This window comes from Oncorhynchus nerka, linkage group LG9b, assembly GCF_034236695.1.
Source record: "Oncorhynchus nerka isolate Pitt River linkage group LG9b, Oner_Uvic_2.0, whole genome shotgun sequence".
NCBI lineage: Eukaryota > Metazoa > Chordata > Actinopteri > Salmoniformes > Salmonidae > Oncorhynchus > Oncorhynchus nerka.
Window position 1 is genome coordinate 44149822 of NC_088424.1, and position 143465 is coordinate 44293286.

Consider the following 143465-nt stretch of genomic DNA (forward strand, 5'->3'; position numbering starts at 1 on the left):
ATGGCGTGGACAAGAGGGTTTGCCTTCCCGTGAGCTCCACCATCAACATGGACAGGACAGCGCTCTACGAGGCCGTGGCAGCCATCTTCATCGCCTAGGTTAACCACATGGTGACTATCAGGTAGATAGTCACCATTGGGTAGACAATCACCATCGGGTACACTCCCCATAGGGACAATCCTTTGAATAACCCTTTTTGGATTCAGGTAAAAAGTATTTTGGGTCTCAAAATAACCAAAAAGAGTTCTACCTGAAACCAAAAAGAGTTCTACCTGGAACCAAAAAGGGTTCTACCTGGAACCAAAAAGGGTTCTCCTATGGGACAGTCGAAGAACCCTTTTGGAACCCTGTTTCCTGTCACCAGTACCATATTCTACTTTATATTTACTTGTCCTGTTTTCTGTCACAAGTATTATATTAGTGTTTTTTTTATCAATGTCATTGTTTATAAAATTACAGTTTGTTGAATGTTGTTCAGATGTTTTGTGTGTTTTCAAGTTATTCTTTAAGAGTAATATCAAATATGTTTTACATTATATGTTTTTGTTGTTGCATTTTTAAGTGAACTCATTATCGAAATCATTATAATGAACTAATTATCACTGAGACTTTGTATAAAATAACAAATTAACACTATCACTTCTTATCTTTATCTACAAAACCATTTTAATGCAACAGTGACAGTGAAAAACATGATGCAAATCACAAAATATATAATATATGAGAAAAACAAGGATGTATGACAAAAAAAAATATATTAGATAAGAATACTGTCTGATTGTTTAGTTTACACAGTAAAAAACGTTCACAGTATAAGTAACCCTACAACTGACTATGTTTCGTGTGGGTTTGTGTCAAACTGAACTAAATCACAACACTCCAAATATAAAAACATGGAAATATTTTTTGAAGGCAAAGAATCCTTTGTCATTGCAATGTCCTCTTTCTTTCTCGGAAGAAAGAAAACTTCCATGAATGAGGCTCAAGTATATTAGTGATTGTACAGCCTCATGTTGTTAAAGTAGCTCCCAAGACATTACCAGAGACAACCCAATAAAAACTGTTATGTACATCTCATTATCGTTAATTTAATTTAGTCTCGTGTTGTTAAAAGTGCCATTCGCTTCAAGGTCCTTCTTCTGCTGAATGCCGCTCCTTCATAAGACACACAGATATTTATACAGTTGTCCTAGCAGTGAGTCTGATGAGGCCTAGACTCCTCCCCGTCTGACTGGCTAGACTCCCCCCCGTCTGACTGGCTAGACTCCTCCCCGTCTGACAGGCTAGACTCCTCCCAGTCTGACAGGCTAGACTCCTCCCAGTCTGACAGGCTAGACTCCTCCCAGTCTGACAGGCTAGACTCCTCCCCGTCTGACAGGCTAGACTTCTCCCCGTCTGACAAGCTAGACTCCTCCTTGTCTGACAGGCTAGACTCCTCCCCGTCTGACAGGCTAGACTCCTCCCCGTCTGACAGGCTAGACTCCTCCCCGTCTGACAGGCTAGACTCCTCCCCGTCTGACTGGCTAGACTCCTCCCCGTCTGACTGGCTAGACTCCTCCCCGTCTGACAGGCTAGACTCCTCCCCGTCTGACTGGCTAGACTCCTCCCCGTCTGACAAGCTAGACTCCTCCTTGTCTGACAGGCTAGACTCCTCCCCGTCTGACAGGCTAGACTCCTCCCCGTCTGACAGGCTAGACTCCTCCCCGTCTGACAGGCTAGACTCCTCCCCGTCTGACTGGCTAGACTCCTCCCCGTCTGACTGGCTAGACTCCTCCCCGTCTGACAGGCTAGACTCCTCCCCGTCTGACTGGCTAGACTCCTCCCCGTCTGACAGGCTAGACTCCTCCCCGTCTGACAGGCTAGACTCCTCCCCGTCTGACTGGCTAGACTCCTCCCCGTCTGACTGGCTAGACTCCTCCCCGTCTGACTGGCTAGACTCCTCCCCGTCTGACTGGCTAGACTCCTCCCCGTCTGACTGGCTAGACTCCTCCCCATCTGACAGGCTAGACTCCTCCCTGTCTGACTGGTTAGACTCCTCCTTCTCTGACGGGCTAGAATCCTCCTTCTCTGACTGGCTAGACTCCACCCCGTCTGACATGCTAGACTTCTCCCCGTCTGACAAGCTAGACTCCTCCCTGTCTGACAGGCTAGACTCCTCCCTGTCTGACAGGCTAGACTCCTCCCTGTCTGACAGGCTAGACTCCTAACTGTCTGATTTGCTAGACTCCTTCCCCTCTACATGACTACACACACAGCAGAAGGCCTCAACAGAGGTAAGGTACCCTCGCTCCAGCGTCTCTTGACCTGGAGGTCTTTGTGACACTCAGCGCTGTACCCCACCGCCTCCACTTTCTTCCTTTTATGGATACGGTGCAGCAGGATCCTATAGGCCCCCGTCACAGGGCTCCTCAAGTCATGGCAGGCGTTGTTCACCAGGTGGCTCTCTGTTATCCCCAGGTCTGCCAGAGCTGCCTTGACATCTAGCTCATCTGTACCCAGGACCCTGGAGGGCTCCACCAGGTGGGCTGGGGTCGGGCGGGAGGAGGGGTACGCCTGGGGGTAATCAATGCCCTTCAGCCAGGTGTAGGTCATGATATGAGCCACGGAGAGACGGTCGGCGGGCACGGGCCTCAGGATGTCCTGGATGACCTGGTGGCAGGGGTCGGGCACGTAGGCTGGGATGGTGAAGGAGCCCTGAAGGATGCAGACCTTCAGCCGGCTGAGGTTGGCAGCGTTGAAGGGTAACATGGCTGTAGTCATGAAGTAGAGTAGTACACCCAGGGCCCAGACGTCAGCGGACTGGCCCACGTAGCCTTTGTCCTTGAAGAGCTCTGGGGCGACGTAGGGCGTGGAGCCGCAGAAGCTAGTGAGGACGTCATCGGGGCGCGAGGAGGTGCTGAAGCCGAAGTCGCCTACCTTGACGCAGTATGTGGTGGTGTAGAAAACGTTCTCTGCCTTCAGGTCCCGGTGGACTATGTTGTTATCATGCTGGAAGACGACAAGAAGAAGAAACATAAAGCCAGATTTGTACACAGAGACTGAGTGAGGCACGTTAGGGCTCTAAGGATACATGGATGTATCACACAACACTTATTTAAAATGGGGTCCTCCGTGTGCCATTGTTGTTTAGACAGACTTACAGCGCTATGCCACTGTAGTAGCTAGAGTCAATGCAAGACTATATTGTTGCAAACTCACCATGTGTTTGACTGCAGCCAGAATTTGGGAAAAGACGAGTTTGCTTTCCAGGTTTGAGAGTCTACCCCTGGTGGTAATGCGTGAGAACAGATCTCCTCCACTGGCGTACTCCATCACTAGGTACAGCCGCTTAAACGTCTCCACCACCTCGTACAGACGCACTATGTTGGGGTGGGACAGCCTCTCCATGCACCCGATCTCTGAGGCAAACAGCACGTGGGACCTCTTGTCCAGTTTGACTTTATCCATGATCTTAACTGCCACTCTCTCTGGGTGTTGGAATCCAAGATGGAGGAAGAGAGAGAAAGGGACAGGACAGGGAGAGAGTTAGAGACATGCTATCACGTTTAGAATTCACTAGCTATCCTCTCTCTTTATCTCTCTTCAGCTTGTCTGGCTATGGCTATTGTCCTCAATACTTTACTCAATACATAAGCTTGTGACTGAGTCTGAGACACGTGCAAGTGGCTGAAGACAATCCCACAGGGATTAGTGAAAGTTTAATGAGATTATAGCCATCGGCTTTTTCTCACATGTTGGATTAGCCTAGTTTGTTCTCCTCCAGACTTAGTGTGGCAACACAGGCAAGGCAACACTAGCAAGGAAACACTGGCAACACAGGCAAGGCAACACTGGCAAGGCAACACTAGCAAGGAAACACTGGCAACATTGGCAAGGCAACACAGGCAAGGCAACACAGGCAAGGCAACACTGGCAAGGCAACACTGGCAAGGCAACACTGGCAACATTGGCAAGGCAACACAGGCAAGGCAACACAGGCAAGGCAACACAGGCAAGGCAACACTGGCAAGGCAACACTGGCAAGGCAACACTGGCAAGGCAACACAGGCAAGGCAACACTGGCAAGGCAACACTGGCAACATTGGCAAGGCAACACAGGCAAGGCAACACTAGCAAGGAAACACTGGCAACATTGGCAAGGCAACACAGGCAAGGCAACACAGGCAAGGCAACACAGGCAAGGCAACACTGGCAAGGCAACACTGGCAAGGCAACACTGGCAAGGCAACACTGGCAAGGAAACACTGGCAACATTGGCAAGGCAACACTGGCAAGGCAACATTGGCAAGGCAACACTGGCAACATTGGCAAGGCAACACTGGCAAGGCAACATTGGCAAGGCAACACTGGCAAGGCAACACTGGCAAGGCAACACAGGCAAGGCAACACTGGCAAGGCAACGCTGGCAAGGCAACGCTGGCAAGGCAACACAGGCAAGGCAACACTGGCAAGGCAACACTGGCAAGGAAACACTGGCAAGGAAACACTGGCAACACTGGCAAGGCAACATTGGCAACATTGGCAAGGCAACACTGGCAAGGCAACACTGGCAAGGCAACACAGGCAAGGCAACCCTGGCAAGGCAACCCTGGCAAGGCAACACAGGCAAGGCAACACTGGCAAGGAAACACTGGCAAGGCAACACTGGCAAGGAAACACTGGCAAGGAAACACTGGCAACATTGGCAAGGCAACACTGGCAAGGCAACACTGGCAAGGCAACATTGGCAAGGCAACACTGGCAAGGCAACACAGGCAAGGCAACACAGGCAAGGAAACACTGGCAAGGAAACACTGGCAACATTGGCAAGGCAACACTGGCAAGGCAACACTGGCAAGGCAACATTGGCAAGGCAACACTGGCAAGGCAACACTGGCAAGGCAACACTGGCAAGGCAACACTGGCAAGGCAACACTGGCAAGGTGGCTGGCAACATTGGCAAGGCAACACTGGCAAGGCAACACTGGCAAGGCAACACTGGCAAGGCAACACAGGCAAGGCAACACTGGCAAGGTGGCTGGCAAGTTGCAGGTCTACCAGCTAGAGAGTCTGGTAGAGTCCACATGAAAAAAGTGGTCTTGAGATCGAGACTGTGAAGATAAAACGGGCTAGTGATGTAATCTAGCCATATTAACACGTCTTGTCCCCTCAGGGAAGTACATACTCTGGGGGTCCATGAATTCAAACCTTATCCCAGTCATGTTGATATGAAATATATCATCACTTGACATTATATATAGATGGGTAATTTTCCAAGGAAACTACAAGAGGTACATGTGTGATATGTATAATTGTTTTATTTATCTTTTATTTAACAAGTGAGCGCTGTATAGGTGGCAGGGATGTAAAGTAGTTAAGTACAAATACTTTCAAGTACTATATAAGTACGTTTTTGGCGTATCTGTACTTTACTTTACTATTTATATTTTTGACAACTTTTACTTCATTTCATTCCTAAAGAAAATAATGTACTTTTTACTCCATACATTTCCCTGACACCAAAAGTACATGTTACATGTTGAATGCTTAGCAGGAAAGGAACATGGTCTACTTCACACACTTTTATCATGAGAACATCCCCGGTCATCCCTTCTGCCTCTGATCTGGCAGATCACTAAACACACATGCTTCATTTGTAAATTATGTGTTGGAACATGCCCCTGGCTATCCGTAAAATAAAATACAAAAAAAACAAGGAAATTAGGCTGTCTGGTTTGCTTCACTTTGACTCAAGTATGACAATTTGGTACTTTTTCTACCACCGATAGGTGGCTCCATGTTCCAGGCCTGTGTCTCACCTTTAGTTAGGTCATGAAAGCCCAGTTTCACCTGGGAGAAGTTTCCACAGCCGATCTCCCCTCTCAGCTCGTAGAAGGCCACCCTCCTTCCGAACATCAGGTCATTCATCACCCTCTCCGTGTGGGCCAGGTCATAGACAGCTTTATCGAAAACACTCTGCCTCTCCGGCTTCACCTCTTCAACGTCCTCCACCGCATCCCCACGAAACCTCAGCTGGTTCTCCTTGTTCTCCTTGACGTTCTCCTCCTTCCCTCCCTCTTTCGGGTCTCCACATCGCTGAGCTATCGTCTGCTGAGCTTTGTTCCCTGCACCAGAGAAACACAGGAAGAGGAAGAGAACATAAACGACACTACATAGACCTCACAGTATTTCAAAACAACTGAAACACCTCCAAACCTCTGACACCAATGGCTTGTCGTGGTTCATCACATTTCCAACGTTATCGATGGTAAAGTGTCCATTGGGTAGCTTGTGTGTTTAGTGAGTCCGCCAGATTGGATGCAGTAGGGATGACCAGTGATGTTCTCATGGGGATGTTCTCATGGGAATGTTCTCATGGGGATGTTCTCATGGGGATGTTCTCATGATAAGTGTGTGAATTACACCATTTTCCTGTCCTGCTAAGCATTCAAAATGTAACAAGTACTTTTGGGTGTCACAGAAACTGTATGGAGTAAAATGTATATTATTTTCTTTAGGAATGTAGTGAAGTAAAAGTTAAAGTTGTCGAAAATATAAATAGTAAAGTACAGATACCCCAAAATATGAGTTAGCCACTTGGAGAGTGATAGTCTATTAGCAACCTGTGATAATCAGAAAAATGGAACCTTTATTGAACTAGGCAAGTCAGTTAAGAACAAATTATTATTTACAATGACGGCCTAAGCATATAAATATGACATTACATCACCCTCTACAACCTCTGCAATTATTATTTGACACTGCTGGTCATCTATGAACATTTGAACATCTTGAAGAACAATCTGGCCTTCATGGCCATGTACTCTTATAATCTCCACCCGGCACAGCCAGAAGAGGACTGGCCACCCCTCAGAGCCTGGTTCTTCTCTAGGTTTCTAATCTCCACCCGGCACAGCCAGAATAGGACAGGTCCCCCCTCAGAGCCTGGTTCTTCTCTAGGTTTCTAATCTACACCCGGCACAGCCAGAAGAGGACAGGTCACCCCTCAGAGCCTGGTTCCTCTCTAGGTTTCTAATCTCCACCTGGTACAGCCAGAAGAGGACAGGTCACCCCTCAGAGCCTGGTTCTTCTCTAGGTTTCTAATCCCGGCTGGCACAGCCAGAAGACGACTGGCCACCCCTCAGAGACTTGTTCCTCTCTAGGTTTCTAATCTCCACCTGGCACAGCCAGAAGAGGACTGACCTCCCCTCAGAGCCTGGTGCCTCTCTAGGTTTCTTCCTAGGTTCCTGCCTTTCGAGGGAGTTTATCCTAGCCACCGCGCTTCTACATCTGCATTGCTTTGCTGTTTAGGATTTTAGGCTGGGTTTCTGTACAGCACTTTGTGACATCTGCTGACGTAAAAAGGGCTTTAAAAATACATTTGATTGATTGCAATAAGAATTAATCAACAAAAGCCACTATTACTCACAAAGGACCTTCTCTTTAGCCTCTGTCTTGTTGCTCCTCGCCGCTTTGACGCTTTTCCTCTGCATCTGAAACATGGCTGATGGTCAGGGTGGGCTGACAGTGTTCCTGGTAGTCCTTGGATAGTTCTCCAAGGTCTCAAAGAATGTAGTAATTGTCCTAGTAGTTGGGCTCAGTCAGTGCTGGTGTTTGAGGACTCGAGAAATCCACTTAACAAACAGGTAGAATGCAACAGGAACATGGATTAATCAAAAATGTGTATATTGCTGTTACGTTCATAAACTGTCACAAAAATGAAGAAAACAAGTATCTCTGATGTTTGGGATAGATCTACTGTCCTTTGTGGAATGTTGTGACAAATCACAACCTCTCCTACAGAGCACCTAGTTTCTCTCTTTCTCTCTCTCTACCTGTTCCTTTCTCTTGCTCTCCTTCCCTCTCTCCGTGTGTCTGTCGTGTTAGAACTGTCAGTGAGATGTTGCCACTCTGCAATGTCAATACCCATAATCCCCTCTGTGTCTGGCTCCTCCCACACAGACAGAACATTCTACACAGGCTATTCAAACCCTTAGACTGGACCCATCTTATGACTGTCTGTCTGACCAACCATGACCCGGTCACAGACCAAACAGACAGACATGTGACATTATATAAGAGTTCAATTGAAAGCATCACAGGGGTCGGGAGAGTTTGGGTTCTGGGAAATGTCAATTACAAATAATCTCACACTCCTGGTAAGGGAAATAAACATTTATCAAATGAAGGACCAAAAGGTGGGAGTCTGCGTGGTGACAAACTGTTATACCACATACATATGACAAATCACTAATTGACCTAAACATAACAACCTAACTCTTATTTCACCCCAGATATCAAAGGGGTATACAGGAAATGGACCAAAAGCCACAGTCTTCCATTCCAACTTCTTATAAGGCTAGGGGTCACTGAGGGAGATGACATAGACGAATCATGACCCAGATATACAGGGCCTTCGGAAGGTATTCAGACACATTGACTTTTTCCACATTTTGTTACATTATAGAGGCAGGGTAGCCTAGTGGTTAGAGTGTAGAGGCGGCAGGGTAGCCTAGTGGTTAGAGTGTAGAGGCGGCAGGGTAGCCTAGTGGTTAGAGTGTAGAGGCGGCAGGGTAGCCTAGTGGTTAGAGCGTTAGACTAGTAACAGGAAGGTTGCAAGTTCAAACCCCTGAGCTGACAAGGTACAAATCTGTCGTTCTGCCCCTGAACAGGCAGTTAACCCACTGTTCCTAGGCCGTCATTGAAAATAAGAATTTATTCTTAACTGACTTGTCTAGTTAAATAAAGGTAAAAAATAGCCTTATTCTAAAATGGAGATAAAATACATCCTCTGTAATCTACCCATAATGACAAAGTAAAAACAGGTTTTTGGACATTTTTGCAAATTTATAAAAAATAAAAAACAGAAATACCTATTCACACCATTTGCTATGAGACTCGAAATTGAGCTCAGGTGCATCCTATTTCCATTGATCATCCTTGATATGTTTCTACAACTTGATTGGAGCCCACCTGTGGTAAATTCAATTGATTGGACATGATTTGGGAAGGCACACACCTGTCTATATAAGGTCCCACAGTTGACAGTGCATGTCAGTGCAAAAACCAAGCCATGAGGTTGAAGGAATTGTACGTAGAGCTCCGAGACAGGATTGTGTCGAGGCACAGATCTGGGGAAGGGTACCAAAACATTTCTTCAATATGAAGATCCCCTAAGAACACAGTTAGCCTCCATCATTCTTAAATGGAAGAAGTTTGGAACCCCCAAGACTCTTCCTAGAGCTGGTCGCCCAGCCAAACTGAGCAATCGGTGTAAAGGGCCTTGGTCAGGGAGGTGACCAAGAGCCCGATGGTCACTCTGACAGAGCTCTAGAATTTCTCTGTGGAGATAGGAGAACCTTCCAGAAGGACAACCATCTCTGCAGCACTTCACCAATCAGGCCTCTATGGTAGAGTAGCCAGGCGGAAGCCACTCCTCTGTAAAAGACACATGACAGCCCACTTGGAGTTTGCAGAAAGGCACATAAAAGACTCTCAGACCATGAGAAACAAGATTCTCTGGTCTAATGAAACCAAGATTGAACTTTTTGGCCTGAATGCCAAATGTCATGACTGGAGGAAACCTGGCACCATCCCTACGGTGAAGCATGGTGGTGGCAGCATCATGCTGTGGGGATGTTTTTCAGCGGCAGGGACTGGGAGACTAGTCAGGATCGAGGCAAAGATGAACGGAGCGAAATACAAAGAGATCCTTAATGAAAACCTGCTCCAGAGCACTCAGGACCTCAGACTGGGGTGAAGGTTCACCTTCCAACAGGACAATGACCCTAATCACATGGACAAGACAACGCAGGAGTGGCTTTGGGACAAGTCTCTGAATGTCCTTGAGTGGCCAAGCCACTCCTGGACTTGAACCCAATCGAGCACCTTTTGAAGAGACCTGAAAATAGCTGTGCATCGATGCTCCCCATCCAACCTGACAGAACTTTAGAGGATCTGCAGAGATGAATGGGAGAAACTCCCCAAATACAGGTGTGCCAAACTTGTAGCGTCATACCCAAGAAGACTTATGGCCATAATCGCTGCCAAAGGTGCTTTAACAAAGTCCTGAGTAAAGGGTCTGAATACATATGTAAATGTGATATTTCCAGATTTTTAAAAATACATAAATTTGTTATTTATTTTCAAAAAACCTGTTTCTGCTTTGTCATTATGGTGTATTGTGTGTAAATTGATGAGGGGGAGAAAAAAAAACGATTGATTCAATTTTAGAATAAGGCTGTAACCTAACAAAATGTGGAAAAAGTCTAGGGGTCTGAATACTTTCCAAAGGGTATTATATACAGTATGTCATAACTGAGGCAATGTGACAGGCAGGGCACAGACCTGTTCAGACTTGTTAGTCTACTCTCCACTGGTATACATGTGCGACCTCTACTACATCAGCCATACAGGCTGTATGAATAAGATATGTACAGATGTAGGATCTTACTTTGAACCCATTCGCTACAGTTGGAAAATAATTCTGATGCAACAGGAAATGTTGATTTATCATGTGAATTATAAGGAGTGACACTAATGCCCCATGTATACAGAATCATTGAACGCTGATCACCATCTATTGTTTATACACTGTTGTCTACTGACTGTGTATGGATAAACTGTATTCCCCACATAGCTCATCCTAATATACCTAATACATACCATTTTATTTTCCATTCGATATACTGTCTATACACACGTTTATATTCTGCATTGTCACACTGCTCACTGTAATACGTGTATTTTTGGATAGTTATTTCTCGGTTTGTTTTTTGTTGAATTATTTGTGTGTTAGTATTGTATTTGGGAGACATTCTACTGCCCTGTTGGAGCTGGCAACATACGCATTTTGCTGCACCTGCTACAACACCTGCAAATATCTGCGTACACAACCAATACACTTTGATTTGATTAATGGACATTGTGTAGGGATTGATACAATCAAGTCTGAAATTTCAAAGGGGAAATTACTAACTTCAGAAGCCTTTTTTAAACCTCAAAAACACAAGTTTAAAATGTCCTTTTTTTGCAGGAAAGTTATACTGCGACAGGGTGATCAAATTAAGATCCTACATTTGTATCTGTTATGATGACTGAGGCCTGTGACAGGGCCAGACCTTTCCAGAGGTGTTCTGCTAAATTATCCACACAGGTTTTGTGAATCATAGACATAACATCCAGAAGTGGTGTGTGGGTGAAATCACTGAGGAAACCAAGCCTGTGTTGTGACAATTACGTTGTTTGCTCTATAACCTGTTAGTTCATATGCCTTGACACCATGAACCTGTATATAGGCCTGAAGGCTGAGGACGATAAGAACACACAGCGGCAGAATAAATTCAACCACACCTTTGTTTTATCACAAAACCGGAGAGCAACCTCCGGCCCGGTGAAGTCCACAAATCATATTGGTTGTAACAAACAGTTACATGACCTACAGCATGGTCAAGCAAGTTAATGTCTTTGAAATATTCAGGAGCTGCCTCCACTATTCCAGCAACATTTCAACTTCAGCATTATCAAATCACCTCTGCTTAGTCTAATACAGTGACAACTAAAAGATACCAAAAACAATTTGTCCAATCAACGTAAACTAAATATGATTTGGTTGTCCACGGTTATGATTTCTCTCTCTCTCTCTCTCTCTCTCTCTGTGTGTGTGTGTGTGCTTGCGCGCAAGTAGAAAAAAACATGTTGACTCACCCTACTGGTAGAGAAACACCAGTGCCATCCTCTCATGTTAACGAAACGGTCTATAACATACAGTACACTTTAGTTTTGTTGTCATGGCTTACCTGGCTAAAATGCTTGCTCGCTAGCCTAACTTCCTTTTATGGGCAACGATGACCCAGCTAGTTAACATTAGCCTTCTACATCTAGCTACACATCCTCTCAGGCCAGGGACACAAAGTATGAATTTAAGGTTGGATTAGAATCGCCATTATAAGCATTGGGCAGTGCGGAGAATTAGGTCAAACCCACAAGTTCAAATCCGTAGCTCAATAAATGGTTAATTTATCAAAGGGACAATTTTAGCTAGCTAGCTAGCCACCGGAGGACAACAACACAACAACAGCACAACAATGTTTTTTCTGTCATGTGACTTTTTTCTCTTTATGTGATGTGATTGGTGTTCAGCCAAATCCAAGCTGGCTTACTTTAACACTTTCTTTTGGTGCGGCAGGACCAATCACAGCTGAACTCGCTCAGTTTAGATCAACACTGATTGGCTATTATTTTCTCCAAAAAATTGTCAAGGGAGGCCAAATGCTCGCTGGGATGCTTTCTCCAGTGTGAGACATTCAGTCTCTTGTGAATTGAAAGATACATTATTTTATGTTTTTTAAATTTTCTTTGTACATTTTTTGGAGGAAGCCTGTGTCCAGTGGGAGAGCTGTCCAGTGAGGACTGCCCTCGTCAGATATGGGCTGCCCGCACTGGTCCACACTGGTCCGCACTGGTCCACACTGGGCCACACTGGGCCACACTGGGCCACACTGGTCCACACTGGGCCACACTGGGCCACACTGGCCCACACTGGTCCACACTGGTCCACACTGGGCCACACTGGTCCACACTGGGCCACACTGGGCCACACTGGTCCACACTGGGCCACACTGGTCCACACTGGGCCACACTGGGCCACACTGGTCCACACTGGGCCACACTGGTCCACACTGGCCCACACTGGGCCACACTGGTCCACACTGGGCCACACTGGGCCATAATGGGGAAATGCCTTGAAGGCCAATGTGGAGCCAATGAGCAAAGGTGCATGGGCCTAATGTGGGCAACCAATATTTTAGCCTGCAGTGGGCCCACATAATGCCAATGTGGACATGTTTGCTGGTCTAGCACTACTGACCCAGAGGTCAGTCACTGCATGTTGGTGAGCGACGCTTCTGAACTAGCTCTGTCATGTGACGTGTTAGGCCTCAAGTCCAGAGAGCTTATTCACCAGCCTTCAGCTGGCTCAGTAGTCACTCAGTAGTCACTCAGTAGTCACTCAGTAGTCACTCAGTCATCACTAAATAGTCACTCGGTAGTCACTCAGTCATCACTCGGAAGTCACTCAATAGTCACTCAGTCGTCCCTCAATAGTCACTCGGTAGTTACTCAGTAGTCACTCAGTCATCACTCACTAGTCCCTCAATAGTCACTCAGTCATCACTCAGTCGTCATTAACTTGTCACTCAGTAGCCACTCAGGCATCACTCAGTAGTCCCTCAATAGTCACTTATTCATCACTCAGTAGTCACTCAGTCATCACGCAGTAGTCACTCAGTAGTCACTCAGTAGTCCCTCTGTCATCACTCGGTAGTCACTCAGAGGACCACCATGTGGGTAGTGGACAAGTGCACACTTCAGGAAAAAGTGTAGAGTATTAAAAAGCATAGCCAGCAGGGGGGATCCCACCCTCCAAGAGCCCAAACATTTAGACAAAACATAGACCTCTAGTCTTCACTCAGCGGCCACTCAGTAGTCACATACAGTAGATGAGCTTCATGGATTCATACTGTGCACTGCAGAGGCTCAGTGATAATCCTGAATATCTCAACAGAGTTAATCCCAGGGCCAGTGGTATACTGAGCCATCCAACACGTGCAGTAGAGTTATAGAGAATCTCATTCTCGGACACAACACTCACTTGATGAATGACTAAGAGGCTTAATTAAATTGTGTTTAACAAGATGAAGACCATATGTGGGATTATTTTGAGGTAAGGAGATCTTAACTGTGAATTTCTACGATAATGACTTTTTTTTAACTAACATGGAGTTTTTAAGCAATGAAAATAATTTATTTTGCCAAAATAAAGTTGGGTATAAAGTGATCATTTAAATACCCTGCCCATCTGGGGACATGGAGGACTGACCTGGGACAGAGTCAAACCCCTGGGAGGACCCTGCCCATCTGGGGACATGGAGGACTGACCTGGGACAGAGTCAAACCCCTGGGAGGACCCTGCCCATCTGGGGACATGGAGGACTGGCCTGGGACATAGTCAAACCCCTGGGAGGACCCTGCCCATCTGGGGACATGGAGGACTGGCCTGGGACATAGTCAAACCCCTGGGAGGTCCCTGCCCATCTGCAACGCTACCTCCTGTAGTGGATCTACTGCAGCGCTACCTCCTGTAATGGATCTACTGCAGCGCTACCTACTGTAGTGGATTTACTGCAGCGCTACCTACTGTAGTGGATCTACTGCAGCGCTACCTCCTGTAGTGGATCTACTGCAGCGCTACCTACTGTAGTGGATATACTGCAGCGCTACCTACTGTAGCACTACCTACTGTAGTGGATCTACTGCAGCGCTACCTACTGTAGTGGATATACTGCAGCGCTACCTACTGTAGTGGATCTACTGCAGCGCTACCTACTGTAGTGGATCTACTGCAGCACTACCTACTGTAGTGGATCTACTGCAGCGCTACCTACTGTAGTGGATCTACTGCAGCGCTACCTACTGCAGTGGATCTACTGCAGCGCTACCTATTGTAGTGGATCTACTGTAGCGCTGCCTACTGTAGTGGATCTACTGCAGCGCTACCTACTGTAGTGGATCTACTGCAGCGCTATCTACTGTAGTGGATCTACTGCAGCGCTACCTACTGTAGTGGATCTACTGCAGCGCTACCTACTGTAGTGGATCTACTGCAGCGCTACCTACTGTAGTGGATCTACTGCAGCGCTACCTACTGTAGTGGATCTACTGCAGCGCTACCTACTGTAGTGGATCTACTGCAGCGCTACCTACTGCAGCGCTACCTACTGTAGTGGATCTACTGCAGCGCTACCTACTGTAGTGGATCTACTGCAGCGCTACCTACTGTAGTGGATCTACTGCAGCGCTACCTATTGTAGTGGATCTACTGCAGCACTACCTACTGTAGTGGATCTACTGCAGCGCTACCTACTGTAGTGGATCTACTGCAGCGCTACCTACTGTAGTGGATCTACTGCAGCGCTAAATACTGTAGTGGATCTACTGCAGCGCTACCTCCTGTAGTGGATCTACTGTAGCGCTGCCTACTGTAGTGGATCTACTGCAGCGCTACCTACTGTAGTGGATCTACTGCAGCGCTATCTACTGTAGTGGATCTACTGCAGCGCTACCTACTGTAGTGGATCTACTGCAGCGCTACCTACTGTAGTGGATCTACTGCAGCGCTACCTACTGTAGTGGATCTACTGCAGCGCTACCTACTGTAGTGGATCTACTGCAGCGCTACCTACTGTAGTGGATCTACTGCAGCGCTACCTACTGCAGCGCTACCTACTGTAGTGGATCTACTGCAGCGCTACCTACTGTAGTGGATCTACTGCAGCGCTACCTACTGTAGTGGATCTACTGCAGCGCTACCTATTGTAGTGGATCTACTGCAGCACTACCTACTGTAGTGGATCTACTGCAGCGCTACCTACTGTAGTGGATCTACTGCAGCGCTACCTACTGTAGTGGATCTACTGCAGCGCTACCTACTGTAGTGGATCTACTGCAGCGCTACCTCCTGTAGTGGATCTACTGCAGCGCTACCTACTGTAGTGGATCTACTGCAGCACTACCTACTGTAGTGGATCTACTGCAGTGCTACCTATTGTAGTGGATCTACTGCAGCGCTACCTATTGTAGTGGATCTACTGCAGCGCTACCTATTGTAGTGGATCTACTGCAGCGCTACCTACTGTAGTGGATCTACTGCAGCGCTACCTCCTGTAGTGGATCTACTGCAGCGCTACCTCCTGTAGTGGATCTACTGCAGTAAATCTACTGCAGCACTACCTACTGTAGTGGATCTACTGCAGCGCTACCTCCTGTAGTGGATATACTGCAGCGTTACCTACTGTAGTGGATATACTGCAGCGCTACCTACTGTAGTGGATCTACTGCAGCGCTACCTACTGTAGTGGATCTACTGCAGCGCTACCTCCTGTAGTGGATATACTGCAGCGCTACCTATTGTAGCACTACCTACTGTAGTGGATATACTGCAGCGCTACCTCCTGTAGTGGATATACTGCAGCGCTACCTATTGTAGCACTACCTATTGTAGTGGATCTACTGCAGCGCTACCTCCTGTAGTGGATCTACTGCAGCGCCACCTACTGTAGTGGATCTACTGCAGCGCCACCTACTGTAGTGGATCTACTGCAGCGCTACCTACTGTAGTGGATCTACTGCAGCGCTACCTACTGTAGTGGATCTACTGCAGCGCTACCTACTGTACTGGATCTACTGCAGCGCTACCTACTGCAGCGCTACCTACTGTAGTGGATCTACTGCAGCGCTACCTCCTGTAGTGGATCTACTGCAGCGCCACCTACTGTAGTGGATCTACTGCAGCGCCACCTTCTGTAGTGGATCTACTGCAGCGCTACCTACTGTAGTGGATCTACTGCAGCGCAACCTACTGTAGTGGATCTACTGCAGCGCTACCTATTGTAGTGGATCTACTGCAGCGCTACCTACTGTAGTGGATCTACTGCAGCGCTACCTATTGTAGTGGATCTACTGCAGCGCTACCTCCTGTAATGGATCTACTGCAGCGCTACCTCCTGTAATGGATCTACTGCAGCGCTACCTACTGTAGTGGATCTACTGCAGCGCTACCTACTGTAGTGGATCTACTGCAGCGCTACCTACTGTAGTGGATCTACTGCAGCGCTACCTACTGTAGTGGATCTACTGCAGCGCTACCTACTGCATGTTCTCAGCCTAGCCTGTAAGTACGGCTGTTTGTTGTTGGCTCAGTGATGTACAGTGACAATGGCTACTGACTGATGTGACTTCCATCAACAGAGATACTTCATAATCCCTTTTGAATCTCTGAAGAACACAGGCACTGAGTGTTAAACTGAGGACAGCAGTGTGACATGCTGATGGGGATCTGATTCTGCCTAATGACTTACTGTTCAAACCTATTTACTTTGTGAATTTTATTTATCCGTTATTTTACCAGGTAAATTAACACATTCTCATTTGCAGCAACGACCTGGGGAATAGTTACAGGGGAGAGGAGGGGGATGAATAAGCAAATTGTAAACTGGGGATTATTAGGTGACCGTGATGGTTTGAGGGCCAGATTGGGAATTTAGCCAGGACACCGGGGTTAACACCCCTACTCTTACGATAAGTACCATGGTATCTTTAATGACCTCAGAGAGTCAGGACACCCGTTTAACATCCCATCCGAAAGACAGCACCCTACACAGGGCAGTATCCCCAATCACTGCCCTGGGGAATTGGGATATTTTTTTAAGACCAGAGGAAAGAGTGCCTCCTACAAGCCCTCCAACACCACTTCCAGCAGCATCTGGTCTCCCATCCAGGGACTGACCAGGACCAACCCTGCTTAGCTTCAGAAGCAAGCCAGCAGTGGTATGCAGGGTGGTGTGCTTGCTGGCTGAATACCTGCTATGAATGACCATACTGTACATCACTTTATAATTCAGCCATGTCTTGGAACTAGCCAGAACAACTAAGAGCTGAGTCTGCATGTACAAATGCTGATCTAGGATGAGGTTCAATGGCTATAACCTAAAAGGCTAAACTGATCCTAGATCAGCACTCCTACTCTGAGACACTTTTTGAGGCCTGGTGTTACTTTGCCAAGGACTCAGAGCTCTGGCCGTTAGTTGAGGAATGTTGAGGAACGTTGAGGAATGTTTAGGAATGTTGAAGAACGATTGGAATTTTGAGGAATGCTGAGGAGCGTTGAGGAATGCTGTTGTCAGCTTGGACAACTCTCATTGTAGCTACAAGGTGTTGACATGTGTGTTTCTGTTTTCCAGCGGCAGTAGTGTTGGACAAACGTGTGGATCACAGGAACCTGTTTGCACTGAGAGCCTGCTGCAAGAGTCACTTTGTTAACAACGGCCAGGGTAAAGTAACTGTAAAGGTATCCAAGAGATTGAGAGCGATGGGACAGTAACTAAAGGGTTGCTAGTTCGAATCCCTGAGCTGACTAGGTGAAAAATCTGTCTGTGACCTTAATTAAGGCACTAAACCCTAATTTCTCGTGGAAGTTGTTCTGGATAAGAGCGTCTGCTAAAGATTTCAAATGTAAAGCAGTAATGGGGACAGCAGTAACAGTAAAGCAGTAATGGGGACAGCAGTAATGGGGACAGCAGTAATGGGGATAGCAGTAATGGGGACAGAGTAATGGGGACAGAGTAATGGGGACAGCAGTAATGGGGACAGAGTAATGGGGACAGCAGTAATGGGGACAGCAGTAATGGGGATAGCAGTAATGGGGATAGCAGTAATGGGTACAGAGTAATGGGGATAGCAGTAATGGGGACAGAGTAATGGGGACAGCAGTAATGGGGACAGGAGTAATGGGGACAGCAGTAATGGGGACAGGAGTAATGGGGACAGCAGTAATGGGGATAGCAGTAATGGGGACAGAGTAATGGGGACAGCAGTAATGGGGACAGAGTAATGGGGACAGCAGTAATGGGGACAGCAGTAATGGGGATAGCAGTAATGGGGATAGCAGTAATGGGGACAGAGTAATGGGGATAGCAGTAATGGGGACAGAGTAATGGGGACAGCAGTAATGGGGACAGGAGTAATGGGGACAGCAGTAATGGGGACAGGAGTAATGGGGACAGCAGTAATGGGGATAGCAGTAATGGGGACAGAGTAATGGGGACAGAGTAATGGGGACAGCAGTAATGGGGACAGCAGTAATGGGGACAGAGTAATGGGGACAGAGTAATGGGGACAGCAGTAATGGGGACAGCAGTAATGGAGACAGAGTAATGGGGATAGAGTAATGGGGACAGAGTAATGGGGACAGGAGTAATGGGGACAGCAGTAATGGGGACAGCAGTAATGGGGACAGAGTAATGGGGACAGAGTAATGGGGACAGGAGTAATGGGGACAGGAGTAATGGGGACAGCAGTAATGAGGACAGCAGTAACAGTAATGGGGACAGAGTAACGGGGACAACAGTAATGAGGACAGAGTAATGGGGACAGCAGTAATGGGGACAGAGTAATTGGGACAGCAGTAATGGAGACATCAGGGACAGCAGTAATGGGGACATCAGGGACAGCAGTAATGGGGACATCAGGGACAGCAGTAATGGGGACATCAGGGACAGCAGTAATGGAGACAGCAGTAACATGCGAGGGCAGCAGTAATGGAGACAGCAGTAACATACGAGGGCAGCAGTAATGGAGACAGCAGTAACATGCGAGGGCAGCAGTAATGGAGACAGCAGTAACATGCGAGGGCAGCAGTAATGGAGACAGCAGTAACATGCGAGGGCAGCAGTAATGGAGACAGCAGTAACATGCGAGGGCAGCAGTAATGGAGACAGCAGTAACATACGAGGGCAGCAGTAATGGAGACAGCAGTAACATACGAGGGCAGCAGTAATGGAGACAGCAGTAACATACGAGGGCAGCAGTAATGGAGACAGCAGTAACATACGAGGGCAGCAGTAATGGAGACAGCAGTAACATGCGAGGGCAGCAGTAATGGAGACAGCAGTAACATGCGAGGGCAGCAGTAATGGAGACAGCAGTAACATGCGAGGGCAGCAGTAATGGAGACAGCAGTAACATACGAGGGCAGCAGTAATGGAGACAGCAGTAACATGCGAGGGCAGCAGTAATGGAGACAGCAGTAACATACGAGGGCAGCAGTAATGGAGACAGCAGTAATGGAGACAGCAGTAACATGCGAGGGCAGCAGTAATGGAGACAGCAGCAACATGCGAGGGCAGCAGTAATGGAGACAGCAGTAACATACGAGGGCAGCAGTAATGGAGACAGCAGTAACATGCGAGGGCAGCAGTAATGGAGGCAGCAGTAACATGCGAGGGCAGCAGTAATGGAGACAGCAGTAACATGCGAGGGCAGCAGTAATGGAGACAGCAGTAACATGCGAGGGCAGCAGTAATGGAGACAGCAGTAACATGCGAGGGCAGCAGTAATGGAGACAGCAGTAACATGCGAGGGCAGCAGTAATGGAGACAGCAGTAACATACGAGGGCAGCAGTAATGGAGACAGCAGTAACATGCGAGGGCAGCAGTAATGGAGACAGCAGTAACATACGAGGGCAGCAGTAATGGAGACAGCAGTAATGGAGACAGCAGTAACATGCGAGGGCAGCAGTAATGGAGACAGCAGCAACATGCGAGGGCAGCAGTAATGGAGACAGCAGTAACATACGAGGGCAGCAGTAATGGAGACAGCAGTAACATGCGAGGGCAGCAGTAATGGAGGCAGCAGTAACATGCGAGGGCAGCAGTAATGGAGACAGCAGTAACATGCGAGGGCAGCAGTAATGGAGACAGCAGTAACATGCGAGGGCAGCAGTAATGGAGACAGCAGTAACATACGAGGGCAGCAGTAATGGAGACAGCAGTAACATGCGAGGGCAGCAGTAATGGAGACAGCAGTAACATACGAGGGCAGCAGTAATGGAGACAGCAGTAATGGAGACAGCAGTAACATACGAGGGCAGCAGTAATGGAGACAGCAGTAACATACGAGGGCAGCAGTAATGGAGACAGCAGTAACATACGAGGGCAGCAGTAATGGAGACAGCAGTAACATACGAGGGCAGCAGTAATGGAGACAGCAGTAATGGAGACAGCAGTAACATACGAGGGCAGCAGTAATGGAGACAGCAGTAACATACGAGGGCAGCAGTGTCCCTTGAATGCCATTACCCTTGTTTTATCATATCTATTATATTCAATATTAATATATATAATTATATAATAACTACATTTGTCAGTTGAATGGTTAAAACGCTATATAGAATGAAACACTAAATAGAATGAAACACTATATAGAATGAAACACTATATAGAATGAAACACTATATAGAATTAAACATGATATAGAATGAAACACTATATAGAATGAAACACTATAAAGAATGAAACGCTGTATAAAATGAAATGCTATATAGAATGAAAAACTATATAGAATGAAAAACTATATAGAATGAAACACTATATAGAATGAAACACTGTATAGAATGAAACACTATAACTTTATGTGTTCCAGCAGGACATCACACGAGGCTGGAAGATCACAGCAGACCAAACACTCCTCCATACTGGAATACCTCAGGAGTAAAAAGGTATGTGAGCAGTTCCTAAAACGACCACAAGAGAGCGCTCCAAATTCATCACTGACAGTAAAGAATAAAGCCCTACTAATTTGGGAATTTTATGAATAAATAACAAATACATTTGCTATTACATTCGGAAACATACATATTCGTTCCAGATCTATATATAAATATCAAACTAGTCTCAGAATAACGACGTCGCTTGTCTTTGTTTCTTTTTTAAAAAGTGAGGGCGTGCGAAACCTTCCACTTCAACCAGTGCCGAGACTTCTGGCCAGTTTCCATCCTGCGGGGTGAACCATAACTGTGAGGCCGACCAGGGTGAGGGGGGACAGGGTGCTGCTGTTCCAGGGTCCCCTGGGGGTGGAGGTCATAGAGGAATGCCACTGTGAAAACAGACTGACACAATGTGTCTGGTTTCGCGTGCTTAATTACGTACTTCTTTGAGACGCCATACGAGACGGTCATTGATGTGGGAAGCTGTTCCTGTTCGAAAGGTTCGCCAGGTGTGTATCCTTCCCAAAACATTTGGGAAGAGTGTACAAAAACATTCAATTTGTTTAAACATGCACTGATGTCAATGGGAGATTTGAGTAAAAAGGTTCAGTTCGTAAAACATTTGTGCGCACAAAAGTGTCACAATTTTCATGCATTTACCTGTAGCCTGAAGCTGAACATTTTATTATCATTTATATTTCATGTGTTATACATTTGTTATAAATTGCTATTTTATTTATGTCATATAACTTATTGCAGTCTCAACAATCGTTCATTGAGTTAATGTCAATCAATCATTATTCACATCTCAAATGAATGTGCACACTGATAATTAAATGGTAGCCACAGAGGCTATAGGGCCCAATAGAAAATATTGTCTTGTCATGTGAAGGACCTCAAAGTGCACGAAACAGGCCAACTGAGTATCATGATACATTATCATGTTCAGAATGTCACATAAGCAGCCATAAAGTCACTGGTCATAAGCAACCTGTCACGACTTCCACCGAAGTCGGTCCCTCTCCTTGTTCGGGCGGCGGTCAACGTCACTAGCCTTCTAGCCATCGCCGATCCACTTTTCATTTTCCATTTGTTTTGTCTTTGTCTTACACACCTAGTTTCAATTCCCCAATTACGTGTTCATTATTTAACCCTTTCTTCCCCAATGTTTGTTTGTGAGTAATTGTTTGTATGTAATATGGTTCGTTATGTGGGCTCGCTTTATTGTATTGTATTTAGTCTATTTTTGAGTAAATTACTTTTATTTACTCATATCTGCTGTCCTGCGCCTGACTCCTCTACACAAGCTGTACACAGACCTCCTTACACAACCATAATGTCACTGGTCATAAGCAGCCATAATGTCACTGGTTATAATCAGCCATAATAATGTAATAATTAATAACATCCTAATTGAATACATAATTCCCCAGCACCACCATACGTAAAATGTATGCATGCATGACAGCAAGTCGCTTTGGATAAAAGTGTCTGCCAAAAGTGCAGATATGATATATTGTTATATTATAATGTATTTTTCTCAGATGGGTACTCCTGCGTGCCCACTGAGTTTGACTCTGCCCTTGGTGGAGACCCCTAACAAGGTAGACCTGGTCCAGACAGTGGAGACTTGTGAGCTGAAGGAGAGGTCCTTCAGAGTTCCTTACATAGAGTTCTACTATAAAATAGTCTACGGTGACGACGGAGTCAAAGAGGAGAAACTCATGGTGAGCTCACGTTGCAGACGGTGTCCTGTGTTTCTACCTCTCTGAATCTTGGATCATTTTAATAATGATCTCCAAAAATAGCAAAGAGAAAACCCAGTAAAACCGCCACTATTTTCTCTTATCCGTTGCCTCCCGTTGCCTCCCTTTTTTTCTTCTCTCTACTTTGCCCTAATTTGAATAATAAACTTTAAAGACCTGGGCTAAAGGACTATAATTAGCTCTAGGGCTGAATTGAATCAGTAGCTCAAAAGATCAGCATTTACATGTAAAGACAATGTTTCCATGTTCGGGGAGGTTTGGGGAGGACCCATTCGTGGTAAACGCTGTCTATGTCAGCTCAATTGGAAATCACCTTTAAATTTCAAGCGCTCTACAATTGCAGATCTTCGGGCGCTACGGTTCAATCCAGCCCCTAGCCTGATCTAATTCATATGAGTGATAAGAAAGTAGAGGAAGTTAGAGATTCCATCTGGAAGTCAAAGCTTATAGATCCATTTCCCCTGCACATCCAATCCAATCCACTCCCCACTGTTTGGCACCACACAGACAGAGAGATACAGCAGGCGTGAAACGCTGTAGGTTGACAAGGTTAGGTGTTCTGTTGTCTTTATGCACATAAACCAGCACAGGATGAACTGAATGTTGGAATGGCTTTATCACACGGTCTTCTTGGCAGGGAGATATTGTATATACTGGCCATGACTTCAGTGAGTTTGGTTGAATATAGAAATGATTGTAATCACTGTCTTTATGATGTCCGACTGGAGGGATTTAAACAGACTATGTCTTGGTTTAGGAGAAAATGAAATAAAAACATTACTCATGGTTACACATATTGGCAAGCTTACGAAGGGATGAAAGAGAACAAGAGTGTTAAACCTACAACTTGTTGAAGTAAAATGTAATATTCCTTTCTATAGACATTACGCTGGAAGGCCCTAAAAATGGTCAAAGACTCCAACCACCCTAGTCATAGACTGTTCTCTCTGCTACCGCACAGCAAGCAGGACCACCCTAGTCATAGACTGTTCTCTCTGCTACCGCACATCAAGCAGGACCACCCTAGTCATAGACTGTTCTCTCTGCTACCGCACAGCAAGCAGGACCACCCTAGTCATAGACTGTTCTCTCTGCTACCGCACAGCAAGCAGGACCAGAACCACCCTAGTCATAGACTGTTCTCTCTGCTACCGCACAGCAAGCAGGACCACCCTAGTCATAGACTGTTCTCTCTGCTACCGCACAGCAAGCAGGACCAGAACCACCCTAGTCACAGACTGTTCTCTCTGCTACCGCACAGCAAGCAGGACCAGAACCACCCTAGTCATAGACTGTTCTCTCTGCTACCGCACAGCAAGCAGGACCACCCTAGTCATAGACTGTTCTCTCTGCTACCGCACAGCAAGCAGGACCAGAACCACCCTAGTCATAGACTGTTCTCTCTGCTACCGCACAGCAAGCAGGACCAGAACCACCCTAGTCATAGACTGTTCTCTCTGCTACCGCACAGCAAGCAGGACCACCCTAGTCATAGACTGTTCTCTCTGCTACCGCACAGCAAGCAGGACCAGAACCACCCTAGTCATAGACTGTTCTCTCTGCTACCGCACAGCAAGCAGGACCACCCTAGTCACAGACTGTTCTCTCTGCTACCGCACAGCAAGCAGGACCAGAACGCCAAGTCTAGGTCCAAAAGGCTTGTGAACAGCTTCTACCCCCCCCCTGCCCCCCAAGCCAGAAGACTCCTGAACAGCTAATCAAATAGAAACCTGGACTATTTGCATTGTCCCCACCCCCTCTTTTACGCTGCTGCTACTGTCTGTTTATTATCTATGCATTGTCACTTTACCTCTACCTACATGTACAAATTACCTCAACTAACCTGTTTATTATCTATGCATAGTCACTTTACTTCTACCTACATGTACATATTACCTCAATTACCTCAACTAACCCTGTCCCACCTCACATTGACTCAGTACTGGTACCCCCTGTATATAGCCTCCACATTGACTCTATACCGGTACCCCCTGTATATAGCCTCCACATTGACTCTGTACCGGTACCCCCTGTATGTAGCCTCCACATTGACTCTGTACCGGTACCCCCTGTATATAGCCTCCACATTGACTCTGTACCGGTACCACCTGTATCTATTCTTAACATTGAATCTGTACCGGTACCCCCTGTATATAGCCTCCACATTGACTCTATACCGGTACCCCCTGTATATAGCCTCCACATTGACTCTGTACCGGTACCCCCTGTATGTAGCCTCCACATTGACTCTGTACCGATACCCCCTGTATATAGCCTTCACATTGACTCTGTACCGGTACCCCCTGTATATAGCCTCCACATTGACTCTGTACCGTACCACCTGTATATAGCCTTAACATTGACTCTGTACCGGTACCCCCTGTATGTAGCCTCCACTTTGACTCTCTACCGGTACCCCCTGTATATAGCCTCCACATTGACTCTATACTGGTACCACCTGTATATAGCCTTAACATTGACTCTGTACCGGTACCCCCTGTATGTAGCCTCCACATTGACTCTCTACCGGTACCCCCTGTATATAGCCTCCACATTGACTCTGTACCGGTACCCCCTGTATATTGCCTCCACATTGACTCTCTACCGGTACCCCCTGTATATAGCCTCCACATTGACTCTGTACCGGTACCCCCTGTATATAGCCTCCACATTGACTCTGTAACGGTACCACCTGTATATAGCCTCCACATTGACTCTGTACCAGTACCCGCTGTATATAGCCTCCACATTGACTCTGTACCGGTACCCCCTGTATATAGCCTCCACATTGACTCTATACCGGTACCCCCTGTATATAGCCTCCACATTGACTCTGTACCGGTACCCCTGTATATAGCCTCCACATTGACTCTGTACCGGTACCCCCTGTATATAGCCTCCACATTGACTCTGTACCGGTACCCCCTGTATATAGCCTCCACATTGACTCTGTAACGGTACCCCCTGTATATAGCCTCCACATTGACTCTGTAACGGTACCACCTGTATATAGCCTTAACATTGACTCTGTACCGGTACCCCCTGTATTTAGCCTCCACATTGACTCTGAACCGGTACCACCTGTATTTAGCCTCCACATTGACTCTGTACCAGTACCTGCTGAATATAGCCTCCACATTGACTCTGTACCGGTACCCCCTGTATATAGCCTCCACATTGACTCTATACCGGTACCCCCTGTATATAGCCTCCACATTGACTCTGTACCGGTACCCCCTGTATATAGCCTCCACATTGACTCTGTACCGGTACCCCCTGTATATTGCCTCCACATTGACTCTCTACCGGTACACCCTGTAAATAGCCTCCACATTGACTCTGTACCGGTACCCCCTGTATATAGCCTCCACATTGACTCTATACTGGTACCACCTGTATATAGCCTTAACATTGACTCTGTACCGGTACCCCCTGTATGTAGCCTCCACATTGACTCTCTACCGGTACCCCCTGTATATAGCCTCCACATTGACTCTGTACCGGTACCCCCTGTATATTGCCTCCACATTGACTCTCTACCGGTACCCCCTGTATATAGCCTCCACATTGACTCTGTACCGGTACCCCCTGTATATAGCCTCCACATTGACTCTGTACCGGTACCACCTATATATAGCCTCCACATTGACTCTGTACCGGTACCCCTGTATATAGCCTCCAGTTTGACTCTGTAACGGTACCCCCTGTATATAGCCTCCACATTGACTCTGTAACGGTACCACCTGTATATAGCCTTAACATTGACTCTGTACCCCTGTACCCCCCACATGTATTTAGCCTCCACATTGACTCTGAAACGGTACCACCTGTATTTAGCCTCCACATTGACTCTGTACCAGTACCCGCTGTATATAGCCTCCACATTGACTCTGTACCGGTACCCCCTGTATATAGCCTCCACATTGACTCTATACCGGTACCCCCTGTATATAGCCTCCACATTGACTCTGTACCGGTACCCCCTGTATATTGCCTCCACATTGACTCTCTACCGGTACCCCCTGTATATAGCCTCCACATTGACTCTGTACCGGTACCCCCTGTATATAGCCTCCACATTGACTCTGTACCGGTACCACCTATATATAGCCTCCACATTGACTCTGTACCGGTACCCCTGTATATAGCCTCCAGTTTGACTCTGTAACGGTACCCCCTGTATATAGCCTCCACATTGACTCTGTAACGGTACCACCTGTATATAGCCTTAACATTGACTCTGTACCGGTACCCCCTGTATTTAGCCTCCACATTGACTCTGAAACGGTACCACCTGTATTTAGCCTCCACATTGACTCTGTACCAGTACCCGCTGCATATAGCCTCCACATTGACTCTGTACCGGTACCCCCTGTATATAGCCTCCACATTGACTCTATACCGGTACCCCCTGTATATAGCCTCCACATTGACTCTGTACCGGTACCCCCTGTATATAGCCTTCACATTGACTCTGTACCGGTACCCCCTGTATATAGCCTCCACATTAACTCTTTAACGGTACCACCTATATATAGCCTCCACATTGACTCTGTACCGGTACCCCTGTATATAGCCTCCAGTTTGACTCTGTAACGGTACCCCCTGTATATAGCCTTAACATTGACTCTGTACCGGTACCCCCTGTATGTAGCCTCCACATTGACTCTCTACCGGTACCCCCTGTATATAGCCTCCACATTGACTCTATACTGGTACCAGCTGTATATAGCCTTAACATTGACTCTGTACTGGTACCCCCTGTATGTAGCCTCCACATTGACTCTCTACCGGTACCCCCTGTATATAGCCTCCACATTGACTCTATACCGGTACCCCCTGTATATAGCCTCCACATTGACTCTGTACCGGTACCCCCTGTATATAGCCTTCACATTGACTCTGTACCGGTACCCCCTGTATATAGCCTCCACATTGACTCTGTACCGGTACCACCTGTATATAGCCTCCACATTGACTCTGTACCGGTACCCCCTGTATATAGCCTCCACATTGACTCTGTACCGGTACCCCCTGTATATAGCCTCCACATTGACTCTGTACCGGTACCCCTGTATATAGCCTCCACATTGACTCTGTACCGGTACCCCCTGTATATAGCCTCCACATTGACTCTGTACCGGTACCCCCTGTATATAGCCTCCACATTGACTCTGTAACGGTACCACCTGTATATAGCCTTAACATTGACTCTGTACCGGTACCCCCTGTATTTAGCCTCCACATTGACTCTGAACCGGTACCACCTGTATTTAGCCTCCACATTGACTCTGTACCAGTACCTGCTGAATATAGCCTCCACATTGACTCTGTACCGGTACCCCCTGTATATAGCCTCCACATTGACTCTATACCGGTACCCCCTGTATATAGCCTCCACATTGACTCTGTACCGGTACCCCCTGTATATAGCCTCCACATTGACTCTGTACCGGTACCCCCTGTATATTGCCTCCACATTGACTCTCTACCGGTACACCCTGTAAATAGCCTCCACATTGACTCTGTACCGGTACCCCCTGTATATAGCCTCCACATTGACTCTATACTGGTACCACCTGTATATAGCCTTAACATTGACTCTGTACCGGTACCCCCTCCACATTGACTCTGTAGCCTCCACATATGACTCTCTTGACTCTGTACCCCCCCTGTATATAGCCTCCACATTGACTCTGTACCGGTACCCCCTGTATATTGCCTCCACATTGACTCTCTACCGGTACCCCCTGTATATAGCCTCCACATTGACTCTGTACCGGTACCCCCTGTATATAGCCTCCACATTGACTCTGTACCGGTACCACCTGTATATAGCCTCCACATTGACTCTGTACCGGTACCCCTGTATATAGCCTCCACATTGACTCTGTACCGGTACCCCCTGTATATAGCCTCCACCTTGACTCTGTAACGGTACCACCTGTATATAGCCTCCACATTGAATCTGTACCGGTACCCCCTGTATTTAGCCTCCACATTGACTCTGAAACGGTACCACCTGTATTTAGCCTCCACATTGACTCTGTACCAGTACCCGCTGTATATAGCCTCCACATTGACTCTGTACCGGTACCCCCTGTATATAGCCTCCACATTGACTCTATACCGGTACCCCCTGTATATAGCCTCCACATTGACTCTGTACCGGTACCCCCTGTATATAGCCTCCACATTGACTCTGTACCGGTACCCCCTGTATATAGCCTCCACATTGACTCTGTACCGGTACCCCCTGTATATAGCCTCCACATTGACTCTGTACCGGTACCACCTGTATATAGCCTCCACATTGACTCTGTACCGGTACCCCTGTATATAGCCTCCAGTTTGACTCTGTACCGGTACCCCCTGTATATAGCCTCCACATTGACTCTGTAACGGTACCACCTGTATATAGCCTTAACATTGACTCTGTACCGGTACCCCTGTATATAGCCTCCACATTGACTCTGTAACGGTACCACCTGTATTAGCCTCCACATTGACTCTGTACCAGTACCCGCTGTATATAGCCTCCACATTGACTCTGTACCGGTACCCCTGTATATAGCCTCCACATTGACTCTGTACCGGTACCCCTGTATATAGCCTCCACATTGACTCTGTACCCCCTGTATATAGCCTCCACATTGACTCTGTACCGGTACCCCCTGTATATAGCCTTCACATTGACTCTGTACCGGTACCCCCTGTATATAGCCTCCACATTGACTCTGTACCGGTACCACCTGTATATAGCCTCCACATTGACTCTGTACCGGTACCCCTGTATATAGCCTCCAGTTTGACTCTGTAACGGTACCCCCTGTATATAGCCTTAACATTGACTCTGTACCGGTACCCCCTGTATGTAGCCTCCACATTGACTCTCTACCGGTACCCCCTGTATATAGCCTCCACATTGACTCTATACTGGTACCACCTGTATATAGCCTCCAACATTGACTCTGTACTGGTACCCCCTGTATATAGCCTCCACATTGACTCTCTACCGGTACCCCCTGTATATAGCCTCCACATTGACTCTGTACCGGTACCCCTGTATATAGCCTCCACATTGACTCTGTACCGGTACCCCTGTATATAGCCTTCCACATTGACTCTGTACCGGTACCCCTGTATATAGCCTCCACATTGACTCTGTACCGGTACCACCTGTATATAGCCTGTATAACACATTGACTCTGTACCGGTACCCCCTGTATATAGCCTCCACATTGACTCTGTACCGGTACCCCCTGTATATAGCCTCCACATTGACTCTGTACCGGTACCCCCTGTATATAGCCTCCACATTGACTCTGTACCGGTACCCCCTGTATATAGCCTCCACATTGACTCTGTACCGGTACCCCTGTATATAGCCTCCACATTGACTCTGTACCGGTCCCCCTGTATATAGCCTTCCACATTGACTCTGTACCGGTACCACCTGTATATAGCCTCCACATTGACTCTGTACCACCTGTATATAGCCTACCTGTACCCCCCCTGTATGTAGCCTCCACATTGACTCTCTACCGGTACCCCCTGTATATAGCTTCCACATTGACTCTGTACCGGTACCCCCTGTATATTGCCTCCACATTGACTCTATACCGGTACCCCCTGTAAATAGCCTCCGCATTGACTCTGTACCGGTACCCCCTGTATATTGCCTCCACATTGATTCTGTACCGGTACCACCTGTATGTATTCTTAACATTGAATCTGTACCGGTACCCCCTGTATATAGCCTCCACATTGACTCTATACCGGTACCCCCTGTATATAGCCTCCACATTGACTCTGTAACGGTACCACCTGTATATAGCCTTAACATTGACTCTGTACCGGTACCCCCTGTATTTAGCCTCCACATTGACTCTGAACCGGTACCACCTGTATTTAGCCTCCACATTGACTCTGTACCAGTACCTGCTGAATATAGCCTCCACATTGACTCTGTACCGGTACCCCCTGTATATAGCCTCCACATTGACTCTATACCGGTACCCCCTGTATATAGCCTCCACATTGACTCTGTACCGGTACCCCCTGTATATAGCCTCCACATTGACTCTGTACCGGTACCCCCTGTATATTGCCTCCACATTGACTCTCTACCGGTACACCCTGTAAATAGCCTCCACATTGACTCTGTACCGGTACCCCCTGTATATAGCCTCCACATTGACTCTATACTGGTACCACCTGTATATAGCCTTAACATTGACTCTGTACCGGTACCCCCTGTATGTAGCCTCCACATTGACTCTCTACCGGTACCCCCTGTATATAGCCTCCACATTGACTCTGTACCGGTACCCCCTGTATATAGCCTCCACATTGACTCTGTACTGGTATCCCCTGCATATAGCCTCCACATTGACTCTGTACCGGTACCCCCTGTATATAGCCTCCACATTGACTCTGTACCGGTACCACCTATATATAGCCTCCACATTGACTCTGTACCGGTACCCCTGTATGTAGCCTCCAGTTTGACTCTGTAACGGTACCCCCTGTATATAGCCTCCACATTGACTCTGTAACGGTACCACCTGTATATAGCCTTAACATTGACTCTGTACCGGTACCCCCTGTATTTAGCCTCCACATTGACTCTGAAACGGTACCACCTGTATTCCACAGCCTCCACATAGACTCTGTACCAGTACCCCTGCATATAGCCTCCACATTGACTCTGTACCGGTACCCCCTGTATATAGCCTCCACATTGACTCTGTACCGGTACCCCCTGTATATAGCCTCCACATTGACTCTGTACCGGTACCCCCTGTATATAGCCTTCACATTGACTCTGTACCGGTACCCCCTGTATATAGCCTCCACATTGACTCTTTAACGGTACCACCTATATATAGCCTCCACATTGACTCTGTACCGGTACCCCTGTATATAGCCTCCAGTTTGACTCTGTAACGGTACCCCCTGTATATAGCCTCCACATTGACTCTGTACCGGTACCCCCTGTATATAGCCTCCACATTGACTCTCTACCGGTACCCCCTGTATATAGCCTCCACATTGACTCTTACTGGTACCACCTGTATATAGCCTCCACATTGACTCTGTACTGGTACCCCCATTGACTATGTATATAGCCTCCACATTGACTCTCTACCGGTACCCCCTGTATATAGCCTCCACATTGACTCTGTACCGGTACCCCCTGTATATAGCCTCCACATTGACTCTGTACCGGTACCCCCTGTATATAGCCTTCACATTGACTCTGTACCGGTACCCCCTGTATATAGCCTCCACATTGACTCTGTACCGGTACCACCTGTATATAGCCTCCACATTGACTCTGTACCGGTACCCCCTGTATGTAGCCTCCACATTGACTCTCTACCGGTACCCCCTGTATATAGCCTCCACATTGACTCTATACTGGTACCACCTGTATATAGCCTTAACATTGACTCTGTACCGGTACCCCCTGTATGTAGCCTCCACATTGACTCTCTACCGGTACCCCCTGTATATAGCCTCCACATTGACTCTGTACCGGTACCCCCTGTATATAGCCTCCACATTGACTCTGTAACGGTACCACCTATATATAGCCTCCACATTGACTCTGTACCGGTACCCCTGTATATAGCCTCCAGTTTGACTCTGTAACGGTACCCCCTGTATATAGCCTCCACATTGACTCTGTACCGGTACCCCCTGTATATAGCCTCCACATTGACTCTGTACCGGTACCCCCTGTATATAGCCTCCACATTGACTCTGTACCGGTACCACCTGTATATAGCCTCCACATTGACTCTGTTCCCCTGTATATAACCTCCACATTGACTCTGTACCAGTACCCCCTGTATATAGCCTCCACATTGACTCTGTACCGGTACCCCCTGTATATAGCCTTAACATTGACTCTGTACCGGTATAGCCCCCTGATATGTGCCTCCACATTGACTCTCTACTGGTACCACCTGTATATAGCCTCCACATTGACTCTGTACCGGTACCCCCTGTATGTAGCCTCCACATTGACTCTATACCGGTACCCCCTGTATATAGCCTCCACATTGACTCTGTACCGGTACCCCCTGTATATTGCCTCCACATTGACTCTGTACCGGTACCCCCTGTATATAGCCTCCACATTGACTCTGTACCGGTACCCCCTGTATATAGCCTCCACATTGACTCTATACTGGTACCACCTGTATATAGCCTTAACATTGACTCTGTACCGGTACCCCCTGTATGTAGCCTCCACATTGACTCTCTACCGGTACCCCCTGTATATAGCCTCCACATTGACTCTGTACCGGTACCCCCTGTATATAGCCTCCACATTGACTCTGTAACGGTACCACCTATATATAGCCTCCACATTGACTCTGTACCGGTACCCCTGTATATAGCCTCCAGTTTGACTCTGTAACGGTACCCCCTGTATATAGCCTCCACATTGACTCTGTACCGGTACCCCCTGTATATAGCCTACACATTGACTCTGTATCGGTACCCCCTGTATATAGCCTCCAGTTTGACTCTGTACCGGTACCCCATGTATATAGCCTCCACATTGACTATGTACCGGTACCCCCTGTATATAGCCTACACATTGACTCTGTACCAGTACCCCCTGTATATAGCCTCCACATTGACTCTGTACCGGTACCCCCTGTATATAGCCTACACATTGACTCTGTATCGGTACCCCCTGTATATAGCCTCCACATTGACTCTGTACCGGTACCACCTGTATATAGCCTCCACATTGACTCTGTTCCCCTGTATATAACCTCCACATTGACTCTGTACCAGTACCCCCTGTATATAGCCTCCACATTGACTCTGTACCGGTACCCCCTGTATATAGCCTTAACATTGACTCTGTACCGGTACCCCCTGTATATTGCCTCCACATTGACTCTCTACTGGTACCACCTGTATATAGACTCCACATTGACTCTGTACCGGTACCCCCTGTATGTAGCCTCCACATTGACTCTATACCGGTACCCCCTGTATATAGCCTCCACATTGACTCTGTACCGGTACCCCCTGTATATTGCCTCCACATTGACTCTGTACCGGTACCCCTGTATATAGCCTCCACATTGACTCTGTACCGGTACCCCCTGTATATAGCCTCCACATTGACTCTGTACTGGTACCACCTGTATATAGCTCTTAACATTGACTCTGACCGGTACCCCCTGTATATAGCCTCCACATTGACTCTGTACCGGTACCCCCTGTATATAGCCTCCACATTGACTCTGTACCGGTACCCCCTGTATATAGCCTCCACATTGACTCTGTAACGGTACCACCTATATATAGCCTCCACATTGACTCTGTACCGGTACCCCTGTATATAGCCTCCACATTGACTCTGTACCGGTACCCCCTGTATATAGCCTCCACATTGACTCTGTACCGGTACCCCCTGTATATAGCCTCCACATTGACTCTGTACCGGTACCCCCTGTATATAGCCTCCACATTGACTCTGTACCGGTACCCCCTGTATATAGCCTCCACATTGACTCTGTACCGGTACCCCCTGTATATAGCCTACACATTGACTCTGTACCAGTACCCCCTGTATATAGCCTCCACATTGACTCTGTACAGGTACCCCCTGTATATAGCCTTAACATTGACTCTGTACCGGTACCCCCTGTATATTGCCTCCACATTGACTCTCTACTGGTACCACCTGTATATAGCCTCCACATTGACTCTGTACCGGTACCCCCTGTATGTAGCCTCCACATTGACTCTCTACCGGTACCCCCTGTATATAGCCTCCACATTGACTCTGTACCGGTACCCCCTGTATATTGCCTCCACATTGACTCTCTACCGGTACCCCCTGTATATAGCCTCCACATTGACTCTGTACCGGTACCCCCTGTATATAGCCTCCACATTGACTCTGTACCGGTACCACCTATATATAGCCTCCACATTGACTCTGTACCGGTACCCCTGTATATAGCCTCCAGTTTGACTCTGTAACGGTACCCCCTGTATATAGCCTCCACATTGACTCTGTAACGGTATCACCTGTATATAGCCTTAACATTGACTCTGTACCGGTACCCCCTGTATTTAGCCTCCACATTGACTCTGAAACGGTACCACCTGTATTTAGCCTCCACATTGACTCTGTACCAGTACCCGCTGTATAGAGCCTCCACATTGACTCTGTACCAGTACCTGCTGAATATAGCCTCCACATTGACTCTGTACCGGTACCCCCTGTATATAGCCTCCACATTGACTCTATACCGGTACCCCCTGTATATAGCCTCCACATTGACTCTGTACCGGTACCCCCTGTATATAGCCTCCACATTGACTCTGTACCGGTACCCCCTGTATATTGCCTCCACATTGACTCTCTACCGGTACACCCTGTAAATAGCCTCCACATTGACTCTGTACCGGTACCCCCTGTATATAGCCTCCACATTGACTCTATACTGGTACCACCTGTATATAGCCTTAACATTGACTCTGTACCGGTACCCCCTGTATGTAGCCTCCACATTGACTCTCTACCGGTACCCCCTGTATATAGCCTCCACATTGACTCTGTACCAGTACCCCCTGTATATTGCCTCCACATTGACTCTCTACCGGTACCCCCTGTATATAGCCTCCACATTGACTCTGTACCGGTACCCCCTGTATATAGCCTCCACATTGACTCTGTACCGGTACCACCTATATATAGCCTCCACATTGACTCTGTACCGGTACCCCTGTATATAGCCTCCAGTTTGACTCTGTAACGGTACCCCCTGTATATAGCCTCCACCTTGACTCTGTAACGGTACCACCTGTATATAGCCTTAACATTGAATCTGTACCGGTACCCCCTGTATTTAGCCTCCACATTGACTCTGAAACGGTACCACCTGTATTTAGCCTCCACATTGACTCTGTACCAGTACCCGCTGTATATAGCCTCCACATTGACTCTGTACCGGTACCCCCTGTATATAGCCTCCACATTGACTCTATACCGGTACCCCCTGTATATAGCCTCCACATTGACTCTGTACCGGTACCCCTGTATATAGCCTTCACATTGACTCTGTACCGGTACCCCCTGTATATAGCCTCCACATTGACTCTGTACCGGTACCACCTGTATATAGCCTTCACATTGACTCTGTACCGGTACCCCCTGTATGTAGCCTCCACATTGACTCTCTACCGGTACCCCCTGTATATAGCCTCCACATTGACTCTATACTGGTACCACCTGTATATAGCCTTCACATTGACTCTGTACCGGTACCCCCTGTATGTAGCCTCCACATTGACTCTCTACCGGTACCCCCTGTATATAGCCTCCACATTGACTCTGTACCGGTACCCCCTGTATATAGCCTCCACATTGACTCTGTAACGGTACCACCTATATATAGCCTCCACATTGACTCTGTACCGGTACCCCTGTATATAGCCTCCAGTTTGACTCTGTAACGGTACCCCCTGTATATAGCCTCCACATTGACTCTGTACCGGTACCCCCTGTATATAGCCTACACATTGACTCTGTATCGGTACCCCCTGTATATAGCCTCCACATTGACTCTGTACCGGTACCCCCTGTATATAGCCTCCACATTGACTCTGTACCGGTACCACCTGTATATAGCCTCCACATTGACTCTGTTCCCCTGTATATAACCTCCACATTGACTCTGTACCGGTACCCCCTGTATATAGCCTCCACATTGACTCTGTACCGGTACCCCCTGTATATAGCCTTAACATTGACTCTGTACCGGTACCCCCTGTATATAGCCTCCACATTGACTCTGTACTGGTACCACCTGTATATAGCCTCCACATTGACTCTGTACCGGTACCCCCTGTATATAGCCTCCACATTGACTCTGTACCGGTACCCCCTGTATATAGCCTCCACATTGACTCTGTACCGGTACCCCCTGTATATAGCCTCCACATTGACTCTCTACCGGTACCCCCTGTATATAGCCTCCACATTGACTCTGTACCGGTACCCCCTGTATATAGCCTCCACATTGACTCTGTACCGGTACCACCTGTATATAGCCTCCACATTGACTCTGTACCGGTACCCCTGTATATAGCCTCCAGTTTGACTCTGTACCGGTACCCCCTGTATATAGCCTCCACATTGACTCTGTACCGGTACCCCCTGTATATAGCCTCCACATTGACTCTGTACCGGTACCCCCTGTATATAGCCTCCACATTGACTCTGTACCGGTACCACCTGTATATAGCCTCCACATTGACTCTGTTCCCCTGTATATAACCTCCACATTGACTCTGTACCGGTACCCCTGTATATAGCCTCCACATTGACTCTGTACCGGTACCCCCTGTATATAGCCTCCACATTGACTCTGTACCGGTACCCCCTGTATATAGCCTCCACATTGACTCTGTACCGGTACCCCCTGTATATAGCCTCCACATTGACTCTGTACCGGTACCCCCTGTATATAGCCTCCACATTGACTCTGTACCGGTACCCATTGACTGTATATAGCCTCCAGTTTGACTCTGTAACCGTACCCCCTGTATATAGCCTCCACATTGACTCTGTAACGGTACCACCTGTATATAGCCTCCACATTGACTCTGTACCGGTACCCCCTGTATTAGCCTCCACATTGACTCTGAAACGGTACCCCTGTATTTAGCCTCCACATTGACTCTGTACCAGTACCCCTGTATATAGCCTCCACATTGACTCTGTACCGGTACCCCTGTATATAGCCTCCACATTGACTCTGTACCGGTACCCCTGTATATAGCCTCCACATTGACTCTGTACCGGTACCCCCTGTATATAGCCTCCACATTGACTCTGTACCGGTACCCCCTGTATATAGCCTCCACATTGACTCTGTACCGATACCACCTGTATATAGCCTCCAACATTGACTCTGTACCGGTACCCCTGTATGTAGCCTCCACATTGACTCTCTACCGGTACCCCCTGTATATAGCCTCCACATTGACTCTGTACCGGTACCCCTGTATATAGCCTCCACATTGACTCTGTACCGGTACCACCTATATATAGCCTCCACATTGACTCTGTACCGGTACCCCTGTATATAGCCTCCAGTTTGACTCTGTACCGGTACCCCCTGTATATAGCCTCCACATTGACTCTGTACCGGTACCCCCTGTATATAGCCTCCACATTGACTCTGTACCGGTACCCCCTGTATATAGCCTCCACATTGACTCTGTACCGGTACCACCTGTATATAGCCTCCACATTGACTCTGTACCCCTGTATATAGCCTCCACATTGACTCTGTACCGGTACCCCCTGTATATAGCCTCCACATTGACTCTGTACCGGTACCCCCTGTATATAGCCTCCACATTGACTCTGTACCGGTACCCCCTGTATATAGCCTCCACATTGACTCTATACTGGTACCACCTGTATATAGCCTTAACATTGACTCTGTACCGGTACCCCCTGTATGTAGCCTCCACATTGACTCTCTACCGGTACCCCCTGTATATAGCCTCCACATTGACTCTGTACCGGTACCCCCTGTATATTGCCTCCACATTGACTCTCTACCGGTACCCCCTGTATATAGCCTCCACATTGACTCTGTACCGGTACCCCCTGTATATAGCCTCCACATTGACTCTGTACCGGTACCCCTGTATATAGCCTCCAGTTTGACTCTGTAACGGTACCCCCTGTATATAGCCTCCACATTGACTCTGTACCGGTACCCCCTGTATATAGCCTCCACATTGACTCTGTACCGGTACCCCCTGTATATAGCCTCCACATTGACTCTGTACCGGTACCCCCTGTATATAGCCTCCACATTGACTCTGTACCGGTACCACCTGTATATAGCCTCCACATTGACTCTGTTCCCCTGTATATAACCTCCACATTGACTCTGTACCGATACCCCCTGTATATAGCCTCCACATTGACTCTGTACCGGTACCCCCTGTATATTTTCTCCACATTGACTCTCTACCGGTACCCCCTGTATATAGCCTCCACATTGACTCTCTACCGGTACCCCCTGTATATAGCCTCCACATTGACTCTGTACCGGTACCCCCTGTATATAGCCTCCACATTGACTCTGTACCGGTACCACTGTATATAGCCTCCACATTGACTCTGTACCGGTACCCCTGTATATAGCCTCCACATTGACTCTGTACCGGTACCCCCTGTATATTTTCCACATTGACTCTGTACCGGTACCCCTGTATATAGCCTCCACATTGACTCTGTACCGGTACCCCCTGTATATAGCCTCCACATTGACTCTGTACCGGTACCCCCTGTATATAGCCTCCACATTGACTCTGTACCGGTACCCCTGTATATAGCCTCCAGTTTGACTCTGTACCGGTACCCCCTGTATATAGCCTCCACATTGACTCTGTACCGGTACCCCCTGTATATAGCCTCCACATTGACTCTGTACCGGTACCCCCTGTATATAGCCTCCACATTGACTCTATACTGGTACCACCTGTATATAGCCTTAACATTGACTCTGTACCGGTACCCCTGTATATAGCCTCCAGTTTGACTCTGTAACCGGTACCCCCTGTATATAGCCTCCACATTGACTCTGTACCGGTACCCCCTGTATATAGCCTTCACATTGACTCTGTACCGGTACCCCCTGTATATAGCCTCCACATTGACTCTGTACCGGTACCACCTGTATATAGCATCCACATTGACTCTGTTCCCCTGTATATAACCTCCACATTGACTCTGTACCGGTACCCCCTGTATATAGCCTCCACATTGACTCTGTACCGGTACCCCCTGTATATAGCCTCCACATTGACTCTGTACCGGTACCCCCTGTATATAGCCTCCACATTGACTCTATACTGGTACCACCTGTATATAGCCTCCACATTGACTCTGTACCGGTACCCCCTGTATGTAGCCTCCACATTGACTCTCTACCGGTACCCCCTGTATATAGCCTCCACATTGACTCTGTACCGGTACCCCCTGTATATAGCCTCCACATTGACTCTGTACCGGTACCCCCTGTATATAGCCTCCACATTGACTCTGTACCGGTACCCCCTGTATATAGCCTCCACATTGACTCTGTAACGGTACCACCTGTATATAGCCTCCACATTGACTCTGTACCAGTACCCGCTGTATATAGCCTCCACATTGACTCTGTACCGGTACCCCCTGTATATAGCCTCCACATTGACTCTATACCGGTCCCCCCTGTATATAGCTTCCAAATTGACTCTGTACCGGTACCACCTGTATATAGCCTTAACATTGACTCTGTACCGGTACCCCCTGTATGTAGCCTCCACATTGACTCTCTACCGGTACCCCCTGTATATAGCTTCCACATTGACTCTGTACCGGTACCCCCTGTATATTGCCTCCACATTGACTCTATACCGGTACCCCCTGTAAATAGCCTCCGCATTGACTCTGTACCGGTACCCCCTGTATATTGCCTCCACATTGATTCTGTACCGGTACCACCTGTATATAGCCTTAACATTGACTCTGTACCGGTACCCCTGTATATAGCCTCCACATTGACTCTGTACCGGTACCCCCTGTATATAGCCTCCACATTGACTCTGTAACGGTACCACCTGTATATAGCCTTAACATTGACTCTGTACCGGTACCCCCTGTATTTAGCCTCCACATTGACTCTGAACCGGTACCACCTGTATTTAGCCTCCACATTGACTCTGTACCAGTACCTGCTGAATATAGCCTCCACATTGACTCTGTACCGGTACCCCCTGTATATAGCCTCCACATTGACTCTATACCGGTACCCCCTGTATATAGCCTCCACATTGACTCTGTACCGGTACCCCCTGTATATAGCCTCCACATTGACTCTGTACCGGTACCCCCTGTATATAGCCTCCACATTGACTCTGTACCGGTACCCCCTGTATATAGCCTCCACATTGACTCTGTACCGGTACCACCTGTATATAGCCTCCACATTGACTCTGTTCCCCTGTATATAACCTCCACATTGACTCTGTACCGATACCCCCTGTATATAGCCTCCACATTGACTCTGTACCGGTACCCCCTGTATATTTTCTCCACATTGACTCTCTACCGGTACCCCCTGTATATAGCCTCCACATTGACTCTCTACCGGTACCCCCTGTATATAGCCTCCACATTGACTCTGTACCGGTACCCCCTGTATATAGCCTCCACATTGACTCTGTACCGGTACCACTGTATATAGCCTCCAGTTTGACTCTGTACCGGTACCCCCTGTATATAGCCTCCACATTGACTCTGTACCGGTACCCCCTGTATATAGCCTCCACATTGACTCTGTACCGGTACCCCCTGTATATAGCCTCCACATTGACTCTGTACCGGTACCCCCTGTATATAGCCTCCACATTGACTCTGTACCGGTACCCCTGTATATAGCCTCCACATTGACTCTGTACCGGTACCCCCTGTATATAGCCTCCACATTGACTCTGTACCGGTACCCCCTGTATATAGCCTCCACATTGACTCTGTACCGGTACCCCCTGTATATAGCCTTAACATTGACTCTGTACCGGTACCCCCTGTATATAGCCTCCACATTGACTCTATACTGGTACCACCTGTATATAGCCTTAACATTGACTCTGTACCGGTACCCCTGTATATAGCCTCCAGTTTGACTCTCTACCGGTACCCCCTGTATATAGCCTACACATTGACTCTGTATCAGTACCCCCTGTATATAGCCTCCACATTGACTCTGTACCGGTACCCCCTGTATATAGCCTCCACATTGACTCTGTACCGGTACCACCTGTATATAGCATCCACATTGACTCTGTTCCCCTGTATATAACCTCCACATTGACTCTGTACCGGTACACCCTGTATATAGCCTCCACATTGACTCTGTACCGGTACCCCCTGTATGTAGCCTCCACTTTGACTCTCTACCGGTACCCCCTGTATATAGCCTCCACATTGACTCTATACTGGTACCACCTGTATATAGCCTTAACATTGACTCTGTACCGGTACCCCCTGTATGTAGCCTCCACATTGACTCTCTACCGTACCCCTGTAGTATAGCCTCCACATTGACTCTGTACCGGTACCCCTGTATATAGCCTCCACATTGACTCTCTACCGGTACCCCTGTATATAGCCTCCACATTGACTCTGTACCGGTACCCCCTGTATATAGCCTCCACATTGACTCTGTAACGGTACCACCTGTATATAGCCTCCACATTGACTCTGTACCAGTACCCGCTGTATATAGCCTCCACATTGACTCTGTACCGGTACCCCCTGTATATAGCCTCCACATTGACTCTATAATCGTCCCCCTGTATATAGCTTCCAAATTGACTCTGTACCGGTACCACCTGTACCGGTACCCCCTGTATATAGCCTCCACATTGACTCTGTACCGGTACCCCCTGTATATAGCCTCCACATTGACTCTGTACCGGTACCCCCTGTATATAGCCTCCACATTGACTCTGTACCGGTACCCCTGTATATAGCCTCCACATTGACTCTGTACCGGTACCCCTGTATGTATTCTCAACATTGACTCTGTACCGGTACCCCTGTATATAGCCTCCACATTGACTCTGTACCGGTACCCCCTGTATATAGCCTCCACATTGACTCTGTACCGGTACCCCCTGTATATAGCCTCCACATTGACTCTGTACCGGTACCCCCTGTATATAGCCTCCACATTGACTCTGTACCGGTACCCCCTGTATATAGCCTCCACATTGACTCTGTACCGGTACCCCCTGTATATAGCCTCCACATTGACTCTGTACCGGTACCCCCTGTATATAGCCTCCACATTGACTCTGTACCGGTACCCCCTGTATATAGCCTCCACATTGACTCTGTACCGGTACCCCCTGTATATAGCCTCCACATTGACTCTGTACCGGTACCCCCTGTATATAGCCTCCACATTGACTCTGTACCGGTACACCCTGTATATAGCCTCCACATTGACTCTGTACCGGTACCCCCTGTATATAGCCTCCACATTGACTCTGTACTGGTACCCCCTGTATATAGCCTCCACATTGACTCTGTACCGGTACCCCCTGTATATAGCCTCCACATTGACTCTGTACCGGTACCCCCTGTATATAGCCTCCACATTGACTCTGTACCGGTACCCCCTGTATATAGCCTCCACATTGACTCTGTACCGGTACCCCCTGTATATAGCCTCCACATTGACTCTGTACCGGTACCCCCTGTATATAGCCTCCACATTGACTCTGTACCGGTACCCCCTGTATATAGCCTCCACATTGACTCTGTACCGGTACCCCTGTATATAGCCTCCACATTGACTCTGTACCGGTACCCCCTGTATATAGCCTCCACATTGACTCTGTACCGGTACCCCCTGTATATAGCCTCCACATTGACTCTGTACCGGTACCCCCTGTATATAGCCTCCACATTGACTCTGTACCGGTACCCCCTGTATATAGCCTCCACATTGACTCTGTACCGGTACCCCCTGTATATAGCCTCCACATTGACTCTGTACCGGTACCCCCTGTATATAGCCTCCACATTGACTCTGTACCGGTACCCCCTGTATATAGCCTCCACATTGACTCTGTACCGGTACCCCCTGTATATAGCCTCCACATTGACTCTGTACCGGTACCCCCTGTATATAGCCTCCACATTGACTCTGTACCGGTACCCCTGTATATAGCCTCCACATTGACTCTGTACCGGTACCCCCTGTATATAGCCTCCACATTGACTCTGTACCGGTACCCCCTGTATATAGCCTCCACATTGACTCTGTACCGGTACCCCCTGTATATAGCCTCCACATTGACTCTGTACCGGTACCCCCTGTATATAGCCTCCACATTGACTCTGTACCGGTACCCCCTGTATATAGCCTCCACATTGACTCTGTACCGGTACCCCCTGTATATAGCCTCCACATTGACTCTGTACCGGTACCCCCTGTATATAGCCTCCACATTGACTCTGTACCGGTACCCCCTGTATATAGCCTCCACATTGACTCTGTACCGGTACCCCCTGTATATAGCCTCCACATTGACTCTGTACCGGTACCCCCTGTATATAGCCTCCACATTGACTCTGTACCGGTACACCCTGTATATAGCCTCCACATTGACTCTGTACCGGTACCCCCTGTATATAGCCTCCACATTGACTCTGTACCGGTACCCCTGTATATAGCCTCCACATTGACTCTGTACTGGTACCCCCTGTATATAGCCTCCACATTGACTCTGTACCGGTACCCCCTGTATATAGCCTCCACATTGACTCTGTACCGGTACCCCTGTATATAGCCTCCACATTGACTCTGTACCGGTACCCCCTGTATATAGCCTCCACATTGACTCTGTACCGGTACCCCCTGTATATAGCCTCCACATTGACTCTGTACCGGTACCCCCTGTATATAGCCTCCACATTGACTCTGTACCGGTACCCCCTGTATATAGCCTCCACATTGACTCTGTACCAGTACCCCCTGTATATAGCCTCCACATTGACTCTGTACCGGTACCCCCTGTATATAGCCTCCACATTGACTCTGTACCGGTACCCCCTGTATATAGCCTCCACATTGACTCTGTACCGGTACCCCCTGTATATAGCCTCCACATTGACTCTGTACCGGTACCCCCTGTATATAGCCTCCACATTGACTCTGTACCGGTACCCCCTGTATATAGCCTCCACATTGACTCTGTACCGGTACCCCCTGTATATAGCCTCCACATTGACTCTGTACCGGTACCCCCTGTATATAGCCTCCACATTGACTCTGTACCGGTACCCCCTGTATATAGCCTCCACATTGACTCTGTACCGGTACCCCCTGTATATAGCCTCCACATTGACTCTGTACCGGTACCCCCTGTATATAGCCTCCACATTGACTCTGTACCGGTACCCCCTGTATATAGCCTCCACATTGACTCTGTACCGGTACCCCCTGTATATAGCCTCCACATTGACTCTGTACCGGTACCCCCTGTATATAGCCTCCACATTGACTCTGTACCGGTACCCCCTGTATATAGCCTCCACATTGACTCTGTACCGGTACCCCCTGTATATAGCCTCCACATTGACTCTGTACCGGTACCCCCTGTATATAGCCTCCACATTGACTCTGTACCGGTACCCCCTGTATATAGCCTCCACATTGACTCTGTACCGGTACCCCCTGTATATAGCCTCCACATTGACTCTGTACCGGTACCCCCTGTATATAGCCTCCACATTGACTCTGTACCGGTACCCCCTGTATATAGCCTCCACATTGACTCTGTACCGGTACCCCTGTATATAGCCTCCACATTGACTCTGTACCGGTACCCCCTGTATATAGCCTCCACATTGACTCTGTACCGGTACCCCCTGTATATAGCCTCCACATTGACTCTGTACCGGTACCCCCTGTATATAGCCTCCACATTGACTCTGTACCGGTACCCCCTGTATATAGCCTCCACATTGACTCTGTACCGGTACCCCCTGTATATAGCCTCCACATTGACTCTGTACCGGTACCCCCTGTATATAGCCTCCACATTGACTCTGTACCGGTACCCCCTGTATATAGCCTCCACATTGACTCTGTACCGGTACCCCCTGTATATAGCCTCCACATTGACTCTGTACCGGTACCCCCTGTATATAGCCTCCACATTGACTCTGTACCGGTACCCCCTGTATATAGCCTCCACATTGACTCTGTACCGGTACCCCCTGTATATAGCCTCCACATTGACTCTGTACCGGTACCCCCTGTATATAGCCTCCACATTGACTCTGTACCGGTACCCCCTGTATATAGCCTCCACATTGACTCTGTACCGGTACCCCCTGTATATAGCCTCCACATTGACTCTGTACCGGTACCCCCTGTATATAGCCTCCACATTGACTCTGTACCGGTACCCCCTGTATATAGCCTCCACATTGACTCTGTACCGGTACCCCCTGTATATAGCCTCCACATTGACTCTGTACCGGTACCCCTGTATATAGCCTCCACATTGACTCTGTACCGGTACCCCCTGTATATAGCCTCCACATTGACTCTGTACCGGTACCCCCTGTATATAGCCTCCACATTGACTCTGTACCGGTACCCCTGTATATAGCCTCCACATTGACTCTGTACCGGTACCCCCTGTATATAGCCTCCACATTGACTCTGTACCGGTACCCCCTGTATATAGCCTCCACATTGACTCTGTACCGGTACCCCCTGTATATAGCCTCCACATTGACTCTGTACCGGTACCCCCTGTATATAGCCTCCACATTGACTCTGTACCGGTACCCCCTGTATATAGCCTCCACATTGACTCTGTACCGGTACCCCCTGTATATAGCCTCCACATTGACTCTGTACCGGTACCCCCTGTATATAGCCTCCACATTGACTCTGTACCGGTACCCCCTGTATATAGCCTCCACATTGACTCTGTACCGGTACCCCCTGTATATAGCCTCCACATTGACTCTGTACCGGTACCCCCTGTATATAGCCTCCACATTGACTCTGTACCGGTACCCCCTGTATATAGCCTCCACATTGACTCTGTACCGGTACCCCCTGTATATAGCCTCCACATTGACTCTGTACCGGTACCCCCTGTATATAGCCTCCACATTGACTCTGTACCGGTACCCCCTGTATATAGCCTCCACATTGACTCTGTACCGGTACCCCCTGTATATAGCCTCCACATTGACTCTGTACCGGTACCCCTGTATATAGCCTCCACATTGACTCTGTACCGGTACCCCCTGTATATAGCCTCCACATTGACTCTGTACCGGTACCCCCTGTATATAGCCTCCACATTGACTCTGTACCGGTACCCCCTGTATATAGCCTCCACATTGACTCTGTACCGGTACCCCCTGTATATAGCCTCCACATTGACTCTGTACCGGTACCCCCTGTATATAGCCTCCACATTGACTCTGTACCGGTACCCCCTGTATATAGCCTCCACATTGACTCTGTACCGGTACCCCCTGTATATAGCCTCCACATTGACTCTGTACCGGTACCCCCTGTATATAGCCTCCACATTGACTCTGTACCGGTACCCCCTGTATATAGCCTCCACATTGACTCTGTACCGGTACCCCCTGTATATAGCCTCCACATTGACTCTGTACCGGTACCCCCTGTATATAGCCTCCACATTGACTCTGTACCGGTACCCCCTGTATATAGCCTCCACATTGACTCTGTACCGGTACCCCCTGTATATAGCCTCCACATTGACTCTGTACTGGTACCCCCTGTATATAGCCTCCACATTGACTCTGTACCGGTACCCCCTGTATATAGCCTCCACATTGACTCTGTACCGGTACCCCCTGTATATAGCCTCCACATTGACTCTGTACCGGTACCCCCTGTATATAGCCTCCACATTGACTCTGTACCGGTACCCCCTGTATATAGCCTCCACATTGACTCTGTACCGGTACCCCCTGTATATAGCCTCCACATTGACTCTGTACCGGTACCCCCTGTATATAGCCTCCACATTGACTCTGTACCGGTACCCCCTGTATATAGCCTCCACATTGACTCTGTACCGGTACCCCCTGTATATAGCCTCCACATTGACTCTGTACCGGTACCCCCTGTATATAGCCTCCACATTGACTCTGTACCGGTACCCCCTGTATATAGCCTCCACATTGACTCTGTACCGGTACCCCCTGTATATAGCCTCCACATTGACTCTGTACCGGTACCCCCTGTATATAGCCTCCACATTGACTCTGTACCGGTACCCCCTGTATATAGCCTCCACATTGACTCTGTACCGGTACCCCCTGTATATAGCCTCCACATTGACTCTGTACTGGTACCCCCTGTATATAGCCTCCACATTGACTCTGTACCGGTACCCCCTGTATATAGCCTCCACATTGACTCTGTACCGGTACCCCCTGTATATAGCCTCCACATTGACTCTGTACCGGTACCCCCTGTATATAGCCTCCACATTGACTCTGTACCGGTACCCCCTGTATATAGCCTCCACATTGACTCTGTACCGGTACCCCCTGTATATAGCCTCCACATTGACTCTGTACCGGTACCACCTGTATATAGCCTCCACATTGACTCTGTACCGGTACCCCCTGTATATAGCCTCCACATTGACTCTGTACCGGTACCCCCTGTATATAGCCTCCACATTGACTCTGTACCGGTACCCCCTGTATATAGCCTCCACATTGACTCTGTACCGGTACCACCTGTATATAGCCTCCACATTGACTCTGTACCGGTACCCCCTGTATATAGCCTCCACATTGACTCTGTACCGGTACCCCCTGTATATAGCCTCCACATTGACTCTGTACCGGTACCCCCTGTATATAGCCTCCACATTGACTCTGTACCGGTACCCCCTGTATATAGCCTCCACATTGACTCTGTACCGGTACCCCCTGTATATAGCCTCCACATTGACTCTGTACCGGTACCCCCTGTATATAGCCTCCACATTGACTCTGTACCGGTACCCCCTGTATATAGCCTCCACATTGACTCTGTACCGGTACCCCCTGTATATAGCCTCCACATTGACTCTGTACCGGTACCCCCTGTATATAGCCTCCACATTGACTCTGTACCGGTACCCCCTGTATATAGCCTCCACATTGACTCTGTACCGGTACCCCCTGTATATAGCCTCCACATTGACTCTGTACCGGTACCCCCTGTATATAGCCTCCACATTGACTCTGTACCGGTACCCCCTGTATATAGCCTCCACATTGACTCTGTACCGGTACCCCCTGTATATAGCCTCCACATTGACTCTGTACCGGTACCCCCTGTATATAGCCTCCACATTGACTCTGTACCGGTACCCCCTGTATATAGCCTCCACATTGACTCTGTACCGGTACCCCCTGTATATAGCCTCCACATTGACTCTGTACCGGTACCCCCTGTATATAGCCTCCACATTGACTCTGTACTGGTACCCCCTGTATATAGCCTCCACATTGACTCTGTACCGGTACCCCCTGTATATAGCCTCCACATTGACTCTGTACCGGTACCCCCTGTATATAGCCTCCACATTGACTCTGTACCGGTACCCCCTGTATATAGCCTCCACATTGACTCTGTACCGGTACCCCCTGTATATAGCCTCCACATTGACTCTGTACCGGTACCCCCTGTATATAGCCTCCACATTGACTCTGTACCGGTACCCCCTGTATATAGCCTCCACATTGACTCTGTACCGGTACCCCTGTATATAGCCTCCACATTGACTCTGTACCGGTACCCCCTGTATATAGCCTCCACATTGACTCTGTACCGGTACCCCCTGTATATAGCCTCCACATTGACTCTGTACCGGTACCCCCTGTATATAGCCTCCACATTGACTCTGTACCGGTACCCCCTGTATATAGCCTCCACATTGACTCTGTACCGGTACCCCCTGTATATAGCCTCCACATTGACTCTGTACCGGTACCCCCTGTATATAGCCTCCACATTGACTCTGTACCGGTACCCCCTGTATATAGCCTCCACATTGACTCTGTACCGGTACCCCCTGTATATAGCCTCCACATTGACTCTGTACCGGTACCCCCTGTATATAGCCTCCACATTGACTCTGTACCGGTACCCCCTGTATATAGCCTCCACATTGACTCTGTACCGGTACCCCCTGTATATAGCCTCCACATTGACTCTGTACCGGTACCCCCTGTATATAGCCTCCACATTGACTCTGTACCGGTACCCCCTGTATATAGCCTCCACATTGACTCTGTACCGGTACCCCCTGTATATAGCCTCCACATTGACTCTGTACCGGTACCCCCTGTATATAGCCTCCACATTGACTCTGTACCGGTACCCCCTGTATATAGCCTCCACATTGACTCTGTACCGGTACCCCCTGTATATAGCCTCCACATTGACTCTGTACCGGTACCCCCTGTATATAGCCTCCACATTGACTCTGTACCGGTACCCCCTGTATATAGCCTCCACATTGACTCTGTACCGGTACCCCCTGTATATAGCCTCCACATTGACTCTGTACCGGTACCCCCTGTATATAGCCTCCACATTGACTCTGTACCGGTACCCCCTGTATATAGCCTCCACATTGACTCTGTACCGGTACCCCCTGTATATAGCCTCCACATTGACTCTGTACCGGTACCCCCTGTATATAGCCTCCACATTGACTCTGTACCGGTACCCCCTGTATATAGCCTCCACATTGACTCTGTACCGGTACCCCCTGTATATAGCCTCCACATTGACTCTGTACCGGTACCCCCTGTATATAGCCTCCACATTGACTCTGTACCGGTACCCCCTGTATATAGCCTCCACATTGACTCTGTACCGGTACCCCCTGTATATAGCCTCCACATTGACTCTGTACCGGTACCCCCTGTATATAGCCTCCACATTGACTCTGTACCGGTACCCCCTGTATATAGCCTCCACATTGACTCTGTACCGGTACCCCCTGTATATAGCCTCCACATTGACTCTGTACCGGTACCCCCTGTATATAGCCTCCACATTGACTCTGTACCGGTACCCCTGTATATAGCCTCCACATTGACTCTGTACCGGTACCCCCTGTATATAGCCTCCACATTGACTCTGTACCGGTACCCCCTGTATATAGCCTCCACATTGACTCTGTACCGGTACCCCCTGTATATAGCCTCCACATTGACTCTGTACCGGTACCCCCTGTATATAGCCTCCACATTGACTCTGTACCGGTACCCCCTGTATATAGCCTCCACATTGACTCTGTACCGGTACCCCCTGTATATAGCCTCCACATTGACTCTGTACCGGTACCCCCTGTATATAGCCTCCACATTGACTCTGTACCGGTACCCCTGTATATAGCCTCCACATTGACTCTGTACCGGTACCCCCTGTATATAGCCTCCACATTGACTCTGTACCGGTACCCCCTGTATATAGCCTCCACATTGACTCTGTACCGGTACCCCCTGTATATAGCCTCCACATTGACTCTGTACCGGTACCCCCTGTATATAGCCTCCACATTGACTCTGTACCGGTACCCCCTGTATATAGCCTCCACATTGACTCTGTACCGGTACCCCCTGTATATAGCCTCCACATTGACTCTGTACCGGTACCCCCTGTATATAGCCTCCACATTGACTCTGTACCGGTACCCCCTGTATATAGCCTCCACATTGACTCTGTACCGGTACCCCCTGTATATAGCCTCCACATTGACTCTGTACCGGTACCCCCTGTATATAGCCTCCACATTGACTCTGTACCGGTACCCCCTGTATATAGCCTCCACATTGACTCTGTACCGGTACCCCCTGTATATAGCCTCCACATTGACTCTGTACCGGTACCCCCTGTATATAGCCTCCACATTGACTCTGTACCGGTACCCCCTGTATATAGCCTCCACATTGACTCTGTACCGGTACCCCCTGTATATAGCCTCCACATTGACTCTGTACCGGTACCCCCTGTATATAGCCTCCACATTGACTCTGTACCGGTACCCCCTGTATATAGCCTCCACATTGACTCTGTACCGGTACCCCCTGTATATAGCCTCCACATTGACTCTGTACCGGTACCCCCTGTATATAGCCTCCACATTGACTCTGTACCGGTACCCCCTGTATATAGCCTCCACATTGACTCTGTACCGGTACCCCCTGTATATAGCCTCCACATTGACTCTGTACCGGTACCCCCTGTATATAGCCTCCACATTGACTCTGTACCGGTACCCCCTGTATATAGCCTCCACATTGACTCTGTACCGGTACCCCCTGTATATAGCCTCCACATTGACTCTGTACCGGTACCCCCTGTATATAGCCTCCACATTGACTCTGTACCGGTACCCCTGTATATAGCCTCCACATTGACTCTGTACCGGTACCCCCTGTATATAGCCTCCACATTGACTCTGTACCGGTACCCCCTGTATATAGCCTCCACATTGACTCTGTACCGGTACCCCCTGTATATAGCCTCCACATTGACTCTGTACCGGTACCCCTGTATATAGCCTCCACATTGACTCTGTACCGGTACCCCCTGTATATAGCCTCCACATTGACTCTGTACCGGTACCCCCTGTATATAGCCTCCACATTGACTCTGTACCGGTACCCCCTGTATATAGCCTCCACATTGACTCTGTACCGGTACCCCCTGTATATAGCCTCCACATTGACTCTGTACCGGTACCCCCTGTATATAGCCTCCACATTGACTCTGTACCGGTACCCCCTGTATATAGCCTCCACATTGACTCTGTACCGGTACCCCCTGTATATAGCCTCCACATTGACTCTGTACCGGTACCCCCTGTATATAGCCTCCACATTGACTCTGTACCGGTACCCCCTGTATATAGCCTCCACATTGACTCTGTACCGGTACCCCCTGTATATAGCCTCCACATTGACTCTGTACCGGTACCCCCTGTATATAGCCTCCACATTGACTCTGTACCGGTACCCCCTGTATATAGCCTCCACATTGACTCTGTACCGGTACCCCCTGTATATAGCCTCCACATTGACTCTGTACCGGTACCCCCTGTATATAGCCTCCACATTGACTCTGTACCGGTACCCCCTGTATATAGCCTCCACATTGACTCTGTACCGGTACCCCCTGTATATAGCCTCCACATTGACTCTGTACCGGTACCCCTGTATATAGCCTCCACATTGACTCTGTACCGGTACCCCCTGTATATAGCCTCCACATTGACTCTGTACCGGTACCACCTGTATATAGCCTCCACATTGACTCTGTACCGGTACCCCCTGTATATAGCCTCCACATTGACTCTGTACCGGTACCTCCCTGTATATAGCCTCCACATTGACTCTGTACCGGTACCCCCTGTATATAGCCTCCACATTGACTCTGTACCGGTACCCCCTGTATATAGCCTCCACATTGACTCTGTACCGGTACCCCCTGTATATAGCCTCCACATTGACTCTGTACCGGTACCCCCTGTATATAGCCTCCACATTGACTCTGTACCGGTACCCCCTGTATATAGCCTCCACATTGACTCTGTACCGGTACCCCCTGTATATAGCCTCCACATTGACTCTGTACCGGTACCCCCTGTATATAGCCTCCACATTGACTCTGTACCGGTACCCCCTGTATATAGCCTCCACATTGACTCTGTACCGGTACCCCCTGTATATAGCCTCCACATTGACTCTGTACCGGTACCCCCTGTATATAGCCTCCACATTGACTCTGTACCGGTACCCCCTGTATATAGCCTCCACATTGACTCTGTACCGGTACCCCTGTATTTAGCCTCCACATTGACTCTGTACCGGTACCCCCTGTATATAGCCTCCACATTGACTCTGTACCGGTACCACCTGTATATAGCCTACACATTGACTCTGTACCGGTACCCCCTGTATATAGCCTCCACATTGACTCTGTACCGGTACCCCCTGTATATAGCCTCCACATTGACTCTGTACCGGTACCCCCTGTATATAGCCTCCACATTGACTCTGTACCGGTACCCCCTGTATATAGCCTCCACATTGACTCTGTACCGGTACCCCCTGTATATAGCCTCCACATTGACTCTGTACCGGTACCCCTGTATATAGCCTCCACATTGACTCTGTACCGGTACCCCCTGTATATAGCCTCCACATTGACTCTGTACCGGTACCACCTGTATATAGCCTCCACATTGACTCTGTACCGGTACCCCTGTATATAGCCTCCACATTGACTCTGTACCGGTACCCCTGTATATAGCCTCCACATTGACTCTGTACCGGTACCCCCTGTATATAGCCTCCACATTGACTCTGTACCGGTACCCCCTGTATATAGCCTCCACATTGACTCTGTACTGGTACCCCCTGTATATAGCCTCCACATTGACTCTGTACTGGTACCCCCTGTATATAGCCTCCACATTGACTCTGTACCGGTACCCCCTGTATATAGCCTCCACATTGACTCTGTACCGGTACCCCCTGTATATAGCCTCCACATTGACTCTGTACCGGTACCCCTGTATATAGCCTCCACATTGACTCTGTACCGGTACCCCCTGTATATAGCCTCCACATTGACTCTGTACCGGTACCCCCTGTATATAGCCTCCACATTGACTCTGTACCGGTACCCCTGTATATAGCCTCCACATTGACTCTGTACCGGTACCCCCTGTATATAGCCTCCACATTGACTCTGTACCGGTACCCCCTGTATATAGCCTCCACATTGACTCTGTACCGGTACCCCCTGTATATAGCCTCCACATTGACTCTGTACTGGTACCCCCTGTATATAGCCTCCACATTGACTCTGTACCGGTACCCCCTGTATATAGCCTCCACATTGACTCTGTACCGGTACCCCCTGTATATAGCCTCCACATTGACTCTGTACCGGTACCCCTGTATATAGCCTCCACATTGACTCTGTACCGGTACCCCTGTATATAGCCTCCACATTGACTCTGTACCGGTACCCCCTGTATATAGCCTCCACATTGACTCTGTACCGGTACCCCCTGTATATAGCCTTCACATTGACTCTGTACCGGTACCCCTGTATATAGCCTCCACATTGACTCTGTACTGGTACCCCTGTATATAGCCTCCACATTGACTCTGTACTGGTACCCCTGTATATAGCCTCCACATTGACTCTGTACCGGTACCCCCTGTATATAGCCTCCACATTGACTCTGTACCGGTACCCCTGTATATAGCCTCCACATTGACTCTGTACCGGTACCCCCTGTATATAGCCTCCACATTGACTCTGTACCGGTACCCCCTGTATATAGCCTCCACATTGACTCTGTAGCGGTACCCCCTGTATATAGCCTCCACATTGACTCTGTACCGGTACCCCCTGTATATAGCCTCCACATTGACTCTGTACCGGTACCCCCTGTATATAGCCTCCACATTGACTCTGTACCGGTACCCCCTGTATATAGCCTCCACATTGACTCTGTACCGGTACCCCCTGTATATAGCCTCCACATTGACTCTGTACCGGTACCCCCTGTATATAGCCTCCACATTGACTCTGTACCGGTACCCCCTGTATATAGCCTCCACATTGACTCTGTACCAGTACCCGCTGTATATAGCCTCCACATTGACTCTGTACCGGTACCCCCTGTATATAGCCTCCACATTGACTCTGTACCGGTACCCCCTGTATATAGCCTCCACATTGACTCTGTACCGGTACCCCCTGTATATAGCCTCCACATTGACTCTGTACCGGTACCCCCTGTATATAGCCTCCACATTGACTCTGTACCGGTACCCCTGTATATAGCCTCCACATTGACTCTGTACCGGTACCCCCTGTATATAGCCTCCACATTGACTCTGTACCGGTACCCCCTGTATATAGCCTCCACATTGACTCTGTACCGGTACCCCCTGTATATAGCCTCCACATTGACTCTGTACCGGTACCACCTGTATATAGCCTCCACATTGACTCTGTACCGGTACCCCCTGTATATAGCCTCCACATTGACTCTGTACCGGTACCCCCTGTATATAGCCTCCACATTGACTCTGTACCGGTACCACCTGTATATAGCCTCCACATTGACTCTGTACCGGTACCCCCTGTATATAGCCTCCACATTGACTCTGTACCGGTACCACCTGTATATAGCCTCCACATTGACTCTGTACCAGTACCCGCTGTATAGAGCTCCACATTGACTCTGTACCAGTACCCCCTGTATATAGCTCTCTCACATTGACTCTATACCGGTACCCCTGTATATAGCCTTCCACATTGACTCTGCACCGGTACCACTCCTGTATATAGCCTCCACATTGACTCTGTACCGGTACCCGCTGTATATAGCCTCCACATTGACTCTGTACCGGTACCCCCTGTATATAGCCTCCCACATTGACTCTATACCGGTACCCCCTGTATATAGCCTCCACATTGACTCTGTACCTGTACCACCTGTATATAGCCTTAACATTGACTCTGTACTGGTACCCCCTGTATATAGCCTCCACATTGACTCTGTGGTACCCCCTGTATATAGCCTCCACATTGACTCTGTACCGGTACCCTGTATATAGCCTCCACATTGACTCTCTACCGTACCCTGTATATAGCCTCCACATTGACTCTGTACCGGTACCCCTGTATATAGCCTCCACATTGACTCTGTACCGGTACCCTGTGTGCCTTTCCACTCTCTGCCAGGTACATATAGCCTCCACATTGACTCTGTGCAGTGCCCCTGTATATAGCCTCCACATTGTTGACTCTGTAACGGTACCACCTGTATATAGCCTCCACATTGACTCTGTAACGGTACCACCTGTATATAGCCTCCACATTGAATCTGTACCGGTACCCCTGTATTTAGCCTCCACATTGACTCTGAACGGTACCACCTGTATTTAGCCTCCACATTGACTCTGTACCAGTACCCGCTGTATATAGCCTCCACATTGACTCTGTACCGTACCCCTGTATATAGCCTCCACATTGACTCTATACCGGTACCCCTGTATATAGCCTCCACATTGACTCTGTACCGGTACCACCTGTATATAGCCTCCACATTGACTCTGTACCGGTACCCCTGTATATAGCCTCCACATTGACTCTGTACCGGTACCCCTGTATATAGCCTCCACATTGACTCTGTACCGGTACCCCTGTATGTAGCCTCCACATTGACTCTCTACCGTTTGTATATAGCCTCCACATTTGACTCTATACCGGTACCACCTGTATATAGCCTTAACATTGACTCTGTACCGGTACCCTGTATATAGCCTCCACATTGACTCTCTACCGGTACCCCTGTATATAGCCTCCACATTGACTCTGTACCGGTACCCCTGTATATAGCCTCCACATTGACTCTGTACCGGTACCCCTGTATATAGCCTCCACATTGACTCTGTACCGTACCCTGTATATAGCCTCCAGTGACTCTGTACCGGTACCCCTGTATATAGCCTCCACATTGACTCTGTACCGGTACCCCTGTATATAGCCTCCACATTGACTCTGTACCGGTACCCCCTGTATATAGCCTCCACATTGACTCTGTACCGGTACCCCTGTATAGCCTCCACATTGACTCTGTACCGTACCACCTGTATATAGCCTCCACATTGACTCTGTTCCCCTGTATATAGCCTCCACATTGACCCTGTACCGGTACCCCCTGTATATAGCCTCCACATTGACTCTGTACTGTAATACCCTGTATATAGCCTCCACATTGACTCTGTACCGGTACCCCTGTATATAGCCTCCACTCTGTGACTCTGTACTCTGTAACGTACCCCCTGTATATAGCCTCCACATTGACTCTGTACCGGTACCCCCTGTATATAGCCTCCACATTGACTCTGTACCGGTACCCCTGCATATAGCCTCCACATTGACTCTGTACCGGTACCCCCTGTATATAGCCTCCACATTGACTCTGTACCGGTACCCCTGTATATAGCCTCCACATTGACTCTGTACCCCTGGTACCACCTGTATATAGCCTCCACATTGACTCTGTACCGGTACCCCCTGTATATAGCCTCCACATTGACTCTGTACCGGTACCCCCTGCATATAGCCTCCACATTGACTCTGTACCGGTACCCCCTGTATATAGCCTCCTAATTGACTCTGTACCGGTACCCCCTGTATATAGCCTCCACATTGACTCTGTACTGGTATCCCCTGCATATAGCCTCCACATTGACTCTCTACTGTACCCCTGTATATAGCCTCCACATTGACTCCTGTACCTCCACATTGTACCCCCTGTATATAGCCTCCACATTGACTCTGTACCGTACCCCCTGTATATAGCCTCCACATTGACTCTGTACCGGTACCCCCTGTATATAGCCTCCACATTGACTCTGTACCGGTACCCCTGTATATAGCCTCCACATTGACTCTGTATACCGGTACCCCTGTATATAGCCTCAACATTGACTCTGTACCGGTACCCTGTATATAGCCTCCACATTGACTCTGTAACGGTACCCCCTGTATATAGCCTCCACATTGACTCTGTACCGGTACCCCTGTATATAGCCTCCACATTGACTCTGTACCGGTACCCCCTGTATATAGCCTCCACATTGACTCTGTACCGGTACCCCCTGTATATAGCCTCCACATTGACTCTGTACCGGTACCCCTGTATATAGCCTCCACATTGACTCTGTTCCAGTACCCCCTGTATATAGCCCCACATTGACTCTGTATATGTATATAGCCTCCACATTGACTCTGTACTGTACCCCCTGTATATAGCCTCCACATTGACTCTGTACCGGTACCACCTGTATATAGCCTCCACATTGACTCTGTACCCGGTACCCCTGTATATAGCCTCCACATTGACTCTGTACCGGGACTACCCCTGTATATAGCCTCCACATTGACTCTGTAACGGTACCCCTGTATATAGCCTCCAACATTGACTCTGTACCCAGCACCCCTGTATATAGCCTCCAAATTGACTCTGTACTGGTACCCCCTGTATATAGCCTCCACATTGACTCTGTACCGGTACCCCTGTATATAGCCTCCACATTGACTCTCCACATACCGGTACCCCCTGTATATAGCCTCCACATTGACTCTGTACTGGTACCCCTGTATATAGCCTCCACATTGACTCTGTACTGGTACCACCTGTATATAGCCTTCACATTGACTCTGTACCGGTACCCCCTGTATATAGCCTCCACATTGACTCTGTGACCGGTAGCCCCACATTGTATATAGCCTCCACATTGACTCTGTACTGGTACCCCCTGTATATAGCCTCCACATTGACTCTGTACCGGTACCCCTGTATATAGCCTCCACATTGACTCTGTACCGGTACCCCCTGTATATAGCCTCCACATTGACTCTGTACCGGTACCCCCCTGTATATAGCCTCCACATTGACTCTGTACCGGTACCCCCTGTATATAGCCTCCACATTGACTCTGTACCGGTACCCCTGTATATAGCCTCCACATTGACTCTGTACCAGGTACCCCTGTATATAGCCTCCACATTGACTCTGTAACCATATAGCCTCCCCCTGTATATAGCCTCCAATTGACTCTGTACCGGTACCCCTGTATATAGCCTCCACATTGACTCTGTACTGTAATACCCCCTGTATATAGCCTTAACATTGACTCTGTACCGGTACCCCTGTATATAGCCTCCACATTGACTCTGTACCGGTACCCCTGTATATAGCCTCCACATTGACTCTGTACCGGTACCCCTGTATATAGCCTCCACATTGACTCTGTACCGGTACCCCTGTATATAGCCTCCACATTGACTCTGTACTGGTACCCCCTGTATATAGCCTCCACATTGACTCTGTACCGGTACCCCCTGTATATAGCCTCCACATTGACTCTGTACCGGTACCCCCTGTATATAGCCTCCACATTGACTCTGTACCGGTACCCCTGTATATAGCCTCCACATTGACTCTGTACCGGTACCCCCTGTATATAGCCTCCACATTGACTCTGTAACCGGTACCACCTGTATATAGCCTCCACATTGACTCTGTGCCGGTACCCCCTGTATATAGCCTCCACATTGACTCTGTACCGGTACCCCTGTATATAGCCTCCACATTGACTCTGTACCGGTACCCCTGTATATAGCCTCCACATTGACTCTGTACCGGTACCCCTGCATATAGCCTCCACATTGACTCTGTACCGTATATAGCCTACATTGACCCCTGTATATAGCCTCCACATTGACTCTGTAACGGTACCCCCTGTATATAGCCTCCACATTGACTCTGTACCGGTACCCCCTGTATATAGCCTCCACATTGACTCTGTACCGGTACCCCCTGTATATAGCCTCCACATTGACTCTGTACCGGTACCCCCTGTATATAGCCTCCACATTGACTCTGTACCGGTACCCCCTGTATATAGCCTCCACATTGACTCTGTACCGGTATCCCCCTGTATATAGCCTCCACATTGACTCTGTACCGGTACCCCCTGTATATAGCCTCCACATTGACTCTGTACCGTACCCCTGTATATAGCCTCCACATTGACTCTGTACCGGTATATAGCCCCCTGACTCTATATAGCCTCCACATTGACTCTGTACCGGTACCCCCTGTATATAGCCTCCACATTGACTCTGTACCGGTACCCCCTGTATATAGCCTCCACATTGACTCTGTACCGGTACCCTGTATATAGCCTCCACATTGACTCTGTACCGGTACCCCCTGTATATAGCCTCCACATTGACTCTGTACCAGTACCCCCTGTATATAGCCTCCACATTGACTCTGTACCGGTGCCCCCTGTATATAGCCTCCACATTGACTCTGTACCGGTACCCCCTGTATATAGCCTCCACATTGACTCTGTACCGTACCCCCTGTATATAGCCTCCACATTGACTCTGTACCGGTACCCCTGTATATAGCCTCCACATTGACTCTGTACCGGTTCCCCTGTATATAGCCTCCACATTGACTCTGTACTGGTACCCCTGTATATAGCCTCCACATTGACTCTGTACCGGTACCCCCTGTATATAGCCTCCACATTGACTCTTGACCAGTACCCCATGTATATATCCTCCACATTGACTCTTAACCAGTACCACCTGTATATAGCCTTCACATTGACTCTGTACCGGGACCCCCTGTATATAGCCTCCACATTGACCCTGTACCGGTACCCCCTGTATATAGCCTCCACATTGACTCTGTACCGGTACCCCCTGTATATAGCCTCCACATTGACTCTGTACCGGTACCACCTTTATATAGCCTCCACATTGACTCTGTACCGGTACCCCTGTATATAGCCTCCAGTTTGACTCTGTAACGGTACCCCCTGTATATAGCCTCCACATTGTCTCTGTACTGTTACCCCCTGTATATAGCCTCCACATTGACCCTGTACCGGTTCCCCTGTATATAGCCTTAACATTGACTCTGTACCGGTACCCCCTGTTTTTAGCCTCCAAATTGACTCTGTACCGGTACCCCCTGTATGTAACCTCCACATGGACTCTCTACCGGTACCCCCTGTATATAGCCTCCATATTGACTCTGTACCGGTACCCCCTGTATATTGCCTCCACATTGATTCTGTACTGGTACCCCCTGTATATAGCCTCCACATTGACTCTTAACCAGTACCACCTGTATATAGCCTTCACATTGACTCTGTTCCGGGACCCCTGTATATAGCCTCCACATTGACTCTGTACCGGTACCCCTGTATATAGCCTCCACATTGACTCTGTACCCCCTGTATATAGCCTCCACCTGTATATAGCCTCCACATTGACTCTGTACCGGTACCCCTGTATATAGCCTCCACATTGACTCTGTAACCAGGTACCCCCTGTATATAGCCTCCACATTGACTCTGTACCGGTACCCCCTGTATATAGCCTCCACATTGACTCTGTACCGGTACCACCTGTATATAGCCTCCACATTGACTCTGTACTGGTACCCCTGTATATAGCCTCCACATTGACTCTGTACCGGTACCCCTGTATATAGCCTCCACATTGACTCTGTACCGGTACCCCTGTATATAGCCTCCACATTGACTCTGTACCGGTACCCCCTGCATATAGCCTCCACATTGACTCTGTACCGATACCCCCTTGTATATAGCCTCCACATTAACTCTGTACCGGTACCCCTTGTATATAGCCTCCACATTAACTCTGTACCGGTACCCCCTGTATATAGCCTTCACATTGACTCTGTACCGGTACCCCCTGTATATATCCTCCACATTGACTCTGTACCGGTACCCCTGTATATAGCCTCCACATTGACTCTGTACCGGTACCCCTGTATATAGCCTCCACATTGACTCTGTACCGGTACCCCATATAGCCTCCACATTGTACCGGTGCCCTGTATATAGCCTCCACATTGACTCTGTACCGGTACCCCCTGTATATAGCCTCCACATTGACTCTGTACCTCGACTCTGTACCCCTGTATATAGCCTTCACATTGACTCTGTACCGGTACCCCCTGTATATATCCTCCACATTGACTCTGTACCGGTACCCCTTGTATATAGCCTCCACATTGACTCTGTAGCGGTACCCCCTGTATATAGCCTCCACAATGACTCTGTACCGGTGCCCCCTGTATATAGCCTTCACATTGACTCTGTACCGGTACCCCCTGTATATAGCCTCCACATTGACTCTGTACCGGTACCACGTGTATATAGCCTCCACAATGACTCTGTACCGGTACCCCCTGTATATAGCCTCCACGTTGACTCTGTACCGGTACCCCCTGTATATAGCCTCCACATTGACTCTGTACCGGTACCCCCTGTATATAGCCTCCACATTGACTCTGTACCGGTACCACGTGTATATAGCCTCCACAATGACTCTGTACCGGTGCCCCCTGTATATAGCCTTCACATTGACTCTGTACCGGTACCCCCTGTATATAGCCTCCACGTTGACTCTGTACCGGTACCCCCTGTATATAGCCTCCACATTGACTCTCTACCGGTACCGATTGTATATAGCCTCCACATTGACTCTGTACCGGTACCCCCTGTATATAGCCTTCCAATTGACTCTGTACCGGTACCCCCTGTATATAGCCGCCACATTGACCCTGTACCGGTTCCCCTGTATATAGCCTCCACATTGACTCTGTACTGTAATACCCTGTGTGTAGCCTTCACATTGACTCTGTACCGGTACCCCCTGTATATAGCCTCCACATTGACTCTTGACCAGTACCCCATGTATATATCCTCCACATTGACTCTTGACCAGTACCCCATGTATATATCCTCCACATTGACTCTTAACCAGTACCACCTGTATATAGCCTTCACATTGACTCTGTACCGGGACCCCCTGTATATAGCCTCCACATTGACCCTGTACCGGTACCCCCTGTATATAGCCTCCACATTGACTCTGTACTGTAATACCCTGTATATAGCCTCCACATTGACTCTGTACCGGTACCACCTTTATATAGCCTCCACATTGACTCTGTACCGGTACCCCTGTATATAGCCTCCAGTTTGACTCTGTAACGGTACCCCCTGCATATAGCCTCCACATTGACTCTGTAACGGTACCACCTGTATATAGCCTCCACATTGACTCTGTACTGGTACCCCATGTATATAGTCTCCACATTGACTCTCTACCGGTACCCCCTGTATATAGCCTCCTAATTGACTCTGTACCGGTACCCCCTGTATATAGCCTCCACATTGACTCTGTACCGGTATCCCCTGCATATAGCCTCCACATTGACTCTCTACCGGTACCCCCTGTATATAGCCTCCGCATTGACTCTGTACCGGTACCACGTGTATATCTCCTCCACAATGACTCTGTACCGTTGCCCCCTGTATATAGCCTTCACATTGACTCTGTACCGGTACCCCCTGTATATAGCCTCCACGTTGACTCTGTACCGGTACCCCCTGTATATATCCTCTACATTGACTCTGTACCGGTACCCCCTGTATATAGCCTTCACATTGACTCTGTACCGGTACCCCCTGTATATAGCCTCCACATTGACTCTTGACCGGTACCCCCTGTATATATCCTCTACATTGACTCTGTACCGGTACCCCCTGCATATAGCCTCCACATTGACTCTCTACCGGTACCGATTGTATATAGCCTCCACGTTGACTCTGTACCGGTACCCCCTGTATATATCCTCTACATTGACTCTGTACCGGTACCCCCTGTATATAGCCTTCACATTGACTCTTGACCGGTACCCCCTGTATATATCCTCTACATTGACTCTCTACCGGTACCCCCTGTATTTAGCCTCCACATTGACTCTGTACCGGTACCCCCTGTATATAGCCTCCACATTGACTCTCTACCGGTACCGATTGTATATAGCCTCCACATTGACTCTGTACCGGTACCCCCTGTATATAGCCTCCACTTTAACTCTGTACCGGTACCACGTGTATATAGCCTCCACAATGACTCTGTACCGGTGCCCCCTGTATATAGCCTTCACATTGACTCTGTACCGGTACCCCCTGTATATAGCCTCCACTTTGACTCTGTACCGGTACCACGTGTATATAGCCTCCACAATGACTCTGTACCGGTGCCCCCTGTATATAGCCTTCACATTGACTCTGTACCGGTACCCCCTGTATATAGCCTCCACGTTGACTCTGTACCGGTACCCCCTGTATATATCCTCTACGTTGACTCTGTACCGGTACCCCCTGCATATAGCATTTAAGTAATTTACATTTAAGTCATTTAGCAGACGCTCTTATCCAGAGCGACTTACAAATTGGTGCATTCACCTTATGACATCCAGTGGAGCAGCCACTTTACAATAGTGCATCTAAATCTTTTAAGGGGGGGTGAGAAGGATTACTTTATCCTATCCTAGGTATTCCTTAAAGAGGTGGGGTTTCAGGTGTCTCCGGAAGGTGGTGATTGACTCCGCTGTCCTGGCGTCGTGAGGGAGTTTGTTCCACCATTGGGGGGCCAGAGCAGCGAACAGTTTTGACTGGGCTGAGCGGGAACTGTACTTCCTCAGTGGTAGGGAGGCGAGCAGGCCAGAGGTGGATGAACGCAGTGCCCTTGTTTGGGTGTAGGGCCTGATCAGAGCCTGGAGGTACTGAGGTGCCGTTCCCCTCACAGCTCCGTAGGCAAGCACCATGGTCTTGTAGCGGATGCGAGCTTCAACTGGAAGCCAGTGGAGAGAGCGGAGGAGTGGGGTGACGTGAGAGAACTTGGGAAGGTTGAACACCAGACGGGCTGCGGCATTCTGGATGAGTTGTAGGGGTTTAATGGCACAGGCAGGGAGCCCAGCCAACAGCGAGTTGCAGTAATCCAGACGGGAGATGACAAGTGCCTGGATTAGGACCTGCGCCGCTTCCTGTGTGAGGCAGGGTCGTACTCTGCGGATGTTGTAGAGCATGAACCTACAGGAACGGTCCACCGCCTTGATGTTAGTTGAGAACGACAGGGTGTTGTCCAGGATCACGCCAAGGTTCTTAGGTTCACAGTGGAGTTGTCAACCGTGATGGCGAGATCATGGAACGGGCAGTCCTTCCCCGGGAGGAAGAGCAGCTCCGTCTTGCCGAGGTTCAGCTTGAGGTGGTGATCCGTCATCCACACTGATATGTCTGCCAGACATGCAGAGATGCGATTCGCCACCTGGTCATCAGAAGCGGGAAAGGAGAAGATTAATTGTGTGTCGTCTGCATTGCAATGATAGGAGAGACCATGTGAGGTTATGACAGAGCCAAGTGACTTGGTGTATAGCGAGAATAGGAGAGGGCCTAGAACAGAGCCCTGGGGACACCAGTGGTGAGAGCACGTGGTGAGGAGACGGATTCTCGCCACGCCACCTGGTAGGAGCGACCTGTCAGGTAGGACGCAATCCAAGCGTGGGCCGCGCGGGAGATGCCCAACTCGGAGAGGGTGGAGAGGAGGATCTGATGGTTCACAGTATCGAAGGCAGCCGATAGGTCTAGAAGGATGAGAGCAGAGGAGAGAGAGTTAGCTTTAGCAGTGCGGAGCGCCTCCGTGATACAGAGAAGAGCAGTCTCAGTTGAATGACTAGTCTTGAAACCTGACTGATTTGGATCAAGAAGGTCATTCTGAGAGAGATAGCGGGAGAGCTGGCCAAGGACGGCACGTTCAAGGGTTTTGGAGAGAAAAGAAAGAAGGGATACTGGTCTGTAGTTGTTGACATCGGAGGGATCGAGTGTAGGTTTTTTCAGAAGGGGTGCAACTCTCGCTCTCTTGAAGACGGAAGGGATGTAGCCAGCGGTCAGGGATGAGTTGATGAGCGAGGTGAGGTAAGGGAGAAGGTCTCCGGAAATGGTCTGGAGAAGAGAGGAGGGGATAGGGTCAAGCGGGCAGGTTGTTGGGCGGCCGGCCGTCACAAGACGCAAGATTTCATCTGGAGAGAGAGGGGAGAAAGAGGTCAGAGCACAGGGTAGGGCAGTGTGAGCAGAACCAGCGGTGTCGTTTGACTTAGCAAACGAGGATCGGATGTCGTCGACCTTCTTTTCAAAATGGTTGACGAAGTCATCTGCAGAGAGGGAGGAGGGGGGGGAGGGGGAGGGGGATTCAGGAGGGAGGAGAAGGTGGCAAAGAGCTTCCTAGGGTTAGAGGCAGATGCTTGGAATTTAGAGTGGTAGAAAGTGGCTTTAGCAGCAGCAACAGAAGAGGAAAATGTAGAGAGGAGGGAGTGAAAGGATGCCAGGTCCGCAGGGAGGCGAGTTTTCCTCCATTTCCGCTCGGCTGCCCTGAGCCCTGTTCTGTGAGCTCGCAATGAGTCGTCGAGCCACGGAGCGGGAGGGGAGGACCGAGCCGGCCTGGAGGATAGGGGACATAGAGAGTCAAAGGATGCAGAAAGGGAGGAGAGGAGGTTGAGGAGGCAGAATCAGGAGATAGGTTGGAGAAGGTTTGAGCAGAGGGAAGAGATGATAGGATGGAAGAGGAGAGAGTAGCGGGGAGAGAGAGCGAAGGTTGGGACGGCGCGATACCATCCGAGTAGGGGCAGTGTGGGAAGTGTTGGATGAGAGCGAGAGGGAAAAGGATAAAAGGTAGTGGTCGGAGACTTGGAGGGGAGTTGCAATGAGGTTAGTGGAAGAACAGCATCTAGTAAAGATGAGGTCGAGCGTATTGCCTGCCTTGTGAGTAGGGGGGGAAGGTGAGAGGGAGAGGTCAAAAGAGGAGAGGAGTGGAAAGAAGGAGGCAGAGAGGAATGAGTCAAAGGTAGACGTGGGGAGGTTAAAGTCGCCCAGAACTGTGAGAGGTGAGCCGACCTCAGGAAAGGAGCTTATCAAGGCATCAAGCTCATTGATGAACTCTCCGAGGGAACCTGGAGGGCGATAAATGATAAGGTAACTGTGACAGCATGGAATTCAAAGGAGGCGATAGACAGATGGGTAAGGGGAGAAAGAGAGAATGACCACTTGGGAGAGATGAGGATCCCGGTGCCACCACCCCGCTGACCAGAAGCTCTCGGGGTGTGCGAGAACACGTGGGCGGACGAAGAGAGAGCAGTAGGAGTAGCAGTGTTATCTGTGGTGATCCATGTTTCCGTCAGTGCCAAGAAGTCGAGGGACTGGAGGGAGGAATAGGCTGGGATGAACTCTGCCTTGTTGGCCGCAGATCGGCAGATATCCTCTACATTGACTCTGTACCGGTACCCCCTGCATATAGCCTCCGCATTGACTCTCTACCGGTACCGATTGTATATAGCCTCCACATTGACTCTGTACCGGTACCCCCTTGTATATAGCCTCCACATTAACTCTGTACCGGTACCCCCTGTATATAGCCTTCACATTGACTCTGTACCGGTACCCCCTGTATATAGCCTCCACATTGACTCTTGACCGGTACCCCCTGTATATATCCTCTACATTGACTCTGTAACAGTACCCCCTGTATATAGCCTCCACATTGACTCTCTACCGGTACCGATTGTATATAGCCTCCACAATGACTCTGTACCGGTGCCCCCTGTATATAGCCTCCACATTGACTCTCTACCGGTACCCCCTGTATATAGCCTCCACATTGATTCTGTACCGGTACCACATGTATATAGCCTCCACAATGACTCTGTACCGGTGCCCCCTGTATATAGCCTTCACATTGACTCTGTACCGGTACCCCCTGTATATAGCCTCCACGTTGACTCTGTACCGGTACCCCCTGTATATATCCTCTACATTGACTCTGTACCGGTACCCCCTGCATATAGCCTCCACATTGACTCTGTACCGGTACCCCCTTGTATATAGCCTCCACATTAACTCTGTACCGGTACCCCCTGAATATAGCCTTCACATTGACTCTGTACCGGTACCCCCTGTATATAGCCTCCACATTGACTCTTGACCGGTACCCCCTGTATATATCCTCTACATTGACTCTGTACCGGTACCACGTGTATATAGCCTCCACAATGACTCTGTACCGGTGCCCCCTGTATATAGCCTCCACAATGACTCTGTACCGGTGCCCCCTGTATATAGCCTTCACATTGACTCTGTACCGGTACCCCCTGTATATAGCCTCCACATTGACTCTGTACCGGTACCCCCTGTATATATCCTCTACATTGACTCTGTACCGGTACCCCCTACATATAGCCTCCACATTGACTCTGTACCGGTACCCCTTGTATATAGCCTCCACATTAACTCTGTACCGGTACCCCCTGTATATAGCCTTCACATTGACTCTGTACCGGTACCCCCTGTATATATCCTCTACATTGACTCTGTACCGGTACCCCCTGCATATAGCCTCCACATTGACTCTGTACCGGTACCCCCTGTATATAGCCTCCACATTGACTCTCTACCGGTACCCCCTGCATATAGCCTCCACATTGACTCTGTACCGGTACCACGTGTATATAGCCTCCACAATGACTCTGTACCGGTGCCCCCTGCATATAGCCTCCACATTGACTCTGTACCGGTACCCCCTTGTATATAGCCTCCACATTAACTCTGTACCGGTACCCCCTGTATATAGCCTTCACATTGACTCTGTACCGGTACCCCCTGTATATAGCCTCCACATTGACTCTTGACCGGTACCCCCTGTATATAGCCTCCACATTGACTCTTGACCGGTACCCCCTGTATATATCCTCTACATTGACTCTGTACCGGTGCCCCCTGCATATAGCCTCCACATTGACTCTTGACCGGTACCCCCTGTATATATCCTCTACATTGACTCTGTACCGGTACCCCCTGCATATAGCCTCCGCATTGACTCTCTACCGGTACCGATTGTATATATCCTCTACATTGACTCTGTACCGGTACCCCCTGCATATAGCCTCCACATTGACTCTGTACCGGTACCCCCTACATATAGCCTCCACATTGACTCTCTACCGGTACCGATTGTATATAACCTCCACATTGACTCTGTACCGGTACCCCCTGTATATAGCCTCCACAATGACTCTGTACCGGTGCCCCCTGTATATAGCCTCCACATTGACTCTCTACCGGTACCCCCTGTATATAGCCTCCACATTGACTCTGTACCGGTACCACGTGTATATAGCCTCCACAATGACTCTGTACCGGTGCCCCCTGTATATAGCCTTCACATTGACTCTGTACCGGTACCCCCTGTATATAGCCTCCACGTTGACTCTGTACCGGTACCCCCTGTATATAGCCTTCACATTGACTCTGTACCGGTACCCCCTGTATATAGCCTCCACATTGACTCTGTACCGGTCCCCCCTGTATATAGCCTTCACATTGACTCTGTACCGGTACCCCCTGTATATAGCCTCCACATTGTCTCTGTACCGTTACCCCCTGTATATAGCCTTCACATTGACTCTGTACCAGTACCCCCTGTATTTAGCCTCCACATTGACTCTGTACCGGTACCCCCTGTATATAGCCTCCACATTGACTCTGTACTGTAATACCCTGTGTGTAGCCTCCACATTGACCCTGTACCTGTACCCCATGTATATATCCTCCACATTGACTCTGTACCGGTACCCCCTGTATATAGCCTCCACATTGACTCTGTACTTGTACCCCCTGCATATAGCCTTTACATTGACTCTTGATCGGTACCCCCTGTATATATCCTCTACATTGACTCTGTACCGGTACCCCCTGCATATAGCCTCCACATTGACTCTCTACCGGTACCCCCTGTATATAGCCTCCACATTGACTCTGTACCGGTACCACGTGTATATAGCCTCCACAATGACTCTGTACCGGTGCCCCCTGTATATAGCCTTCACATTGACTCTGTACCGGTACCCCCTGTATATAGCCTCCACATTGACTCTGTACCGGTACCCCCTGTATATATCCTCTACATTGACTCTGTACCGGTACCCCCTGCATATAGCCTCCACATTGACTCTGTACCGGTACCCCCTTATATATAGCCTCCACATTGACCCTGTACCTGTACCCCATGTATATATCCTCCACATTGACTCTGTACCGGTACCCCCTGTATATAGCCTCCACATTGACTCTGTACTTGTACCCCCTGCATATAGCCTTTACATTGACTCTTGATCGGTACCCCCTGTATATATCCTCTACATTGACTCTGTACCGGTACCCCCTGCATATAGCCTCCACATTGACTCTCTACCGGTACCCCCTGTATATAGCCTCCACATTGACTCTGTACCGGTACCACGTGTATATAGCCTCCACAATGACTCTGTACCGGTGCCCCCTGTATATAGCCTTCACATTGACTCTGTACCGGTACCCCCTGTATATAGCCTCCACATTGACTCTGTACCGGTACCCCCTGTATATATCCTCTACATTGACTCTGTACCGGTACCCCCTGCATATAGCCTCCACATTGACTCTGTACCGGTACCCCCTTATATATAGCCTCCACATTAACTCTGTACCGGTACCGCCTGTATATAGCCTTCACATTGACTCTGTACCGGTACCCCCAGTATATAGCCTCCACATTGACTCTTGACCGGTACCCCCTGTATATATCCTCTACATTTACTCTGTACCGGTACCCCCTGTATATAGCCTCCACATTGACTCTGTACCGGTACCCCCTTGTATATAACCTCGCTACTGTTATTTTACTGCTGCTCTTTAACTATTTATTATTGACATTTTTTATCTATTTTTTACCGAACACTTATTTTTCTTTAACTGCATTGTTAGTTATTGGTTTGTAAGTAAGCCTTTCACTGTCACGTGTTTTATTCTGCGCATGTGACAAATACAATTTGAGGGCTCCCGAGTGGCGCAGCAGTCTAAAGGCACTACATCTCAGTGCAAGAGGTCGGCACTACAGTCCCTGGTTTGAATCCAGGTTGTATCACATCTGGCCGTGATTGGGAGTCCCATAGGGCGGTGCAGAATTGTCCCAGCGTCGTCCGGGTTTGAACGGGGTAGGCCGCCATTGTAAATAAGAATTTGTTCTTAGTTCTTAACTGACTTGCCTAGTTAAATAAAGGTTCAAATAACTCAAATAAATATATTTTTTTTTGTTAAATGTGAACGTAGAAAGAGAAGAAAGACAGCCACATGTCGTTAGAGTATTTAACTCATCTAACTCCTGTGTCTGTCTGAGTGTTTATGCATATAAAGCTGTCTGCCACCCACTCTCACAAAGGTGTGAGGAGAGCAAACACAAATGGACCCTGCAGGTGTCAAATCACGTTTAGTAGATCTCCCTGCTGGTGGGCCGGCCTGTGGTGAGCTGATTGCTGATGGACTTTTCAATTCAATTCAAGGGGCTTTATTGGCATGGGAAACATATGTTAACATTTCCAAAGCAAGTGAAGTAGATAATAGATGGCCTTTTCTCTGTGTTGCTAATGTCTCAACAGGAAATAGTTGTGGGCAGATGTTTGGGAGGCTGCACTTCAGGATACCGCTGTCTTCTCAGGTCAACTAGAACACAGCTGCTCCCTCCCACCCTTCCTCCTTACAGTACCCCAGCTCTCCTCCTCCTCTTCCTCCCTGCAGCACCCCAGCTCTCCTCTCCTCCTCTTGGGGCGGCAGGGTAGCCTAGTGGTTAGAGCGTTGGACTAGTAACCGAAAGGTTGCAAGTTCGAATCCCCGAGCTGACAAGGTACAAATCTGTCGTTCTGCCCCTGAACAGGCAGTTAACCCACTGTTCCTAGGCCGTCATTGAAAATAAGAATTTGTTCTTAACTGACTTGCCTAGAAAAATAAAGGTAAAATAAAATTCCTCCCTGCAGCACCCTAGCTCTCCTCTCCTCCTCTTCCTCCCTTCAGTACCCCAGTTCTCCTCCTCTTCCTCCCTGCAGTTCCCCAGCTCTCCTCCTCCTCTTCCTCCCTGCAGTTCCCCAGCTCTCCTCCTCCTCCTCCTCCCTGCAGTTCCCCAGCTCTCCTCCTCCTCTTCCTCCCTGCAGTTCCCCAGCTCTCCTCCTCCTCTTCCTCCCTGCAGCACCCTAGCTCTCCTCTCCTCCTCCTCTTCCTCCCTGCAGCACCCTAGCTCTCCTCTCCTCCTCCTCTTCCTCCCTGCAGTTCCCCAGCTCTCCTCCTCCTCTTCCTCCCTGCAGCACCCTAGCTCTCCTCTCCTCCTCCTCTTCCTCCCTGCAGTTCCCCAGCTCGCCTCCTCCTGCCTCGCATCTCCTCTCTCATAACAACTGCCTGCTAGCTGTTAGCTCTAACACTTTGCTACACCCATAAAGTTAGGCTGTTGTTGTTTAAATCCCACTTGTTTGTTTTGGTTTCTTCTTCACACTCCCTCCAAGTGTCCTCAGTTTGTGATTGTTGCATATATTGTAGTGATAGGCTTATATTGCGTAGAAACCTATATTTTTTTCTGGTGAACAGGTTTGATGTGAAAGTGTATGTTTGAGAAATGTGTTTACTCATGGATATCGTGCAGCAAAACACAGACCTAGATGTCTCTGGGATATGGATGGTTATGGATTAAATGCATGGTTTTTCACAACAGCACTTCACCTTCTTATAACCTTGTTTCACTCTGTATTGCAGGAGCCCCTCTGATTCAGAAGTATGCCATCTGTGGGCTGAGAGACCCACTAAATCTTGTGTCCCTCTGGGCTACGACAGCCACATATTCCTCAACCAGCATGGCAAGATCAGCACAGTCTTCTCCAGCTCCTCCTGTCTCTGCCAGTCCTGAACCAGTCCTCTACTAGAGAATACACACACCACCATCCCCAGTCCTCTATATTATGTCCTCTACTAGAGAATACACTCACCACCATCCCCAGTCCTCTACTAGAGAATACACACACCACCATCCCCAGTCCTCTATATTATGTCCTCTATGAGAGAATACACTCACCACCATCCCCAGTCCTCTACTAGAGAATACACACACCACCATCCCCAGTCCTCTACTAGAGAATACACACACCACCATCCCCAGTCCTCTACTAGAGAATACACTCACCACCATCTGTAATGAATTTCCTCCTCCTCCTCCGAAGAGGAGAGGCGAAACGGATCTGAGGACCAATATGCGTCGTGGTAAGTGTCCATGGTTCTTTTTAATACGTTAAGGTACACATGAACAAATGACTACAAAAAACAAGAAATGTGAAAACTCAAAACAGTCCTATCTGGTGCAAACACAGAGACAGGAACAATCACCCACAAACACACAGTGAAACCCAGGCTACCTAAGTATGATTCTCAATCAGAGACAACTAATGACACCTGCCTCTGATTGAGAACCATACTAGGCCGAAAACAAAGAAATACCCCAAACCTAGAAAAACAAACATAGACTGCCCACCCAACTCACGCCCTGACCATACTAACTAAATACAAAACACAGGAAATAACAGTCAGAACGTGACAGTACCCCCCCCCCCAAAGGTGCGGACTCCGGCCGCAAAACCTTGACCTATAGGGGAGGGTCTGGGTGGGCGTCTGTCCGCGGTGGCGGCTCTGGCGCGGGACGCGGACCCCACTTCACCATAGTCTTAGTCCGCCTTATTGTCCGCCTCCGTGGCTTTCTAACCATGGCCACCCCTCTCAATGACCCCACTGGACAGAGGGGCAGCTCGGGACAGAGGGGCGGAAGCTCTGGACAGAGGGGCAGAAGCTCTGGACAGAGGGGCAGAAGCTCTGGACAGAGGGGCAGAAGCTCTGGACAGAGGGGCAGCTCGGGACAGAGGGGCGGAAGCTCTGGACAGAGGGGCGGAAGCTCTGGACAGAGGGGCAGAAGCTCTGGACAGAGGGGCAGAAGCTCTGGACAGAGGGGCAGAAGGCAGAAGCTCTGGACAGAGGGGCAGAAGCTCTGGACAGAGGGGCAGGGGCTCTGGACGCAGGGGCTCTGGACAGAGGGGCAGGGGCTCTGGACAGAGGGGCAGGGGCTCTGGCGCCTCTGGGCTGAGGGGCTCTGGCACCTCTGGGCTGAGGGGCTCTGGCACCTCTGGGCTGAGGGGCTCTGGCACCTCAGACTCCGGCAGCAGCACCGGACAGGCGGGAGACTCCGGCAGCAGCGCCGGACAGGCGGGAGACTCCGGCAGCAGCGCCGGACAGGCGGGAGACTCCGGCAGCAGCGCCGGACAGGCGGGAGACTCCGGCAGCACTGGGCAGACTGGCGGCGCTGGGCAGACTGGCGGCGCTGGGCAGACTGGCGGCGCTGGGCAGACTGGCGGCACTTGCGGCGCTGGGCAGACTGGCGGCACTGGCGGCGCTGGACAACTACTCTAGCCCGGACCCTCCAGAGTGCAGGCACAGGTTGAACCGGGCTGTGGGTAAGCACGGGAGATCTAGTGCTTACTACACGCACCTCTCCCTTTGGCTCCACTCCCACATTTGCCCGGCACGAGCGGAGCGCAGGCAGAGGACGCACTGCACCCTCCCAGCGCCCCGGAGACACAGCACGCAGAGCCGGCACAGGATAACCTGGACCAAAACTGTGTACCGGCGACCAGACCCGCTGAGCAGGCACCATACGCCCTGGCTCAATGCCCACACTCGCATGGCACTTTCGGGGGGCTGCCCTATAGCGCACCAGGCTATGGGCACACACTGGCGACACCGTGCGCTTAACCGCATAACACGGTGCCTGACCAGTAATGCGCTGCTTATCATAAGCACGAGGAGTGAGCTCAGGTCTGCTACCTGGCTTAGTACCACACCTCGTGTTCCCCCCCCAAAAAAAATTTTTGGGGCTGCCTCTCGTACCTGTCGCACTGCCGTGCTGGCTCCTCATATTGCCGCCGCTCAGCTTTCGCTGCCTCCAGCTCTGCTTTGGGGCGGCGATTTTCCCCAGCCTGTGCCCAGGGTCCCTCTCTGTTGAGTATCTGCTCCCATGTCCAGGAGTCCTGTGATGCTGGCCGCTGTTGTTGCTGCTGCTGCTGCTGTCCTTGCTGCTGTTTACCACGCCGCTTGGTCCGAGTTGGTTGGTGGGTGATTCTGTAATGAATTTCCTCCTCATCCGAAGAGGAGAGGCGAAACGGATCTGAGGACCAATATGCGTCGTGGTAAGTGTCCATGGTTCTTTTTAATACGTTAAGGTACACATGAACAACTGACTACAAAAAACAAGAAATGTGAAAACTCAAAACAGTCCTATCTGGTGCAAACACAGAGACAGGAACAATCACCCACAAACACACAGTGAAACCCAGGCTACCTAAGTATGATTCTCAATCAGAGACAACTAATGACACCTGCCTCTGATTGAGAACCATACTAGGCCGAAAACAAAGAAATACCCAAAACCTAGAAAAACAAACATAGACTGCCCACCCAACTCACGCCCTGACCATACTAACTAAATACAAAACACAGGAAATAACAGTCAGAACGTGACACCATCCCCAGTCCTCTACTAGAGAATACATCTCACCACCATCCCCAGTCCTCTACTAAAGAATACACACACCACCACCCCCAGTCCTCTACTAGAGAATACACTCACCACCACCCCCAGTCCTCTATATTATGTCCTCTACTAGAGAATACACTCACCACCATCCCCAGTCCTCTATATTATGTCCTCTACTAGAGAATACACTCACCACCATCCCCAGTCCTCTATATTATGTCCTCTACTAGAGAATACACACACCATCATCCCCAGTCCTCTACTAGAGAATACACACACCACCACCCCCAGTCCCCTACTAGAGAATACACTCACCACCATCCCCAGTCCTCTACTAGAGAATACACACACCACCATCCCCAGTCCTCTACTAGAGAATACACTCACCACCATCCCCAGTCCTCTATATTATGTCCTCTACTAGAGAATACACTCACCACCATCCCCAGTCCTCTACTAGAGAATACACTCACCACCATCCCCAGTCCTCTACTAGAGAAGACACTCACCACCATCCCCAGTCCTCTATATTATGTCCTCTACTAGAGAATACACTCACCACCATCCCCAGTCCTCTATATTATGTCCTCTACTAGAGAATACACTCACCACCATCCCCAGTCCTCTACTAGAGAATACACTCACCACCATCCCCAGTCCTCTACTAGAGAATACACTCACCAGCATCCCCAGTCCTCTATATTATGTCCTCTACTAGAGAATACACTCACCACCATCCACAGTCCTCTACTAGAGAATACACTCACCACCATCCACAGTCCTCTACTAGAGAATACACTCACCACCATCCACAGTCCTCTACTAGAGAATACACTCACCACCATCCACAGTCCTCTACTAGAGAATACACTCACCACCATCCCCAGTCCTCTATATTATGTCCTCTACTAGAGAATACACACACCACCATCCCCAGTCCTCTACTAGAGAATACACTCACCACCATCCCCAGTCCTCTGTATTATGTCCTCTACTAGAGAATACACTCACCACCATCCCCAGTCCTCTATATTATGTCCTCTACTAGAGAATACACTCACCACCATCCCCAGTCCTCTACTAGAGAAGACACTCACCACCATCCCCAGTCCTCTATATTATGTCCTCTACTAGAGAATACACTCACCACCATCCCCAGTCCTCTATATTATGTCCTCTACTAGAGAATACACTCACCACCATCCCCAGTCCTCTACTAGAGAATACACTCACCACCATCCCCAGTCCTCTACTAGAGAATACACTCACCAGCATCCCCAGTCCTCTATATTATGTCCTCTACTAGAGAATACACTCACCACCATCCACAGTCCTCTACTAGAGAATACACTCACCACCATCCACAGTCCTCTACTAGAGAATACACTCACCACCATCCACAGTCCTCTACTAGAGAATACACTCACCACCATCCCCAGTCCTCTATATTATGTCCTCTACTAGAGAATACACACACCACCATCCCCAGTCCTCTACTAGAGAATACACTCACCACCATCCCCAGTCCTCTGTATTATGTCCTCTACTAGAGAATACACTCACCACCATCCCCAGTCCTCTATATTATGTCCTCTACTAGAGAATACACTCACCACCATCCCCAGTCCTCTACTAGAGAATACACACACCACCATCCCCAGTCCTCTGTATTATGTCCTCTACTAGAGAATACACTCACCACCATCCCCAGTCCTCTGTATTATGTCCTCTACTAGAGAATACACTCACCACCATCCCCAGTCCTCTGTATTATGTCCTCTACTAGAGAATACACTCACCACCATCCCCAGTCCTCTACTAGAGAATACACACACCACCACCCCCAGTCCTCTACTAGAGAATACACACACCATCATCCCCAGTCCTCTACTAGAGAATACACTCACCACCATCCCCAGTCCTCTACTAGAGAATACACTCACCACCATCCCCAGTCCTCTATATTATGTCCTCTACTAGAGAATACACTCACCACCATCCCCAGTCCTCTACTAGAGAATACACTCACCACCATCCCCAGTCCTCTACTAGAGAATACACTCACCACCATCCCCAGTCCTCTATATTATGTCCTCTACTAGAGAATACACTCACCACCATCCCCAGTCCTCTACTAGAGAATACACACACCACCATCCCCAGTCCTCTACTAGAGAATACACACACCATCATCCCCAGTCCTCTGTATTATGTCCTCTACTAGAGAATACACACACCACCATCCCCAGTCCTCTACTAGAGAATACACACACCACCATCCCCAGTCCTCTGTATTATGTCCTCTACTAGAGAATACACTCACCACCATCCCCAGTCCTCTGTATTATGTCCTCTACTAGAGAATACACTCACCACCATCCCCAGTCCTCTACTAGAGAATACACACACCACCACCCCCAGTCCTCTCCTAGAGAATACACACACCATCATCCCCAGTCCTCTACTAGAGAATACACTCACCACCATCCCCAGTCCTCTACTAGAGAATACACTCACCACCATCCCCAGTCCTCTATATTATGTCCTCTACTAGAGAATACACTCACCACCATCCCCAGTCCTCTACTAGAGAATACACTCACCACCATCCCCAGTCCTCTACTAGAGAATACACTCACCACCATCCCCAGTCCTCTATATTATGTCCTCTACTAGAGAATACACTCACCACCATCCCCAGTCCTCTACTAGAGAATACACACACCACCATCCCCAGTCCTCTACTAGAGAATACACACACCACCATCCCCAGTCCTCTGTATTATGTCCTCTACTAGAGAATACACTCACCACCATCCCCAGTCCTCTGTATTATGTCCTCTACTAGAGAATACACTCACCACCATCCCCAGTCCTCTACTAGAGAATACACACACCACCACCCCCAGTCCTCTCCTAGAGAATACACACACCATCATCCCCAGTCCTCTACTAGAGAATACACTCACCACCATCCCCAGTCCTCTACTAGAGAATACACTCACCACCATCCCCAGTCCTCTATATTATGTCCTCTACTAGAGAATACACTCACCACCATCCCCAGTCCTCTACTAGAGAATACACTCACCACCATCCCCAGTCCTCTACTAGAGAATACACTCACCACCATCCCCAGTCCTCTATATTATGTCCTCTACTAGAGAATACACTCACCACCATCCCCAGTCCTCTACTAGAGAATACACACACCACCATCCCCAGTCCTCTACTAGAGAATACACACACCATCATCCCCAGTCCTCTGTATTATGTCCTCTACTAGAGAATACACACACCACCATCCCCAGTCCTCTACTAGAGAATACACACACCACCATCCCCAGTCCTCTACTAGAGAATACACTCACCACCATCCCCAGTCCTCTACTAGAGAATACACACACCACCATCCCCAGTCCTCTATATTATGTCCTCTACTAAAGAATACACTCACCACCATCCCCAGTCCTCTACTAGAGAATACACACACCACCATCCCCAGTCCTCTACTAGAGAATACACACACCATCATCCCCAGTCCTCTGTATTATGTCCTCTACTAGAGAATACACACACCACCATCCCCAGTCCTCTACTAGAGAATACACACACCACCATCCCCAGTCCTCTACTAGAGAATACACTCACCACCATCCCCAGTCCTCTACTAGAGAATACACACACCACCATCCCCAGTCCTCTATATTATGTCTTCTACTAAAGAATACACACACCACCATCCCCAGTCCTCTATATTATGTCCTCTACTAGAGAATACACACACCACCACCCCCAGTCCTCTACTAGAGAATACACTCACCACCATCCCCAGTCCTCTATATTATGTCCTCTACTAGAGAATACACACACCACCATCCCCAGTCCTCTACTAGAGAATACACACACCACCATCCCCAGTCCTCTATATTATGTCCTCTACTAGAGAATACACACACCACCACCCCCAGTCCTCTACTAGAGAATACACACACCACCACCCCCAGTCCTCTACTAGAGAATACATCTCACCACCATCCCCAGTCCTCTATATTATGTCTTCTACTAGAGAATACACACACCACCATCCCCAGTCCTCTACTAGAGAATACACACACCACCATCCCCAGTCCTCTACTAGAGAATACACACACCACCACCCCCAGTCCTCTACTAGAGAATACACACACCACCACCCCCTATGACTGTCTTGCAGAAGTCTGTAACATCCGGTTCAGAAACAACCCCTGTAGAAATGTATTTATATGGCTGCAGTACCACTTTGATGAGCTAAATGGGGTTTTACCATCTGGACTCATACATATACCAGTCCTGTCTGATATACATGTGGTATCTTTGTGGTTAAGATCTTCGACTTGTTTTAGGACCTTCAGCTCTACCTGTTTCTAAGCTTCAGTCTAGGCCTACGTTGAGTCAATTGTTATTACTATACTTCCACAGCTACCAGATGTCTCTGAATGCAACACTTTGCTGATGCTATTCTTGTGTTATATGTCAAAAAATATTTTGTAGATAAAATGTATTCCAAAACCATGAATCAACTGGATATCAGGCATCAGTGTGTCGAACTGCTTTGCTTTATCTTGGCCAGGTCACAGTTGTAAATGAGAACTTGTTCTCAACTGGCCTACCTGGTTAAATAAAGGTGATTTTTTAATTATTATTTTAAAACCCGGAAAATCAATGAAGAATCAATGACACAAACTACTTATCTCTTCAACAAATGCTTGACTGTTCTAATTTACAATTCACATTGCTCATTGCCATGCCTATGGAATCCATATTGTGCAGCATGCCAAAATGCTCATTTAGAACTTTTAAAATGACAATAGTTAGGGATTAAACATAATATAACCAAATTGTAATCGAGCCATTTAAATAGTGATCTGAAGGAAACATTCGGACAATCTCTGTTTGAAGGGGCACACGTGTGTAAATAGTTGCGTAAAACAACGGGTTCAGTTTGTAACATGGGCTCTCTTTTTTTCCTCAAGAAATGTTATGGCTTTAGGGATTACGTGTCATATGTAGTAAATAAGCGATAGAACATATTTTTTGAAGGGCTTCTCTTTGGAGAGTGCAAGGTACGAGTGTCTTGAAAGGTATTTTGTTGTTTGCTACCACCTAAGTGGTTACACATTCTTCATCTTAAAAGGACTGTGAATTTCTCACAATTTACTAAAAAGCCACGCGTAATGAAATGAAAGACACCTAAAATGCACAAAAGTCGTTGATGCGTAAATATTCACATTGTAGCTTCTTATATTCTAACTCTCATTCGTGATAAATTATAAATACGTTACGTAGGTAATACATTGATAATACTATATATTAATTGTGCTGTTTGTATGAAGGTGTGTTGCGTAAATAGAGCATATGTATAAAAAAGAGAGGGTTTGAAAAGTTGATAAAGGCTGAACATGTGAGACTACATGATTGCAACACAACTCATTCGATTGCCACACAAGATTGGCAATCGAAAAAAGTGAATTCAAGATATAATACAAGACTGCTCCAGGCCGGATATAAAAACGCGTAATTGCATGTTAGAATGAAAACAGTCCACTGTAATGTATCCCTTAAATCCACGAGAGTACACCTAAGCCTCATTTTATCCACACCAATTAAATGACACATTTGTATATTTCGAGATGGGTTCAATGATTGTAACTAGAGTATAGGGACCATAACAGTTGGGGCTATATTTGACCAGGTGTGATGAAGCCTAGATATGATTCAAATGGGAACATCCCCAACTAGGAAGACTTCCCTTTCTGTTCATAGAAGTAGGTGTCGTTGCCAAATTACCCATTTGTCGAAATTAATGGATCCATTATAAGGCGGTTAACCTCCTACGGTGAGCAAACATCCTTGGCTGTGCTGTCCTCAGAGAGGTTTGACCATTTTGTCGATGTTTTCTATACGATTGAAAGCTTTAATTTGTCCCTAAATACCATGAAAATATGTTGTAGTGATATTATATATTTAATATATTAGTCACGAGTTATTATCCAAAGGAAAAGTTGTTCAATTGCAATTTTCTCGTTAGATGTTGAGAATACCGTTTCAATTAAATCTACAATCTGTTCACACCTTGTTAACCATACCATTAGCCTTGCTTTACATTCGCTGATTGTTGATTTACATTTGCGACTAAATAGCATATTTTATGGCTGTTGTCCGAGGGTTTAGGGACACCGTAGCCAATGCTGTAGCATTTGATATAAAACCTGAAGCTTCCAAAGCTCTCCAGTCACTCCAACTTCGGACTTCTACTGCATGCTAGAGATCAAGACATAGATGCTCCAAGGACCCACAACAAGAACCATGTACCATTACTTTATCTCTGAGATGTTACCTGTTGCTATGATCACTGCCATTGCCACGTTGGTGAGCATGGCTACTGCAAGATCATCACTAAATTATTTGGAACGCCACTTTTCCATGGAGAACGAGTCTGAAGAAGTGCGTTCTGCAGCTATCAAGAGGCTGCTGGAGGTGTTTGGGATGGAGGATGCTCCTCTCCTCCGGGGCGACAAGCAGCCGCCTCAGTACATGGTCGACCTGTACAACACTGTCGCAGATGTGGACGGAGTTACCAAGGACCCCTACATTCTGGAGGGGAATACAGTACGCAGCTTCTTCGACAAACGTAATATTTAGATATTTTAACCTCGACCCTGTCGATAGATCAGTTATATTAGGTTAGACCTATACCTGTATCGCTATTGCACCCGCCAGTCCTATGATTCACCTTATGCAATGTTTACAAATAATGAGTATTTTACGCATGATATTACGCACGTATTAGGCTCACATTTGAAGTCTTATCGGGGCACTTTTGCGTACTTATTTTGACAATAAGTATTATCCTTCCCGCACACAGTGCACAGTGAACAAATTCAGTTCCTGTTCAACTTGTCCATGGTGGCCAGTAGTGAGAAGGTTCTAACCGCGGAACTCCATCTCTTCAAGCTACGCCCTCAGGTTTCTGCAACATTCAATAGATATCACTTCTGTCAGGTATAAAACTCAATGTGACCCATTTATATATAAATAGGCAGACATGCAGAGGCTCAACTGTCCTTTAACTCCTCAAAAGTAAGCTACTCAAAGCTAATGATGAATCCATTCATTCCCTATAGGTCAGTGTCTACCAGCTTCTGGATAGCAGCAAAATGAACATTACTCAGGGGAAGAAGCTGCTGTCTTCCAGACTGATCCCTGTCCCCTCCACTGGCTGGGAAGTGTTCACCATTACACAAGCTGTAAGTATGTCATTCATCCATTCATCCATAAATTCATCCATCCACCATCCACCCATCCATCCATCCATCCATCCATCCATCCACCCATCCATCCATCCACCCATCCATCCATCCATCCATCCATCCATCCATCCATCCATCCATCCATCCACCCCTAACCCAAAATAACTCTCTCCCTATAAAGGTGCGTTCCTGGATGGCTGTTGAGGGCAATAACCTGGGTCTTCTGGTCACAGTACAGACCCTGGGAGGAAGCCAGATGGATGAGAAGGTGGTGCGTTTTTCTTCAGGCCGTAACCACCATAAAAGCAAGCAGCCCATGCTGGTGCTGTTCACTGACGATGGCCGCCGTGCAGCCGCTCTGGATAATACAGTCAAAGGTAGCCTAACACACAATCGAGTTATTATTCATGTGTTATTACTGTATTACTGGTGTATAAACACAACATGGTGGTCTCTGTCCTAATACATCATCGTTTATTTGTACTTTTATCAGTATTGCTACTCTATTTTTTTCTGTTGAACCTAATAGTAAATCATCTTAACTGAGCGTGTATTCAGTTCAAACGGAACCACATTTCCCAAACCGACTCTACATTTTCCCTATCCAGATCCCAATGAGACCCCAGCTGTCCCTGGCCTGTCCAACCTCCCCAACACCCCAGGCTTCCACCGTAGCGCCCGCTCCCTGGACTATGACGAGGACGTAGAGAAGATGACGTGCCAGCGCCTGCCACTCTACGTGGACTTCGAGGAGATCGGCTGGTCCGGGTGGATCGTGTCGCCTCGGGGTTACAATGCCTACCACTGTAAGGGCTCCTGCCCTTTCCCCCTGGGCCAGAACATGAGACCCACTAACCACGCCACCGTCCAGTCTATCATCAACGCTCTGAAGCTGACTAAAGGCATTGAAACGCCGTGCTGCGCGCCAGACAAGCTCTTCTCCATCAACCTGCTGTATTTTGATGATGACGAGAATGTGGTGCTGAAGCAGTATGATGACATGGTGGCAGGAAGCTGCGGCTGCCATTGAGCTGGATGGACGGACGGACGGACGGGGGGGGGGGGGTGACTGTGCTAAACCAAGATGGCTGACACGGAGCAGCAGTGTATCTCATTCAGGAGGGCACAACGTTGCAAACCTCACAGATAGAAATGTCTTGTATAGAGCTCACACCCTTCTACATGACAGAGAATGATGTTTGTTAGATGTGATATATTTCTGATTGTTCTGTAATCTTGCGCCCAACTGAATGCGACTGTGCTCTGTGTGGATGGATGACTGCCACAGGGCTGGTGCTGTACAACGCTGACCAAGGTGTATTGTGTCAAAGCAAAGGAAGACAAATATTAAAATCTCATTTCAGTCTAGGTGTTGGTATAAAACCGCCTCTTACACTCAGCGATGAAGATGAAGATGAAGCAGTATGCAGGCAGAGTCCTTACGTGTAACATATGTAAATAGGTAGAAATTATAATATATGACAGGGCATGACTTGGATTTCCTGTGACAGATGTAAATGTGTATATTAAATGATTGATGATTGTGAACTATTATGACATTTTAATAAATTGTGCGAAAAAAAATAAATAAATTGTTTGACAGAATGAGTATACTGAGAAACATTAACTACTAACCACTAATATCAAGAAGAGGGGCCTTCTATATTTAGAAAACCTTCCTAGCTATATCCATGGCTTGCCTGATGAAGACAGCATACTGTTGCGGACCTATCTATCCTACATGCCCGGTGTAGTCGTACAGATGATGGCCTGGCACCTTGCTGGAGAACAGAAAGCAACACACGTCACAGCTGTCTTCATTACAGGTTAGATGACCTTGAATGGAGAAAAAACAGTGACCTAAACTGGGGCAGGTCTGCTCTGTTCTGAGTGTGAATGGGACATTCCGTTATACCAAAGTCACTGTCAGACTGATTCAGTGATTAGTAATTAAAGATGTCCATCAATATACAGGAATATATAATGCTATATGCTATAATTATATAATCTATGATATACACTATATATACAAATGTATGTGGACACCCCTTCAAATTAGTGAATTTGGCTATTTCAGCCACACCCATTGCTGACAGGTGTATAAAATCGAGCACACCGCCATGCAATCTCCATAGACAAACACTGGCAATAGAATGGCCTTACTGAAGAGCTTAGTTACTTTCAACATGGCACCGTCATAGGCTGCCACCTTTCCAACAAGTCAGTTCATCAAATTTCTGCCCTGCTAGAGCTGCCCCAGTCAGCTGTAAGTGCTGTTATTGTGAAGTGGAAATGTCTAGCAGCAACAACGGCTCAGCCGCGAAATAGTAACCCACACAAGCTCACAGAACGGGAAAGCCAAGTGCTGAAGCGCGTAAAAATCGTCTGTCCTCGCTTGCAACACTGACTACCGAGTTCCAAGGTCAGCACAATAACTCTTCGCCAGGAGCTTCATGAAATGTGTTTCAATGGCCGAGCAGCCGCACTCAAGCCTAAAATCACCATGGGCAATGCAAGCGTCGGCTGGAGTTGTGTGAAGCGCGGCCCCATTGGACTCTGGAGCAGTGGAAATGCATTCTCTGGATTGACAAATCACGCTTCACCATCTGGCAGTCCAACGGCCAAATCTGGGTTAGGAGAATGCTGCCTGCCCCAATGTATAGTGCCAACTGTAACGTTTGGTGGAGAAGGAATAATTGTCTGGTGGCTGTTTTTTGTCGTTCGATAAGCAGGTGTCTAGATAGTCCATCTGTAGATGCTCTACAAATGGTCACACTATCAAAAAGCTATCTGTTGATAAGCAACTGATTGCTAAGGGTAGGTTTAGAATAACCGTGTGTACTGTAGCAGTGTACACATACGGCGATGCACAGACACTATCTGACCATTAGCGAGTGCACAGGAAGAATTCACTTTTCACAGACTGACTGTCCTGCTTTTCAAACTGTATGTAAACCAATTAAATAGGCAGGTAAAAGACAATTAAATAGGCAGGTAAAAGACAATTAAATAGGCAGGTAAAAGACAATTAAATAGGCAGGTAAAAGACAATTAAATAGGCAGGTAAAAGACAATTAAATAGGCAGGTAAAAGACAATTAAATAGGCAGGTAAAAGACAATTAAATAGGCAGGTAAAGACAATTAAATAGGCAGGTAAAAGACAATTAAATAGGCAGGTAAAGACAATTAAATAGGCAGGTAAAAGACAATTAAATAGGCAGGTAAAAGACAATTAAATAGGCAGGTAAAAGACAATTAAATAGGCAGGTAAAATATAATTAAATAGGCAGGTAAAAGACAATTAAACAGACAGGTCAAATTAAATTAAATAGGCAGGTGACAACAAATATACTTTTTAATATTCACTGTCAAGTTTATCATCATTCACGGAAGTAGGGAATGAAGATGAGTTGCTTTTGTTCGTCCACAGATCGATATAGGGCATTAACCTACAGTACATTGTGTTTTGTCATTTGGGTGAACCATCCCATTAACTTACATTGTGTTATTGATTGGGTACTATTGCTTCTCTACATTCACATGATAATGTATGTCAACAATATACATGGATCACCTGGTACTACTTACTTGCCTACTTAATTTAGGAAATATTATAACCATGTCATAAATGACCATACCATAACCATCAATGACATCAACAAGTAGGCCTAACTCATGTGAGAGCAATATTAGCACCCGCATCTTGGACCAATGCAGTCTCAGTCCAAAATGCATGATTTCTTAATCCGACTTCTCAGGTCCACATTTTAGCAGATGCTTTTATCCAGAGCGACTTACAGGAGCAAATATGGTCAAGTGCATTGCTCAAGGGCACATTGGCAGATTTTCCACATAGTCGACTCAGGGATTCAAACCAGCAACCTTACAGTTACTGGCCCAATGCTCTTAACCGCCAGGTTACCTGCTGCCCAGTAGTAAAGAGTTGAATTCACCTGAAGTTATTTCAGTCTTTGTGGCACGATTGGAAACAATCAATCATCGAGTCAGCCAGCCAGGTCCTAAACTATGACATGACTCACAATTAGATGCTATCAGAAACACCATGACTGGCTCTTTCTGTTACACATCATGGAGGAAGACCAAGAACCCATGAAGATGGAAAAATATCAAAATTGCATCCTAAATGGTACCCTATTCCCTTTATAGTGCACTACTTTTCACCAGGACCCATAGAGTTCTGGTCAAAAGTAGTGCACTATATAGGGAATAGGTTGCCATTTTGGACGAATACCTGACTTTACACATCACCGCTGGTTACAGAATAAGAGATCACAACACAGGATGGGAATGGACATGCATCAGAACTGTGAGAAAACAATCTAGTATCTTTGAGTTAATGCCGCACCATACAAGTGATAAATCTCACTTGACTTGGTTAACTATGACATCGTAAATCACTCTCACTAGGCTTCAGTATTCACCAGTATTGCAACATACATGTGATCAATCAGTCTTGCGATGAAAATCAAATCAAATCGAATCAAATCATTTTTGTCACATTGCGCCGAATATAACAGATGTAGACCTTACAGTGAAATGCTTTACTTACAAGACTGTAACCAACAATGCAGTTTTATGAAAAATACCTCAAATAAATAAGAAATAAAAGTAACAAATAATTAAAGAGCAGCAGTAAAATAACAATAGCAAGGCTAAATACAGGGGGTACCGGTACAGAGTCAATGTGCGGGGGCACCGATTAGTCAAGGTAATTGAGGTAACGTACATGTAGGTAAAGTTATTAAAGTGACTATGCATAGATAATAACAGAGAGTTGCAGCAGCGTAATGGGCCGTGCAAAAAGTCTGAGTAGCCATTTGATTAGATGTTCAGGAGTCTTATGGCTTGGGGGTAGAAGCTGTTCAGAAGCCTCTTGGACCAAGACTTGGTAATCCGGTACTGCTTGCCGTGCGGTAGTAGAGAGAACAGTCTATGACTAGGGTGGCTGGAGTCGTTGACAATTTTTAGGGCCTTCCTCTGACACCGCTTGGTATAGAGGTCCTGGATGGCAGGAAGCTTGGCCCCAGTGATGAACTGGGCCATTTGCACAACCCTCTGTAGTGTCTTGCTGTCGGAGGCCAAGCAGTTGCCATACCAGGCAGTGATGCAGCTGTAGAATCTTTTGAGGATCTGAGGACCCATGCCAAATCTTTTCAGTCTCCTGAGGGGGAATAGGTTTTGTCGTGCCCTCTTCACAATTGTCTTGGTGTGCTTGGACAATGTTAGTTTGTAGGAGATGTGGACGCCAAGGAACTTGAAGCTCTCAACCTGCTCCACTGCAGCCCCGTCGATGAGAATGGGGGCATGCTCTGTCCTCTTTTTCCTACAGTCCACAATCATCTCCTTTGTCTTGATCACGTTGAGGGAGGGGTTGTTGTCCTTGCACCACACGGTCAGGTCTCTGACCTCCTCCCTACAGGTTGTCTCATCGTTGTCGGTGATCAGGCCTACCACTGTTGTGGCATCGGCAAACTTAATGATGGTGTTGGAGTCATGACTGCCGGGCCGTGCAGTCATGAGTGAACAGGGAGTACAGGAGGAAGCTGAGCACGCACCCCTGAGGGGCCCCTGTGTTGAGGATCAGCCTGGCGGATGTGTTGTTACCTACCCTTACCACCTGTGGGAGGCCTGTCAGGAAGTCCAGGATCCAGTTGCAGAGGAAGGTGTTTAGAGCGTGATCACACAGTCTTCCAGAACAGCTGGTGTTCTTATGCATGTTTTAGTGTTATTTGCGTCAAAGTGAGCATAGAAATAGTTTAGCTCTTCTGGTAGACTTGTGTCAAGAGGATAGAATTATGGTCAGATTTGCCAAATGGAGGGCGAGGGAGAGCTATGTGTGTGGAATAAAGGTGGTCCAGTGTTTTTTCCCCCTCTGGTTGCATATTTAACATGCTGATAGAAATTTGGTCAAACGGATTTAAGTTTCCCTGCATTAAAGTCCCCGGCTACTAGGAGCGCCTCCTCAGGGTGAGCATTTTCTTGTTTGCTTATGGCGGAATACAGCTCATTCAGTGCTGTCTTAGTTCCATCTTCTGACTGTGGTGGAATGTAAACAGCTACGAAAAATACAGATGAAAACTCTCTAGGAAGATAGAGTGGTCTACAGCTTATCATGAGACACTCTACCTCCGGTGAGCAATAGCTTGAGACTTCCTTAGATATCGTGCACCAGCTGTTATTTACAAAAATACGTAGTCCGCCGCCCCTTGTCTTACCAGACGTTGCTGTTCTATCCTGCCGGTACAGCGTATAACCAGCCAGCTGTATGTTGATAGTGTCGTCGTTCAGCCACGACTCCATGAAGCATAAAATATTACCGTTTTTAATGTCACGTTGGTAGTTTCACCTTACACGTAAATCATAGATTTTCTTTCTCCAAAGATTGTACGTTTGCTAGCAGAATGGAAGGAAGTGGGGTTTATTCGATCGCCTACAAATTCTCAGAAGGCAGCACGCCCTTCGGTCCCTTTTTCTCCGCCTCCTCTTCAAGCAAATCACGGGGATCTGGGCCTGTTCCTAAGCAAGCAGTATATCCTTCTCGTCATGCTCATCGGAGTCGTGAAAGGAAAAATGTATATTCTGCTAGTCCGTGGTGAGTAATCTCAGTCCTGATGTCAAGAAGTTATTTTTGGTTTTAAGATATGGTAGCGGCAACATTATGTACAAAATAGTGTAAAAAATAAGTTACAAACAAATAAACTAACAAAAAACACAATCAGTTGGGGACACGTAAAACGTCTGCCTTCCTCTCCGGCGCCATTTTATCCCGTTTATCCCGTTGTCCAGAACAGCTGATGCTCTCATTCATGTTTCAGTGTTACTTGCCTCGAAGCGAGCATAGAAGTAATTTAGCTCGTCTGGTAGGCTCGTGTCACTGGGCAGCTCTCAGCTGTGCTTTCCTTTGTAGTCTATAATAGTTTGCAAGCCCTGCCACATCCTACAATGTGAAAAAAATGAAAAAAATTGCACGGCTGGTTAAGAGCCAATAAAACAGCAGCCATCCTCTCCGGCAGCCATCCTCTTCTATTTTGTACTGTGAAAAACATTTTGTGGCACTCATGAAAAACACTGAAAGGTAGATGGGAATATAGCCTTTCCTACTTGGATACTCTGGCTAAAATAACAAATTAGCCATATCACCTGGAAACTTCAACAAAAACATCTGTGGTAATGCTATACTGATAGGGGTATTTCTGTATCTGGTTTATTTCTTCTTTTCATTCAGTCCACATATCTTCCTTATCGTATCAATTGTGTATTTGATACCACTAAGTCATGTGATAAATGCAACACCTTAGCCGGTATTAGAGTGTTGGACTAGTAACCACATGGTTGCAAGATCAAATCCACCAAGCTGACAAGTTTAAGGTAAAAAAAATCTGTCGTTCTACCCGTGAACGAGGCCGTTAACCCACTGATCCTAGGCCGTCATTATAAATAAGAATTTGTTCTTAACTGACTTGCCTAGTTAATTAAATAATGGTACAAATAAAAAGAAAATGACTATTTCAAAGGGTTGGTGAAGGAACAAAGTGTCCAATGTGTTTTTATTGTATTGTCCTTGAACCGCGTGACAATAAAGATGTCAAAGGTTATGCAACACAAAGGCTCTTGGGTTTGACAGTAAAAGTGAAAGTGTAAAGGTCGGTCTATCGACCCAGAACCATAAAAGGGACAGAGAGAAATATTTAACAGCTGTAATAAACACATCTCGATGGGAATAGTAGGGACATTACTGTGCATCGTCAGAAAAGCCACTACATGTACTCTATGTACGTATATTGGTTGTTTTGAGTGCCGATAGATTCTGTTAACCTCTTTCAACTTCATTTATAAAGGAACGGTTCTCTTAGCGGTGCCATAACTCATCACCCATTAACATTTATAAAGGAACGGTTCTCTCAGTGGTGCCATAACTCATCACCCATTAACATTTATAAAGGAACGGTTCTCTTAGCGGTGCCATAACTCATCACCCATTAACATTTATAAAGGAAATGTTCTCTTAGCGGTGCCATAACTCATCACCCATTAACATTTATAAAGGAACGGTTCTCTCAGTGGTGCCATAACTCATCAACCATTAACATGACGGACGGACAGGGGGGGGGCAGGAAACAAATATATATTTTGCCATGTATTTAACCCTTTATTGTTTTGTCACCAAACACTCTCTATATACACTTCCATTCATCTTCCTAACTGGTGCTGGAGACCTACAGCCTAGTGAGGCCCCTAGTCTGTTTATTTGACCTTTATTTTACTAGGCAAGTCAGTTAAGAAAAAAATCTTATTTTCAATGACGGCCTAGGAACAGTGGGTTAACTGCCTTGTTCAGGGGCAGAACGACAGATTTGTACCTTGTCAGCTCGGGGGGGTTGAACTTGCAACCTTTCAGTTACTAGGCTAACACTCTAACCACTAGGCTACCCTGCCGCCCCAGTCTAGTGAGGCCCCCAGTCTAGTGATGCCCCTAGTCTAGTGAGGCCCCCAGTCTAGTGAGGCCCCCAGTCTAGTGAGGCCCCTAGTCTAGTGAGGCCCCTAGTCTAGTGAGGCCCCTAGTCAAGGCCCCTAGTCTAGTGATGCCCCTAGTCAAGGCCCCTAGTCTAGTGATGCCCCTAGTCAAGGCCCCTAGTCTAGTGATGCCCCCAGTCTAGTGAGGCCCCCAGTCTAGTGAGGCCCCTAGTCTAGTGAGGCCCCTAGTCAAGGCCCCTAGTCTAGTGAGGCCCCTAGTCAAGGCCCCTAGTCTAGTGATGCCCCTAGTCTAGTGAGGCCCCTAGTCAAGGCCCCTAGTCTAGTGATGCCCCTAGTCTAGTGAGGCCCCTAGTCAAGGCCCCTAGTCTAGTCAAGGCCCCTAGTCTAGTGAGGCCCCTAGTCAAGGCCCCTAGTCTAGTCAAGGCCCCTAGTCTAGTGAGGCCCCTAGTCAAGGCCCCTAGTCTAGTCAAGGCCCCTAGTCTAGTGAGGCCCCTAGTCAAGGCCCCTAGTCTAGTGATGCCCCTAGTCTAGTGAGGCCCCTAGTCAAGGCCCCTAGTCTAGTGAGGCCCCTTTCCACAGATGGGTCACAAGAATTTCACCACACCCACAAAAAAACATCTGCTAAACACATGTAGGTAACCAATGAAATGGTCTTTTATTTGATTTATTAGTGTGTCACCCAAACTGTTTGGACGCCTACAGGCAGAAGTTGGGTCGTAGAGCAAAACAGAGAACACCATCCTGTTCATGAGAGTCTCATTTTCCATAGAAGGGGTTATAATAGTTTTGTAGGCCAAACTGTTCGGACGCTACATTTTCAAGATGTCTCATCATCTGACAAACACCTCTCTAGCTCTGTCACCTTTCGACCGCAGATGCAGAAGTGCGACATTGGCGGATGAGGTGGATTGAGACAAATCCAATATCTTTATCTTAACCTGGGGGGGTGGTTAACATTTATAAAGGAACTGTTCTCTTAGTTGTGTCATACCTCATAAACCATAAACAAAACAGAGTGAAACGCAGTACACAACTTTATTAGTATTTGTTAGTGAAAACCGATATAACAAGCGAGAAAAATATACATTTGACAAAAAAATCTACAGTCTCAAAACATACAAAGAATACACAAATGCAAAGAGATTTCATTCAAAAATTGTAGGCACTTTTACTTGGTGGCGCAATGGTTGGTGGCGCTATGTTCAATACAAATCAAATCCAATTGTATTTGTCACATGCGCCGAATACAACAGGTGTAGTAGACCTTACAGTGAAAAATGGTCAAATTCACGCCCTTATCAAGAGAACATCCCTGGTCATCCCTACTGCCTCTGATCTGATGGACTCACTAAACACACATGCTTTGCTTGTAAATGATGTCTGAGTGTTGGAGCGTGCCCCTGGCTATCCATATATAAAATAAATAATTAAACTGTGCCATCCGGGTTGCTTAATATAAGGATTTTTTTATTCTTTTACTTTTACTTTTGATACTTAAGTATATTTTAGTAATGACATTTACTTTTGATACTTAAGTATATTTAAAACCAAATACTTTTAGATTTTTACTCAAGTAGTATTTTACTGGGTGACTTTCACTTTTACTTGAGTAACTTTCTATTAAGATATCTATACTTTTACTCAAGTATGGCAATTGGGTACTTTTAACATCACTGGTTTTATGCTACACACAAAAAACTGTACAAACACACACTCACGCTCACACACACACACACACACACTCACACGCTCTCTCACACACACACACACACACACACACACACACACACACACACACACACACACACACACACACACACACACACACACACACACACACACACACACACACACAGGTTCCGACAGGATTGCTATACAGTAAAATGCAGCCATACAGAATGGCTGGGCTGACTTCAACAGGTATGGGTGTCTGTTAAAGGAATAGCAGAACTGCACAGTAGCAGAAAGTATGCAGCATTTCCAGTTAGATCTCTGTTAAAGCAGCAGATGTCTTCTGCAGTAGAAAAGCAAAAATGTCCCTCCAATGACCAGACATCATCGAAAATCGTACTGATTTTACAACAGGACTCGTCACGGCAGGATGGCAGAGTAAATGGTTATAGACGACACGGTCTCGAAGGCAGAGCTTCTAGCCTCCTCGCTTCTTTAGCCCCTTCATGTGCTGGAAAACAAATATATTGGTTTCAGGAAGACGAATGAAATCAACGAATAAATAAATAAATCCAGTTGTTATGTTAGAAATGCTCACCTTTTTACTCTTCTTGGTTTCGACCTTCAGCATCAGTTCATTCACCCACTTCTCTCTGGGGTCAGCACAGAACAACCTGCCTCTCTTCATGGTGAACCTGACGTGGACAGGAACAGAAATAAAAGCTCATCCTTCAAAACACGAACGCCGATGACGCTTATAGCCTTACAGTTTTGGAGTTGACCCTCATGAAGTGAGTGAACCTCCGCCGTGCATCACAGAGCTGAATGTCTCGTCCATTGAAGGTACTTTTTGACATGTTCTGTATTACTAAAGTCATATAGCAGCCTTTCCACGGTTACACTCCTCTATTCTCAGTCAGGACTTACACTATAGCGTGGATGTTGCAGCCCCCGTCCGTCTCCTGCCTCCTGTAACTCGTCACCATCCTCACAGCGGTCTTCTTCACCCTCCGCACGTACTTCAGACAGCAGTCTTCATAGGAACCTGGGGGGGGGGGGGGGCATGGAGAGGATCGCAGCTCAACATCTGTACTTTATGATGAATGAAATAAGAGAAGGCCCCCAACTCTGCACAGAAATGAATCAGTGTACAGGATTGGTTCAAAATGGAATAAACTGACCCCCCCCTCCCAAGCTCTCAAACTTAATTCTAAGAGTAAATACCTTCTTTTTTGTCATTGACCGTTTCAGGTTGGAAGTGCGCAGGTTTGATTCAGCATCAATGAAGAAGTGCGTGTAGATATGGCTTGACAGTCTTTGACCCATACGCTACTATCAGTAAAGCAAAGCTAACAACACCACCGACTGAAACGCTATCCGAAAATCAGTGATCAAATAAAAACAGAACCACACTCAGGGTGAGGCTGGCTTATCTCTCTGAGGACAAGGGGCCAGCTGGTAGTATCAAAGTCCTTGTATCTGTATCGTTCCTGTATAACAGTGCATAATATGAATGTCAAATCCATGAACAACAACTCATACAGCCAGAAGAGGACTGGCCACCCCACATAGCCTGGTTCTTCTCTAGGTTTCTTCCTAGGTTTTGGCCTTTCTAGGGAGTTTTTCCTAGCCACCGTGCTTCTACACCTGCATTGCTTGCTGTTTGGGGTTTTAGGCTGGGTTTCTGTACAGCACTTTGAGATATCAGCTGATGTACGAAGGGCTATATAAATAAATTTGATTTGATTTGATCAATTAATTCAAAAATATTATACAAAAGCCCGTTTTACATCAGCACTTGTCACATAGAGGCTTAATTAACCGATACCCAGCCCATGTTAAATCCTATTTATACTAAACGTACCTTGGGCCAGCGTGACGCATAGACAGGCTAGGATTAGAATGAACACTACGTTGAACCGCATGGCTGGATGTGTGGTCGTGGCTCTGTGAAGAGATCCCGGAGGTGCAGAGTGGAACCAAACCCTGCAGCAACACAGGAATAGCCATACACCTTTATCAATGTCTCTCTGCTTCCGGCAACTTCTCACATCTTACTGCCCCAAGCTATCCACTTTCAAGTCGTTTTGTAGTTTTACCTAGGCCATATGATAGCATTTGTATTCCATTGCTAATGGACATCAGCAATCACCTTAAAATAAAGTGAACTAAATATGCACACTTTTCAGTCCAGATGTATAATTATATAGAAAATAGTAATATGTCCAAATGTAGACCGCCTATATCAACTCACAATATCTTGTTCAACTTTTTGCAAGCTAAAAAGTGAATAATGCATATTTCACTGATGATAACGCACAAAATCTATAACATTAAAAACTATGCAAACCCATATGCTTTTCATATGACAGTGACACAAAAGTAGTGATCCTTGCATTCTAGAAGGCTATCCTGTACAAAGACAGCTATCAGTACTACTCACAGAACTAGAAGGCTATCCTGTACAAAGACAGCTATCAGTACTACTCACAAAACTCTGAAGGAGATAGGATGTCTTCAGTTTGCTGCTGTTCCCTTTGATTCTGCTGTGTGTGCAAGGGAACGTGCTCTTATGTAGTTAGCGTCACACAGACAGAGCTTAGAGATTGTATTACCTGTGACGTGTCACACCCCTGTGCATCTGAGGTACTCTGACTTTTACTTTTTTTTTTATTGTAGTTTGATTGTTATTGGGTAAGCAGAAAATTGATTGACACATGGAGCGTTGTTTAGAAAACTTGCCAAAATACATATGGGTTCTTGATAAATCTGGGTAATCCCCATCGGAAGGACGGTTATACATTCGGTTTCACACAGTTTACTTTTCTTTAAATAGGGAAATATCTTAGACATTGACATTGAAAGGCCCAATCGAATAGTACAGTTAATTCAGTTTCTCATGGTTGTGAAATAATTTTCATTTACCAATTGAGAGTTTGGAACTATATGGTTCTATCTGCATTATTGTCTACATGTAATTATTGGCATAGACTTGTCCTGTTCAATGTTCTCTGCCTATGTAGTACACTAAATAACGCCAGTTCATGTTGTTAACATTGCTGTCACCGTTCAAACACGAAGAAGGTTCGGAACTTTAAAACCATTCATCTCAGAATGATCTTTTGGTCCCAAGCTCTCGCAATGGCTTATAACGATTAGGGCTCACCTGTGATAAGTATCTGTTCTTATCTCTTACATAATGTGTTCTTGATTCATGGCCAAATGTGGAAGCATTATTTACTAAACGGATGAAATATTAGACTCAAACTTGGCTACTTCTTTTATTTATTTTATTATTGACGGGTCTACAAAATCTACCCAAAAGCCTCTGTTGAAACTTGCCATAAAACGAACCTGGCCCTTCGCTACTTAATTAGTTTAGGCTAATTATCATAGAAGAAGATGTGTGACACAGGGGAATGCTGTAGAATATGCATGTAACTCGGAGAGCACATCAGCCATCATATTGTCTGGTGTAACCGCAGATTGTATTTGTCAGCAACCTGGGAGACTCTTCTCTACTACTCTCTTCTATTAAATGGTAGCAACAGTGTCAAAGGTCATTGTTTTTTCGCTTCTCCTTTAATTGTTTTTATTGTCAGCGGAAGTCCACGCTTTTTTTTTTACTCCCAACAGATAAAGTCATGGCTTCCTTTATCAAGCCAGGAACGCCCATTAAAAATTCCTATCCCGGGAATTGCCAAGATAGTGAGCCTGACCAAACGTCTCCATTGTAAAACAATGGTTTTTTTCTGGGAAGACTGCTAGAGCCAGGCACTGGATGATTAGAACGGTCCGTAGACAGTGCTGAGACCATACAATCTGCAACCTCATACAACATGATCTCAAATCATTAATACAGACATTTTTTTTCCCAACTTTCCTTTCCTTGTAAAAGAGACAAAGATCTATTTGACAAGGGAGTCCTGCATATACACAATTTACAAAAACAACATAATACAAATATACAAAATTACTATCCATAAGAAAGTATAGGTTGCTATAACATGCTACACAGATTTTTGTGCATTTCCACTGAGGATTTACCCCAGTGTTTTACCCAAAATACTTTTCTGAGCCGGCCCCCGTGTCTCAATGGGGTAGGGCTCTGGAGGACCTGCTCTGACTTGAAGCCAAGGCAAAGCCCTGGGTATTTTTCAGCTGTCATTTTCATAACAATGGCTTTACTGTGAACTTTAACACCTTCTCACAAAGCAACAGTTTTTAGTTTATAGTGTCACACTCCTGATGGAAACACAATACATTTGCTCTATGCAGAAATCGACTCTGCCCTTTCCTGGTTGCTAAAAATTCTAATAGTTCACCTAATTTTCAGTTTATGTGACAAAACATAACAAGCAAGTAGTGTAGAAAAAAACATTCCGAGGAGGCTGGTGGGAGGACCAATAGGAGGACGGGCTCATTGTAATAGCTGGAATGGAATAAATGGAACGGTTTCTAACATATCAAACAAATGAAAATCACCTTTGACTCTAATTACTCCATTCCAGCCTATATAAGGAGCCCGTCCTCTTATTGCTCCTCCCACCAGCCTCCCCTGTAATCATTGTACATCTAAATGTCTGTGAAAAATATTTGTCCATAACCAAAAATGTAGTATTTCAGCTGTTTGAAGCTGGTGTACAAAACCGAAAATAAAAGACCCCAAAAACAAAACTTAAGAATGGGAAGCATAGAAATAGAACAGACATACAACTGCTTAGACTTGCTTTCAATAAAAAATAAAAATAAACTTTTATTTAACTAGGCAAGTTAGTTTTAAGAACAAATTCGTATTTTCAATGACAGCCTAGGAACAGTGGGTTAACCCAAAAGCCACGTTGAGAAATAAGGTGATGAAAGAAATCAGACAGGCCAAGGCAAACTTTTTTTATTAACATAATTGGTGAAGCAAAGGGAAATTCTAAACTGATCTGGGAGAATCTAAAAAAGTTAACAGGGAAAGACCATAGTAAAACTACAAAAAGACTAGAAATCATGGTGAATAACAATCTAACACAGGATGCAGTCGAAATAGCAATAGCCTTCAATTCCTACTTTATTGACTCTGTCAGGGTACTGACACAGAACCCCTCCACTGGTTTCTTGGGCTCAGTGCTAGTAAATGACGCTCAACCTGTCTTCATCATAAGGGAGGTTTCTGAGTCAAAGTTGAACAAGGTGATTCGCTCACTAAAGAACTCTAAAGCCAAAGATGTGTTTGGGCTGGACTCTTTCTTAAAAACTACAAAGAGTCACTTATTGGCCCCATTACTAAGGTCACCAACACATCTATGGGCCTCGGGGTGTTTCCAAGGGTATGGAAGTCGGCCAAAATAACGGCCATCTTTAAATCGGCTGACGTGAGTAACTACAGGTCCATTAGTATACTACCTGTGGTGTCGAAGGTTGTTGAAAAGTGTGTAGCAGAACAACTGATTGCCCACCTCAACAACAGCCCCTTCACATTACACCCATGCAGTTTGGCTTCAGAGCGAAACACTCCACAGAAATGGCCAACTGCTTTCTTCTGGAAAATGTGAAGTCCAAGATGGACAAAGGGGGCGTTGTTGGGGCTGTGTTTCTGGACCTACAGAAGGATTTTGATACTGTTAACCATGAGATTCTCATCACAAAATTGTCCAAGTTCAACTTTCCCCCAATGCCTTGAGATGGATGAAATCATACCTTGAAGGCAGAACTCAGTGTGTCAGAGTGAGCAATGAGCTGTCGCCCACTCTTAGCTATGATGTGGGCATGCCCCAAGGGTTAATACTGGGGCCCCTCCTGTTCAGCCTGTACATTAATGATCTGCCTTCTGTCTGTACTGGGTCTGAAGTTCAAATGTATGCAGATGATACAGTGATATATGTGCATGCAAAGATCAAACAACAAGCTGCACAAGAACGTACTACTGTAATGGTCCAGGTTACAAAGTGGCTCAGTGACTCGTGTTTGCATCTCAATGTGAATAAAACTGTCTGCATGTTCTTCACAAAGAGGGCAACTGATGCCACTGAGCCAGATGTCTATATGTCAGGGGAGTAGCTCCAGGTGGTATCTGATTTTAAGTACTACATCATACTTGATTCCAACCTCTCTTTTGACTAGTTGGGCCCAAGCTTGCTATACAACATTAAAACCCATTCAGTCTGTCTACAAACAGGCTCTCAAAGTGCTTGATAGGAAGCCCAATAACCATCATCACTGTTACATCCTAAGAAAGCATGAGCTCCCGAGTTGGGAAAATCTTGTGCAATACACCAACGCATGTCTTGTATTCAAGATCCTAAATGGCCTGGCTCCCCCTCCACTCAGTATTTTTGTTAAACAGAAAACCCACAAGGTCTGCCATGAGGGGTGACTGTATAGTTCCCTAAGGAAAAGCACCTTTAGTAAATCTGCTTTCTCTGTGAGGTCTTTCCATATATGGAATACACTGCCATCAGACACACATAACTGCACCACCTATCAGACTTTCACAAAAAACATGAAGACATGGCTAAAGGTCAATCAGATTTGTGAACATAATCCCTAGCTGTGCATTGCTGCTTTCCATGTTGTCTGTAGTCTGTAGCTTGTGAGGTGTGGAAACACTTTGTTGCTTTTATGGATTTTGTCTTGTTGCTTTTTGTGCTATGTTGCTCTGTCTGTATGCTACGTCTTGCTTGTCCTATGTTGCTCTGTCTGTATGCTATGTCTTGCTTGTCCTATGTTGCTCTGTCTGTATGCTACGTCTTGCTTGTCCTATGTTGCTCTGTCTGTATGCTACGTCTTGCTTGTCCTATGTTGCTCTGTCTGTATGCTACGTCTTGCTTGTCCTATGTTGCTCTGTCTGTATGCTACGTCTTGCTTGTCCTATGTTGCTCTGTCTGTATGCTATGTCTTGTCCTATGTTGCTCTGTCTGTATGCTGTGTCTTGCTTGTCCTATGTTGCTCTGTCTGTATTCTGTGTCTTGCTTGTCCTATGTTGCTCTGTCTGTATTCTGTGTCTTGCTTGTCCTATGTTGCACTGTCTCTATGGTACGTCTTGCTTGTCCTATGTTGCTCTGTCTGTATGCTGTGTCTTGCTTGTCCTATGTTGCTCTGTCTGTATTCTGTGTCTTGCTTGTCCTATGTTGCTCTGTCTGTATTCTGTGTCTTGCTTGTCCTATGTTGCACTGTCTCTATGGTACGTCTTGCTTGTCCTATGTTGCTCTGTCTGTATGCTGTGTCTTGCTTGTCCTATGTTGCTCTGTCTGTATTCTGTGTCTTGCTTGTCCTATGTTGCACTGTCTCTATGGTACGTCTTGCTTGTCCTATGTTGCTCTGTCTGTATGCTGTGTCTTGCTTGTCCTATGTTGCTCTGTCTCTATGGTATGTCTTGCTTGTCCTATGTTGCTCTGTCTCTATGGTATGTCTTGCTTGTCCTATGTTGCTCTGTCTGTATGCCATGTCTTGCTTGTCCTATGTTGCTCTGTCTCTATGGTATGTCTTGCTTGTCCTATGTTGCACTGTCTCTATGGTATGTCTTGCTTGTCCTATGTTGCTCTGTCTCTATGGTATGTCTTGCTTGTCCTATGTTGCTCTACGTGTGCTCACTGCTCAATGATAGTCTGTATTGTAATTGTTTTTAATAACCTGCTCAGGGACTGCGGTTGAAAATTAGCCTGCTGGCTAAAACCCGGCACATTTACTAAAACGATGATTAATGTACATTGTCCCTGTAAAAATAAAATAAACTCACTCACTCACTCACTCACAGCCTTGTTCAGGGGCAGAACAACATATTTTTACCTTGTCAGCTCACAGATTCAATCTTGCAACCTTTTGGTTACTAGTCCAACACTCTAACCACTAGGCTAGCTGCCGCCCTAATAACAATGACAGATCTATAACTCACATTTCTATGTGAATTTGTTTGTATATAAAACGCTGGCGACACCCTGGTGTGGGGGTAAGTCGGGATGGAAAAGCAGGAATACACAGATATGCCAGAATGTAGAAATATTGAATTACAATTTCTCTCTATAAACTCAACCTAATCTACTTTTAGAGTCATATAGGGATTTAGTGACAGGAATTACATATCCTTGTAAAGAGAGGTCTTGTGCTCACAAATAATTTTCCCTCTGGACATGTTCTGACAGTTGTGACATTCTCATACGTTAAGCAGAGCTATAGGTAGTGCACTTCATAGCGTTTAGGTTGCCATTTGAGACACACTCAATGAGTCTAACTCTGACATTAAAGAGCCTCTGTCAGCATGGTCTTAAATCATATCTTCTTCCATGTTTGGCCTCTCATCTCCTCTTTCCAGCTGAAATACGATTCTATTGGGATTATAAACCTTTAAAAAAACACACAGATTTTTAGAAATTCTAACGTTAGACTATTAAAAAAAAAGGCTTTATTGTAAAGCGCTATATAACGCTCAAGGTTTCATTTTGTTCGTTTAAAAAAAAAAATTGAACATAAAACAACATTTATAAAGCAAACATTATCCCTCAGAAATGATCTAGTGCAGCAAATACTTTGACAGTTTAAGCAAACTGTATGTTGCAGAACAGTGATTACATATTTTTTTCAGAATATTGCACAAAAAAAATGATCTTAAGGGGGGGACAAGCCACTGGTGGAGTTGAATACAAATACAACAAAAAATACATAATTTTTCCTCAAACAATAGTTCTATACAAGTTCTATACAAACATTTGTAAAATATAGAAAATTATTCATTTGAAAATCTCCAATTAAAACAACCATTCTTTAAGATCTTTCAGCACACTTTCCATTAGACAGAAATCTCGCGGATTTGAGGTTTTGCGAAGTTGGCAAAAAAAAACATTTTTTCTTATTCATTCAAATGGTATACAAAGTAGTAATTTTGTTTTCCCTCAGTTGCTTATGACTCTAAAACCTAATTAAAATAAACATATTTGAAACCAAATTAATATCCTGTCAGGGAGATGGAGTTGACAGTTTATGGATGTGACCAGGGTGATTTCAATATTGATTGTTTAAATCTATCAAAAGTTGTCACGACTTCTACCGAAGTCGAAGCCTCTCCTTGTTCGGGCGGTGCTCGGCGGTCGACGTCACCGGTCTTCTAGCCATTATTGATCCATTTTTCATTGGTTTTGTCTCGTCTTCCTACACACCTGGTTTCAATCCCATCAATTACCTGTTGTGTGTTCAATTACCTGTTGTGTGTTTCCCCTCATGTCTTTGTCAGAGATTGTTATTCAGTGTTGTGTTGGTTTTTGTATTGGTGCGCGACGGGTCCTCGTACCCACTATTTATTGTTACATTTAGTGTTTGGCGTATGTTTCGTTTATTTGTTATTAAATACTCCATTACACTCAGTTTGATTCTCCTGCGCCTGACTTCCCTGCCACCTATACACACGACTCTGACAAAAGTAGAGAACTTTTCAGACCATGAGTTGTCTTGTTGCACTACATGTAATGAGGACATTAATATTAATTTAAGATTTCAGACAAAACTGACGGAGTTCACCAAATTTACATTTTTGAGATAAATATTCTTTGAGTCAGCGAGGCCTATTGCAAGAAACTAAATAAGATCCCTTTTCAGTTAATATGAATTATTTCCAGGTTTTAGAATTATAAAACGTTTTGGGGAGAGTTTGTAATTGGGATCCTTTTCTCCAGACATTTCTGGGCATAAAGCCGACATGGAAATGAATAATGTTGAAAATATTTCACAAATTCCAAAAGAGGGGCAACACCCTTGTCTCGCTAAACTTAATTTTTAAGATCAAATATTTCAACCAAAAAATGTTTTGTTAAAAAATTAAGTTTCCCTGCCAGACAAAGATCGTTTCGACTTTCATGAATCCCTGACCTATTTTGGTTGGGAAAGTGTCAGCCCTGAGTGGACATGTCATCGGATAGCATTGTTCAGTGATGCTCAAGTCACTTTCACAACCAACACTATCACAATCGTGTTCCAAATAAGGCACCCTATTCCATATGGGCCCTGGCCAAAGTAGTGAGCTACAAAAGGAATAAGGTGCATCCCATAACAGCCTAATGAGGCATGTCAACAGACTGCCCTTTCTGTTTCCTTTGCCCTCAGGGTTATTTTTCTTGTCAGTGTTTTTTTGGTGTTATGGTCCTGCAAGTGAGGATACTATTACTACACTGTGGTCTCACTTTGTTGAACAAACCCTTCACCCTTTTCTGTTTCCACCCAGCATGGCAGGAGAGGAGATAGCTTGAGAGTGAGTTGTTCAAATGTCAATGAGATGTTATAAACATTTTCTTGCAAAAACGATAGTTCACATAAAATAAGATATATCTGATGTGATGTGATTTACTCACATTGTTTCGGTCATTTTCTAAAAGTTTGACGCGACCCTCGCTGTCTTTTCCTTGTGAAATACAACAGTTTGCTTGTTTCATAATCACCTGCCGTAGTTAAAACAGTCATCTGGGAACAAATCCTAAACAGGGGACACAAAGTTGGCTAGAGTTGTCCCATTTCCTGGTAATGGTTTCATAGCTACCGATCCTGACAGATTAATGGCACTGAACTCTGAACAATAGCAGAGAAATACCTTGTCATAAAGTCTTAGAAAAAGATAAGGGCACACTGCCAAGAGATCCTGGGTCTGCATCCCAAATAGCACCATATACCCTATGTAGTGCACTACTACCTATGGGCTCTGGTCAAAAGTAGTGCACTATATAGGGAATAGGGTGCTATTTGGGACACATCCCAGGGATTCAGGTTGCATGAAAGAGACTGTCTCTCTCTCCAACTTTCATAGTTTGTCATGTTGCATGCGTTTCGGGAAAAGCAATATCCAAAGCCATTAATCAGTGTTGCTGAATGAAAACTTTACTTTGGCACAAAGAGAAGCCTCGGTATAGGTTCACATACTGACCTGTATATTAAGGAACTGTCTAACACTCTTCCTGACATCAGTGAAGCATCAAGTATGGCCTTGAATTCACAAGAATGTCTTTCTTGATGGACACTCCAAAAACATTGTGCAAAACAGAGTGAAATATGGACAAGTCACTAATATGAAGCTATTATTAATTAGAGCTTTAACCAGCCATTTATAAATAAGATGTACCAAACATGGGAAAAACAAACATTTTGACAGTTATTGATGTACTATTTGAATTCTCCCACTGAAAATGTCAAGGCAGGCATGACCGATAACAGGAATACTTTCCCATCCCTACGGTATGTTATTTTTATAGTCGAGTCGTGCATCACACGATGTCAACAAACATTGTAAACCGCAAAAAAAAAAAACAGGAAGGTAAAGCCTACTGTTTCCTGTTAGAGTATTTTCACGATTTGACTAGAGTTAATGCTATATAACAGTATATAACAACCACTGTGTTTACTGTGTGAGTAAGATATATGTATATATCAAATCAAATTGGTATTGTTGACATAAACATGTTTAGCAGATGTTATTGCGGGTGTAGCGAAATGCTTGTTGCAAAGTTTCCTAAGAACTAGAAGCAAGGCAACCCTCTCTGTCGGCACCATCTCAATGTTTCTATAGTATATATGAGTTGGGGGGGGGGCATGCATATGGCTCTTAGATGTGCGTCTCTTGTCAGGTTTAGACTTACCATTGTTTATGGAGCAGCACACTTGAAAAGCTTCAATCTTCCTCCTCTTCTGTCTGTGATGAATGTGGAGTAGGCCTAGAGCAGTTAAGTATGGGAGTGGGTGGGGGTGGGGGGACATGTATGGGCTTGGTAGTGCCTCAGGAAAATGTTGAACTCAGATTCTGTCTTGACGTGTGAAAGACAAGAGCTCTCGTGTGGTTATCTATAGCAAGGTTTCCCTAACTCTGTCCTGGGGCTCCCCCTGGGTGCATGTTTTGGTTTTTGCCCACTAGCACTACACAGCTGATTCAAATAAACCAACGCAACATCAAGCTTTAATTACTTGAATCGCAAGATTCAGTTGCAAGATCAAATCCCCCGAGCTGACGAGGTAAAAATCTGTCGTTCTGCCCCTGAACAAGGCCGTTAACCCACTGTTCCTAGGCTGTCATTGAAAATAAGAATTTGTTCTTAACTAACTTGCCTAGTTAAATAAAGGTAAAATAAAATAAATAAAAATCTATATGACTAGAAATACAAGAGCTCTTATGGGGTTGTCTATATGGCTAGAAATACAAGAGCTCTTATGGGGTTATCTATATGACTTGAAATACAAGAGCTCTTAGGTGGTTGTCTATATGGCTGGCTAGAAATACAAGAGCTCTTATGGGGTTATCTATATGACTTGAAATACAAGAGCTCTTAGGTGGTTGTCTATATGACTAGAAATACAAGAGCACTTATGTGGTTGTCTATATGACTAGAAATACAAGAGCTCTTATGTGGTTGTCTATATGACTAGAAATACAACAGCTCTTATGTGGTTATCTATATTAGAAATACAAGAGCTCTTATGTGGTTGTCTATATGACTAGAAATGCAAGAGCTCTTATGGGGTTGTCTATATGACTAGAAATGCAAGAGCTCTTATGGGGTTGTCTATATGACTAGAAATGCAAGAGCTCTTATGGGGTTATCTACAGTGGGGCAAAAAAGTATTTAGTCAGCCACCAATTGTGCAAGTTCTCCCACTTAAAAAGATGAGAGAGGCCTGTAATTTTCATCATAGGTACACTTCAACTATGACAGACAAAATCCAGAAAATCACATTGTAGGATTTTTTATGAATTTATTTGCAAATTATGGTGGAAAATAAGTATTTGGTCACCTACAAACAAGCAATATTTCTGGCTCTCACAGACCTGTAACTTCTACTTTAAGAGACTCCTCTGTCCTCCACTCGTTACCTGTATTAATGGTACCTGTTTGAACTTGTTATCAGTATAAAAGACACCTGTCCACAACCTCAAACAGTCACACTCCAAACTCCACTATGGCCAAGACCAAAGAGCTGTCAAAGGACACCAGAAACAAAGTTGTAGACCTGCACCAGGCTGGGAAGACTGAATCTGCAATAGATAAGCAGCTTGGTTTGAAGAAATCAACTGTGGGAGCAATTATTAGGAAATGGAAGACATACAAGACCACTGATAATCTCCCTCTATCTGGGACTCCACACAAGATCTCACCTCGTGGGGTCAAAATGATCACAAGAACGGTGAGCAAAAATCCCAGAACCACACGGGGGGACCTAGTGAATGACCTGCAGAGAGCTGGGACCAAAGTAACAAAGCCTACCATCAATAACACACTACGCCGCCAGAGACTCAAATCCTGCAGTGCCAGACGTGTCCCCCTGCTTAAGCCAGTACATGTCCAGGCCCGTCTGAAGTTTGCTAGAGAGCATTTGGATGATCCAGAAGAAGATTGGGAGAATGTCATATGGTCAGATGAAACCAAAATAGAACTTTTTGGTAAAAACTCAACTCGTCGTGTTTGGAGGACAAAGAATGCTGAGTTGCATCCAAAGAACACCATACCTACTGTGAAGCATGGGGGTGGAAACATCATGCTTTGGGGCTGTTTTTCTGCAAAGGTCTTGGACGACTGATCCGTGTAAAGGAAAGAATGAATGGGGCCATGTATCGTGAGATTTTGAGTGAAAACCTCCTTCCATCAGCAAGGGCTTTGAAGATGAAACGTGGCTGGGTCTTTCAGCATGACAATGATCCCAAACACACCGCCCGGGCAACGAAGGAGTGGCTTCGTAAGAAGCATTTCAAGGTCCTGGAGTGGCCTAGCCAGTCTCCAGATCTCAACCCCATAGAAAATCTTTGGAGGGAGTTGAAAGTCCGTGTTGCCCAGCAACAGCCCCAAAACATCACTGCTCTAGAGGAGATCTGCATGGAGGAATGGGCCAAAATACCAGCAACAGTGTGTGAAAACCTTGTGAAGACTTACAGAAAACGTTTGACCTCTGTCATTGCCAACAAAGGGTATATAACAAAGTATTGAGATAAACTTTTGTTATTGACCAAATACTTATTTTCCACCATAATTTGCAAATAAATTCATTAAAAATCCTACAATGTGATTTTCTGGATTTTTTTCTCATTTTGTCTATCATAGTTGAAGTGTACCTATGATGAAAATTATAGGCCTCTTTCGTCTTTTTAAGTGGGAGAACTTGCACAATTGGTGGCTGACTAAATACTTTTTTGCCCCACTGTATATGACAAGAAATACAAGAGCTCTTATGTGGTTATCTATATGACTAGAAATACAAGAGCTCTTATGGGGTTGTCTATATGACTAGAAATACAAGAGCTCTTATGGGGTTGTCTATATTACTAGAAATACAAGAGTTCTTATGGGGTTATCTATATGACTAGAAATACAAGAGCTCTTATGTGGTTATCTATATGACTAGAAATAAAACAGCTCTTATGTGGTTGTCTATATGACTAGAAATACAAGAGCTCTTATGTGGTTGTCTATATGACTAGAAATACAATAGCTCTTATGGGGTTATCTATAGCCAGATTAGGATGAGGTATTTTCTTCAAATACATTTTCAAATGTGTCATAGCATGTTGAATTCCCTTGTACGCTACCCCATCTAGTGGTGGATCTGCAAGCAAGTTACACCTCTTAACCCAGCGCGCAGATCGAATCAATCTTTCACCTACCTATTGAGTCTTGAAACTCCTCTCTTCAAGCCCTCTTGGGCCAAGTTAAGTTATTTTTTAGATGAAGGAGAGGAGAGGAAGTTAGACCATTGTGATCATGTTGCACCATGAGCACTGGAGTACCCCCCCCCCCCCCCCCCCCCCCCAGTGTGGGGGTAGGGGAGAAGGCTCTGGGGACCAAAAAAGCCTTAACCAACAATGCAGAAAAACAGAGTTAAGAAAATATTCACTCAATAAACTAAAGTAACACAATAAAATAACAATTACGAGGCTACAGTATATACAGGTGATACAGGTACTGAATCAATGTTCTGGGGAACAGCTTAGTCGAGGTAATTGAGGTAATATGTACATGTAGGTAGGGGTAAAGGGGCGAAGCAGATGGCACCATTTTCTTGTTTTTAAAATGTATGGAGAGCCAGGGTCCACACTCCAACATTCAGACATTATTTACAAAAGATGCATTTGTGTTTAGTGAGTCCGCCAGAGGCAGTAGGGATGACCATCTGTTCTCTTGATAAGTGCATGAATTTGACCATTTTCATGCCCTGCTGAGCATTCAAAATGTAATGAGTACAATCGATTGTCAGAGAAAAAGTATGGAGTAAAAAGTACAATATATTCTACAGGAATTTAGTCAAATAGAAGTAAAAGTTGTCAAAAATATAAATAGTAAAGTAAAGTACAGATACCCCCACAAATTACTTAAATAGTACTTTAATGTATTTTTACTTAAGTACTTCACACCACTGCCACTAAGCACAAAGCAGATGGGATGGCGTATCGCTGCAGAATGCTGTGGTAGCCATGCTGGTTAAGTGTACCTTGAATTCTAAATAATCACAATCAGTGTCACAACCAAAGCACCCCCACACCATCACACCTCCTCCTCCATGCTTCACGTTGGGAACCACACATGCGGAGAGTATCCTACTCTGTGTCTCACAAAGACACGGCGGTTGGAACCAAAATTCTCAAATTTGGACTCATCAGACCAAAGGACAGAATTCTACTGGTCTAATGTCAATTGCTTATGTTTCTTGGCCCAAGCAACCATTCTTCTTATTGGTGTCCTTTAGTAGTGGTTAATTTGCAGCAATTCAACAATGAAGGCCTGATTCACGCAGTCTCCTCTGAACAGTTGATGTTGAGATGTGTCTGTTACTTGAGCTCTGTGAAGCATTTCTTTGGCCAGATAACGCTAATGAACTTATCCTATGCAGCAGAGGCAACTCTGGGTCTTCCTTTCCTGTGGTGATCCTCATGAGAGCCAGTTTCATCATAGCGCTTGATGGTTTTTGCGACTGCACTTAAAGAAACTTTCAAAGTTCTTAAGATTTTATGGATTGACTGACCATGTCTTATTTTACCCTATTTGGTAAAATACCAAGTCCATAATAATGCAAGAACAGTTCAAATAAGCAAAGAGAAATGACAGTCCATCATTACTTTAAGACGTGAAGGTCAGTCAATCTGGAACATTTCAAGAACTTTGAAAGTTTCTTCAAGTGAAGTCGCAAAAACCATCAAGAGCTATGATGAAACTGGCTCTGGTGAGGAAAGGAAAACCCAAAGATGCCCCTGCTGCAGAGGACAAAATCATTGGAACAACTGCACTTCAAATTGCATCCCAAATAAAGTACAATGTGTCTGTTCAAGTGACAGACACATGTCAACATCAACTGTTCAGAGGAGACTGCGTGAATCAGGCCTTCATGGTCGAATCGCTGCAAACGAACCACTACTAAAGGACACCAATAAGAAGAATAGACTTGCTTGGGCCAAGAAACATGGACATTAGACTGGTGGAAATCTGTCCTTTGGTCTGATGAGTCCAAATTGGAGATTTTTAGTTCCAAACGCTGTGTCTTTGTGAGACGCAGAGTAGGCTAATTGTTTTCACTTTGTCATTATGGGGTTATTGTGTGTTGATTTGCTGATTTGTTACAGCCCTAATCCATTTAAGAATAGGGCTGTAACGTAACAAAAAGTGTAAAAAGAGGTCTGAATGTGTATGTGTATGCCTTCTACAAGTTCTCACAGCATTCTGCAGCAATACACCATCCCATTTGGTTTGCACTTAGTGGGACTATCATTTGTTTTTCAACAGGTCAATTACCTAACACACCTCCAGGCTGTGTTAGGGCTATTTGACCAAGGAGAGTGATGGAGTGCTACATCAGATGTCCTGGCCTCCACAATCACCTGACCTCAACCCAATTGAAATGGTTTGGAGGAGTTGGACCACAGAGTGAAGAAAAAGCAGCCAACAAGTGTTCAGCATATGTGGGAACTCCCTCAAGACTGTTGGAAAAGCATTCCAGGTGTAGCTGGTTGAGAGAATGCCAAGCATGTTCAAAACTGTCATCAAGGTGGCTACTTTGAAGAATCTCAAATATAAAATATATTTTTTTATTTGTTTAACACTTTTTTTTTGTTACGTGATTCCATGTGTTATTTCGTAGTTTTGATGTCGTTACTATTATTCTACAATAAAGAAAATAGTTAAAATAAAGAAAAACCCTTGAATGAGTAGGTGCCCAAACAGTTGAAGTCGGAAGTTTACATACACTTCGGTTGGAGTCATTAAAACTCATTTTTCAACCACTCCACAAATTTCTTATTAACAAACTATAGATTTGGCAAGTAGGTTAGGACATCTACTTCGTGCATGACACAAGTCATTTTCCCAACAATTGTTTACAGACAGATTATTTCACTTTATAATTCACTGTATCACAATTCCAGTGGGTCAGAAGTTTACATACACTAAGTTGACTCTGCCTTTCAACAGCTTGGAAAATTCCAGAAAATGCTTTAGAAGCTTCTGATAGGCGAATTGACATCATTTGAGTCAATTGGAGGTGTACCAGTGGATGTATTTCAAGGCCTACCTTCAAACTCAGTGCCTCTTTGCTTGACATCATGACAAAATCAAAAGAAATCAGCCAATCAGACCTCAGAATGTATTTTTAGACCTCCACAAGTCTGGTTCATCCTTGGGAGCAATTTACAAATGCCTGAAGGTACCACGTTCATCTGTACAAACGATAGCATGTGTAAGGGGTTTCTTCTGGTGAAGGAGAGGCGGACCAAAATGCAGCGTGGTGGTTATTCATGTTTTTAATAAAGACGACTATACATGAACAGACTAAACAAAACAAGAAAAGTGAAAACCTAAACAGTCCTATCTGGTGCAAACACAGAGACAGGAACAATCACCCACAAACACACAGTGAAACCCAGGCTACCTAAGTATGATTCTCAATCAGAGACAACTAATGACACCTGCCTCTGATTGAGAACCATACTAGGCCGAAACATAGAAATACCCCAAAACATAGAAAAACAAACATAGACTGCCCACCCAACTCACGCCCTGACCATACCAAATAAATACAAAACAAAGGAAATAAAGGTCAGAACGTGACAGTATGCTAGTATAAACACCATGGGACTACGCAGCCGTCCTACCACTCAGGAAGGAGACGAGTTCTGTCTCCTAGAGATGAACATACTTTGGTGCGAAATGTGCAAATCATTCACAGAACAACAGCAAAGGACCTTGTGAAGATGCTGGAGGAAACAGGTACAAAAGTATCTATATCCACAGTAAAACGAGTACTATATCAACATAACCTGAATAGACGATCAACAAGGAAGAAGCCACTGCTCCAAAAACGCCATTAAAAAAAGCCAGACTAAGGTTTGCAACTGCACATGGGGACAAAGATCGTACTTTTTGGAGAAATGTCCTCTGGTCTGATGAAACAAAAATATAACTTTTTGGCCATAATGACCATCGTTATGTTTGGAGGGGAGGCTTGCAAACCGAAGAACACCATCCCAACCGTGAAGCACGGGGGTGGCAGCATTATGTTGTGGGGGTGCTTTGCTGCAGGAGGGACTGGTGCACTTCACAAAATAGATGTCATCATGAGGAGGGGAAATTATGTGGATATATTGAAGCAACATCTTAAGACATCAGTCAGGAAGTTAAAGCTTGGTCGCAAATGGGTCTTCCAAATGAATAATGACCCCAAGCATATTTCCAAAGTTGTGTCAAAATGGCTTAAATACAACAAAGTCAATGTATTGGAGTGGTCATCACAAAGCCCTGACCTCAATCCTTTAGAAAATGTGTGGGCAGAACTGAAAAAGCATGTGTGAGCAAAGAGGCCTACATACCTGACTCAGTTACACCAGCTCTGTCAGGATGAATGGGCCACAATTCACCCAATTTATCGTGGGAAGCTTGTGGAAGGCTACCCGAAATGTTTGACCCACGTTAAAGGCAATGCTACCTAATACTAATTGAGTGTATGTAAACTTCTGACCCACTGGGAATGTGATGAAATAAATAAAAGCTGAAATAAATCACGCTCTACTATTATTCTGACATTTCAGTGGTGATCCTAATTTACCTCAAACAGGGAACTTTTAATTAGTAGAGTGGTTGATTGTTCGTAAACCAAGATTGTTGTAGTCAGGCAGTAACATACACACACATACATATATATACACACACACAGTTGAAGTCTGAAGTTTTTCACAATTCCTGACATTTAATCCAAGTGAGTTCAGCCCTAGTAGACTGCCAGAAAATTAGCTTTAAAAATTCAAAATTCTCTCAGCCTCATTGCAAAATGTGTACAATAGCATAAGTTTAGTTATAAAACTGCAAATGTTTCTCTCTGCCCCATGGCAATATGCTTAGAATAGCTGGAAATTAGCTTAAAACAGCAACATTTTCTCTCATCCTACAATTCTACACATTTTGCCATTAGGCTTTTTACCCAAAGTTTGTTCCACTCAGTTTCTCTCCTAGAGTTGATTACCTTGGCCACAAATTGATTAAGCTACTTTGGATGGTGCCCTCTCTCTCTGAAAATAACACTTTTGAATTGCTGCTAATGATAGACAAATCATACGTTAATATTTGAAGTATTGATTATGTTCTACGTTTCCATTACAAATTCTACTGGTGATCGATATTGAGTGATTTTTGTCTATTTCTGAGAGATTTGTTTCTGTCTGCCTACACGTATTTTGCGTGGTGGATTGTGGGTGTTGAGCAAAGAAGGAAAATGGCGGACTTGGCAAATGAAGGTGAGCAGTGGCCGTGTGAGGAAACGAAACCGTTGGATTATCTACATTACGTTTTAATTATAGTTAAATTACTGTGTGCTAAAAATAGTGCTTCGTAGCCTTTCAAGAGAACAGTTGAACGAAAAAAAAGAAAAAAAGTCAGCCTCGGTTGCATATATACAAAAGAAAACGTTAGCTTTCAGAGCAAGCGTCTCTTTTTAGGCGGGGATGGGACGCTGGCTAACGTTAGCTATGTAATCAGAAATTATGGTACCATTAACTACGTGTTAGCAAGGTGTTTGTGTGTGTATTTATATATAATCAATTAGTAATGTACGTTAATGCATGTTTGCTTCCTACCTAGCTATGTGGGTTGCTTATTTGTGGTTGTCACATCTGACGTTACTGTAACTAGCTAACAATTTCATCAGCTAGCCAACGAAATGACTCGCTACTCCTTGGCGGGGGCTATGGCTAACTTTAGCAAGAGTGTTATTTGTCAAGGACAGTTAACTAACCAATAAAACCCCGAATTCTTGAAAGGTTAGCCAACTATCTGTCAACACCCCACTTTCCAGCAGTTATAATGAATGTTGCACATTCGGAACCGGAGAGGACTAGGTAGCTAGTACAATAACTAACAAGTCTGAGCCTTATTCTTACGACAAATCCATTTATCTAGTTAGAAACGCATTGTGGCTTGTACATTCACTGAGTTGTCTGTAACTGTATTTATATTAGTAGCCTATATGATGTAACTAGCTTACTAAGTTGTTTTGCTGTATCTGATTGGGAGGTAGGCTAGTGGCTATGTCGTGGTAGGAACGTTAAGGCTGCTGCACAGACGCTATGAAGACTAGTTAAAGATGCACTATGCAGAAATCGCTCCGCCATTTCCCGGTTGCAAAAATTCTAATAGTTTAATTTAAGTTTGTGACAAAACAAGCAAGTGTAGAGAATCATTGTACCATAACTGCTCATAAGTATTTTACATAGCCAAAAAATATAGTATTTTCAAATGTTTGAAGCTGGTGTAAACCGAAAAGTAAAATATACTTAAGAACTGGAAGCATAGAAATAATGCACATTGAAGCTTTCAATTAAAATTATGGATCTATAGCATGTGAATTTGTCTGTCGCCCAAAAAAGTTACATATTGTAGCTTTAACTGAAGTGTTTTGTTCACTTTTCCGTGATGGCAGCCTCCCGAAATCAACATCCGACATTCCAATAAAAAATAAATGATACAGTGCCTTTGGAAAGTATTCAGACCCCTTGACTTTTACCACATTGTTAGGTTACAGCCTTATTCTAAAATGTATTACATTTTATTTTTTACTCAAGATGTTTAGACATTTTTGCAAATGTATAAAATAAAATGCCTCTACAAGTTTGGCACACCTGTATTTGGTGCGTTTCTCCCATTCTTCTCTGCAGATCCTCTTAAGTTCTGTCAGGTTGAATGGGGAGCGTTGCTTCACATCTATTTTCATGTCTCTCCAGAGATGTTCGATCAGGTTCAAGTCTGGCCTCTGGCTGGGCCACTCAAGGACATTCAAAGACCTGTCCCGAAGCCACTCCTGCGTTGTCTTGGCTGTGGGCATATGGGTTGTTGTCCTGTTGGAAGGTGAACCTTCGCTCCAGTCTGAGATCCTGGGCACTCTGGAGCAGGTTTTCATCAGTATTTTGCTCTGTTCATCTTTGCCTTGATCCAGTCTAGTCTCCCAGTCCCTGCTGCTGAAACACACACACACACACATCATTATGCTGCCACCACCATGCTTCACTGTAAGGATGGTGCCATGCTTTCTCCAGAATGTGACAATTGGCATTCAGGCCAGAGAGTTCAATCTTGGATTCATCAGACCAGAGAATCTTGTTTCTCATGGTCTGAGAGTCTTTAGGGGCCTTTTGGTAAACTCCAAGCGGGCTGTCATGTGCTTTTTTACTGAAGAGTGGTGTCGGTCTGACCACTCTACGATAAAGGCCTGATTGGTGGAGTGCTGCAGAGATGGTTGTCCTTCTGGAAGGTACTCCCATCTCCACAGATGGACTATAGAACTCTGTCCGTGTGACCGTTGGGTTTCTGGTCACCTCCATGACCAAGGCCCTTCTCCCCCGATTGCTCAGTTTGGCCAGGCGGCCAGCTCTAGAAAGAGTCTTGGTGGTTCCAAACTTCTTCCATTTAAGAATGATGGAGGCCACTGTGTTCTTAAAGACCTTCAATGCTGCAGAAATGTTTTGTTACCCTTCCCCAGATCTGTGCCTCGATACAATCTTGTCTCTGAGCTCTACGGACAATTCCTTTGACCTCGTGGCTTGGTTTTTGCTCTGACATGCACTGTCAACTGTGGGACTTTTTTATATAGACAGGTATGTGCCTTTCCAAATCATGTCCAATCAATTGAATTTACCATAGGTGGTCTCCAATCAAGTTGTAGTGACATCTCAAGGATGAACTTGAGCTCAATATCGAGTCTCATAGCAACAACAAAAAATAGCATGGGGTCTGAATACTTACGCAAATAAGATATTTCTGTTTTTTCTTGTTAATACTTTTGAAAACATTTCTAAAAACCTGTTTTCACTTTGTCATTATGGGGTTATTGTGTGTTGATTTGCTGATTTGTTTACAGCCCTAATCCATTGAAGAATAGGGCTGTAAACGTAACAAAAAGTGTAAAAAGAGGTCTGAATGTGTATGCCTTCTACAAGTTCTCATCTAACCAACAATGTGTGAGTTATGTCATGTTTCCGTGTTGCCTTTGAATCGTGTTAGTTTTGGTTTGAACCTCTCTACACCCCAAATATTTCCCCCTCTGTTCTATTGATTTCACCGTCATATCCATGGAAGTGATTAACAAAAAAAGGTGTTGCGGTACACTTAGTGCAGAACTCTTCAAGATGTATCTGTCTAGCTGTCTTCTACAACTTGTCCTCTAACCAGGGATGTAAAGCCTACCTGTTATTCCTTTTTCCTGTGTGTTTTTGTTGTTGTTGTGCTGTGTTAGTTTTAACAGGATGTTCAACCTCATCTCCCCCTCTTGCACAGTTGATTTCAACGTGATATCGATATGCGTGATTGACGAAAGTGTTGCATTTTCTTTCTTTACATTCCAAAATGTAGCTGCAGGTTGGCCTCTAACCAGTGAGGTAGCTGCAGGTTGGCCTCTAACCAGTGAGGTAGCTGCAGGTTGGCCTCTAACCAGTGAGGTAGCTGCAGGTTGGCCTCTAACCAGTGAGGTAGCTGCAGGTTGGCCTCTAACCAGTGAGGTAGCTGCAGGTTGGCCTCTAACCAGTGAGGTAGCTGCAGGTTGGCCTCTAACCAGTGAGGTAGCTGCAGGTTGGCCTCTAACCAGTGAGGTAGCTGCAGGTTGGCCTCTAACCAGTGAGGTAGCTGCAGGTTGGCCTCTAACCAGTGAGGTAGCTGCAGGTTGGCCTCTAACCAGTGAGGGAGCAAAACATCTCCAGTTTTTGAGTTGTGGTAGTTTCAGCAGCACATATCTCCTTCTTAATTGATGAGTGATTTATTTCCACATGTCAAAACAACAGGGTTTTTGGTGCTGGTGCAGTTTTGAGGTGCTTGTTTGAAGAAAGTAGAATGATTACTATTGTTGCACATGTACAGTGTCTTCGAAGTGTTCATACCCCTTGACTTATTCCACATTTTGTTACAGCTTGACTTCAAAATGGATAGATCCCCAGCCCATCACTAATGACAAAGTGATTTTTTTTTTAAATAAATGTTTTGAAATATGGAAATCTAATTTACATAAGTATTCACTTCACACCCCCAAGTCAATATTTTATAGTAGCACTTTTGGCGGCAATTACAGCTTTGAGTCTTGGGTAATGTCTATCAGCTTCACACATCTGGATTTGGGGATTTTCTCCCATTCCTTGCAGATTTTCTCAAGCTCTGTTAAATCAGATGGGGGGGAGCAGCAGTGAACAGAAATCTTAGTCTTTTGACAGATTTTCAATTGTATTCAAGTCTGGGCTTTGTTTGGGCCACTCAAGGACTTTCACATTCTTGTTCTGAAGCCATTTCGGCATTACTTTGGCTTTATGCTTGGGGTCTTTGTCCTGTTGGAACGTAAATCTTCGCCCCCAGTCTAAAGTCGATTGCACTCTGAAGCAGGTTCTCAAGGATTTTCCTGTATTTGGCTCCATTCATTGTTCCTTCTATCCTTACCAGTCTCCCAGTCCCTGTAGCTGAAAAGCATCCCTATAGCATGATGCTGCTGCCACCACCATGCTTCACTGTAGGGATTAGAGGTCGACCGATTTATGATTTTTCAACGCCGATACCGATTATTGGAGGACCAAAAAAGTCGATGCCGATTAATCGGACGATTAAAAAAAAAAAAAAAGTATTTATTTGTAATAATAACAATTACAACAATACTGAATGAACACTTATTTGAACTTAATATAATACATCAATAAAATCAATTTAGCCTCAAATAAATAATGAAACATGTTCAATTTGGTTTAAATAATGCAAAAACAAAGTGTTGGAGAAGAAAGTAAAAGTGCAATATGTGCTATGTAAGAAAGGTAACGTTTCAGTTCCTTGCTCAGAACATGAGAACATATGAAAGCTGGTGGTTCGTTTTAACATGAGGCTTCAATATTCCCAGGTAAGAAGTTTTAGGTTGTAGTTATAGGAATTATAGGACTATTTCCCTCTATACCGTTTGTATTTCATTAACCTTTGACTATTGGATGTTCTTATAGGCACTTTAGTATCTCCAGTGTATCAGTATAGCTTCCGTCCCTCTCCTCCCTGGGCTCGAACCAGGAACACAACAACAACAGCCACCCTCGAAGCAGCGTTACCCATCGCTCTACAAAAGCCACGGCCCTTGCAGAGCAAGGGGAATAACTACTCCAAGGCTCAGAGCGAGTGACGTTTGAAACGCTATTAGCGCGCGCTAACTAGCTAGCCATTTCACTTCGGTCACACCAGCCTCATCTCGGGAGTTGATAGGCTTGAAGTCATAAACAGCGCAATGCTTGACGCACATCAAGAGCTGCTGGGAAAATGCACAAAAGTGCTGTTTAAATGAATGTTTACGCGCCTGCTTCTGCCTACCACCCCTCAGACAGATACTTAGATACTTGTATGCTTGTATACTCAGTCAGATTATATATTTAATGCAGGACACGCTAGATAATAAAGGTGAAATAAAAATAAATAAAAAATAATATCTAGTAAGATCATCAACCATGTGTAGTTAACTAGTGATTATGATTTATTGTTTTCTATAAGATTAATGCTAGCTAGCAACTTACCTTGGCTTACTGCATTCGCGTAACAGGCAGTCTCCTTGTGGAGTGCAACGAGAGAGGCAGGTCGTTATTGCGTTGGACTAGTTAACTGTAAGGTTGCAAGATTGGATCCCCCGAGCTGACAAGGTGAAAATCTGTCGTTCTGCCCCTGAACGAGGCAGTTAACCCACCGTTCCAAGGCCGTCATTGAAAATAAGAATGTGTTCTTAACTGACTTACCTAGTTAAATAAAAGGTATAAAAAAATCTGCAAAATCAGTGTCCAAAAATACAGATTTACGATTGTTATGAAAACTTGAAACCGGCCCTAATTAATCGGCCATTCCGATTAATCGGTCGACCTCTAGTAGGAATGGTGTTAGATGAGCTGTGCCTGTGTTTTCTCCAGACACAGGGCTTTGCATTCAGGCCAATGAGTAAAATTTGTCTCATCAGACCAAATAATATTTTGCCTTATGCTCAGTCTTTCACGTGCCTTTTTGCAAACTCCAGACGTGCTGTCATGTACCATTTTCTCAGGAGTGTCTTCCATTGGGACACTCTACGATAAAGCCCACATTGAAGTCCTGTAAAGACTGTTGTCCTTCTGGCAGGTTCTCCCATCTCATCTGAAGAACTCTGTAGATCTGTCAGTGGTTATTAGGTTCTTGGTCACCTCCCTGACAAGGTCCTTCTTGCCCAGTTGATCAGTTTGGTCGGCCGGCCAGCTCTAGGCAGAGGCTGGTTAGTTTCATTTTTTTTTTCAATTTCCCAATGATGGAGACCACTGTGCTCTTGGCATCTTTCAACATTCTAGAAATGGTTTTATACCCTTCCCCAGATATATGCCTCATCACAACTCTTATCTCTGAGATCTACAGACAGTTCCTTGGACTTCATTGGTATAGTTTCTGCTCTGACACGCACTGTCAACTGTGGGACCTTTTTATATAGACAGGTGTGTTTCTTTCTAAATCATGTCCAAACATTTGAATTGGCCACAGGTGGACCCCAATCAAGTTTAGTGACGTCTCAAGGATGATCAAAGGAAATTGGATGTACCTGAGCTCAATTTAGTGGCATAGCAAAGGGGTGTGAATACTTATGTAAATGACATATTTCTGTATTTTATTTGAAAATACATTAGCAAAAATGTTTAAACGTGTTTTCACTTTGTCATTATGGGGTGTAATCAATTTAGAATTCTTGTTGTAATGCAACTATGTGGAATAAGTCAAGGGGTATGAATACTTTCTGAATGCACTGTATATGTAGATAGTATTTTTATGTTTTCAATATCACAAACTGTTTCTGCATATTGGTATTGATTTGGACACTTTTTAAAACTGTGTTTTGACATTGGGGCTATTTATCAAAATGTCTGGTCAACAAGAAGCACCAGCGGTATTATTTAAGGTTTAAGAATAAAGAGTCCAAAAACGTGATGTCAGATTTAATTTTTATGATACCCCAGAAATCACCAAATCTGGTTTGCCCTGCCTGGTCATGTTGTGTGTGTCACTGGCGTACACCATGACTGTTTGTCACTTATGACAACCGTTGTTTCAGTCAAGCTAAAAAATATTGGGAGTTGAGCTGGATCATATGTTTATTTACAAAGCAGGACAGTCCTCTCTCTCCGACCCTGGCCTGTAGACGAGCTAGTTATCCCGTCGGCTTCAGTTAGGTCATGAGTTTTGATGGTCCAAATCCAATTCTTTTGTCCATAAATGTAGACTACTTGAGCCACTCATAGGACAGATAAGACTACAAATAGCTAGCTAAAGGATATACAGTGCCTTCGGAAAGTATTCAGACCCCTTGACTTTTTCGTTACAGCCTTATTCTAAAATGGATAGAATACATGCTGTACCCCATAATGACAAAGGGAAAACAGATTTTTAGAAAATTTTGCAAATGTATTAAACATAACACAGAAATACCTTATTTACTGTAGTATTCAGACCATTCGCTTTGAGACTCAAAATTGAGCTCAGGTGCATCCTGTTTCCATTGATTATCCTTGATGGTTCTACAACTTGATTGGAGTCCACCTGTGGTAAATTCAATTGATTGGACATGAGCTGGAAAGGCACACACCTGTCTATATAAGGTCCCAAAGTTGACAGTGCATGTCAGAGCAAAAACTAAGCCATGAGGTTGAAGGAATTGTCCGTAGAGTTCCGAGACAGGATTTTGTCGAGGCACAGATCTGGGGAAGGGTACCAAAACATTTCTGCCGCGTTGAAGGTCTCCAAGAACACAGCACAGTGGCCTCCATCATTCTTAAATGGATCAAGTTTGGAACTACCAGACTCTTCCTAGAGCTGGCCGCCCAGCCAAACTGAGCAATCGGGAGAGAAGGGCCTTAGTCAGGGAGGTGACCAAGAACCTGATGGTCACCCTGACAGAGCTACAGAGTTCCTCTGTGGAGATGGGAGAAACTTCTAGAAGGACAATCATCTCTACAGCACTCCACCAATCAGGACTTTATGTTAGAGTGGCTAGACGGAAGCCACTCTTTAGTAAAAAAGCACATGATAGCCCGCTTGGAGTTTGCAAAAAGGCCCCTAAAGACTCTGACCATGAGGAACAAGATTCTCTGGTCTGATGAAAACAAAATTGAAATCTTTGGCCTGAATGCCAAGCGTCAATTCTGAAGGAAACCAGGCAACATCCCTATGTGATGCATGGTGGTGGCAGCCTCATGCTGTGGGGATGTTTTTTAGCAGCAGGGACTTGGTACAGAGATAAAAGTACAGAGATATCCTCGATGAAAACCTGCTCCGGAGTGCTCAGGACCTCAGAATGGGGTTAAGGTTCACCTTCCAACAGGACAACGACCCTAAACACACAGCCAAGACCGCACAGGAGTGGGCAAGTCTCTGCATGTCCTTGAGTGGCCCAGCCAGATGCCAGACTTAAACCCGATTGAACATATCTGGAGAGACCTGAAAATAACTGCAGCAACGCTCCCCATCCAACCTGACAGAGCTTGAGAGGATCAGCAGAGAAGAATGGGAGAAACTCTCCAAATACGGGTGTTCCAAGCTTGTAGCGTCATACCCAAGAAGACTTGAGGCTGTAATCGCTGAATCCTTACATGCATTTAAAAAAATGTAATTTTTTAAATATATAAATTTGCAAAAATCTCAACCAAAAAAATGTCCAAATGTCTCATTATGGACTATTGTGTGCAGATTGATGAGGGGAAAACATTTAAATGTTTAGAATAATGCTGTAACAAAATGTGGAAAAAGTCCAAGGGTATGAATACCTTCCGAAGGCACTGTAAATAGCTTTTGTTTAATGCACCTTTTTTGTCAAATCTTGATTTGCTTTAGATGCAGGTTTTTAATATTTCATTCATGTCTCCTCTATTCTAGGCTGTGTTTGTCTCTGGTGACTGAACTAATCAGTGTTTGTGTGCCACTTGTTTTAAAATGGACTAAAGGATTACAATGCAAGTTGTTTATTCTCAGATTTTGCATCATGAATGTTTGGCATCTATTCAGAAGTGTCTGAACTGTGAGCGTTGCTATGCTTTGTGGGTAGAACTAGTTTAGCGGAAAGTTGGAAGAAGGAGAAAATAAAGTCTGAATCCGTGTGTCGGGTTCTTTTTGGGGGGGGGGGGCAGAAATACTCACCAGGTTTATGGTTTAGCCTCGGCTTCTCTAAATACAGTATTCCTGAGTTTCCATAAGTGTCACTGAGCATCTTTTGTAGAATTAGAAACATATTCCTGTGTTTTAAACAGAGAGAATCTAGCGTGCCAGACATGGGTTGCTCCGATCTAGGCCTTCTAGCTGTTTGCAAAACAAAACAAACATTATGGGAGTACTTGTCAACTCAAGACTGCTGCAGGGTGTTCGTTCACGACGCTTGTTTTTTTACATTTTTATGATAACAATGACAAGTGTTTGTTGAAACAAACAACTGATTGACAGGCTGTGGTGTCTTTAAAAAAATATATATATTAGGCCTACACTTCACACAAGTCACTGAAGCATACTCTTCTTCTGTATGATAAAGGATGCTTTCCTTCTTTTGAAACAGAGAAACCTGCCACAGTACCACCAATGTTTGTGTTCCAAAAAGATAAAGCACCGAAGGTAAGTCACATCGTGTTGATTCTACCGCCTGACATTCATTGACATGAGTGAACCTTCTTTATGGAAATTCACTGTGAGGCTTCCATCATTTGATTGGGTAGTTTTTTTTAGACTGAGAAACACAGTAGATTCAGTACTGCTTTGTATTACAGCGGGCAGCTGATGGATCCAGTGGAGAAGATGGAGAAGGTAAGACTACATCCGCATATCAGATCTGGCCTTTTTTATTTTTTATTTAAAAAAAATACTTTTTCTAATATTTTCCATCTAATCTTAAAATTGATGTCCGTTTTTATAAATCTTGTAATTTGTTTACCAGGAGGGGTATTGTATTTCCTAAACTGGAGCCCAGCTGGGGCTTTTTAAACTGGCATGTTCTTTGTCAACCCTGAATGCTGATTGGCTGAAATCTGTTTTATATCAGAACGTATACCACGCGTATGACACAATTATTTTGACTGTTCTAATTACGTTGGTAACCAGTTTATAATAGCAATAAGGCACCTCTGGAAGGTTTGTGGTGTATGACCAATATACCATGGCTAAGGACTGCATCCAGGCACTCCTTGTTGTTTTGTGACTAAGAAGAGCACTTAGCTGTGGTATATTGGCCATATACCACACCTTCTCGGGCCTTATTGCTTCATTAAAGTGCAACTGATTGCAATAAACAACTTTGCTGATAGAAAAGTTTCTCTGTTTGGCATCGATATTAGTCAAACATTTATTCTAATGTCAAAATTGAGTACCAAGTGTAAACGTGAACATTTTGGTCATAACGTCAGTCTCGTCCTAAACTGAGTTTTGTAAGTGAGTTCGTCATGGCTTTACTCGAGGGTTGGGTTTGGATTTCGACAATGCTCACTTGTCCGCTAACACGGGATACACAGCTGCAGTGATTTGTGCTCTATCCAATCCTACCACAGAACACAGACCGTGAGACAGACTGACCAGCAGAGCAGTCTTTGTTGTACATAAGACAACTTCACACTTTTTTTCTTGAGAAATACTTCACCAAACACTTAAATTGCGTGACGAAAACCTCAGCAAAAACATGCAGATTGGCTTTGTTTATATGGCGTCTCACGGGGGACAAACATCCAACCACACCCAAAAGACAGAAGAGATTTCATTATTTTTTTCTTCTTAATGAGCGACAGAGAAACAAATGCGGAATCGGTGCGTTCAATCGCTCTTTAATCATGTGAATTGACGGCTAAGTCTCTTGAATTATTATTTTAAAACTTCAGATTCAGACAGAGAAGATGGCTATTGTCCTCCGGTGAAAAGAGAGAGGACTTCATCTTCAACACAGTTCCCGTCTTCACATTCTGGTAGGAGAAAACAACAACATCAGAGAAGCTGACTGTGTTTCAGTTGATTAATGAAGAGTAGTACCGGAAACTTGCCTTGTGTGTTTGTGTGTAAGGTTTCTTCTTGCTCTCTGCAGTGGCTAGTAAGAACAATGTCTTCATGCCATCAAGTTTCTGGCAGTCTCCCACTGGGAATTCCGAGGACTCGGAGCCAGGTGAGGCATAGTGTTTACTTCCTATGGTTCCTCCTCATTATAAAGGCTTCCTCTCATTTAAGTCCCCAGTATGTGACATGCGTTTTGTATGCTTGTGAACTTTAGTCCAGGCCAAAGCACCTTTTTTAATGCACAAATAAGTTATAGTACAACTCAATGGCAAGGAAAGTAAACAAAAAGGTCTGACCTGGATTTTTTAAAATTTTTACTTTGGTTTATGTGCAGTCTCTCACAAATACCTTAATTCAAGATGGGTTCACATAGACAAGAAGCATACATTATAGAAAAAACCCACACGTACCATGGGTTAAACTTGACAGGGAAGAATATCAGGACAGAGAAATATAAACATTGTTTTGAATTGTTTTAATGTATTGTGTTAATGTATTGTTTTAATGTAGACATTGAATGAGTCTTACTCACACTACTCCAAATGAGATGCTGAAGTAAACTTTCACAGATGGTTATTTTCCTCATAAATAAAATTTAAAAAAGTCTATGCCACAAAACATCAAGATTTGAAAGAAATAACAAAACCACAAAAATACAGAATCTCAGCTCAAAAGCTCCCAAACATATGTAGAATTAGTTTGGAGATTTCAATTTAGTCCATTCTGGGGGGAAAAGGGTAAACTAAACACCAATGTGTGTCATCTCCAAGACCTTAGTGACACACTAGCTTTGAGGTGAGAAGGGAACTTCATTTATGTAGCTTTGAAAATTACCTTCATTCAAGCAGATCGACAAATGTGTCTATCTATAAATGTGTAGTGCTTCGTTTTAAAGGGATACTAAGGGGATTTTTGTCAATGAAACCATTTATCTACTTCCCCAGATAAACCCGTGGATACCATTTGGTCCCTGCGTGCAGTTTGAATGAAGTTGCTAACTAGCGTTAGCGCAATGACAAAGTGTATGATAACTGCTGGTAGATACCATTCACTGCGCTAACGCTAGTTAGGATTGGCTTGCGAAACTACCTCTAACTTCCATCCATAATGGATGCAGAGACAAACGGTATCTCCATGGGTTCATCTGTGTTCCATTTTATGATGGTATTAATGTACCCTCCCCACACGCTGAAAGTTGCCATTTTTGTTTATGGTCTTGTTAACAATTGTACCTCCTGTTTTTTGTTTTTGTTTTTTTCCTTACCAGAAGAGAAGCCAGTTGGGTTTCGTTTAAAACCACCAACTCTTATACACGGGAAGGCACCTAGTTCAGGTGGGTATTGGTGCCTGGGTATTGGTGCCTGGGTATTGGTGTGTGTTGATTACAGAAAGCAACTCTAGTCAGGTTAAATGGTCAGGAAAACTCTTAAAACGTAGATGGTGTTCCAGCGTGTTAATATGATTGACCGTGCATGGTAGTTTGATATAGTCCCCGCGGTCGTGCATGTTGTAATATAGTACTGATATAGTACATGGTAGGTGTGATATAGTTGTGAATGGACTAGTTCTGTAAGGCATTCAGATCCAATCCATTAGCAGGTTATGTTCCAGGCGTCCCCAGTCAGAAACCCAAGGAGCAACTGCGCAGTGTCCTCCGGCCAGCCATGCTCCAGGCCCCGCCAGCCAAGACCAACTCCGAGTCCACCAACGGGGTGAAGAAGTCAACGGACGGGACGTCAGAAGGGTCGACCATCTTCCATAACAACACTGAGCAGTCAGACGGCCTCGCCAGGTCACCGGTGAGGACAAGGCGTCGTGGTCCCGTTTTTAATACGCAGAAGCTTGTGTAAAGTGACAACGGTGCAGCAACAAAATAATTTAAAGTGGAACGATAATTTGAATGCGTCTCTATGGCAGCGACTTATTTTGCTTGTAGTTGCATGACGTTGTGACCACCAAGACCTTGGATAGGATTTAGTTTATATTATTACTGTTAAAATCATTCAGATGTTTTATTTATTTTGGTTTTCAAAAAAATTCCTCTTTTAAATTTTTTTTTTTTTAGCAACAACAACAAATTTAAAGTTGAATTCTATATATGTTTCATCTAGAAATGTGACAGAGAGGAGGATGGGATGAGGGACGACTGTCCTGCAGAGTCCTCTTTCGTGTTTGGACAAAATATCAAAGACAGAGCAAAGGTTCATATTTTTGTAGGATGCTGATAGCCTATTTAGTGAATTAAATAAGATTTTATTTTAATTTATTTATTTAATATTTTATTCATTTTTTTTTAATCACTTTCTCAAATGAAGTGGATTATGATCTCAGTTTCTTTGGTAACCTCTCTCTATTCCTCTGTCTGTGTCTCTCTCTCTCCGTCTCTAGTTGGAAGAGAGCTCTAAAGACGGCAAGTTGTTACCCCTGGCCTCTCAGAAGGAGGGAACAAACTATTTCTTAGAGTACATTGCCACCCCCAGGTAATGCAGTGTCCTCAAGAGTAGAAATACTCATATTAATGGCTTTTCAGACCACTTTATACTCTTTTTCACTATTTTGAAGGTTGAACTTATAATGCTCGTAATATTATGGTTTCAGCTACCTTAGTTTTTTTTAGAAGCGGTAATTGTAAGTTGCACTGGATAACTCTGCTAAATGACTGACGTACTGATAATAACTTCACCCACGAAGCATCGTTACCCATCGCTCCACAAAAGCCGTGGTCCTTGCAGAGCAAGGGGAACTACTACTTCAAGGTCTCAGAGCGAGTGACGTCACCGATTGAAACGCTATTTAGCGCGAACACCGCTAACTAAGCTAGCCGTTTCACGTCCGTTACACTCACCCCCCTTTTGACCTTCCTCCTTTTCCTTCCAGTTCAAAGAACGCCGCAAACAATACGGACAAGGGGGCCAAATTTGTCTTCGGGCAGAACATGTCAGAGAGGGTTCTGGTGAGTAGTGGACTGTTTTAGTGGGTGGTGTTGTCCTTCGGGCCATAACAAACAGTAGAGCTGGTGGGGGAGATCGAAACCCAAATCGATACAGCTCCATGAGAAATGGATCAACCTGGAACTGTTATGAAAGCTTGTAGCAAATCCAATCATGCAGGACAATGTGTTTTTGAATTGGGACTAGAAAATCACACGTATATTATGAGTGACCTTATCAGGGGTGGACTTTATTATTGCACTGTTGAGACACTGGTTGACTGGCCGCCTCCTGTGGGGTTGACTGGCCGCCTCCTGTGGGGTTGACTGGCCGCCTCCTGTGGGGTTGACTGGCCGCCTCCTGTGGGGTTGACTGGCCGCCTCCTGTGGGGTTGACTGGCCGCCTCCTGTGGGGTTGACTGGCCGCCTCCTGTGAGGTTGACTGGCCGCCTCCTGTGAGGTTGACTGGCCGCCTCCTGTGAGGTTGACTGGCCGCCTCCTGTGAGGTTGACTGGCTACGTACTGTGTGTTTTCAGAGTCCTCCTAGAGGAGGTGAGGCATCAGAAGAGGACTGTAAAGACCTACCGGCTCCCCCTGTGTCTGAACCGTCCTCAAAGGAAAACACACCAGAGAAGGGTAAGAGAGAGACACATACGCACACGTCTCGCAGTATAAATCTTGAGAGACTGGCTTTCTCTATCTTCACTACAGACTAGTGCTGGCCCCCGTGTGTTAATTAGTTAGGTGTGCGTCATTGTGTGTGTGTGTTCCCAGGTAACAACGTGACAGAGTCACTGGAGGAGTCTGCAGCAGCGTACACCAAAGCCACAGCCAAGAAGTGTATCTTAGAGAAAGTAGACGTCAAAACTGGAGAGGAATCAGAAAGTAACGTTTTACAGGTCGGTGGCTAGTCTCTATTGCTGACTATGTTGGAACACATCAAGGTGCATGGTCTTAGGTTCTAAATAAACAGAGTAAAACTATTGGACCACTAGGGAAAACTCAAACCAAGTTTATTCACTCAATGGGACAAACGGCTAAACAGACAGACATATTTACATAAGCACTTGGTCCTAGGTTTACATAAACCTCCATCCTATGCATATTTACATAAGCACTTAGCATAGGATGAAGGTTTATGTAAACCTAGGACCGTCTCTCCTCCTTACACATCTGGACAGCCAATAGATCTCTGCTGCTAGACAGGACTTTAATGATGCCCGTTCTCTCTTTCTTCATCTGACCTGACCTCGGGCCCAAATTCCTCACTCCTCTCTAACTCACGGCTGTCAAGTTGACTTGTACCAGACTCTTCTCCTTTCCACAGGATACCTGATGTCTAACAATAACATGTTCTGACGGAATGTAAAACGTGCTACATTCCCTTTTCTCCCTTAGTGACCTGAAATACGGATATTTCATATTTTCAAGTTAATCCCACCCCCTCAGCCCATCCCACCTATCACCATAGACCTCAGCTCTTTAATCCCACCTCCTCAGCCCATTCCATCTATCACCATAGACCACCCCTCAGCCTCTCTCAGCCCATCCCACCTATCACCATAGACCTCAGCTCTTTAATCACACCCCCTCAGCCACTCTCAGTCCATCCCACCGATCACCATAGACCTCAGCTCTTTAATCCCACCCCCTCAGCCCATTCCATCTATCACCATAGACCACCCCTCAGCCTCTCTCAGCCCATCCCACCTATCACCATAGACCTCAGCTCTTTAATCACACCCCCTCAGCCCATCCCACCGATCACCATAGACCTCAGCTCTTTAATCCCACCCCCTCAGCCCATTCCATCTATCACCATAGACCACCCCTCAGCCTCTCTCAGCCCATCCCACCTATCACCATAGACCTCAGCTCTTTAATCCCACCCCCTCAGCCCATTCCATCTATCACCATAGACCACCCCTCAGCCTCTCTCAGCCCATCCCACCTATCACCATAGACCACCCTCGTCTAGTTTCCATGTGCCGTATATATTTTTTGTTCTGTGAAGTTTTACAAACATTTTGAACCTTTCTAATCGTATAGTATCCACAGATTGTGAACTAAAGATTAACCTTTTGTATGAGTATTTATTGACTATGGCTTTCCAAATCGCCCAAAACGGCTATTTGTAAGGTTCGTTTTAAGTTAATTTTTATTTATTTTTAATATTCTTTACCATTTCTGAACCTGTGATCAGAAACGAGCTATGTAGAATAAATACCAGAATACATTTTCTAATGATTCTGTGTGTGTATATATAGAGATATCATTTTTACAAATTTTCTTTGAAAGACAGGTTCCTGAAAAAGGGAGATGTCCCTTTTTCAGGACCTGTCTTTCAAAGGTAATTTGTAAAAATCCAAATAACTTCAGATCTTCGTTGTACAGGGTTTAAACACTGTTTCCCATGCTTGTTCAATGAACCATAAACAATGAACATGCATCTGTGGAACAGTCGTTAAGACACTAACAGCTTACAGACAGTAGGCATTTAAGGTCAGTTATGAACACTTAGGACACTAAAGAGGCCTTTCTACTGACTCTGAAAAACATCAAAAGAAAGATGCACAGGGTCCCTGCTCATCTGCCTGAACGTGCCTTAGGCATGCCGCCAAACATTTCTCACAATCATAGGTGTATATATATCCCACTTAAGACACTCCTCCTCTCCAATCCTTACATCTTATGGTTCCACAGGAACCTTATAACTCCCTTCAGGGGATCTGACCTCAACCACCTGACCTCCTCCCCTCCTTCGCCTAATCCACAGATGTCCATCTGCCTCCCCTATAGCAATCCTTTGATCTCCTCCTGTCCACCCAGCACATTCCACAGCCACTCTTGTCTTTCTACAGATCTCACTCCTTTATATACTATGCATCTCATCTATCATGTCTTTAATATCTGAATGTTAAAAATGTTGAATCCAACACTATTCATAATATCATTAGTAAATATAATAAAACATGTTTAAATTTTTTTTTTTTTTAAATAAATCAGTATATTTGAGTTTAACCATAACATTTGATGTAATATTAGTTCTATCATTTTTCTGGAGGATAAAACTGAAATTGTACCCAGCTTTGTACGGCTTGTTTAAGAAAGGGTGATTCTTTAACCAACATTTCATTTTCAATTAGTCGGCAATGAGAGGTTGTAATCTGTATGAAGGTAAAAAGGCAATTTTTGAACAAAGGATGATTCTTCCTTAATAATCTACTGGAGAACCATTTTGGGTTTAAGTATAATTTATGTATGAGTGAAGCTTTTAGTGAGCGGTTTAAAGCTTTAATATTTAATCATTTTAGCCCCTAAACTCATATTTTTTTATATATATATATATTTTTTTTTACTATGCAAGTCAGTTAAGAACAAACTCTTATTTACAATGACAGCCTACCCCAGCAAAACTCGGGCGACACTGGGCCAATTGTGCGCCACACTATGGGACTCCCAATCACATCCAGATGTGATACAGGCTGGATAAATAAGCACATTTTAATTTTGTCTAGCATTCCAAATAAAATAATAGTTTTTTTCTCATATGATTTTAAAAAACGAGTCGTCTGGGGTATTTGTTGTTGATTTGCTGCTTTTGTTCTCCCTCTTCAGGTCCAGTGCAAGTTGTTTGTGTTTGACATGACGGCCCAGTCGTGGATAGAACGAGGTCGAGGGCTGCTCAGGCTTAATGACATGGCATCTACAGATGACGGATCATTACAGTCACGCCTAGGTAGGTACACGAACGCACAAACCTGTACACATTCATGCATGGTTGTTTGTCTCAGTAACTTACAGGATAACTCACAATGTCTTCCTAACCGACCACAGTCATTGGGATTGAACATTCCAAAAAGGATTGAAGGAATACAATGTCTTCCTAACCGACCACAGTTATTGGGATTGAACATTCCAAAAAGGATTGAAGGAATACAATGTCTTCCTAACCGACCACAGTTATTGGGATTGAACATTCCAAAAAGGATTGAAGGAATACAATGTCTTCCTAACCGACCACAGTTATTGGGATTGAACATTCCAAAAAGGATTGAAGGAATACAATGCCTTCCTAACCGACCACAGTCATTGAACATTCCAAAAAGGATTGAAGGATTACAATGTCTTCCTAACCGACCACAGTCATTGAACATTCCAAAAAGGATGGAAGGAATACAATGCCTTCCAAAAGTAATCATAAAACCATGACTTATTCCACATTTTGTTGTTACAGCCTGAATTCAAAATGGTTTAAATGTATATTTTTTTTCTCACCCAACTACACCCCATAATGACAAAGTCTTCCTAACCGTTTTCCTAAGTGAAAACATTGTTTTTAGAAATGCTTGGTAATTTATTGAAAATGGAGAACCGTAATTTATTGAAAATGGAAAACCGAAATATCTCATTTACATACAGTACCGGTCAAAGGTTTGGACACACCTACTCATTCCAGGGTTTTTATTAATTTATTAATTGTAAAATAATATTGAAGACAAATAACATACATGGAATCATGTAGTAACCAAAAAAGTGTTAAACAAATCAAAATATATTTTATATTTGAGATTCTTCAAAGTAGCCACCCTTTGCCTTGATGACAGCTTTGTACACTCAAATCTAATTTTATTTGTCACATACACATGGTTAGCAGTGCTAACACAAGCAAATTAACAATGCTTGTGCTTCTAGTTCCGACAATGCAGTAATAACCAACAAGTAATTTAACTAACAATTCCAAAACTACTGTCTTATACACAGTGTAAGGGGATAAAGAATATGTACATAAAGATATATGAATGAGTGATGGTACAGAGCAGCATAGGCAAGATACAGTAGATGGTATCGAGTACAGTATGTACATATGAGATGAGTATGTAAACAAAGTGGCATAGTTAGTGGCTAGTGATACATGTATTACATAAGGATGCAGTAGATGATATAGAGTACAGTATATACGTATACATATGAGATGAATAATGTAGGGTATGTAAACATTATATTAGGTAGCATTGTTTAAAGTGGCTAGTGATATATTTTACATCATTTCCCATCAATTCCCATTATTAAAGTGGCTGGAGTTGAGTCAGTGTGTTGGCAGCGGCCACTCAATGTTAGTGGTTGCTGTTTAACAGTCTGATGGCCTTATGATAGAAGCTGTTTTTCAGTCTCTCGGTCCCAGCTTTGATGCACCTGTACTGACCTCGCCTTCTGGGTGATAGCGGGGTGAACAGGCAGTGGCTCGGGTGGTTGTTGTCCTTGATGATCTTTATGGCCTTCCTGTAACATCGGGTGGTGTAGGTGTCCTGGAGGGCAGGTAGTTTGCCCCCGGTGATGCGTTGTGCAGACCTCACTACCCTCTGGAGAGCCTTACGGTTGTGGGCGGAGCAGTTGCCGTACCAGGCGGTGATACAGCCTGCCAGGATGCTCTCGATTGTGCATCTGTAGAAGTTTGTGAGTGCTTTTGGTGACAAGCCAAATTTCTTCAGTCTCCTGAGGTTGAAGAGGCGCTGCTGCGCCTTCTTCACGATGCTGTCTGTGTGAGTGGACCAATTCAGTTTGTCTGTGATGTGTATGCCGAGGAACTTAAAACTTACTACCCTCTCCACTACTGTTCCATCGATGTGGATAGGGGGGTGTTCCCTCTGCACTCTTGACATTCTCTCAACCAGCTTCAAGAGGTAGTCACCTGGAATGATGTTCAATTAATAACAGGTGTGCCTTAAGTTAATTTGTGGAATTTCTTTCCTTAATGCATTTGAGCCAATCAGTTGTGTTGTGACAAGGTAGGGGTGGTATGCAGAAAATGGCCTGTAACCTAACGAAATGTGGAAAAGGTCAAGGGGTCTGAATACTTTCCGAATGCACTGCATATGTGTTCCTCAGTGATCCGTCTAATTATCCTGTGTATATATCAATCAATCAAATGTATTTATGAAGCCCTTTTTAAATCAGCAGATGTCACAAAGTGCTGTACAGAAACCCAGCCTAAAACCCCAAACAGCAAGCAATGCAGATGTAGAAGTGCGGTGGCTAGGATAAACTCCCTAGAAAGGCAGGAACCTAGAAAGAAACCTAGAGAGGAATCAGGCTCTGAGGTGTGGGGCAGTCCTCTTCTGGCTGTGCCGGGTGGAGAATAGAAGAGTACATTGCCAATTTAAAGGCCAGATTGTTCTTCAATATGTTCAAACGTTCATAGATGACCAGCAGGGTCAAATAATAATCAGTGGTTGTAGAGGGTGCAGCAGGTCAGTACCTCAGGAGTAAATGACAGTTGGCTTTTCATATCCAAGCATTCAGAGGTCGAGACCGCTGGTGCGGTAGAGAGTTGAAAACAGTAGGTCTGGGACAGGTAGCACGTCCAGTGAACAGGTCAGGGTTCCATAGCCGCAGGCAGAACAGTTGAAACTGGAGCAGCAGCACGACCAGGTGGACTGGGTACAGCAAGGAGTCATCAGGCCAGGTAGTCCTGAGGCATGATCCTAGAGCTTAAGTCCTCCGGGAGAGTGGGAAAGAATTAGAGGGTTCACACAGGAAACCAGATAATGCAGGAGAATTATACCAGATATAACAGACTGACCCTAGCCCCCCGGCACATAGACTATTGCAGCATAGATACTGAGACGGTGGGTTGGGGGACACTGTGGCCCTGTCCTGACGTTTCCCCCAGACAGGGCCAACCAGGCAGGATATAACCCCACCCACTTTGCCAAAAACAGCCCCCACACCACTAGAGGGATATCAACAGTTACTACCCTGAGACCAGGCTGCGTATAGCCCACAAAGATGTCTTCCACACTGTGTTCCCCAGTGAATTGGCTGTAACTACCCTGTGGTATCTGTGTTCCTCAGTGATCTGGCTGTAATTACCCTGTGTATCTGTGTTCTCCAGTGATCTGGCTGTAACTACCCTGTATATCTGTGTTCCCCAGTGATCTGGCTGTAACTACCCTCTGGTATCTGTGTTCTCCAGTGATCTGGCTGTAACTACCCTGTATATCTGTGTTCCCCAGTGATCTGGCTGTAACTACCCTGTGGTATCTGTGTTCCCCAGTGATCTGGCTGTAACTACCCTGTATATCTGTGTTCCCCAGTGATCTGTCTGTAACTACCCTGTGGTATCTGTGTTCCCCAGTGATCTGGCTGTAACTACCCTGTGGTATCTGTGTTCCCCAGTGATCTGGCTGTAACTACCCTGTGGTATCTGTGTTCCCCAGTGATCTGGCTGTAACTACCCTGTGTATCTGTGTTCCCCAGTGATCTGGCTGTAACTACCCTGTGTTCCGCAGTGAGCTGGCTGTAACTACCCTGTGGTATCTGTGTTCTCCAGTGATCTGGCTGTAACTACCCTGTGGTATCTGTGTTCTCCAGTGATCTGGCTGTAACTACCCTGTATATCTGTGTTCCCCAGTGATCTGGCCGTAACTACCCTGTGGTATCTGTGTTCCCCAGTGATCTGGCTGTAACTACCCTGTGGTATCTGTGTTCCCCAGTGATCTGGCTGTAACTACCCTGTGGTATCTGTGTTCCCCAGTGAGCTGGCTGTAACTACCCTGTGTTCCCCAGTGAGCTGGCTGTAACTACCCTGTGGTATCTGTGTTCCCCAGTGAGCTGGCTGTAACTACCCTGTGTTCCCCAGTGAGCTGGCTGTAACTACCCTGTGTTCCCCAGTGAGCTGGCTGTAACTACCCTGTGGTATCTGTGTTCCCCAGTGAGCTGGCTGTAACTACCCTGTATATCTGTGTTCCCCAGTGATCTGGCTGTAACTACCCTGTGGTATCTGTGTTCCCCAGTGATCTGGCTGTAACTACCCTGTGGTATCTTTTTGTTTCCCAGTGAGCTGGCTGTAACTACCCTGTGGTATCTGTGTTCCCCAGTGAGCTGGCTGTAACTACCCTGTGTATCTGTGTTCCCCAGTGATCTGGCTGTAACTACCCTGTGTTCCCCAGTGAGCTGGCTGTAACTACCCTGTGGTATCTGTGGTCCCCAGTGATCTGGCTGTAACTACCCTGTGGTATCTGTGTTCCCCAGTGAGCTGGCTGTAACTACCCTGTGTTCCCCAGTGAGCTGGCTGTAACTACCCTGTGGTATCTGTGTTCCCCAGTGAGCTGGCTGTAACTACCCTGTGGTATCTGTGTTCCCCAGTGAGCTGGCTGTAACTACCCTGTGTGTCTGTGTTCCCCAGTGATGCGGACCCAGGGCAGTTTAAGGTTGATCCTGAACACCAAGCTGTGGCCCCAGATGCAGGTGGACAAGGCCAGCGAGAAGAGTGTCCGCGTCACTGCCATGGACACAGAGGACCAGGGGGTCAAAGTGTTCCTAATATCGGTACGACACCATCCCCTAGCCTGCATCACACATACAGCACCATCCCCTAGCCTGCATCACGCATACAGCACCATCCCCTAGCCTGCATCACGCATACAGCACCATCCCCTAGCCTGCATCACACATACAGCACCATCCCCTAGCCTGCATCACGCATACAGCACCATCCCCTAGCCTGCATCACGCATACAGCACCATCCCCTAGCCTGCATCACGCATACAGCACCATCCCCTAGCCTGCATCACGCATACAGCACCATCCCCTAGCCTGCATCACGCATACAGCACCATCCCCTAGCCTGCATCACGCATACAGCACCATCCCCTAGCCTGCATCACGCATACAGCACCATCCCCTAGCCTGCATCACGCATACAGCACCATCCCCTAGCCTGCATCACGCATACAGCACCATCCCCTAGCCTGCATCACGCATACAGCACCATCCCCTAGCCTGCATCACGCATACAGCACCATCCCCTAGCCTGCATCACGCATACAGCACCATCCCCTAGCCTGCATCACGCATACAGCACCATCCCCTAGCCTGCATCACGCATACAGCACCATCCCCTAGCCTGCATCACGCATACAGCACCATCCCCTAGCCTGCATCACGCATACAGCACCATCCCCTAGCCTGCATCACGCATACAGCACCATCCCCTAGCCTGCATCACGCATACAGCACCCTCCCCTAGCCTGCATCACGCATACAGCACCCTCCCCTAGCCTGCATCACGCATACAGCACCCTCCCTAGCCTGCATCACGCATACAGCACCCTCCCCTAGCCTGCATCACGCATACAGCACCCTCCCCTAGCCTGCATCACGCATACAGCACCCTCCCCTAGCCTGCATCACGCATACAGCACCCTCCCTAGCCTGCATCACGCATACAGCACCCTCCCCTAGCCTGCATCACGCATACAGCACCCTCCCCTAGCCTGCATCACGCATACAGCACCCTCCCCTAGCCTGCATCACGCATACAGCACCCTCCCCTAGCCTGCATCACGCATACAGCACCCTCCCCTAGCCTGCATCACGCATACAGCACCCTCCCCTAGCCTGCATCACGCATACAGCACCGTCCCCTAGCCTGCATCACGCATACAGCACCCTCCCCTAGCCTGCATCACGCATACAGCACCCTCCCCTAGCCTGCATCACGCATACAGCACCATCCCCTAGCCTGCATCACACATACAGCACCATCCCCTAGTCTGCAGTTTTAGGGGCCCTATTGGCTGCTGAGACGATATTGCTGTTTTTACAGCAAATTTCCTGCAATTCTACACGTTTTGCCATGGCTGCTGCAGTGTCTGAGTGACTCAAACATAACAGAGTCAATGGGAGCCCCCCCCCATGCCATGACATTCTCCCTGACTATCTAGTTTTTATTCCAGTGCTTGTTAGATCTCAAAGATGACTTTGCTAACATTATCTTTCCTACATACTTTTGTATCTTGTTTTAGTCATTTAAGTTCACACAGAACTTTTTACCGTCCGGGAAAATGTAAATAAAACAATTAGAAAATTAGAACTGCGTCACTGCTAAATGCATATAGGGGAAACAATGGTGTCTGTCGAATGTTGTTTATCTCTTGTCTTTGTGGTCCCTTATGGATCTGGCCATAAATCTCCACCCAGCACAGCTGGAAGAGGACTGACTACCCCTCAGAGCCAGGTTCCTCTGTAGGTTTCTTCCTAGGTTCCTGCCTTTTTCTAGGAAGTTCCTAGCCACTGTTCTTCTGCGTTGCTCACTCTTTGGTGTTTTTGGCTGGGTAATCAGTAAAGCACTTTGTGACGATTGCTAATGTAAAAAAGGGCTTTATAAAATAAATGTGATTTTTATTTTTTTATTTGTTGGTTATCAGGCCAGTTCTAAGGACACAGGTCAGCTCGCTGCAGCGCTGCACCATCGTATCCTGGCCTTGAAGAGCCGTGCGGACCAAGAGCCCCATGAGGCCTCGGCTACAGACTGCGTCCCTGAGGCTGACCTGCCCCACTCTGAGGGGGACAGCGATGAGGAAGACCAGGTCAACAACACAGCAGCAGGTCTGAACCTAGCTACCTTTCTAGTGGTATTAGTGGGTGGGTGTGTCATTCAATCACTTTTTGTGAGACTTCAAGGTTCTTCAACTGCCTTTGTGGTACTTTGTTTGTGTACTTTTAGTCAGTATGTCTACCCATATCTCTGCAGTTACTATTACTAGTGTGTCCAGTCATCAGACCCGCCGACGACAGGGTAGCCTAGTGGTTAGAACGTTGGACTTGTAACCGAAAGGTTGCAAGATCAAATCCCTGAGCTGACAAGGTAAAAATCTGTTGTTCTGCAGACACAGCACCATTCCCAATCTGTTGTTCTGGCAGTAAACCCACTAGGCCGTCATTGAAAATAAGAATTTGTTCTGACTTGCCTGGTTAAAGAAAGAATGGTGCTGGCCTATGTTAATTAAACAGTTCTTGATCTGTAGGCTGCTAAGTAGTGATAATAGTCAGTTCACCAATGACAACAAGGCATATTGAATACTAGGTAGCCTAGTAGTCAGGCCTAACTTGGTGGATTATGTCAGGGATGGAGATCAGCAACAAGCTCCTATAGGTCTAGTTCACTTGTTTCATATTACCAAATAGCCTACAGTAAACTAGACTACTACATTGCATCCAGTAATTGAATTATTCTGAATTTTCTCCCCAAACAAAATGAAAAAGTCAGTTTACATTTTCACTAGACTATCCACATCGACACCTAATCATTAGAAAAATCATTACTCCTAAATTGAACCTAGAAACATTTGAAAGTGTCATTGAGACCATCTCCATTTCATTTAGGATAAAACACAAGACTTCTGTGTTAGCTACATTGTTTGATGTCATTTAAGATCTAGGTTTCAGGAAATGGCATTTACTGGTTTAAAAAAAAAAAAAAATCTAAATGCTCGGACTTCCTGAAGGGGAAGTTAACTTTGGGAAAGACGTGCCGCTAGCGGGACACCTCGACAACATCCGGTGAAATTGCAGAGCGCGAAATTCAAACTACAGTATTATAAATATTTAACTTTCATAAAATCACAAGTGTAACACTTCAAAATAAAGCTTAACTTCTTGTCAATCCAGCCGCTGTGTCAGATTTAAAAAAGGCTTCACGGCGAAAGCAAAAAATGCAATTATCTGAGAACAGCGACCCGCATACAAAACCATTGAAAACTAAAGTCAGAAATAGCGATATAATAAAAGCCTTACCTTTGATCTTCTTCTGTTGGCACTCCAAAAGGTCCCAGTTACATCACAAATTGTCATTTTGTTCGATAATGTCTTTCTTTATATCCATAAAAACTCAGTTTAGCTGGCACGCTTCAGTCAATAATCCACCCAGTTTCCCTCCATCTAAATGCATACAAAATGAATCCCAAACGTTACTAATAAACTTTTCCAAACTAGTCAAACAACGTTTATAATCAAACCTTAGGTGCCCTAATACGCAAATATATAATAAAATTTAAGACAGAATTGTTATTGTCTTTACCGGAGAAAAATACCAAAATGCGCTCTCTTCCACGCACTTGGAAACACTACAGCCAAAATGGGAGCCACCTAGAAAAACTAGAATTTCTGGGTAATTTTTTCCAAAAACCAGCCTGAAACTCTTTCTAAAGACTGACATCTAGTGGAAGCCCTAGGAACTGCAATCTGGGAGGACTTTGCCTTATAATAATAGCTGAAGTTTTTTGGGGGGGGTGATTTGTCCTCGGGGTTTCGCCTGCCATATCAGTTCTGTTATACTCAGACATTATTTTAACAGTTTTAGAAACTTTAGAGTGTTTCTATCCAAATCCAGTATATGTATATCCTAGCTTCTGAGACTGAGTAACAGGCAGTTTACTTTGGGCTTTTCATCCGGACGTCAAAATACTGCCCCCTATCCCTTTCTGGACCTGCCCAACCCAAGGCCTACATCAGCACTACCTTGTCAGAGAATACTAGGGAGAGCCCTGGGGTGTATTCAATCGTCCATCTGTTGCAAAAAAAAAAATCTTAAACGTAGCAAACGGAATGAAACTGGAAGGGACTTACCTGGAATTTGTCCAATAGATCCCCCGTTCATCATTTTTCATTATGACGCTTACTGGTAGTCCCTAGTCACGTGATGTTTACCTGTACACGGCGACGAGATACTGGAGCCTTGAGTCACTGAGTGTTTTGCAGTAAAGCACACGCCAGGTGATGTAGTTACAGTATGGAATTCACAACTAAATGTTTGCCAGCTAGATGTCTTTGTACTGATTAACTGTCAAATGCGCTGTAGTTTCTCTGCTAATTTAGTAGCTAGTTAGCTACATTCAAAAATCAAAGCTTTACTTGGTAATAGCAGAGAATCCCCTCCTGGATCAAGAGCTGTGTGATATTTGTTTTGTGCAGCAAACTGTGAGTAGCATTTTTGAGTTACTTCTTGACTTTATTTGCTGGGATGTCTGTTCTGCAAATACTTTAGGTTCAGAGACTGTATAAAATGTTTGCAATGCGCTCGTTAGCATTTATTTAGCATTCTCGATGGGATTTTACATGTACTTGTTAGCATTGCTAACCTTCGGATTACAGCGGATCAGTGGGGTTTGAAAAATAGAGCTCCTTGTGTTCAGTGCCGGTATAAAGTTATGACAACCAGGATACCGCCCAAGCCTACAATTCTAGTTTGTCTAGTCACTGTTCAGCTGCTCTGCAATTTTGCTGTTTTAAAGCTAATTTCCTGCAATTCTACACATTTTGCCATGGCTTATGCCTTGTTCTTATGCTAGCAAAATGACTCAAACATTTTGTTAGAGCTCAAATATCTTAAATATCTATAAAAAAGACGTATAAAATAATATTGCTCCATTCTATTTTCTACATTCTTAATATCTTGTTTTAGTCCTTTTTAAGTTACACTGAAAACAATTTACCATCCAGGAAATGATTCCTGTGTGCCAGTGCTAAATGCATATAGGGCAAACCCTTGATTGTATTATATTAACAGTGTTCTGTCCTGCAGGTAACTCCGAGGGAGGGGAGACCCAGGCTGCTGGGAGCACATAGCGTTGGTCGCCCTAAAGGACTGCCTGTCAGGATACTGCTGCTGTTTAAGGGGCATTTTACTGCAGGCATCCCCACGGACACCCCACCCTGACCAACATGGGTCCTTCAGACCAGTACTTTTGGATATTTAGAATTCTAGCTCCAGGATTAAAAATAAAAAGAAACCTGTGCTGGAGTCTCTCTCACCCTAACTCGTGCAGTTCATTTTTTCCCTTTTGCATTCAAAAAAAGTAAACATCTGGAGTTATTTTTATTATTATTATTTTTATTTTTTTCTCAGCTGCAATAAGAAACCACAGCTTTTTGGGGGAGGTTTGTGACTTGGCTTCTCATCATATTGATGAGTGTGAGGGTGTTTTCCCCTCTGACATTTTAAGGTATGACACATGTTTTATGAATGCAGTTTCTACTATGGGACCTTTCTACTCACCCACACGTCTTGGACCCACCCAACCAGCCCCGGCTCCAGAGGAACTCATGGCTGTCACCGTGTACTGCTCTGTCTTATGGTCAGTCATTTGACTGGTCCTTCATCGGCTCACCATCCCCATCCATCCAGCTCTCACATGTCGAATAGTTTCCGGATATGTCATTCATTTGTGGTCATCAATTTTCGTGTGCTATCTAACACATAATATGCACTGTGTTTCTAGTGTTCACGGCTAGTCCGCATCACTCAGTCTTCAAATGATAGCAGTTTCTTTATATTTCCTATTTAGTAAATAAATGACTAAAACCAATGCAACTCTTGTGGGTTAATGCTCCAAGGATAACCAACGGAGCAGGCAACAAGGGACATGTCCCAATAATATCTTGTTTCTCCTGAAAGTGTGTACTCATTCAGTCTGAGCAGGTTCGACCAGAGCCCAGTGAGATACGATACTTCTCACACATCTAAAAGCATTGGATTGGTGGCGTCCATCATTTTAACCACATTTCCATTTCCATTCAAATCAGTGAGGGAAAGTGAACAAGTGCACACTTTTTTTTGGAGCAAAGAGTTGTGACAAAACCAAGGATTCACCTGGAAAATGTCTCTAAAATGGATGACTGCATCATCTAGTCATTGACCCTGTTATGCATCTCAAGAAAGTAACTCAACAAAATCTTATCTACATTTTGTATGTCATGGTTTTCATTTCTGACATTTGAGAGTGTATTGTGTTGATACAGTATTATTTGTTGTTTGATAATATAAACACTTTTTATCCATTTTCAATTCATTTGGAGAGAAAAAAAATCGGCTGGAATGAAGATTTATTTTGTCTGTGGAAAAAAAAAAAAAAAAAAACGGGAGTTCATTCAAACAACCGTACTACCCTTGAATGTCATGTACATTTGAATATAGGCCGTGGCTGCGGAGTAGACTTTTCTGGGATGTAAAGATCCCGAAGCGTCGGTGTATGTGCGGATGACTTTCTACTATGCTAGTATGTTCTGTTATTTAAAATATAATTAAATGATCTTGCAGACATTGATTCATCTCTTAATCTAACTTTATTAAACGAGCACCATTCGTCTGAATAGGTCTGTTCTCTACGACGAGCTGAGAATATACACATGTGCAGAACATGATCCGCACAGAAGCAGATCCTAAGAAAGGAGGATCCGCAACCACGCCGTTGAATATATTAATTATCCTTTAGTTAGCGATCCGCAGCCACGCCGTTGAATATATTATTCTTTAGTAATCGTTCTCAACTCCTCTCCCTCTTTACAAAATAAAACATTTTGGACTGATTTACGTATTTTTCATTATGAAATCTTCATCAAACACATCAATAATTTCTCCCATATCGCAAAGAGCTGAAATAGGGACTGCAGATTAATGTACCTACAAAAGCAATGACACTCAATCATTCACAATGGACAGTGGGAAGGAAGCTTGAGAAGTTTCTAATTTGACAAGTTTCTGTTAAGTGTTTACTTCAAACTGAAACCTTTTTAGTGACATAATGGGTTCACAGTATGTTATGTGATAGGCAGTGTTGCCAGGTCGAGCTAAAATTTCTAGCACAATGACCACTCAAAACCCACCCACAAGACCTGAATACTAGCCCACATTTTTGTTCCAGCGGCAAGAGAGGAGTTTGTCATTGTGGAGACAACTACTGGATAAATGTACAATGTACAAAATATTTATGGTCAAATTGTTTCTCTGCATGTATCACTTTATTACTGGTTCATCACACCTATTAATTTAATCTGAATTTTAAACTGGGTGGTTAGAACCCTGAATGCTGATTGGCTGACAGCCGTGGTGTTACCACGGGTATGACAAAACATTTTTTACTGCTCTAATTATGTTGATAACCAGTTTATAATAGCAATAAAGCACCTCGGGGGTTTGTGGTATATTTGTTAATATACCACGGCTAAGGGCTGTATCCAGGCACTCCGTGAGGTATATTAGCCATATACCCCCGCCTTAATGCTTAACTATAGAAGTGATTGATAGTGAATGGTTAAGCCATATATAATTTTCAAGAAAATATTGTGAAATAGTGTTGTCACATTGCTCTAAAATAATCGTATTCCTTTCAACTGTAGGCTGTCATTGTAATTAAGAATTTGTTCTTATCTGACTTGCCTAGTTAAATAAATAAATAAATGATCATAAATAATAAAAATGGAGTATAAAAATCTAAAAGCCCCAACAGTTTTTTTGTTTGGGGCTTCTTTTATTTCATAATAAATGTCAATGTGTAGAGATAAGTACTCACCAAAACAGTAGTGCTGCTTTGCTAGTAGCTCTCCATCTAAAGCAGGCCTGTGCAATTATTTTCCATGGAGGGCCACATTATCATATTTTTTTCCTATCGCGGTCCAGAATCATATTACAGGATTATACATCATGTGTATGATTGTGTTGACAGATAAATCTACAGTAAATCTCGTCCAGATATGCTACTTATTTTAGTTTTTTTAACATGCACAGAAATAAACCACATCCATGTTCTCCTTTTGGTAGGTATTTTCATTATTAAACATGAAATGAACTACACGGAGGGAAAAGTCTATTCTGCATTCAGCACCACGGACAGAAGTCTTGTTATAACGGGGATGCACAAAAACAAAGAGCTCAACATTACATTTAAACTACTCAATAAGTGTGCGGAGTGAAGTCCTACATTCACGGTCTACTTTCCCTTTCTTTGAAATCTTTGAAAAACTAATTTTCCCGTAATTTCTAGCTAGCTACTATTTGTAACTGTGACGTGTGTCAGCCTGTCAGTCACTCTCTGTGTTCGTGCAGTTGTTATTGATACGTGCCTTCAAAATAAATTACTTAAATCATTATACAAAGGCGAGTATATATTGAGCTTTTAATTTGAATAACAAAAGTTTTTCAAAACTTTACTATCGCAAATTCTGGCCCTTGCCCAGGCCTGATCTAGAGGATGAGGTGATTCTAGCACAAGTTGATGCTGCTACTGCCATTCCCCATATGTTGCTCTACAGAGAGTAGAGGAACAGAGTTATAATGAGCGATGAGTTAGATACACAGGGGGAATGAGACTTTACAGACAGATGATTGAAGGAAGCGTCTGTGTGTTCTGTTACCCCAAAGTGCTGGGTTAGGCCAACCAGGAACCCCACTAGCAGGTTGAAGTGCTGGGTTAGACCAATCAGGAGCCCCACTAGCAGGTTGAAGTGCTGGGTTAGGCCAACCAGGAACCCCACTAGCAGGTTGAAGTGCTGGGTTAGACCAACCAGGAGCCCCACTAGCAGGTTGAAGTGCTGGGTTAGGCCA

The 143465-nt window shown here is 45.7% G+C and overlaps 4 protein-coding genes and 1 pseudogene across 9 annotated transcripts; 3 read left to right on the top strand and 2 right to left on the bottom strand.

Annotated features, from left to right (window-relative positions):
* Nucleotides 1–2226: 2226 nt before the first annotated feature.
* On the bottom strand, nt 2227–12046 carry LOC115114007 (serine/threonine-protein kinase NIM1-like). Of its 2 annotated transcripts, none has more exons than XM_029641940.2 (5): nt 11686–12046; nt 7409–7613; nt 5799–6104; nt 3199–3467; nt 2227–2988 (listed from the first exon to the last, which is right to left on the bottom strand). In XM_029641940.2, the coding sequence occupies exons 2-5, from the start codon at nt 7479–7481 to the stop codon at nt 2236–2238; spliced, it is 1401 nt and encodes a 466-aa protein (XP_029497800.1). In that variant the 5' UTR covers nt 7482–7613; nt 11686–12046; the 3' UTR covers nt 2227–2235. The 2 variants fall into 2 exon arrangements, with proteins under 2 accessions (XP_029497800.1, XP_029497801.1); XM_029641941.2 differs by lacking the exon at nt 11686–12046 and adding an exon at nt 7815–9365.
* A 1627-nt stretch (nt 12047–13673) lies between these two features.
* Nucleotides 13674–72744, top strand: LOC115114035 (uncharacterized; annotated as a pseudogene).
* An 8967-nt stretch (nt 72745–81711) lies between these two features.
* On the top strand, nt 81712–83733 carry admp (anti-dorsalizing morphogenic protein). Its single transcript, XM_029641962.2, is given in 5 exon segments — nt 81712–82084; nt 82319–82455; nt 82578–82700; nt 82885–83080; nt 83312–83733. Coding segments are annotated over 5 exon segments (1251 nt in total).
* An 8483-nt stretch (nt 83734–92216) lies between these two features.
* ccl25a (chemokine (C-C motif) ligand 25a) lies at nt 92217–95470 on the bottom strand. Its single transcript, XM_029641942.2, has 5 exons — nt 95363–95470; nt 94736–94857; nt 93799–93916; nt 93470–93566; nt 92217–93382 (listed from the first exon to the last, which is right to left on the bottom strand). The coding sequence occupies exons 2-5, from the start codon at nt 94794–94796 to the stop codon at nt 93350–93352; spliced, it is 309 nt and encodes a 102-aa protein (XP_029497802.1). The 5' UTR covers nt 94797–94857; nt 95363–95470; the 3' UTR covers nt 92217–93349.
* A 17035-nt stretch (nt 95471–112505) lies between these two features.
* LOC115114774 (ran-binding protein 3-like) lies at nt 112506–140451 on the top strand. Of its 5 annotated transcripts, none has more exons than XM_065013762.1 (16): nt 112506–112588; nt 121897–121952; nt 122105–122141; nt 123203–123286; nt 123403–123480; nt 124639–124704; nt 124971–125170; nt 125483–125572; nt 125760–125851; nt 126249–126324; nt 126837–126936; nt 127075–127199; nt 129919–130039; nt 134489–134631; nt 136513–136693; nt 139668–140451. In XM_065013762.1, exons 1-16 carry the CDS (start codon nt 112567–112569, stop codon nt 139709–139711), a joined length of 1515 nt encoding a protein of 504 aa, XP_064869834.1. In that variant the 5' UTR covers nt 112506–112566; the 3' UTR covers nt 139712–140451. The 5 variants fall into 5 exon arrangements, with proteins under 5 accessions (XP_064869834.1, XP_064869835.1, XP_064869836.1 ...); XM_065013763.1 differs by having other exon boundaries at nt 124983–125170; XM_065013766.1 differs by having other exon boundaries at nt 112508–112588; nt 124968–125170.
* Nucleotides 140452–143465: the final 3014 nt, after the last annotated feature.

Excerpts from the sequence above, each read along its gene's own strand:
- ccl25a (XM_029641942.2), bottom strand. The coding sequence starts at position 94,796 with ATGCGGTTCAACGTAGTGTTCATTCTAATCCTAGCCTGTCTATGCGTC. Across the intron at positions 93,917-94,735 it reads ATGCGTCACGCTGGCCCAAG|GTTCCTATGAAGACTGCTGT; the intron begins GTACGTTTAGTA and ends CCCCCCCCCCAG. Across the intron at positions 93,383-93,469 it reads AAACCAAGAAGAGTAAAAAG|CACATGAAGGGGCTAAAGAA; the intron begins GTGAGCATTTCT and ends TTTGTTTTCCAG.
- LOC115114774 (XM_065013766.1), top strand. The coding sequence starts at position 112,567 with ATGGCGGACTTGGCAAATGAAG. Across the intron at positions 123,481-124,638 it reads TTCCGAGGACTCGGAGCCAG|AAGAGAAGCCAGTTGGGTTT; the intron begins GTGAGGCATAGT and ends TTTCCTTACCAG. Across the intron at positions 134,632-136,512 it reads TCAAAGTGTTCCTAATATCG|GCCAGTTCTAAGGACACAGG; the intron begins GTACGACACCAT and ends GTTGGTTATCAG.
- LOC115114007 (XM_029641940.2), bottom strand. The coding sequence starts at position 7,481 with ATGTTTCAGATGCAGAGGAAAAGCGTCAAAGCGGCGAGGAGCAACAAG. Across the intron at positions 6,105-7,408 it reads GGCTAAAGAGAAGGTCCTTT|GGAACAAAGCTCAGCAGACG; the intron begins GTGAGTAATAGT and ends TCTCTGGTGCAG. Across the intron at positions 3,468-5,798 it reads CTTTCATGACCTAACTAAAG|AGAGAGTGGCAGTTAAGATC; the intron begins GTGAGACACAGG and ends TCCAACACCCAG.